A 144,179-nucleotide genomic window follows, 5' to 3' on the forward strand; every position below is an offset into this window, starting at 1 on the left:
GTAACATCTTAGAGTTTTTTTTTTCCTGTCTCTGTTTTGACTTGAATATATTTGATGTCTCCTAACAGTCACGGCCATCCGTGTTAACATCAAAAGGAATAACGCGGCTCAGAGAAGCTGACATCCAACACTGTTGATTTAGCATGATGTCACATTTGATACAGTATGTCTGTACTTCTTGACCAGCCAACACAAGGACTTGAAGGAGAGCAGAGTGTGTGAGTGTTGCTGAGCTGGTGGAAAGGAACAGTTCTTCTGGGTGGGCAAGAGTTCATCCTCTACTCTACTGTAACGCTGCTGCATTACTTATTAGTATTACATCATCTTGTTCTCACAGTGAAATGGTAGCCAAAGGAAATCATATTTTGTCACTCTCCACCCCCCACCAGGTGTCGTCCATTATTCCCTGGGTACTTATACCTGGGATTTCTGTTTGTCTGTTGCCAGTTCATCTTTGTTCAAGTTAACCAACGTTTTGTCTCAGCTCCGGCTGTTCCCCAGTCTCTCTTTTTCTTGTCCTCCTGGTTTTGACCCTTGACCTGACCTGACCTTGGGCCTGCCTGCCATCCTGTACCTTGGCCCCACTGCTCTGGATTACCGACCTCTGCCTGACCTGACCTTGGGCCTGCCTGCCGTCCTGTACCTTGGCCCCACTGCTCTGGATTATCGACCCCTGCTTGTCTTTACCTGTGGTTTGCCTTCCCCTGTTGTTGCAATAAACATTGTTACTTCAACACAGCACTTTGGTCTTACCTGAAAACTTAAATATTTAGAAGAAGCTTTACCACAAGATGGACTTTAGCAAATGCCTGTCTTCGTTAATCCCCTCGACAAAGTGGTGCAGACATGTTATTCCTTGTTCCTGATAGGCTGCCAGGAAGGTGTAGTTATTAGGATGGAGCCTGACTCCCAAGAGACAGAGAAAATGGATGGGTCCAAAATGGCACCCTGTTCCCTATATAATGTGCTACTACTATAATGTACTAACTTTTAGAACATTTATAATGTTTTTTTGTTTTTTTACATTTTAGTAATTTAGCAGATACTCTTATTCAGAGTCTTATCTAGAGCGACTTACAGGAGCAATTAGAGCTCAAGGGCACATCGACATGTTTTTCACCTAGTCGGCACGGAGATAGAGCACATAAGGTTTAATGGGCCCATAAGTACTGCACTGTATAGGGAATATGATGACATTTCAGACGTAGCCAATGTGTCAGTGTCACTTCTGGGTGGAATTATTGAGCTGCTGTGTAGTAAGTAGCTTACAGAGTTGATTTCCTCTGATCTGCTTAGCGTAGTGTTGCTGGGGTTGGTTTTTGGATCCTGCCTGGTTCAGCTGGGTCCTGGTGTGATATGTGGAGGGACTGTGGAGTAGGACTGTGGAGTAGGACTGTGGAGTAGGACTGTAGAGTAGGACTGTGGAGTAGACCTGTGGAGTAGGACTGTAGACTTTGGAGTAGGACTGTAGACTGTGGAGTAGGACTGTGAAGTAGAACTGTAGACTGTGGAGTAGGACTGTGGAGTAGGACTGTGGAGTAGGACTGTAGGACTGTGGAGTAGGACTGTAGACTGTGGAGTAGGACTGTAGACTGGGGAGTAGGACTGTGGAGTAGTACTGTAGAGTAGGACTGTGGACTAGGACTGCAGACTGTGGAGTAGGACTGTAGAGTAGACCAGAGTAGGACTGGGGAGTAGGACTGGGGAGTAGGACTGCAGAGTAGGACTGTGGAGTAGGACTGTAGACTGCGGAGTAGGACTGCAGAGTAGAACTGCAGAGTAGGACTGCAGAGTAGGACAGGAATGTGGAGTAGGACTGTGGAGTAGGACTGTAGAGTAGGACTGTGGAGTAGGACTGTATAGTAGGACTGCAGAGTAGAACTGCAGAGTAGGACTGCAGAGTAGGACTGTTGAACAGGAATGTGGAGTAGGACTGTGGAGTAGGACTGTGGAGTAGGACTGTGGAGTAGGACTGTGGAGTAGGACTGTAGAGTAGGACTGTGGAGTAGGACTGTAGAGTAGGACTGTGGAGTAGGACTGTGGACTGTAGGACTGTAGAGTAGGACTGTGGAGTAGGACTGTGGAGTAGGTCTGACTGTAGAGTAGGACTGTGTACTGTAGAGTAGGACTGTGGAGTAGGACTGTAGGATTAGGATGTAGGAGTAGGAGTAGGACTGTGATGTAAGACTGTATAGTAGGACTGTGATAGAGTAGGAATGTGAAGTAGGACTGTAGAGTAGGCTTTGAGTAGGACTAGGACTGTAGGACTTTGATGTAGGACTGTAGAGTAGGACTGTAGAGTAGGACTGTGTAGGACTGTGGAGTAGGACTGTGTAGAGTAGGACTGAACTGTAGAGTAGGACTGGACTGTGGAGTAGGACTGTAGAGTAGGACTGTAGAGTAGGACTGTGGAGTAGGACTGTGATGTAGGAATGTAGAGTAGAACTGTGATGTAGGAATGTAGAGTAGGAATGTAGAGTAGGACTGTGATGTAGGAATATAGAGTAGGGCTGTAGAGTAGGTCTGTGAAGTAGGACTGTAGAGTAGGACTGCAGAGTAGGACTGTAGAGTAGGACTGCGGAGTAGGACTGTAGAGTAGGGCTGTAATGTGGGACTGTGGAGTAGGACTGTGGAGTAGGACTGTAGAGTAGGGCTGTAGAGTAGGACTGTGGAGTAGGGCTGTGGAGTAGGACTGTGGAGTAGGGCTGTATAGTAGGACTGTGGAGTAGGACTGTGGAGTAGAACTGTGGATTAGGATGTAGAGTAGGACTGTAGAGTAGGACTGTGATGTAAGACTGTATAGTAGGACTGTGGAGTAGGACTGTGATGTAGGAATGTAAGAGTAGGGCTTTGGAGTAGAATTGTGGAGTAGGACTGTAGAGTAGGACTGTGGAGTAGCACTGTAGACTGTGGAGTATGACTTTAGAGTAGCTCTGTAGAGTAGGACTGTGATGTAGGACTGTTGAACAGGACTGTAGAGTAGGACTGCGATGTAGGACTGTTGAACAGGACTGTAGAGTAGGGCGGTAGAGTAGGACTGTAAAGTAGGACTGTGGAGTAGGACTGTAGAGTAGGACTGTAGAGTAGGACTGTGGAGTAGGACTGTAGGACTGTAGACTGTGGAGTATGACTTTAGAGTAGCTCTGTAGAGTAGGAGATGTAGCTGTTGAACAGGACTGTAGAGTAGAGTAGGACTGTGAACAGGACTGTAGGACTGTTAGAACTGTAAAGTAGGACTGTAGAGTAGGACTGTAGAGTAGGACTAGGACTGTTGAACAGGACTGTAGAGTAGGGCGAGTAGGACTGTGGAGTAGGACTGTAGGAAAGTAGGACTGTGGAGTAGGACTGTAGAGTAGGACTGTGATGTAGGACTGTTGAACAGGACTGTAGAGTAGGACTGCGATGTAGGACTGTTGAACAGGACTGTGGAGTAGGACTGGGCGGTAGAGTAGGACTGTAAAGTAGGACTGTGGAGTAGGACTGTAGAGTAGGACTGTGGAGTAGGACTGTAGGACTGTGATGTAGGACTGTGGAGTAGGACTGTAGAGTAGGACTGTAGGACTGTGAACAGGACTGTATGACTTTAGGAGTTGGACTGTGGAGTAGGACTGTGGAGTGGAGGGCTGTAGAGTAGGACTGTGGTAGGACTGTAGAGTAGGACTGTAGAGTAGGGACTGTGGACTGTAGGACTTTGAGTAGGACTGTGGAGTAGGACTGTGGAGTAGGACTGTAGAGTAGGACTGTGGAGTAGGACTGTAGGACTGTGGAGTAGGACTGTAGGGAGTAGGACTGCAGACTGTGGAGTAGGACTGTAGAGTAGGACTGTGGAGTAGGACTGTAGAGTAGGACTGTGGAGTAGGACTGCAGAGTAGGACTGCAGACTGTAGAGGACTGCAGAGTAGGACTGTAGGACTGCAGAGTAGGACTGTAGACTGTGGAGTAGGACTGTAGACTGACTGGAGTAGGACTGCAGTAGAACTGCAGAGTAGGACTGTAGAGTAGGACTGTAGAGTAGGACTGTGGAGTAGAACTGTAGAGTAGGACTGTTGAACAGGACTGTAGAGTAGGACTGCGATGTAGGACTGTTGAACAGGACTGTAGAGTAGGACTGTAGACTGTAGGACTGTAAAGTAGGACTGTGGAGTAGGACTGTAGAGTAGGACTGTGGAGTAGGACTGTGGAGTAGGACTGTAGACTGTGGAGTATGACTTTAGAGTTGGACTGTGGAGTAGAACTGTGGAGTAGGGCTGTAGAGTAGGACTGTGGAGTAGGGCTGTAGAGTAGGACTGTGGAGTAGGACTTTGATGTAGGACTGTGGAGTAGGACTGTGGAGTAGGACTGTAGAGTAGGACTGTGAAGTAGGACTGTAGAGTAGGACTGTGGAGTAGGACTGTAGAGTAGGACTGTAGAGTAGGACTGTAGAGTAGGACTGTGGAGTAGGACTGTAGACTGTAGAGTAGGACTGTAGAGTAGGACTGCGGAGTAGGACTGCAGAGTAGGACTGCAGAGTAGGACTGCAGAGTAGGACTGTGGAGTAGGACTGTAGACTGCGGAGTAGGACTGTAGAGTAGAACTGCAGAGTAGGACTGTAGAGTAGGACTGTAGAGTAGGACTGTGGAGTAGAACTGTAGAGTAGGACTGTTGAACAGGACTGTAGGACTGTTGAACAGGACTGTAGAGTAGGACTGCGATGTAGGACTGTTGAACAGGACTGTAGAGTAGGGCGGTAGAGTAGGACTGTAAAGTAGGACTGTGGAGTAGGACTGTAGAGTAGGACTGTAGACTGTGGAGTAGGACTAGACTGTGGACTGTGGAGTAGAGTTGACTGTAGAGTAGGACTGTGGAGTAGGACTGTAGAGTAGGACTGTGGAGTAGGACTGTGGAGTAGTAGGACTGTGAGTAGACTGTGGAGGCCTGTAGAGTAGGACTGTGGAGTAGGAATGTAGAGTAGGACTGTGATGTAGGACTGTAGAGTAGGACTGTAGGAATGTAGACAGGACTGTAGAGTAGGACTGTAGAGTAGGACTGTAGAGTAGGACTGTAGGACTGAGTAGGACTGTAGAGTAGGACTGTGAAGTAGAACTGTAGAGTAGAACTGTGATGTAGGAATATAGAGTAGGGCTGTAGAGTAGGACCGTGGAGTAGGACCGTGGAGTAGGACTGTGGAGTAGGACTGTGGAGTAGGAATATAGAGTAGGGCTATAGAGTAGGGATATAGAGTAGTGCTGTAGAGTAGAACTGTAGAGTAGGAATATAGAGTAGGGCTGTAGAGTAGGAATATAGAGTAGAACTGTGGAGTAGATCTGTGGAGTAGGAGTGTAGTGTTGGTTCCTTCCTTAGCTGTCTTTTAACTTTCATTTGACAGGCTTCTTTTCAAGACATGGTTCTCTGTGTGTGTGCTATTTTGTCTCCCCTCAAAGAGCAGACAGTAGTGTGTGTTTGGGTGTGCGTGTGTGTATGTATATATGCGCGTGTGTGTGTGTGTGTGTGTGTGTGTGTGTGTGTGTGAGCATGCACGTTTGTGCATCCATGCATGTGTATGTGTGTGTGTAATTATATGTGTGTTTTTCTGGGTGCATGGCTTAGATCATCCGTAACTCACCCTCCGGACTTAAAGATGCAATCCGCAGTAGGGGGAAACAGCGCCACTGGCCACCCCCTTCACCGTTCTTATTGTTGTTGTTGCTGAGGAGCGTCATGCATCAAGATAAACCATTTTGCAGTACAGATTGTGCTATTCTATCTCGCCTGCAATAGGGCTGTGTCCCGACTAAAAAAAAACATGTTGGTCACTGTATTTTTCCGTATATAGACACACCCTATGTGTTTTAATGAAATCAACTATATGCATTGAGCTTCTCTGATGCTTTAAGCGCACTGTTTGATGAAATAAGATGCAAATGACTCAAGAGGAAGCCAGACATCTAGATAACCAGAAGAAGAAGAAAAAAAACTGATTCTGCCTTCACACTCCTGAAGTTGCTGGTATTAAGCTTCACGAGGAGTCGATAAACTTTCTCATGTGGAATGTCAATTTATCTTACAATTTCTACCGATCTGCGTGCCAGTTATTGTTTTCATATGCACATTTTCGTGGAACAATTTCATTGATATATAATAACGTTTTTGTATCTCGAAATCCTTGTCAATGTTGTTGATTACAATTCTATCCAAATCTAAATGAAAATGATACAAACCCATCAATTGCCATTTACAACTATGTAATAATAGCCTACATAAAGCCAACAAATAGAAACATTGCAGCCTATAGGGAGAAAATATCCTGATAAAAATAAATAATCTATAAATCACTTTGGCTACACATGGCCAGTCTGCAACAAACTTGAAACATTGTATCAAATATTAACTTGGGTCAAGGCCAGAGGCCAGAAGCTCATGATAGCAAACTTGCAACATTGTATCAATTATTCTGGGCCAGTGAGCTCTGGATAGACAGACACAGCTGTGGACTATTTGATCAAGGGATAAGAAGTAATCGGGTAGGTCTATTTTATCACGTTTCAATGGAGCCTGACATTATTCCCTTTCACGATGACTGGAAAGATTTTTCAAATACATTGAGGAACTGTAAAAAGAGACTTTGTTTGCCTTGTTGTCTTGAGGTGAAGAAAACGTTACTTTTAGAAGCTCCACAGCTCATTGGCGGTGGTGCACTAAGCCAATCAGTAATACTATCAGATCCCCAAATGGGCACATTTATAGGCCTACATTTGCGCTCAGGCCAGGTAGCCTATAAGCCTACTTCTATGCGTAGCAGGTACTAGAAGCAGGTACTAGAAGCAGGTACTCGTCCATACTCAATACTGACAGGAGCGCTAAAAACAAAAGACAATGACTAAATTGACTAAACTCATTAAAATGGAATGAAATAAACCAAAACTAGTTTCTCACTACTGTAGCATAGGTTGTGCGCTCTACAAACAATGTGTCCACTCCTATAATACGAATGGTAGAACGTCACTGAGATGTGCACGAATAAGACAGAATTTTTTTTTTTTTTGCTGCTGGTCAACAACAACAAAAAAATCTCTGTCGACCAATAGCCTATCAACCAAACAATCGACCAATCGACTAATTGGGGCCAGTCTAAGCGTGCAATGATGTTCTCGAGGGAAAAAACGGGGTTTGTTGTTTTCAGTAACTTCTTTGCAATTGGAAGTGGAAGTTCCTCTATTGAGGATTCCAGCTTTAACGGTGAGATTGACCTAGTTGTCCTCTTGCCAGTGGGCTGTTTGCTCAGCTAGCCACGGTCAGAATGCAGACACAAAACATCACCTCATGCTCTGACAGTACTTCCTGTTTCACCTGCAGCTGTCTGTCAGCGAGACCATTAGGAAATTAAAGGCTTGCACCACGGATGGCGCCCTATTCCCTTTATAGTGCACTACTTTTGACCAGAGCCCATAAGAAAACCCATAGGGCTCTGGTCAAAAGTAGTGCACTATATAGGGAATAGGGTGCCATTTGGGACAGGAAAAAAACATGTTATTATGTCTATTTATTTTTCTTTGTCAGAGCTATCCTCTGGTTCTCAGTGTCGTAAAATACATCTTGTTGAAAGGACAGCCTGGATCTCTAGAGGATCTTACTCGAGGGTTGGTTTGGAGGCAGAACATTTACTCTGTCTGCCAGGTATTATTACACAAAGACAGAATTCTGTCAGATCCACCCTCACACCTTAGCAAAACAACATTGTTTTAACAGCGCAACAGACTATTCGATTTTCAGTAACGTTCCTTCAAATCTGTCTCAACCCACTCTGTCTCAACCCACTCTGTCTCAACCCACTCTGTCTCAACCCACTCTGTCTCAACCCACTCTGTCTCAACCCACTCTGTCTCAATCCACTCTGTCTCAACCCACTCTGTCTCAACCCACTCTCGTGAGAGTGTTCCAGTGACTTCAATTCCATCTCCACAGCTCTCCTTGAAATGCGTGTTTTTGAATTGGGTTTATAAAATTTTGACGAGGATCTCGTCGGACAGAATAGGCGCAGCCTGTCCTTAAGCCTGACTCATATCCTCTACACTCCAGCTCCAAGTCTTTATTTTACAGAGAGGTCGGATGGACGGACTGGTTGATGGATGGTTCCTGAGATAACCACTCACTGCTCTCTGTGACAGTCGCCTCGGGACTCTATTGGAGAATCTATGTCTGCGTCTCAAATGACACCCTATTCCCTAGTGCACTACTTTTGACCAAGATCCATAGGGCTCTGGTCAAAAGTAGTGCACTATGTAGGGAATAAGGTGCCATTTGGGTGCCTTTTGGGCCCTCTGGGCCTCAGAAGGCCCCGAGCGAGCTGGATTGCTGCTCAGTTCGCCTCCTGGTGATGAAGAGAACATTATCTCAATGTTGCCCTGACATTGTGATGACTTTTCCTGTTATGTTTGACAGTAGCCGATAGCATCGGCAAGTTTCTGTTTGACAAATGACAGGACAACAAACACTATGTATGACCCTGGCAGACAGACACACTGGCAGTCAGAGATATTTCAGATAAATCGCCCCACAGACTCCAGTCCAGAGGCACTTGTTTTATTGCAGTAAAATCCTGATATAATGGTGTACTGTTGATATGAGTGTTTTCTACATTCACTGCAGAAATTAAATGAATCGGCCCAAAAAAAGAGCTTTCAGACACACGGGATGTTCCCTTACCAAGAGGTTTCAGACACACATCCTGTTCCCTTACCAAGAGGTTTCAGACACACATCCCGTTCCCTTACCAAGAGCTTTCAGACACACATCCCGTTCCCTTACCAAGAGCTTTCAGACACACATCCCGTTCCAAGAGGTTTCAGACACACATCCTGTTCCTTTACCAAGAGCTTTCAGACACACATCCCGTTCCAAGAGGTTTCAGACACACATCCTGTTCCTTTACCAAGAGCTTTCAGACACACATCCTGTTCCCTTACCAAGAGGTTTCAGACACACATCCTGTTCCCTTACCAAGAGGTTTCAGACACACATCCCGTTCCCTTACCAAGAGGTTTCAGACACACATCCCGTTCCCTTACCAAGAGCTATCAGACACACATCCTGTTCCTTTACCAAGAGGTTTCAGACACACATCCCGTTCCCTTACCAAGAGCTTTCAGACACACATCCCGTTCCCTTACCAAGAGGTTTCAGACACACATCCCGTTCCAAGAGGTTTCAGACACACATCCTGTTCCTTTAACAAGAGCTTTCAGACACACATCCTGTTCCCTTACCAAGAGGTTTCAGACACACATCCTGTTCCCTTACCAAGAGGTTTCAGACACACATCCCGTTCCCTTACCAAGAGGTTTCAGACACACATCCTGTTCCCTTACCAAGAGCTATCAGACACACATCCTGTTCCTTTACCAAGAGGTTTCAGACACACATCCTGTGCCCTTACCAAGAGGTTTCAGACACACGGGATGTTCCCTTACCAAGAGGTTTCAGACACACATCCCGTTCCAAGAGGTTTCAGACACACATCCTGTTCCCTTACCAAGAGCTTTCAGACACACATCCCGTTCCCTTACCAAGAGCTATCAGACACACATCCTGTTCCTTTACCAAGAGGTTTCAGACACACATCCCGTGCCCTTACCAAGAGCTTTCAGACACACATCCTGTTCCTTTACCAAGAGGTTTCAGACACACTTCCCGTTCCTTTACCAAGAGGTTTCAGACACACATCCCGTTCCCTTACCAAGAGGTTTCAGACACACATCCTGTTCCCTTACCAAGAGCTTTCAGACACACATCCTGTTCCCTTACCAAGAGGTTTCAGACACACATCCCGTTCCCTTACCAAGAGGTTTCAGACACACATCCCGTTCCCTTACCAAGAGGTTTCAGACACACATCCTGTTCCCTTACCAAGAGGTTTCAGACACACATCCTGTTCCCTTACCAAGAGGTTTCAGACACACATCCTGTTCCCTTACCAAGAGGTTTCAGACACAGATCCCATTCCCTTACCAAGAAGAAGACCATTTTGATCTAACAAACTGCAAGATGTTGCTTACTCACTTTTTTCCCAATGATGCAACTAATAAGAACAACGAGGCAAGCAATATTGACGTAGTCATGTCCGAGGTTACGTTCCTACTAGCGCCCCCTGCACCACGTTTGACCAGCGGCATAGTATAGGTACTGTATCAGTAATATGGTACCATTTTGAGAAACACACACAGACAGGTTGTAGAGGGGTGTTCGGTGTTACCAGTGAGGAGGATCTAACGAGAGGGTTCTGAACAATAACAGAAGGTGTAGTCCCTGTGATGTCCCCCCCCCCCTGCGGGGAACACACTCTATTTTCGGCATTACAAAGTCATTATATTACTTTCATTGGGTCCCTGGCGTCACCCACCAAACTCAGCTCATCCCAGCCCCAGCAGCCTTGACATTCAATTACATGTGAAACAATACCATTTGACTGATTCCATTGTGTCTCCAGCGCCCGAGTCAGCGTAAAAAAAGGTTAAGAACTGTAAAGATAATATTGTAAATAAAACAAGCCTGATATCTTCCTAACCTCTCAAGAGGGATTCATTAATTCGCTCTGTGTGCCTGTGCTACCACAGCTTTTTTTTTTTGTCTGCCTTTGCAAATGTCCTTTCCGCTGACAAAAATAAAAAAGGAAAATTTTAGCATTCTCTTATCAGCGAGGGGAGCTAGTGATTACTGTAAATCCATTTGTCTCAGTGGTGTGGCCTTTTCAGGTGGCATATGGATGGTATTGTAGTGGTTTAGTGGCTTGGGGAGTTAGATAAATGACCCCTAGGGTGTTATACCACAGACTAGAGCTCTTGCTAGGACTAAACTGCTGCCAGTCTCTGTAATAGGTACAATGCATAATTGAAGTCACCCCTTTATAAGGAACAATGTTAAATTATGCATGAAAACATGAGATAATACAGAAGAAATATAAGGTCAACACTGGAAGCTTGGATATGTCCCAAATGGCACCCTATTCCCTATATAGTGCACTACTTTTGACCAGGGCCCACAGTAGTACACTATGTAGGGAATAGAGGGCGATTGGGGACAGACATTTCTCTCTCTGTGAGATCAGCTATAGTCTGTAATGTGCTTTGCCTGTAACTTATATAATCAGTTCTCTCTCTCTCTCTCTCTCTCTGTCTCTCTCTCTCTCTCTCTCTCTCTCTCATCCAGGAAGAGCATACTACAGTGAGAGGGAGTACCTGTTAATTGAAATGCATTCCAGGTGACTACCTCATGAAGCTGGTTGAGAGAATGCCAAGAGTGTTCAAAGCTGTCATCAAGGCAAAGGGTGGCTACTTTGAAGAAACTCAAATATAAAATATATTTAGATTTATTTAACCGTTTTTTGGTTACTACATGATTCCATGTGTTATTTCATAGTTTTGATGTCTTCACTATTATTGTACAATGTAGAAAAGAGTAAAAATAAAGAAAAACCCTTGAATGAGTAGGTGTGTCCAAACTTTTGACTGGTACTGTATATATATATATATATATATATATATAGGAATAGGGTACAATTTAACTCACAGAAAGAGAGCGCCACAGCCCAGAACCAGGTCCCTGGGGACACAGGGAGAGATTATGTTTGACAGAGACGAGAACGATGGAGTGAGACCTTTGTTTTTCTGTTGTTGTCACATAGCATTCTCTCTCTCTCTCTCTCTGATTTCCTTCCCAGGATTAAAAATATTATACCAAAAACAGACTCCCCATTATCTGCCTAATTTCAATAGGGTTGGTGCTTTGTTAACACGCGTGGGTGAACATTTATCCACTAACCACTTAGGAACACACTACCAGATACATGTTGCTCCTCTACAGAGGAAAGACTCATTAAACATTATAAACTTGTTTATGTTTTTAAACAAAGATCAACATTGAACAGATATTGTGCCTTCAGAATGTATTCACACTCCTGGACTTTTTCCACATTTTGTTGTGTTACAAAGGGGGATTACAATAGATTTAATTGTACTTTTGCAAACATTTTCTGTAATGTCAAAGTGAAAACAAAAATTCTAAAACATATATATTAATGGAAAATAGATAAATATTCAAACCGCCCATAATATTCATACCATAATTGTATGTGTGTGGGGGTACAGAGATAGGGTAGTCATTCAAAAAAATAGTTAAATACTATTATTGCACACAGAGTGAGTCAATTTATCTGACTTGCTATGCACATTTTTACACCTTAAGTTAACAAAAGGATTGAAAACTTATTGACTCGGGACATTTCAGCTTTTCATTTTTTTAAATTAATTTGTAAACGTTTCTAAAAACATAATTCCACTTTGACATTATGGGGTAGTGTGTGTAGATCAGTGACACACAATCTAAATGTAATCTATTTTAAATTCAGGCTGTAACACAACCAAATCCATGGGGTGTGAATACTTTCTGAAACATTCACTGTGTAAAGTCACAGTTCTTCTCACTGACAAAAATTCCATTTGAACCTCAATCAATAACTTAACCGTAAACAATGTCCTTCTCCAAAAATGAAGCACACTTTAATATCTAATATTGCAGAGCCTACTTGTTCCATGGTAATGCAGTCGCACCACAGTCCCCAATGACCAAATGTGCACAGCAACGCATGTTCCACTGTCCGAATCTTGGTCTAACAGTAGAATCCGATCGGAATTGCATGCTATGGATTCAAAGTCAAACAGAATCGAGAGGTCTAAGCCAGAGAGAACCACAGCCAGGGTATGATGTTTGGGGAGAGAGGGAGGTGCTCACTAAAAGCTTCACCTGGGCTTATCTCCACAGCCATTCGGATGGCTCAACTTTAAGGATCCGAGGGGTCCTGTAAGGAAATGCCTCTGTCGTGCTCTGCGTTTCTAAAGAAAGATTAAACCTTCGCCGTTGATGTGCAAAAAAATAAGTTGAATAAATAAGTGAGTAATAAAGACGTCATAACTCAGAGGTACTGAACCATCCTTGACATTAAGCTTCATATCTTCGCCTCTCCATTTGCTTTCTAATGCAGAGGGATTTCTAGGTTCCTGTTTCAGCATTTTATCTACAATAGTCCCTTTCTGCTTCCTATTTTATTTTTGCACCATGTACAGAAGCCAAGGAAAACACCAAACATGAAAGATGTTTGAGAAATGACACTGCCAGAAAATAAGAATTAAAAAACTTGGAGAAATAATTTAGAATTGCGTCATTAATGTCTTTATAGTGTTTTTTGATGCTATCCTCAGCATTCTAGTGAAGTGGAAAAGATCACACTCACCGAAGGCAAAGTTTATACCCAGGTAGGCTAGAACAGTACATTTGCGTCCCAGTGAGGTATACTCTGTCTTCATCCCAAATAGCACCCTATTCCCTATATAGTGTACTTCTATAGACTAGGACCCTTGTGATGCAACACAGATGTTAGGTTCAGTGTTAACTTCACCACAACAGCACATCAGGCGTTCAGGAAGAGAAAGGAATCATACATCAGCCTTACACCCTGGAATAAAAATAGATTTTGGGGTATTTGTTTCATTTGATTTACACAACATGCCTACCACTTTGAAGATTACAAGTATTTTCTATTGTGAAACAAACAAGAAATAACACACAAAAAAACTGAAAACGTGAGCGTGCAAAACTATTCACTTCCCCCAAAGTCAATACTTTTAGAACCAGCTTTTGCAGCAATTACAGTTGCAAGTCTCTTAGGGTATGTCTCTATAAACTTGGCACATCTAGCCACTGGGATTTTTGCCCATTCTTCAAGGCAAAACTGCTCCAGCTCCTTCAAGTTGGTTGGGTTCCGCTGGTGTACAGCGGAATCTCAAAGTCAGCAAAGTCATACCAGAGATTCTCAATTGGATTGAGGTCTGGGCTTTGACGAGGCCATTCCAAGACATTTAAATGTTTCCCTTTAAACCACTCAAGTGTTGCTTTAGCAGTATGCTTAGGGTCATTGTCCTGCTGGAAGGTGAACCTCTGTCCCAGTCTCAAATCTCTGGAAGACTGAAACAGTTTTCCTCAAGAATTTCCATGTATTTAGCGCCATCCATCATTCCTTCAATTCTGACCAGTTTCCCAGTCCCTGCCGATGAAAAACATCCCCACAGCTGTTCTTGGGGTGATGAGAGGTGTGGGTTTGCACCAGACATAGCATTTTCCTTGATGGCCAAAAAACTCAATTTTAGTCTCATTTGACCAGAGTACCTTCTTCCATATGTTTGGAGAGTCTCCCACATGCAAACATGTTTGCTTATGTTTTTCTGGCCACTCTTCCGTAAAGCCCAGCTCTGTGGAGTGTATGGCTTAAAGTGGTCCTATGGACAGATACTCCAAACTCCGCTGTGGAGCTTTGCAGCTCCTTCAGGGTTATCTTTGGTCTCTTTGTTGCCTCCCTGATTAATGCTCTCCTTGCCTGGTCCGTGAGTTTTGGTGTGCGGCCCTCTCTTGGCAGGTTTGTTGTGTTGCCATATTCTTTCCATTTTTTAATAATGGATTTAATGGTGCTCTGTGGGATGTTCAAAGTTTAGGATATTTTTTTATAACCCAACCCGATCTGTACTTCTCCACAACTTTGTCCCTGACCTGTTTAAAGAGCTCCTTGGTTTTCACAGTGCCACTTACTCGGTGGTGCCCCTTGCTTAGTGTTGTTGCAGACTCTGGGGCATTTCAGAACTGGTGTATATAAACTCAGTTCATGTGACACTTAGATTGCACACAGGTGGACTTGATTTAACTAATTATGTGACTTCTGACGGTAATTGGTTGCACCAGATGTTGATTCACTGATGTGGTCATCCTGTCTGGGTTGGCGCCCCCCCTTGGGTTGTGCCATGGCGGAGATCTTTGTGGGCTATACTCAGCCTTGTCTCAGGATGGTAAGTTGGTGGTTGAAGATATCCCTCTAGTGGTGTGGGGGCTGTGCTTTGGCAAAGTGGGTGGGGTTATATCCTTCCTGTTTGGCCCTGTCCGGGGGTGTCCTCGGATGGGGCCACAGTGTCTCCTGACCCCTCCTGTCTCAGCCTCCAGTATTTATGCTGCAGTAGTTTATGTGTCGGGGGCTAGGGTCAGTTTGTTATATCTGGAGTACTTCTCCTGTCCTATTCGGTGTCCTGTGTGAATCTAAGTGTGCGTTCTCTAATTCTCTCATTCTCTCTTTCTTTCTCTCTCTCGGAGGACCTGAACCCTAGGACCATGCCCCAGGACTACCTGACATGATGACTCCTTGCTGTCCCCAGTCCACCTGGCCGTGCTGCTGCTCCAGTTTTAACTGTTCTGCCTTATTATTATACGACCATGCTGGTCATTTATGAACATTTGAACATCTTGGCCATGTTCTGTTATAATCTCCACCCGGCACAGCCAGAAGAGGACTGGCCACCCCACATAGCCTGGTTCCTCTCTAGGTTTCTTCCTAGGTTTTGGCCTTTCTAGGGAGTTTTCCTAGCCACCGTGCTTCTACACCTGCATTGCTTGCTGTTTGGGGTTTTAGGCTGGGTTTCTGTACAGCACTTTGAGAATCAGCTGATGTACGAAGGGCCATATAAATAAATTTGATTTGATTTGATTTGATGTTATTTGGGGGCTTCATAACAAAGGGGGTGAATACTTATGCACTCACCACTTTTCAGTTTTTATTTTTTTTAAATTATTTTTATTTCACTTCACCAATTTGGACTATTTTGTGTATGTCCATTACATGAAATCCAAATAAAAATCCATTTAAATTACAGGTTGTAAGGCAACAAAATATGAAAAACGCCAAGGGGGGTGAATATTTTTGCAAGGCACTGTATCTATGTGTTGTGATTACGGTTAGAAGACTATCCTCAAAACTTTCTCGTCTTCTTCTCTTGTAATGGCACGAAAGTGTCTGCTTTCATCGCCTCAACAAGTTCAAGGAGCTCGCTCATTACGCTCCAGAAATTGGCCTCGGAAAAAGTAAGAGTGGATAGGAGGCCATTCACCGAAAATAGACCATGTGCTCTCACTCTGCGCTACACTCACTGTAGAAAGGTTTTCATGTTCTCCTTATATCTCTCTGATCTTAATACTGATGATTGTCGTCACTAGAATAGCTTCAACAAAAATGTTCTACTTATACAAGCTTTAGAAACGTGTGTTTGGGGAATTATTTTTATCAACAGTGTTTTCCTCCTGTCATTACGAGACATAAACCGGATTACAATTTCTTTCCCAGTGAAAACCACCTTCTCGTTGCTGTTCTCACTGTCAGACTGTTCTCGACTTCATCAGACAGTTATCCCCTCTTATCTCTGTTCCCTCTCCCTTCACATACCATCCCTTCTTATCCGTCTCTCCCTCTCTCTACCTTCTCTCTCCCTCCACATACCATCTCTTCTCTCTCTCCCTCCACATACCATCTCTTCTCTCTCTCTCTCCATATACCATCTCTTCTCTCTCTCTCTCCATATACCATCTCTTCTCTCTCTCTCTCTCCCTCCCTCCACATACCATGTCTTCTCTCTCTCCCTCCACATACCATGTCTTCTCTCTCTCTCCCTCCACATACCATCTCTTCTCTCTCTCTCCCTCCACATACCATGTCTTCTCTCTCTCTCCCTCCACATACCATGTCTTCTCTCTCTCTCCCTCCACATACCATCTCTTCTCTCTCTCTCCCTCCACATACCATCTCTTCTCTCTCTCTCCCTCCACATACCATCTCTTCTCTCTCTCTCCCTCCACATACCATCTCTTCTCTCTCTCTCCCTCCACATACCATCTCTTCTCTCTCTCTCCCTCCACATACCATCTCTTCTCTCTCTCTCCCTCCACATACCATCTCTTCTCTCTCTCTCCCTCCACATACCATCTCTTCTCTCTCTCTCCCTCCACATACCATCTCTTCTCTCTCTCTCCCTCCACATACCATCTCTTCTCTCTCTCTCCCTCCACATACCATCTCTTCTCTCTCTCTCCCTCCACATACCATCTCTTCTCTCTCTCTCCCTCCACATACCATCTCTTCTCTCTCTCTCCCTCCACATACCATCTCTTCTCTCTCTCTCCCTCCACATACCATCTCTTTTCTCTCTCTCTCTCCCTCCACATACCATCTCTTCTCTCTCTCTCCCTCCACATACCATCTCTTCTCTCTCTCTCCCTCCACATACCATCTCTTCTCTCTCTCTCTCCCTCCACATACCATCTCTTCTCTCTCTCTCCCTCCACATACCATCTCTTCTCTCTCTCTCCCTCCACATACCATCTCTTCTCTCTCTCTCCCTCCACATACCATCTCTTCTCTCTCTCTCCCTCCACATACCATCTCTTCTCTCTCTCTCCCTCCACATACCATCTCTTCTCTCTCTCTCCCTCCACATACCATCTCTTCTCTCTCTCTCCCTCCACATACCATCTCTTTTCTCTCTCTCTCTCCCTCCACATACCATCTCTTCTCTCTCTCTCCCTCCACATACCATCTCTTCTCTCTCTCTCCCTCCACATACCATCTCTTCTCTCTCTCTCTCCCTCCACATACCATCTCTTCTCTCTCTCTCCCTCCACATACCATCTCTTCTCTCTCTCTCCCTCCACATACCATCTCTTCTCTCTCTCTCCCTCCACATACCATCTCTTCTCTCTCTCTCCCTCCACATACCATCTCTTCTCTCTCTCTCCCTCCACATACCATCCCTTCTCTCTTTCTCCCTCCTTCTTATCCCTCTTTCCTCAGTCCTCCTCAGTTGTCAAACCAAACTGCAGAACTGAACCAACTCGGCTAGCTTGGTTGTGCCCTCATGCAGAGTAGGCAACCTATTCCTTATACAGGTCCCAGATCAAAGGCAGTGGAATACGTAGGGAATAGGGACGCACACTTAACAATGGCCTGCAATAGTGTGCCATTTGGGACTCAACCCTTAATAATGGCCTGCAATAGGGTGCCATTTGGCGCTCAAACCTTAATAATGGCCTGCAATAGGGTGCCATTTGGGACTCAATCCTTAATAATGGCCTGCAATAGGGGGCCATTTGGGACTCGACCCTTAATAATGGCCTGCAAAAGGGGGCCATTTGGCGCTCAAACCTTAATAATGGCCTGCAGGTCATCTACCAGTCATAAAAGTTGATATGCGGTAGCCGTGTCAGATCTGAATGGGACAGGTTTGAGTTAGAGTCTATAATAAAAGTTCATAGACATCTGTGGTGTAAAAAGGCCTGTGTGCTTCAAAGACGTCCTCTAGGGATTTTTGAACTTTTACTGTTGAAAAGCAATATCCTAAACAGTAAAGCACGCACACTAAAGGGTGAGAAAATACGCTTTGATTAAAAATGTAGTTTTTAGTAGACACAACTGCAAACTTCAAGGAGTAGGGCATTCAATGAGTTGGAAGTACCAGATCAATGTGGAGCTATATACAGGAAGTACAAGTACCAGATCAATGTGGAGCTATATACAGGAAGTACCAGTAGCAGATCAATGTGGAGCTATATACAGGGAGTACCAGTACCAGATCAATGTGGAGCTATATACAGGAAGTACAAGTACCAGATCAATGTGGAGCTATATACAGGAAGTACAAGTACCAGATCAATGTGGAGCTATATAATGGAAGTACCAGTACCAGATCAATGTGGAGCTATATACAGGAAGTACAAGTACCAGATCAATGTGGAGCTATATACAGGAAGTACAAGTACCAGATCAATGTGGAGCTATATACAGGAAGTACCAGTACCAGATCAATGTGGAGCTATATACAGGGAGTACCCGGACCAGATCAATGTGGAGCTATATACAGGAAGTACCAGTAGCAGATCAATGTGGAGCTATATACAGGTAGTACAAGTACCAGATCAATGTGGAGCTATATACAGGAAGTACAAGTACCAGATCAATGTGGAGCTATATACAGGAAGTACCAGTACCAGATCAATGTGGAGCTATATACAGGGAGTACCCGGACCAGATCAATGTGGAGCTATATACAGGAAGTACCAGTACCAGATCAATGTGGAGCTATATACAGGGAGTACCCAGACCAGATCAATGTGGAGCTATATACAGGGAGTACCAGTACCAGATCAATGTGGAGCTATATACAGGAGTACCCGGACCAGATCAATGTGGAGCTATATACAGGTAGAACCCATACCAGATCAATGTGGAGCTATATACAGGAAGTACCAGTAGCAGATCAATGTGGAGCTATATACAGGAGTACCGGACCAGATCAATGTGGAGCTATATACAGGGAGTACCAGTACCAGATCAATGTGGGGCTTTATACAGGGAGTACCCGGACCAGATCAATGTGGAGCTATATACAGGGAGTACCAGCACCAGATCAATGTGGAGCTATATACAGGGAGTACCAGTACCAGATCAATGTGGAGCTATATACAGGGAGTACCAGCACCAGATCAATGTGGAGCTATATACAGGGAGTACCAGTACCAGATCAATGTGGAGCTATATACAGGGAGTACCCGGACCAGATCAATGTGGAGCTATATACAGGTAGAACCCATACCAGATCAATGTGGAGCTATATACAGGAAGTACCAGTACCAGATCAATGTGGAGCTATATACAGGGAGTACCCGGACCAGATCAATGTGGAGCTATATACAGGTAGAACCCATACCAGATCAATGTGGAGCTATATACAGGAAGTACCCGGACCAGATCAATGTGGAGCTATATACAGGGAGTACCAGTACCAGATCAATGTGGAGCTATATACAGGGAGTACCCGGACCAGATCAATGTGGAGCTATATACAGGGAGTACCAGTACCAGATCAATGTGGAGCTTTATACAGGGAGTACCCGGACCAGATCAATGTGGAGCTATATACAGGTAGTACCAGTAGCAGATCAATGTGGAGCTATATACAGGTAGTACCTGGACCAGATCAATGTGGAGCCCACTTTTCCATGCAGAACTTCTTTAACTCAGTGACATTTGTAGGTTTTCAAGCATCAACTGTTTAAACTCCTACCCCACAACATCTCAATTGTGATCTGGACTTTGACATTCCAAAACTTCAAATGTGTTGCTTTTTAACCATTTTCATGTTGACTTGATTGTGGATTTTTCATCACTGTCTTGCTGCGTGACCCAGCTGTGCTTCAGCTCACAGACGGATGGCCTGACATTCTCCTGTAGAATTCTCTGATACAGAGCAGAATGATGAGGATAATTAAAAAAAACTTTTAGAACAAGGCTGTAACATCACAAAATGTGGAAAAAGTCAAGGGGTCTGAGTACCCTCTGTGTGTACTGTATATAGTGAGTGTGTATATGGTGTACATAGTCTAGTGCATGTGCCAATGATCAGTGCAAGATAGAGTCAGTGCAGATAGTTCTGTGGACCACGTTAAATCCTTAGTGATGTGGAGGCAAAGGAACTTGAAGCTCTTGGCCTGCTCCACAGGAAGCCCCGTTGTAATGGAACAATAGAGAACAGAAGAAGAAACCCCCCCCCACACCCGCTTGTGCTATGTCATGACTTACCTAGACCACCTACTGAGTTGGCCTTTTGTTAAGTAAATCAGATGTTAAATGAGGTGAAAAGGAGACTGGAGTGCCACTTTTACAGCTCCCGTGGACGGGAACCTGGACAGAGTCCCGGAGTTTTACAGTCTTTTATGAGCTCAAGGCACATTATATCTCCAGGACTCTCAAGACTGTTTCTCAAGACTACCCTAAATGCAAGACTGCTCCTCAAGACTACCCTAAATGCAAGACTGTTTCTCAAGACTACCCTAAATGCAAGACTGCTTCTCAAGACTACCCTAAATGCAAGACTGCTTCTCAAGACTACCCTAAATGCAAGACCGCTCCTCAAGACTACCCTAAATGCAAGACTGCTTCTCAAAACTACCCTAATGCAAGACTGTTTCTCAAGACTACCCTAAATGCAAGACTGTTTCTCAAGACTACCCTAAATGCAAGACTGTTTCTCAAGACTACCCTAAATACAAGACTGCTCCTCAAGACTACCCTAAATGCAAGACTGCTCCTCAAGACTACCCTAAATGCAAGACTGCTCCTCAAGACTACCCTAAATGCAAGACTGCTTCTCAAGACTACCCTAAATGCAAGACTGCTTCTCAAGACTACCCTAAATGCAAGACTGCTTCTCAAGACTACCCTAAATGCAAGACTGCTTCTCAAGACTACCCTAAATGCAAGACTGTTTCTCAAGACTACCCTAAATGCAAGACTGCTCCTCAAGACTACCCTAAATGCAAGACTGCTCCTCAAGACTATCCTAAATGCAAGACTGCTCCTCAAGACTATCCTAAATGCAAGACTGCTCCTCAAGACTACCCTAAATGCAAGACTGCTTCTCAAGACTACCCTAAATGCAAGACTGTTTCTCAAGACTACCCTAAATGCAAGACTGCTCCTCAAGACTACCCTAAATGCAAGACTGCTTCTCAAGACTACCCTAACTGCAAGACTGCTTCTCAAGACTACCCTAAATGCAAGACTGCTTCTCAAAACTACCCTAATGCAATACTGTTTCTCAAGACTACCCTTTAATGCAAGACTTCTCCTCAAGACTACCCTAAATGCAAGACTGCTTCTCAAGACTACCCTAAATGCAAGACTGCTTCTCAAAACTACCCTAATGCAAGACTGTTTCTCAAGACTACCCTAAATGCAAGACTGTTTCTCAAGACTACCCTAAATGCAAGACTGTTTCTCAAGACTACCCTAAATGCAAGACTGTTTCTCAAGACTACCCTAAATGCAAGACTTCTCCTCAAGACTACCCTAAACGCAAGACTGTTTCTCAAGACTAACCTAAATGCAAGACTGCTTCTCAAGACTACCCTAAATGCAAGACTTCTCCTCAAGACTACCCTAAATGCAAGACTTCTCCTCAAGACTACCCTAAACGCAAGACTGTTTCTCAAGACTACCCTAAATGCAAGACTGCTTCTCAAGACTACCCTAAATGCAAGACTGCTTCTCAAAACTACCCTAATGCAAGACTGTTTCTCAAGACTACCCTAAATGCAAGACTGTTTCTCAAGACTACCCTAAACGCAAGACTATTTCTCAAGACTACCCTAAATACAAGACTGCTTCTCAAGACTACCCTAAATGCAAGACTGCTTCTCAAGACTACCCTAAATGCAAGACTGCTTCTCAAGACTACCCTAAATGCAAGACTGTTTCTCAAGACTACCCTAAATGCAAGACTGTTTCTCAAGACTACCCTAAATGCAAGACTGCTTCTCAAGACTACCCTAAATGCAAGACTGCTTCTCAAGACTACCCTAAATGCAAGACTGCTTCTCAAGACTACCCTAAATGCAAGACTGCTTCTCAAGACTACCCTAAATGCAAGACTTCTCCTCAAGACTACCCTAAATGCAAGACTGCTTCTCAAGACTACCCTAAATGCAAGACTTCTCCTCAAGACTACCCTAAATGCAAGACTGTTTCTCAAGACTACCCTAAATGCAAGACTGCTTCTCAAGACTACCCTAAATGCAAGACTGTTTCTCAAGACTACCCTAAATGCAAGACTGCTTCTCAAGACTACCCTAAATGCAAGACTGTTTCTCAAGACTACCCTAAATGCAAGACTGTCTCGTGAGCTTTTTCCTTCTGGATCTTCATTTTGACTAAACTTTAGAGCTTTTAGCTTCAGCATTAAACATTCCATTTGGCGTCAGCCTTTCTCCTTGCTGCACAGTAGAGAGTCATGATGGGGGCAAAAACTGTCAGTGCTATTTAGCTCACGGCCTTAGTTGTTGTTGTTGCAGTGTTACTGCAGTTTTGGAATGGGGACCTGACTTCACCTATTGGCATGTTCAAACAGCTGTGTACTAAAAGCATTTCTGATGCTGTACGGTGCTTAGTAGCGGTGACTTTCTGACCTCCAGGCTGGGTGTGTGTTGTGGTGTGTGTTGTGGTGTGTGTGGTGTCCGTGGAGTTTGGGTGTGTGCGTGTGTGTGCATGCATGTGTGTGTTGTGTGTGTACGCATGTGTGTCTGTGTGTGTGTGGTGTGTGTGGTATGTGTGTGTGTGTGTATGCCTGCTCTTGGCTGTATTCATGTGACATATCATTCATTAAGAAACCAGGTCAGGTCCTGGGAGGGTCCTCGGTTCAACGACAACGGGGATCACAGACGGAGAAGGAAGTTAGTTAGCGAGGTCCGTCTGAATGCAAATGGACGCCTTGCAGAAATGAACCTGAGAGAGAGAGAGGATAATAAAGAGAGAGATGTTACAGTAGGAATCTCTCTATAAAGCTGACAACTATTTAATCCCAAGCAGTGAGAACGAGCGCATGTGGGAATTACTGATGATGGCATGGTGTTTTAATTTTTATTTATTTTCTTAACCTTTATTTAACTAGGCAAGTCAGTTAAGAACAAATTCTTATTTTCAATGACGGCCTAGGAACAGTGGGTTAACTGCCTTGTTCAGGGGCAGAACGACAGATTTGTACCTTGTCAGCTCGGGGGTTTGAACTTGCAACCTTCCGGTTACTAGTCCAACGCTCTAACCACTAGGCTACCCTGCCACGGTGCGGTGGCAACTTTGTGTGGGCCGAGGTTTTTTTTTCTGCGGGAGAAGAATTAATGATGGGAATAAATGTGTAAAGAGACACTGGTGACCAGTAGTCAGAGAAGGAAGGTCAGAACAGCATTGCAGTCAGGAGTCTGTGGTGGGATTAGAGGGATTATTAGGAGCCAGGCAGAGAAGGAAGGTCACGCATTGCAGTCCTGTGGTGGGATTAGAGGGATTATTAGGAGGGCGCACCCCATGAGAGGGCGCACCCCCCATTAGGATACAGCCAGTAGTCAGAGAAGGAAGGTCAGAACAGCATTGCAGTCAGGAGTCTGTGGTGGGCTTAGAGGGATTTAAAAAAATATTCAACTTCATATTCATCATCTTTAGCACCACCAATTAGTAGGAAGTGCCTACTCATAATTGGCTAAAATAACAGGATACACGCCGAAGATGTCACTGGAAACATTTCTCTTCCTCAATTTTTTTTTTACTACAAAACATAGAAAAGTGCAGTGGTGTAAAGTACTTACAGTGCCTTGCGAAAGTATTCGGCCCCCTTGAACTTTGCGACCTTTTGCCACATTTCAGGCTTCAAACATAAAGACATAAAACTGTATTTTTTTGTGAAGAATCAACAACAAGTGGGACACAATCATGAAGTGGAACAACATTTATTGGATATTTCAAACTTTTTTAACAAATCAAAAACGGAAAGATTGGGCGTGCAAAATTATTCAGCCCCCTTAAGTTAATACTTTGTAGCGCCACCTTTTGCTGCGATTACAGCTGTAAGTCGCTTGGGTTATGTCTCTATCAGTTTTGCACATCGAGAGACTGAAATATTTTCCCATTCCTCCTTGCAAAACAGCTCGAGCTCAGTGAGGTTGGATGGAGAGCATTTGTGAACAGCAGTTTTCAGTTCTTTCCACAGATTCTCGATTGGATTCAGGTCTGGACTTTGACTTGGCCATTCTAACACCTGGATATGTTTATTTTTGAACCATTCCATTGTAGATTTTGCTTTATGTTTTGGATCATTGTCTTGTTGGAAGACAAATCTCCGTCCCAGTCTCAGGTCTTTTGCAGACTCCATCGGGTTTTCTTCCAGAATGGTCCTGTATTTGGCTCCATCCATCTTCCCATCAATTTTAACCATCTTCCCTGTCCCTGCTGAAGAAAAGCAGGCCCAAACCATGATGCTGCCACCACCATGTTTGACAGTGGGGATGGTGTGTTCAGGGTGATGAGCTGTGTTGCTTTTACGCCAAACATAACATTTTGCATTGTTGCCAAAAAGTTCAATTTTGGTTTCATCTGACCAGAGCACCTTCTTCCACATGTTTGGTGTGTCTCCCAGGTAGCTTGTGGCAAACTTTAAACAACACTTTTTATGGATATCTTTAAGAAATGGCTTTCTTCTTGCCACTCTTCCATAAAGGCCAGATTTGTGCAATATACGACTGATTGTTGTCCTATGGACAGAGTCTCCCACCTCAGCTGTAGATCTCTGCAGTTCATCCAGAGTGATCATGGGCCTCTTGGCTGCATCTCTGATCAGTCTTCTCCTTGTATGAGCTGAAAGTTTAGAGGGACGGCCAGGTCTTGGTAGATTTGCAGTGGTCTGATACTCCTTCCATTTCAATATTATCGCTTGCACAGTGCTCCTTGGGATGTTTAAAGCTTGGGAAATCTTTTTGTATCCAAATCCGGCTTTAAACTTCTTCACAACAGTATCTCGGACCTGCCTGGTGTGTTCCTTGTTCTTCATGATGCTCTCTGCGCTTTTAACGGACCTCTGAGACTATCACAGTGCAGGTGCATTTATACGGAGACTTGATTACACACAGGTGGATTGTATTTATCATCATTAGTCATTTAGGTCAACATTGGATCATTCAGAGATCCTCACTGAACTTCTGGAGAGAGTTTGCTGCACTGAAAGTAAAGGGGCTGAATAATTTTGCACGCCCAATTTTTCAGTTTTTGATTTGTTAAAAAAGTTTGAAATATCCAATAAATGTCGTTCCACTTCATGATTGTGTCCCACTTGTTGTTGATTCTTCACAAAAAAATACAGTTTTATATCTTTATGTTTGAAGCCTGAAATGTGGCAAAAGGTCGCAAAGTTCAAGGGGGCCGAATACTTTCGCAAGGCACTGTAAGTAAAAATATTTTAAAGTACTACTTACGTCGTTTTTTTAGGTAGCTGTACTTTACTTTACTATTTATATTTTTGGAAACTTTTACTTTCACAACATAATATATATATATTTTTTAAGTACATTTTAATCCGTACACTTTAATCCGTACATTTTAATCCATACATTTTAATCCATACATTTTAATCCATACATTTTAATCCATACATTTTAATCCATACATTTTAATCCATACATTTTAATCCATACCTTATAATCCGTACATTTTAATCCATACATTTTAATCCGTACATTTTAATCCATACATTTTCCCTGACACCCAAGAGTAAATGTTACATTTTGACAGAAATGTTTTCAATTCCAACTGCTTCTGATCTAAACACAAATACTTATTTTGTAAATTGAGTGTTGGAGTGTGTCCCTGGCTGTCCGTCAATAAAAAAAAAATACTTGCTTAAGTCAAAATTATTGAAGCTTTAACTTTTGATACTTAAGTACATTTTAGCAATTCAATTTAACTTTGATACTTAAGTCCATTTAAAACCAAATACTTTTAGACTTTTACTCAAGTAGTATTTTACTAGGTGACTTTCACTTTTACTTGAGTCATTTTCTATTAAGGTATCTATACTTTTACTTAAGTATGACAATTTACAAACGAAGCATGTGTGTCTAGTGAGTCTACCAGATCAGAGGCAGTAGGGATGACCGGGGATGTTCTCTTGATAAGTGTGTGAATTAGACAAGTTTCCTGTCCTGCAAAGCATTTAAAATGTAACGAGTATGTTTGAGTGCCATGGCAAATGTATGGAGTGAAGGAAAAGTAAAACTTATCAAAAATATAAATAGTAAAGTACAGATATCCCCAAAGAAACAATTTAAGTAGTACTTTAAAGTATTTTTACATAAATACTTCACACCACTGCCTTTTCTCACATTGCTTTTAAAATCAGAACAGAGGCCTGGTGTCAACTACATCTGCAGAAATCGCTGATGAAGAGAGTGAAGAAGAAAATACAGAAATGTATTTCAAGGTTCTCGTGCTATCCTCATTCTATATTTCAAGGCTCTTGAAATAGGAGGGGTAGTGGTAGAGAGGAGAGACTGGTGTGTTGAGTATGGCTGGGAGGACAGACAGGGCTGGCGTGGGTTGGGGGAGCCTGGATGATGGGGTTTGATTATTCTGTTTGAATTACGGAGGCGCTCACTTCGCCTCACCTCTCTCTCTCTCACGACCTCACACACACACACACACACACACACACACACACACACACACACACACACACACACACACACACACACACACACACACACACACACACACACACACACACACACACACACACACACACACACACACACACACACACACACACATACACACATACACACATATATACAAACTCCATAAAACGACCCAATATACCCAGATGTGAACATAAACTCGTAGTCAATCCTCTGGAACATAAACATGAACAAGCACGGAAAGAAACACACCCATCCATAAAATCGAATGCCAAACACGCATGTTTCAAAAGGAAACCTCCCCACCCCCCTGTAATCTGGGAGTGTCTCAGTCTCAGTGGTGGTGGTGACATGTTCATCTGCTCAGCGATGGTATGCTTATCTAAACCGTCGCATTAGAGGCTCTACTCTAAATTAAATAAACTGTCCCTCAGGCTATGGAGAAGATGGACTCTCAGGCTATGTCACAAATGTCACCATATTCCCTATATAGTGCACTACTTTTGACAGGGATCTGGTCAAAAATAGTGACGGATATAGAGACTACGGTGCCACTTGGGACGCACCCTCACTGTACCATCCTTGATCCCTTATACAGCTACAGTAGCATCTAAAATAATTGTCTCCCTCACTCCCTCCAACATCCTACTGTACAGCCTAGTCTCATAGACTAGACGTAACATATTAAATGTCATTTCGGAACATTCAAATAAGTATGATATGTTACATTTGGTATGGTTACATAAGACAGAAGTTAATGCAAAAAATGGAAGTGGTCGGGGTGGGTGGATAGGCGAAAAACGTGAACGTCTAGCAACCCAAAGGTTGTGTGTTCGAATCTCATCACGGACAACTTTAGCATTTAGCAACTACCTACTACTTTTTAGCTACTTTGCCAGAACTTAGCATATTAGCTAACCCTTCCCATAACCCTTTAACCTATCTCCTAACCCTAACCTTAAGCCCTAACCCCTAGCCTAGCTAACGTTAGCCACCTGGCTAGCATAGCTAACTTTAGTGTTAGCCACCTAGCTAACATTAGCCACAACAATTTGGAATTCATAACACATCCTACATTTTGCAAATTCGTAATATATTGTACAAATTGACCATTTGTAATATATTATACAGCCTGCGTAATTCCAGTGTGAGACAAAGGCTTTGAGTCTTCTGCTGGTTGGGTGCATTCCATCCTGATTGGACATTGAGGAGTTTCAGAACATTGCTGAGCGCCAACACCCTCCTCTCTCGCCCCCTCACACACACTCTCATACATACACACAACCCATGGGCCCTCTCCAGTTGCTCTCTGTGGGGGTGTGTGATGCTCTGTGATAATGATGAAAAAAGACACTCGAGCTGTAGAGAGAGGAGAGAGGAGAGAGAGCGAGAGGATAGATAAGTGAGTGAAAGAGGAGAGAAAAGAGAGAGAGAAAGGATCAAAAGGAGAGAGGAGAGAGGATAGAAAAGAGAGAGAAGAGAGAGGATAGAAAAGAGAGAGGATAGAAAAGAGAGAGAGAAGAGAAAAGAGAGAGAGAGAGAGAGAGAGAGAGAGAGAGAAGAGAGAGAGAAAGAGGAGAGAAAAGAGAGAGGATAGAAAAGAGAGCGAGAGAGAGGGAGCGACATACAGAGAGAGAGAGAGAGGAACTGAGCTGCACTTCCTAACCTCCTGCCAAATGTATGACCATATTAGAGACACATATTTCATCTCAGATTACACAGATCCACAAAGAATATGGAAACAAACCCAATTTTGATAAACTCCCAAATCTATTGGGTGTTATACAATGGGTGGGTCTAATCCTGAATACTGATTGGTTAAAAACGCATTCCAGCCAGTGTCTATTCCACAAGTTATGGCTAAATTTATATTCAAATTTGATCTCCAACTTTCCCATAGTAGTGAACATGTAGGGGTCGGGAGTCGGGACGAGTGAGAGAGAGAGGCAGGCAGCGTTTCTCAGCCAGTCTAAATCATGAATCAGCTGGCATAATTTTTATGGATATATACAAAGAAATGTCAATTGAAAAAAGGTCAAACGAAACGAAGTGCAGCTAAATTGCAGTCTTTCCAGCTTCAGTTTGAAGTTATTGTGTTAGCTGTGTTGTTGGCTAGCTCCTCTGAACAACAGTGATTGTGTTAGCTGTGTTGTTGGCTAGCTCCTCTGAACAACAGTGATTGTGTTAGCTGTGTTGTTGACTAGCTCCTCTGAACAACAGTGATTGTGTTAGCTGTGTTGTTGACTAGCTCCTCTGAACAACAGTGATTATGTTAGCTGTGTTGTTGACTAGCTCCTCTGAACAACAGTGATTGTGTTAGCTGTGTTGTTGACTAGCTCCTCTGAACAACAGTGATTATGTTAGCTGTGTTGTTGACTAGCTCCTCTGAACAACAGTGATTGTGTTAGCTGTGTTGTTGACTAGCTCCTCTGAACAACAGTGATTATGTTAGCTGTGTTGTTGACTAGCTCCTCTGAACAACAGTGATTGTGTTAGCTGTGTTGTTGGCTAGCTCCTCTGAACAACAGTGATTGTGTTAGCTGTGTTGTTGACTAGCTCCTCTGAACAACAGTGATTGTGTTAGCTGTGTTGTTGGCTAGCTCCTCTGAACAACAGTGATTGTGTTAGCTGTGTTGTTGACTAGCTCCTCTGAACAACAGTGATTGTGTTAGCTGTGTTGTTGACTAGCTCCTCTGAACAACAGTGATTGTGTTAGCTGTGTTGTTGGCTAGCTCCTCTGAACAGCAGTGATTGTGTTAGCTGTGTTGTTGGCTAGCTCCTCTGAACAACAGTGATTGTGTTAGCTATGTTGTTGGCTAGCTCCTCTGTATCCTAACGAGACAGCACATTTTCTATGCCAGGCAAAATCGTGCCCCATTAGCTCATTGTTATGGATTTATCCAAATAAATGTCACTAGAAAACAGCTTAAACAAATGCAGCTGCTGTTGTTATTCTTGTCACACCCTGATCTGTTTCACCTGTCTTGTGCCTGTCTCCACCCCCCTCTAGGTGTCTTCCATTTCCCCCCTTATCCCTTGTGCATTTATACCTGCGATCTCTGTTTGTCTGTTGCCAGTTCGCCTTGTCTCGTCATGCCTACCAGCGTGTGTTTCCGTACACCTATTTCTCTAGTTCCTGTTTTCTTGTCCTCCTGGTTCCGACCATTTCTGCCTGCCCTGACCCCGATCCTGCCTGCCCTGACCCCGATCCTGCCTGCCCTGACCCCGATCCTGCCTGCCCTGACCCCGATCCTGCCTGCCCTGACCCCGATCCTGCCTGCCCTGACCCCGATCCTGCCTGCCCTGATCCTGATCCTGCCTGCCTTCCTGTAACTATCTGACTCTGACCTGGTTACGAATTTCTGCCTGCCCTGACCCCTGAGACTGCCTGCCGCCCTATACCTGTCGAACGTGGACCTGGTTACGAATTTCTGCCTGCCCTGACCCCTGAGACTGCCTGCCTCCCTATACCTGTCGAACGTGGACCTGGTTACAAACCTCTGCCTGTCCTCAACCTGCCCTTTCCCTGCCTCCTGTGGTTTAATAAACTACTTTGTGTATTGTACCTTCCGTCTCCTGTGTCTGTATATGGGTCATATCCTGAGTCGTGTTAATTCTGTCTGCACTGTCTGTAAGTATAGCCGTAGTTGGCTAGTTAGCTAGCAAGGGAGAAGAATGTTGCCAGCCAGTATGGCAATAGAACATTTAGAACCAACGTCCTTAGATACAGAACAAAAAGACTGAATGACTGGGTCATGTCTCTGCCAATCGAACCAACAGAACGAATGACCAGCCGGCTTGGGTAGCAACCCTATATTTGTGTCGGAACTATATATTGTGGAAGGATGAAATAGTATGAATAAATTAGTCAAAATTAAGTTTTTAATTAAAATATGTCAATCATTATTTGAATATGTTGGTAACACAATGTATAAAAGTGATAATGCCCCCTGCAGCTTCTCGGGCATTATCACTTACAATTCCCAGCATGCACCAAACACTCCCAGCATGCAGAAAGAGAGAGAGAGAGATAGTGAGATAGAGTGGGAAGGGAGTATACTGTAATAGATTTCTGCCAAGGAAATCCATCTGTGTAAAACAAATAAAAGAGGTAAAATACTATGATAGAGCTATAATCTCTCCCATCTCAAAGAACAGGAAAAATACCCCTGCGAGGGAACTTCTTACTATTGATCTTTGACACTAGGTTTTTCTTCAGAGGGTGAATCTCAAACCTCCTGTGTGCTTCAAGTGATGGGATTGACTGTTGACATAACCGAAGTTCTAGTAGGTTCTATTTGTTCTGTTTTTTTGTCATGCTGTTATCTAAGGAGTCAGGAGTCACACTCCTCTCCGTGAGCCAAGTAAACGGCTGACAAGGCTCCCCTGCAACCCTACGCGTGGGCACACATCATCAAAGAGCGCCAGCAGGCTGTCATACAAGTCAAATCATCAGTCAGAGCAGAGGGGAACAGCTGCATGGTGCATTATACTCATGGAGGATTATCACTGCTAAAAGGTCACAGAGACTTGAGAAAGACTGCAACAAGAACGCCTAAATACATTCAGAATGCCAAACAGGACAAAACAAGAATAAAACATATATATATATTTTTAACTAAATGGGAGTTGTGATGATATACGTTTACCAGTGGCTGTTTCATTAATGTCTTGGATAGGGTTAGGAAATCTTGGTTAATAAGGTTCATAACAGAACAACTACAAACACTGATGAACACAAATCAATACTGGTCATGGCTTTTTACCTTGGTGTAGTGCAGCATAGTAAAAGGGTGGACGAAGGACATGTGTATAACTAATGGTACTATGACCTCTTAAGTCCTAAAAGCTACCCTTTTACTGAGGCATAATGATTGGTTCTTCCATGAACAGAGTGATCGACTGCTAGGGGAGGAAGGAGAAATGTGTTGTGGACAATCATCCATACCTCAACCATCATTAGATAGAATCATTATTATACCATTATCACCATTATCACATCGAATCATTATTATACCATTAGCATCATTATCACATTGAATCATTATTATACCATTATCACCGTTATCACATTGAATCATTATTATACCGTTATCACCGTTATCACATTGAATCATTATTGGACCATTATCACCATTATCACATTGAATCATTATTATACCATTATCACCATTATCACATTGAATCATTATTATACCATTATCACATTGAATCATTATTATACCATTATCACCATTATCACATTGAATCATTATTATACCATTATCACATTGAATCATTATTATACCATTATCACCATTATCACATTGAATCATTATTATACCATTAGCACCATTATCACATTGAATCATTATTGGACCATTATCACCATTATCGCATTGAATCATTATTATACCATTATCACCATTATCACATTGAATCATTATTATACCATTATCACATTGAATCATTATTATACCATTATCACCATTATCACATTGAATCATTATTATACCATTATGACATTGAATCATTATTGTACCATTATCACATTGAATCATTATTATACCATTATCACCATTATCACATTGAATCATTATTATACCATTATCACCATTATCACATTGAATCATTATTATACCATTATTATCAGTAAACCATGCTCTATTTGTGAGCGTAAAGAATTACTCTGGAATCTACAACTCAATCATATTTAACCAATAAGTCCTTTACCTCAGTTGCTTCCCCACATGCTGTTGTATAATTGGAAAATCACATTAAACTCGCATAATAGAAAATAAATAGCAGCATATCACCTAGGCTACCTTAGAGACTGGGATAATGGCCCCACTGGGCTACCTTACAGACTGGGATAATGGCACCACTGGGCTACATTAGAGACTGGGATAATGGCCCCACTGGGCTACCTTACAGACTGGGATAATGGCACCACTGGGCTACATTAGAGACTGGGATAATGGCCCCACTGGGCTACATTCGAGACTGGGATAATGGCCCCACTGGGCTACCTTAGAGATTGGGATAATGGCCCCACTGGGCTACATTAGAGACAGGGATAATGGCCCCACTGGGCTACATTAGAGACTGGGATAATGGCCCCACTGGGCTACCTTACAGACTGGGATAATGGCCCCAATGGGCTACATTAGAGACTGGGATAATGGCCCCACTGGGCTACATTAGAGACTGGGATAATGGCCCCACTGGGCTACATTAGAGACTGGGATAATGGCCCCACTGGGCTACCTTAGAGATTGGGATAATGGCCCCACTGGGCTACATTAGAGACTGGGATAATGGCCCCACTGGGCTACATTCGAGACTGGGATAATGGCCCCACTGGGCTACATTTGAGACTGGGATAATGGCCCCACTGGGCTACATTCGAGACTGGGATAATGGCACCACTGGGCTACATTAGAGACTGGGATAATGGCCCCACTGGGCTACCTTAGAGACTGGGATAATGGCCCCACTGGGCTACATTAGAGACTGGGATAATGGCCCCACTGGGCTACTTTCGAGACTGGGATAATGGCACCACTGGGCTACATTCGAGACTGGGATAATGGCCCCACTGGGCTACATTCGAGACTGGGATAATGGCCCCACTGGGCTACATTAGAGACTGGGATAATGGCCCCACTGGGCTACTTTCGAGACTGGGATAATGGCACCACTGGGCTACATTCGAGACTGGGATAATGGCCCCACTGGGCTACATTCGAGACTGGGATAATGGCCCCACTGGGCTACCTTAGAGATTGGGATAATGGCCCCACTGGGCTACATTAGAGACTGGGATAATGGCCCCACTGGGCTACCTTAGAGATTGGGATAATGGCCCCACTGGGCTACATTAGGAGACTGGGATAATGGCCCCACTGGGCTACATTCGAGACTGGGATAATGGCCCCACTGGGCTACATTCGAGACTGGGATAATGGCCCCACTGGGCTACATTAGAGACTGGGATAATGGCCCCACTGGGCTACCTTAGAGACTGGGATAATGGCCCCACTGGGCTACATTAGAGACTGGGATAATGGCCCCACTGGGCTACATTCGAGACTGGGATAATGGCACCACTGGGCTACATTAGAGACTGGGATAATGGCCCCACTGGGCTACCTTAGAGACTGGGATAATGGCCCCACTGGGCTACATTAGAGACTGGGATAATGGCCCCACTGGGCTACATTCGAGATGGGATAATGGCACCACTGGGCTCCATTCGAGACTGGGATAATGGCCCCACTGGGCTACATTCGAGACTGGGATAATGGCCCCACTGGGCTACCTTAGAGACTGGGATAATGGCCCCACTGGGCTACCTTAGAGACTGGGATAATATCCCCACTGGGTTACATTAGAGACTGGGATAATGGCACCACTGGGCTACATTAGAGACTGGGATAATGGCCCCACTGGGCTACTTTAGCGACTGGGATAATGGCCCCAATGGGCTACATTCGAGACTGGGATAATGGCCCCACTGGGCTACCTTAGAGACTGAGATAATGGCCCTACTGGGCTACCTTAGAGACTGGGATAATGGCCCCACTGGGCTACATTAGAGACTGGGATAATGGCCCCACTGGGCTACCTTAGAGATTGGGATAATGGCCCCACTGGGCTACATTAGAGACTGGGATAATGGCCCCACTGGGCTACATTCGAGACTGGGATAATGGCCCCACTGGGCTACATTCGAGACTGGGATAATGGCCCCACTGGGCTACATTAGAGACTGGGATAATGGCCCCACTGGGCTACCTTAGAGACTGGGATAATGGCCCCACTGGGCTACATTAGAGACTGGGATAATGGCCCCACTGGGCTACATTCGAGACTGGGATAATGGCACCACTGGGCTACATTAGAGACTGGGATAATGGCCCCACTGGGCTACATTAGAGACTGGGATAATGGCCCCACTGGGCTACATTTGAGACTGGGATAATGGCCCCACTGGGCTACATTCGAGACTGGGATAATGGCCCCACTGGGCTACCTTAGAGACTGGGATAATGGCCCCACTGGGCTACCTTAGAGACTGGGATAATGGCCCCACTGGGCTACATTAGAGACTGGGATAATGGCCCCACTGGGCTACATTCGAGACTGGGATAATGGCACCACTGGGCTACATTAGAGACTGGGATAATGGCCCCACTGGGCTACTTTCGAGACTGGGATAATGGCACCACTGGGCTACATTAGAGACTGGGATAATGGCCCCACTGGGCTACTTTCGAGACTGGGATAATGGCCCCACTGGGCTACTTTCGAGACTGGGATAATGGCACCACTGGGCTACATTCGAGACTGGGATAATGGCCCCACTGGGCTACCTTCGAGACTGGGATAATGGCCCCACTGGGCTACCTTAGAGATTGGGATAATGGCCCCACTGGGCTACATTAGAGACTGGGATAATGGCCCCACTGGGCTACCTTAGAGATTGGGATAATGGCCCCACTGGGCTACATTCGAGACTGGGATAATGGCACCACTGGGCTACATTAGAGACTGGGATAATGGCCCCACTGGGCTACCTTAGAGACTGGGATAATGGCCCCACTGGGCTACATTAGAGACTGGGATAATGGCCCCACTGGGCTACATTCGAGATAGGATAATGGCACCACTGGGCTACATTCGAGACTGGGATAATGGCCCCACTGGGCTACATTCGAGACTGGGATAATGGCCCCACTGGGCTACCTTAGAGACTGGGATAATGGCCCCACTGGGCTACCTTAGAGACTGGGACAATGGCCCACTGGGCTACCTTAGAGACTGGGATAATATCCCCACTGGGATACCTTAGAGACTGGGATAATGGCCCCACTGGGCTACCTTAAGAGACAGGGATAATGCCCCACTGGGCTACTTTAGCGACTGGGATAATGGTCCCACTGGGCTACATTAGAGACTGGGATAAGTGCCCCACTGGGATCCCTTAGAGACTGGGATAATGGCACCACTGGGCTACCTTAGAGACTAGGATAATGGCACCACTGGGCTACCTTAGAGACTGGGATAATGGCCCCACTGGGCTACTTTAGCGACTGGGATAATGGCCCCAATGGGCTACATTAGAGACTGGGATAATGGTCCCACTGGGCTACCTTAGAGACTGGGATAATGGCCCCACTGGGCTACTTTAGCGACTGGGATAATGGCCCCAATGGGCTACATTAGAGACTGGGATAATGGTCCCACTGGGCTACATTAGAGACTGGGATAATGGCCCTACAGAACAGTTTGTAATTGAGCATGTTAATCTCCCACCATGTCTGAATAATGCTGTAATATCTTTTAGAAACTCCTCTGAGTCCCAAATGGCACCCTATTCCCTTTATAGTGCACTACTTTTGTGAGGCACACTGAGTCTCTGCAAAGTCTGCCTCTTGTTGTTGGAAGCAAATATTCTCCACAATCTCCATATTATCATTAATCCATCTCTACCTCGTAGGAAAGCCTGTAAAATCTTCTGGATTTCAATAGGATTCACTAGAAGAAGCTGCTGGAAAGGACTACAGTTCCTTCTAGACCGGGAACCCCCCGTCAAAAGGGTTTTCCTCCCTCTCCACTGACACACTCAAGCTTGATATGACGGGCAGATTTGCATAGTTTCAGAGAGGTGTGATGGCAAATGGCACCCTAGGTCAAAAGTAGTGCACTATATAGGGAATAGGGTGAGTAGTGCTTATATAGGGAATAGGGTGAGTAGTGCATTATATAGGGCCTTCAAACTCAACTCCGGATCTCCAAGACAGTTTCACTGCATTATTTCATTGTTCCCTGATTTAGACCTGGGACACCAGGTGGGTGATTCCCCTTTAATCAGGGACTGATTTAGACCTGGGACACTCAACCATGCACTCTGAAAGCTCCTTTTTAAATGAACCTCCCCTGGGACACACCACAGTGTCAAACTTTAACCCCAAAACTCTTCTCAGTTTTCACACATTCATTCTCATCCCTGACTGTTACTTTTCTCCACTCCTTTGGTAAATTAGTATCCCTTGAAACCATTGTGTTGTGTTCACACCTGGATCCCATTGAGTCCTGCATACAGGCCAACGAGGCTGTGCCTCTGGGAGTGACTGCAGTAAAACACAATTACAACCAGCTTTAAGCCGTTTACTCAGCTCCCTGCCTCCCTTACACACACACACACACACACACACACACAGACACACACACACACACACCACCACACTACTTGCGAGGATCTGTTGGGTTGAGTTGGGCGACATGTCCTCCCCACCCACCAGCATTTAATGTCTTAAAGTTAATAATGAGTTCTAACTAAGTTAATACTGAGTTCTAACTGTAAGTTAATAATGAGTTCTAACTAAGTTAATACTGAGTTCTAACTGTAAGTTAATACTGAGTTCTACCTAAGTTAATACTGAGTTAACTAAGTTAATACTGAGTTCTAACTGTAAGTTAATACTGAGTTCTAACTGTAAGTTAATACTGAATTCTACGTCAGTTAATACTGAGTTCTAACTAAGTTAATACTGAGTTCTAACTGTAAGTTAATACTGAGTTCTACCTAAGTTAATACTGAGTTCAAACTGTAAGTTAATACTGAGTTCTAACTGTAAGTTAATACTGAGTTCTAACTGTAAGTTAATACTAAGTTCTACCTAAGTTAATACTGAGTTAACTAAGTTAATACTGAGTTCTAACTGTAAGTTAATACTGAGTTCTACCTAAGTTAATACTGAGTTCTAACTGTAAGTTAAAAATGAGTTCTAACTGTAAGTTAATACTGAATTCTACGTCAGTTAATACTGAGTTCTAACTAAGTTAATACTGAGTTCTAACTGTAAGTTAATACTGAGTTCTACCTAAGTTAATACTGAGTTCAAACTGTAAGTTAATACTGAGTTCAAACTGTAACTTTATGCTGAGTTCAAACTGTAAGTTAATACTGAGTTCTACCTAAGTTAATACTGAGTTCTAACTGTAAGTTAATACTGAGTTCTACCTAAGTTAATACTGAGTTCTACCTAAGTTAATACTGAGTTCTAACTAAGTTAATACTGAGTTCTACCTAAGTTAATACTGAGTTCTAACTAAGTTAATACTGAGTTCTACCTGTAAGTTAATACTGAGTTCTACCTAAGTTAATACTGAGTTCTAACTAAGTTAATACTGAGTTCTACCTAAGTTAATACTGAGTTCTAACTGTAAGTTAATACTGAGTTCTACCTGTAAGTTAATACTGAGTTCTAACTGTAAGTTAATACTGAGTTCTAACTAAGTTAATACTGAGTTCTAACTGTAAGTTACTACTGAGTTCTAACTGTAAGTTAATACCTGTTTTGACTACCCATCCCGTGTCCGGGATCGTTGTCATCATCTGACACTAATTAGCATAACGCAACGGACATAAATATTACTAGAAAATATTCCTATTCATGAAATCACAAGTGGAATATATTGAAACACAGCTTAGCCTTTTGTTAATCACCCTGTCATCTCAGATTTTGAAAATATGCTTTACAGCCAAAGCAAGACAAGCATTTGTGTAAGTATCGATAGCCTAGCATAGCATTATGTCCAGCTAGCAGTAGGCAACTTGGTCACGTAAATCAGAAAAGCAATCAAATTAAATCGTTTACCTTTGATGAGCTTCGGATGTTTTCATTCATGAGACTCCCAGTTAGATAGCAAATGTTCCTTTTTTCCAAAAATATTATTTTTGTAGGCGAAATAGCTCCCGTTTGTTCTTCACGTTTGGCTGAGAAATCGACTGGAAATTGGAAATTGCAGTCACGAAAACACCGAAAAATATTCCAAATTAGCTCCATAATATCGACAGAAACATGGCAAACGTTGTTTATAATCAATCCTCAAGGTGTTTTTCCAAATATCTATTCGATAATATATCCACCGGGACAATTGGCTTTTCAGTAGAACCGAGAGGAAAAATGGCTACCTCTGTATTTTACGCAAGAATCCCTCTGAGAGCCATCAGGTGACCACTTACGCAATATAGTCGCTTACGCTCATTCTTCAACATAAATGCGTGAAACTACGTCAAAATGCTGTAGACACCTTGGGGAATACATACAAAAAGGGATCTGGTTGATAGCCCATTCACTGCTCAATAGGGACGCATCGGAACGCAGAGCTTTCAAAACATGAGTCACTTCCGGATTGGATTTTTCTCAGGCTTTCGCCTGCAATATCAGTTCTATTATACTCCCAGACAATATCTTTACAGTTTTGGAAACTTTAGAGTGTTTTCTATCCTAAGCTGTCAATTATATGCATATTCTAGCATCTTGTCCTGACAAAATAGCCCGTTTACATTGGGAACGTTATTTTTCCAAAAATGAAAATACTGGCCCCTAGTTACAAGATTAATACTGAGTTCTAACTGTAGGTTAATAAAGTGACAATGCCTGAGAAGCCGGTGTTTGGAGGATATATTGGCACGGGTGTTATTAGGCCCGAGACGAAGTCAAGCCAATCTATCCTCCAAAGACTGGCTTCGAGGGCATTATCACGGGTGTCATTAGGCCCGAGACGAAGTCAAGCCAATCTATCCTCCAAAGACTGGCTTCGAGGGCATTATCACGGGTGTCATTAGGCCCGAGACGAAGTCAAGCCAATCTATCCTCCAAAGACTGGCTTCGAGGGCATTATCACGGGTGTCATTAGGACCGAGACGAAGTCAAGCCAATCTATCCTCCAAAGACTGGCTTCGAGGGCATTATCACGGGTGTCATTAGGCCCGAGACGAAGTCAAGCCAATCTATCCTCCAAAGACTGGCTTCGAGGGCATTATCACTTGTATACAACGGTTTACCAACATATTCAAATAATGATTTACATATTTTCATTAAAAACGTAATTTTGATTAATTTATTCATACTATTTCATCCTTCCACAAGATCAAATCTAGGGTTTCTGCTCAAGCTGGAAAGTTGTTTGTTCTAGCGATTTGGTTGCCAGAGACGTGACCCAGTCATTAAGTCTTTTTGTTCTGTATCTATGGGCGCGGCCATACTGCCATACTGCCTGGCAACATTCTTAGCCCTAGCTAGCCAACTACGGCTCATTTAGAAAGTGCAGCCAGAATAACAACAAAGTAGCTGAATTTGCATTTTTTAAAGCTGTTTTCTAGTGACATTTATTTGGATATATCAATGAGCTAATGAGGGGCGATTTCGCCTGGCACAGAACATGTGCTCTCTCGTTAGGACACTGTTGTTCAGAGGAGCTAGCCAACAACACAGCTAACACAATCACTGTTGTTCAGAGGAGCTAGTCAACAACACAGCTAACATAATCACTGTTGTTCAGAGGAGCTAGCCAACAACACAGCTAACACAATCACTGTTGTTCAGAGGAGCTAGTCAACAACATAGCTAACACAATCACTGCTGTTCAGAGGAGCTAGTCAACAACACAGCTAACATAATCACTGTTGTTCAGAGGAGCTAGTCAACAACACAGCTAACACAATCACTGTTGTTCAGAGGAGCTAGTCAACAACACAGCTAACATAATCACTGTTGTTCAGAGGAGCTAGTCAACAACACAGCTAACATAATCACTGTTGTTCAGAGGAGCTAGTCAACAACACAGCTAACACAATCACTGTTGTTCAGAGGAGCTAGTCAACAACACAGCTAACACAATCACTGCTGTTCAGAGGAGCTAGTCAACAACACAGCTAACACAATCACTGTTGTTCAGAGGAGCTAGCCAACATCACAGCTAACACAATCACTGTTGTTCAGAGGAGCTAGCCAACAACACAGCTAACACAATCACTGATGTACAGAGGAGCTAGCCAACAACACAGCTAACATAATCACTGTTGTTCAGAGGAACTAGTCAACAACACAGCTAACATAATCACTGTTGTTCAGAGGAGCTAGTCAACAACACAGCTAACACAATCACTGTTGTTCAGAGGAGCTAGTCAACAACACAGCTAACACAATCACTGTTGTTCAGAGGAGCTAGTCAACAACACAGCTAACATAATCACTGTTGTTCAGAGGAGCTAGCCAACAACACAGCTAACACAATCACTGTTGTTCAGAGGAGCTAGTCAACAACACAGCTAACACAATCACTGCTGTTCAGAGGAGCTAGTCAACAACACAGCTAACATAATCACTTCAAACTGAAGCTGGAAAGACTGCAAACTAGCTGCACTTCATTTTGTTTGACCTGTTTTCTATTCATATTTCTTTGTGTATATCCATACAAATGATGCTGATTCATGATTTTGACTGGCTGAGAAAAGCTACCTGCCTGTCTGTCTCATCTCGACTGCTGACAATTTCATTACTATGCGACAGCTGGAGATCGAATTTGAATATAGAAACGATGTTGCAAACGTCGGAGAAACAGACAGCAAGGTTTATACAAATCTCCGCTGTTGAAAACTAAATGTTAGTCTTAAAAGAAAATGTGAGATAATGTCTAGATGCTTTTTATAGTGGAGATCAAGTTTATAAATTGCCTGGCTGGGCTGATGAGACTGTGGATGGTGCAGTCAGATGGAACAGAGTAAATAGGCATTTTAACGTCATAGATTTAGCTGGTGGTAACTTGTGGAATAGACACCGGCTGGAATGCGGTTTTAACCAATCAGCATTCAGGATTAGACCCACCCGTTGTATAACACTGAGTTCTAACTGTAGTACTTGAGTTACAACCTTAGAAAGTACTCAACAACACGATCGCATTATTCTAAAAGACCTTAGAAAGTACTCTTTCAGTAGTGTTTCTAAGTACTCCTACACACATTTCAGTGTTCTTTCTAAAATCACAAAACCCTGATCACCCACAGGGTTACATAAATTGCTGTAGTTTCCTCTCGCATGATAAATAGATAATACTAACGAGAGAAAGACTGAGGACTTTGGAGAGCATCGTCTGTGACTAATCAGCTGAAAAGGTGATAGACCGATGCCTCGGTTTGCTGTTGATCTTTAACCCCTGACATCATGCAGACAGCCAGAGAGACCTGGGTTACATCCGAATGGCACCCTAATCCCTACATAGTGCGCTACTTTTGATATAGGGATTAGGGAGCCATTTGGGACACAGCCTAGATAATCTCTGCTAGCCAGATGCTAATGCATCAGAGGCAGTACCTTGTGCCAATGGAAGACAATTTATATGCATCTTCACCGGACAAATCATATTATGGACGGTTTGCAATATTCTCACTGGCATTGAACCGAATGTAAATTCTTCCAACTGGACTGACAGACAGTTTAGCAGATAGAAATGTGGAATGTGGCCTAGCACAATGTGGGCCAGCACAATGTGGCCCAGCACAAAGTGGGCCAGCACAAAGTGGGCCAGCACAAAGTGGGCCAGCACAATGTGGGCCAGCACAATGTGGGCCAGCACAAAGTGGGCCAGCACAATGTGGGCCAGCACAAAGTGGGCCAGCACAATGTGGCCCAGCACAATGTGGGCCAGCACAATGGCTTGTTGGTGGTGTAATCACCGTGCCCCCCTAACCCCTCCCACATTATGTCATCCTCCACCTAGTTGTGATTTTGGCAGGAGAAGGCTCTGGGTCTTGCCTGCTGGCTTTATGAGCTGTTAGAGTCGCAGAAGCCATCTTGTAAACAGCCAATTAAATGAGAAGAGATCACGAGAGACTGCATACCTACCCGGAAGGAACCATCAAATCTAATAAGGGGAGAAAAAGTTGGCCTGGGAGAGAGGCTCTGCTGAGGATAATTACAGCTGGGGAATTTCTCCTCCCCCCTCAGGAGGACTGCTCCAACACGAGGCTGTGATGTGGGGACAGATCTGATCTACACAGACACACAGAGGAACTTGTGGTTTTGTAGATGTACTGTAGGTGAGTGTTATCTAATTCAAGGTCATAGGATGTCCTCTGTCGAAGTCTTTAGCATAGATTAGAATAATAGTAGTGGAGAAAGTAGATAGGAAAGTGCTTGTGATACGAGAGATTCCAAAATTCTGTTCAGACTTCCATTTTGTTCCATTTGAATGCCTTGTGTCGTGGTAAACCCATGCTGGTTGGCTCTGGTGACAACTAGGAGGCTCATTGGTTCACATCCCAGCAGAACGTCCTCAAGCTGGGAGGAACAATGAGACGCGAAGCCCCTGTCGAGTGAGGAATAGGGTCATCAGTTTGGCACACAAATAATGATCCCATATAAATACCCCATCGGAAGGTTGTAACCTTGCCAAGGTGAACCAATGAAACCACTGACAACACAAGGAAGTGTTTTCGTTGTTGTTGCTTTGCCTTATATTTGTAACACAGACATGGTATGTGAGTCTACGGGGTCAGACACAGACAATAATTGTTCTGTCAGACCTACTGATATTGCTTGGTAATACATTTAGAACACAAATTGTCACACTGACATGGCACACAAAACAGGCAACACTGACGAGAGAGAGAGAGAGAGAGAGAGACAGGGAGGGAGACAGAGCGAGAGACAGAGCGAGAGACAGAGAGAGAGACAGAGAGAGAGAGAGAGAGAGAGAGACAGAGAGACAGAGAGAGAGAGAGACAGAGAGACTGTGGCATTGAAAATACAATGGAGCCTTCTCTCCACATCAGCCTGTGTGTGTGTGTGTGTGTGTGTGTGGTGTGTGTGTGTGTCTTGTCCTAAGGGAACCAGACATGTCTTAATCACGTAGCCCCACAGACCCCAACTGCATGCTAAAACATTGATAATTTCATTCCACTAAATCAAACAGACTGAGACAGTGCTGTCCTCCATTCCCTCACCTCTATTGGACGAAGAAAGGGGTGACCCCTCCTCGTAAACATTAGGTCCGCGTCCCAAATGGAACCCTAGTCCTTATACAGAACACTACATAGGGAATAGGGTGTCATTTGGGACGAACACAAAATGCACTCTGAGAAAGAAGCAGTGAGAGAATCAACAGGCCGGTAGACAGGAGGGAGGGCTTTCTCCTCACCGCTGATTCCCACTGGTGAATTACCTGGGGATGCATCTCAAACAGCACCCTATTCCCTATGCCAGGACTCCCCAACCCTATTCCCTATGCCAGGACTCCCCAACCCTATTCCCTATGCCAGGACTCCCCAACCCTATTCCCTATGCCAGGACTCCCCAACCCTATTCCCTATGCCAGGACTCCCCAACCCTGTTCCTGGAGACATACCCTCTTGCAGTGAAATCCTACTGGAGGGTACTCCAGTAACAGGGTTAGAGTTAAAACCTACTGGAGGGTATCTCTCCAGGAACAGGGTTGGAGTTAAAACCTACTGGAGGGTATCTCTCCAGGAACAGGGTTGGAGTTAAAACCTACAGGACGGTATCTCTCCAGGAACAGGGTTGGAGTTAAAATCTACAGGACGGTATCTCTCCAGGAACAGGGTTGGAGTTAAAACCTACTGGAGGGTAACTCTCTAGGAACAGGGTTGGAGTTAAAACCTACAGGACAGTAACTCTCTAGGAACAGGGTTGGAGAGCCCTGCCCTATACAGACCACTACTTTTGACCAGAGCCCTATGAATGCAGGTCAAGAGTAGTGCACTATATAGGGAATAGGGTGTAATTTGGGACACACACTTGGTAATAACCAGGAGAAGGACAGCAAACGGACAACATAGTACGTGAAGGGATTTATTACCCATTCATAAGCCCTACACAACCCATTCATAAGCCCTACATAACCCATTCATAAGCCCTACATAACCCATTCATAAGCCCTACGTAATACTTAATCAATGCTTATGTACTGCTTATGAATGTGTAATGAAGTCTTTATGAAGGTAACCTTCAAATAAAGTGTTATCAACCAATCATTAACTATGTGTTTATCTGATCCACAGCCAATTAAAGCATTATTCTGCATAACTATGTAGATGTAGATTACACATGACATCTCTATCATCATGCACTTGTTTTGGTCTATGGAACAGGTGTTTTATTGTACTCGCTGTTATCAGAAGCACATCTGAGGCTCGCCGACAGATTTGAGTAGTTTGGTTTTTAAATAGATTACACAGTGAAGACAGTCCCTCGTTAGAATGCGTTTTCCACCTCCCACATTCGGATGTGCTTGTTGTGTCCTGGAAACAAGCAATGCCTTGGCAATGAAAGACAAATTGATTCCTTCAGTGTTGCCAAGTGTCAAGCATAACTGCCACCCAATAAAAAGACTGGGAAATGTCTCCAACTTATCTTTGACAGTATGGAGTATTGTTCCCCTCTTAAAACAAACTGCCAAACTGATCCCATTGGTCTGCAGTCCTCCAACACTTGTGTTTATATATCCACGTCATGGGAAATCCGAGAAACAAGGTTTCTAAAAGGTTTGTATCTTCAGATTTGGAAGCTGCTCGACACTGTGGAGAGGAATTCGGTGCCGTACATTAAAAGGGTTTCTCGGTTTCAGGAGTCAGTGAAAACAGTGGACAATTATAATCCACTGGAAAAAGCTCCTACTCCTGGTCGTCGATATATCAGCATCCATGAGGATCTTTCTTTATAAGCTGCTTTTAAAAAACAGACAGAGGACTCTGATATGGGGCCCTTACTGGGTCTCATTGGAAAGGCCCTGAGCCGAAACTCTTATCCCACTGAGAACACTGCTGCTCCAACTGGTCTAGCAGTCTGTCCACCGAGTCCTCCTTATTGTCCAGCTTCAGGTACCTGCGGGCACAGCCCAGGTCTAACCGGGGCCAGCTGCGATGCTTCTGTTCCTCTACGGGGGCGAGCTCCGGGGTCTCCACACATCCAACCATGTTCACACACACGTCCAAGCTGCGCTCCCTCCGCGTGGGCTTGTGCTGCACTATCTGTGGGTCTGCCCCAGGTCCCCCGGGTCGCATGGCCCCTTCCTGTAGACGTATTACAGTCTGGGGCCCATGGGGGCCTGGATTAGTCCTGTAGCTAAGACTGTAGGAGCGCCTGGGAAGCATGGCTGTGACCTCCGACCTCTCCCAGTCGTCCCCTCCCAGAGTGGACATGGAGCTGGCTGACACCAGACAGTTGTGGAGCTTAAAGAGGTGAGCGGGCTGGGGGTCTGGGCTGGAGCCCCCTACGCCTGGCTCACCACCGCCCCACAGCGTGTTGAAGTCCATCTTGCTGGAGTTGCAGGAGTTGGAGTGGGAGGAGTGGAGGGAAGGGGTGGAGGCTGACTCCTGGTGGTGTAGAGCCTCCGTCTGTACGGTGGCCTGCTGGTACGTATAGTCAGCCCTCTCCTCCTCTCTGCTGTCTCTGGTCGTCTGCAGCAGGGGCTCTGAGCTGGCCAGCTGCTGCAGACAGAGGATGTTAAGGTGGGTGGCAGGCAGACTGCTCACCCACTGGTAGTGTCTGGCCATGGAGTTGGCTGCTGACATGTCTGAGAGGTCGGCCGAGGGCACGGCCGCCGACACCGAACAGATGACGCTCTGCATCTGGGCCAGCAGCATCTGGGTCTCTCTGTCGCGGTTCTCGTACAGCACCGTATTGGCACAGATGAGGATGAACAGCCCCACGCCCATGATGACTGGTCCCAGGAGCTTCATCCGCTCACTGTGGATCAGACTGGCTGTGGTCAGGAGTCTCTTAGCCCCCAGGTTCCAACCGGATGACTGGGGCTCAGAGACACCCTTACCTCTACCTCCTGCTGCTCTGTCCACAGAACCAGAGCCTTGTTGTCCAAGCCCAAGGAGCTGTGATGATCGGTGGGACCGGTAGGGCCAGTACCCAGCCACTGCCAGAGCCGTGCCCACCACCACCACAATGACCCCCAGCACAAGGAAGGCTCCTGGCACAGAGCGGATCCGCAGCTTGCCTTGGATCAGGCCATCCTTCTTCTTCCGGCCCCGCAGGCTGAAACCAGACATCCGTTGGCGTGGGGAAGGAGAGCTTGGCGTTGGGCCCCCGGGGGCCCCGGCCTTCTGGGTCTTCATGGTGCGACTCGGTCCAGCGCCCTATCGGAACACTGTGGAAGAACAGCAGGTTAATAGAAGAGACTACTAATGTGGCTTCTGCTTCCTGTATAGTTTTATACTGTTGTTGATATTGTTCACCTCTCTCCCTCCCTCTCCCTCCCTCCCAACCACCCTCCCTCTCAGCCTCCCTCCCTCTCACCCACTCCCTCCCTCCCACCCACTCCCTCCCTCCCTCCCACTCACCCTCTCCCTCCCTCCCCTCACCCTCTCCCTCCCTCCCACTCACCCTCTCCCTCCCTCCCCCTCCCTCCCCCCTCCCTCCCTCCCTCCCACTCCCTCCCTCCCTCCCTCCCACCCACTCCCTCCCTCCCCCCTCCCACTCCCTCCCCTCCCTCCCTCTCCCTCCCTCCCTCCCTCCCTCCCACCCACCCACCCCCCCCTCCCTCCCTCCCTCCCCCCCCCTCCTCCCACCCACCCTCCCTCCCTCCCACCCACTCCCTCCCTCCCTCCCTCCCACCCACCCACCCACCCACCCTCCCTCCCTCCCTCCCTCCCTCCCTCCACCCACCCACCCACCCACCCACCCTCCCTCTCACCCACTCTCCCTCCCTCCCTCCCTCCCACCCACCCACCCACCCACCCACCCTCCCTCTCACCCACTCTCCCTCCCCCTCCCACCCACCCACCCACCCACCCTCCCTCTCACCCACTCTCCCTCCCTCCCTCCCACCCACCCACCCACCCACCCACCCTCCCTCTCACCCACCCACCCACCCTCCCTCTCACCCACTCTCCCACCCTCCCTCTCTCCCACCCCCACTCTCCCTCCCACCCACCCACCCACCCACCCTCCCTCTCACCCACTCTCCCTCCCTCCCTCTCCCACCCACCCACTCTCCCTCCCACCCACCCACCCACCCACCCTCCCTCTCACCCACTCCCTCCCTCCCTCTCCCACCCACCCACTCTCCCTCCCACCCACCCACCCACCCACCCTCCCTCTCACCCACTCTCCCTCCCTCCCTCCCTCCCACCCACCCACCCACCCACCCTCCCTCTCACCCACCCTCCCTCCCTCTCACCCCCACTCTCCCTCCCACCCACCCACCCACCCACCCTCCCTCTCACCCACCCTCCCTCCCTCTCCCACCCACTCTCCCTCCCCCACCCACCCACCCACCCTCCCCTCACCCACTCTCCCTCCCTCCCTCCCTCCCACCCACCCACCCACCCACCCTCCCTCTCTCTCACCCACCCTCCCTCCCTCTCACCCACTCTCCCTCCCTCCCACCCACCCACCCACCCACCCACCCTCCCTCTCCCACCCTCCCTCCCCACCCACCCACCCTCCCTCCACCCACCCTCCCTCTCACCCACTCTCCCTCCCTCTCCCACCCACCCTCCCTCCCACCCCCCCTCACCCACCCTCCCTCTCACCCACTCTCCCTCCCTCTCCCTCCCTCCCTCCCACCCACCCACCCACCCACCCTCCCTCTCACCCCTCTCCCTCCCTCTCACCCACTCTCCCTCCCTCCCACCCACCCTCCCCCACCCACCCTCCCTCTCACCCACCCTCCCTCTCACCCCTCCCTCTCACCCACTCTCCCTCCCTCCCACCCACCCTCCCTCTCACCCACCCTCCCTCTCACCCACTCTCCCTCCCTCTCACCCACTCCCTCCCTCCCACCCACCCTCCCTCTCACCCACCCTCCCTCTCACCCACTCTCCCCCACCCACTCTCCCTCTCACCCACCCACCCACCCACCCTCCCTCTCACCCCTCTCCCTCCTCCCTCCCTCCCTCCCTCCCTCCCACCCACCCACCCACCCACCCACCCACCCTCCCTCTCACCCACTCTCCCTCCCTCCCACCCACCCACCCTCCCACCCACCCCCACCCTCCCACCCACCCACCCACCCACCCACCCACCCTCCCACCCACCCCTCTCCCTCCCACCCACCCACCCACCCACCCTCCCTCTCACCCACTCTCCCCCTCTCCCTCCCACCCTCCCTCCCACCCACCCTCCCCCACCCACCCTCCCCACCCACCCTCCCTCTCACCCACTCTCCCTCCCACCCACCCTCCCACCCACCCACCCTCCCCCCACCCACCCTCCCTCTCACCCACTCTCCCTCCCTCCCACCCACCCTCCCTCCCACCCACCCACCCTCCCTCTCACCCACTCCCTCCCTCCTCCCCTCCCTCCCTCCCACCCACCCACCCACCCTCCCTCTCACCCACTCTCCCTCCCCCACCCCCCCCCCTCCCACCCACCCTCCCCTCACCCACCCTCCCTCACCCACTCTCCCTCCCCCACCCACTCCCCTCCCTCCCACCCACCCTCCCTCCCACCCACCCTCCCTCTCACCCACTCTCCTCCCCCACCCACCCTCCCTCCCACCCACCCTCCCCTCACCCACCCACCCACCCACTCTCCCTCTCACCCACTCTCCCTCTCACCCACCCACCCACCCACCCTCCCTCTCACCCACTCCCTCCCTCCCTCCCTCCCTCCCACCCACCCACCCACCCTCCCTCTCACCCACTCTCCCTCCCTCCCACCCACCCACCCACCCACCCACCCACCCACCCACCCTCCCTCTCACCCACCTCCCTCCCACCCACCCACCCTCCCACCCACCCACCCACCCACCCTCCCTCTCACCCACTCCCTCCCACCCACCCACCCACCCACCCCTCACCCACTCTCCCTCCCTCTCACCCACCCACCCACCCTCCCACCCACCCACCCACCCTCCCACCCACCCACCCTCCCTCTCACCCACTCTCCCTCCCACCCACTCTCCCTCCCTCTCACCCACCCACCCACCCACCCACCCTCCCACCCACCCACCCACCCACCCACCCACCCACCCTCCCTCTCACCCACTCTCCCTCCCACCCACTCTCCCTCCCACCCTCCCTCTCACCCACTCTCCCTCCCACCCACTCTCCCTCCCCTCACCCACCCACCCACCACCCACCCACCCACCCACCCACCCACCCACCCTCCCTCTCACCCACTCTCCCTCCCACCCACTCTCCCTCCCTCCCACCCACCCACCCTCCCACCCACCCACCCTCCCTCTCACCCACTCTCCCTCCCACCCACTCTCCCTCCCTCCCACCCACCCACCCACCCACCCACCCTCCCTCTCACCCACTCTCCTCCCACCCACCCACCCTCCCTCTCACCCACTCTCCCTCCCTCCCTCCCACCCACCCACCCACCCACCCACCCTCCCTCTCACCCACTCTCCCTCCCTCCCACCCACCCACCCACCCACCCACCCACCCTCCCTCTCACCCACTCTCCCTCCCACCCACCCACCCTCCCACCCACCCACCCACCCACCCTCCCTCTCACCCACTCTCCCTCCCACCCACCCACCCACCCACCCACCCTCTCACCCACTCTCCCTCCCTCTCACCCACCCACCCACCCTCCCACCCACCCACCCACCCTCCCACCCACCCTCCCTCTCACCCACTCTCCCTCCCACCCACTCTCCCTCCCTCTCACCCACCCACCCACCCACCCACCCTCCCACCCACCCACCCACCCACCCACCCTCCCACCCACCCACCCTCCCTCTCACCCACTCTCCCTCCCACCCACTCTCCCTCCCACCCTCCCTCTCACCCACTCTCCCTCCCACCCACTCTCCCTCCCTCTCACCCACCCACCCTCCCACCCACCCACCCACCCACCCTCCCACCCACCCACCCTCCCTCTCACCCACTCTCCCTCCCACCCACTCTCCCTCCCTCCCTCCCACCCACCCACCCACCCACCCTCCCTCTCACCCACTCTCCCTCCCACCCACCCACCCACCCTCTCACCCACTCTCCCTCCCTCCCTCCCACCCACCCACCCACCCTCCCTCTCACCCACCCTCCCTCTCACCCACCCTCCCTCTCACCCACTCTCCCTCCCTCTCCCTCCCATCCATTCTTTCTTTGTACTTTGTTTTGTTTCTGTTTTTAATGTAAGGTGTGTTGTGACCCCATGTTAAATGCACTTTAAATGAACTTAGACTTGACACTGCGGAAACTGCACTGTATCCTGTAAACAATGAACTCCTTATCCTCGTAGAGACGATGATCGTAGGTTCTGTTCTCACTTTCATACTGTGGAAACTTTGTTGCTCTATTGTTCTACTGTAAAAACAGCTTCTCAGGTTTTTTGATATTGTCACACAACCAAATGTTTCCCTGTTGAAATACTTTGTTCAAAATGTTTTATTTAAGAGGGAGATAATAAAAGGTATTTCGTTAATGTTTTTATTCCTTTGGAGATTAACAGATTTATTACCATGTTTTGCATCACAGCAACCTTATTTTTTCTTCATTGTAATCTTCCACAGAAAATCATTAAAGTTAGTTAACTATTTTTAACAAACCGTTCCAAACCTTTCATGTCGTTGGCGAGCTTGTAAATTGTAAAGGTACAAACAAAACCCGGGGAAAACACTCTCTCACGTGGCGTTCTACTTGAGTGCACACATGACCATGAACAAGGTGAAACAGCTTAAAACGCTTCAGCTGCAATTAAGCTGCTAAGCAACAATTATTTTAAAACCTAGTGTCTCTAGTACCAAGATGATCTGATAACACTCAAAACACATGAAAGTCAAGTACATTTTTAAAACGTTGATTCCTTGGGCCTCCCGAGTGGAGCAGTGGTCTAAGGTACTGCATCGCAGAGCTAGAGGAGTCACAACAGACCTTAGTGGAGCTGCAGTCTAAGGTACTGCATCGCAGAGCTAGAGGAGTCACCACAGACCTTAGTGGAGCTGCAGTCTAAGGTACTGCATCGCAGAGCTAGAGCAGTCACTACAGACCTGGGTTCGATCCCGGGCTGTATGACAACCAGATGTGATCGGGAGTCCCATAGGGCGGCGCACAACTGGACCAGCGTAGGGGAGGGTTTGGCCCAGCGTTGTCCAGGTTAGGGGAGGGTTTGGCCCAGCGTCGTCCGGGTTAGGGGAGGGTTTGGCCCAGCGTCATCCGGGTTAGGGGAGGGTTTGGCCCAGCGTCATCCGGGTTAGGGGAGGGTTTGGCCCAGCGTTGTCCGGGTTAGGGGAGGGTTTGGCCGGGGGGGCTTTACTTGGCTCTTCGTGCTCTAGCGACTCCTTGTGGCGAGCCGGTCGCCTGTAGGCTGACCTCAGTCCGTCAGGTGAACGGTGTTGCCTCAGACACATTAATGCGGCTGGCTTCCGGGTTAAGAGGGCGGGTGTTAAGAAGCATGATTTGGCGGGTCATGTTTCGGGGAACGCATGGCTCGACCTTCGCCTCCCGAGCCCGTTGGGGAGTTGCAGCGATGAGACCAGATCGAAATTGTGGAGAAAAAAGGGGGTAAAATACCAACAAAAATAAGAAAAACGTTAATTCCTTTGTCACATAATCAACATGTCCTGTTCATTTAACAAAAAATCTTAGTTTCTTCAGACCAGAGCCCTGTACAGTGAATAGAGAGCAATAGTAATGGCTCTTTTGTAGGCACCAACTCCTTTTTGTAGGCACCAACTCCTTATTGTAGGCACCAACTCCTTATTGTAGGCACCAACTCCTTATTGTAGGCACCAACTCCTTTTTGTAGGCACCAACTCCTTTTTGTAGGCACCAACTCCTTTTGTAGGCACCAACTCCTTATTGTAGGCACCAACTCCTTTTGTAGGCACCAACTCCTTTTGTAGGCACCAACTCCTTTTTGTCGGCACCAACTCCTTTTGTCGGCACCAACTCCTTTTGTCAACTCCTTTTGTAGGCACCAACTCCTTTTGTAGGCACCAACTCCTTTTTGTCGGCACCAACTCCTTTTTGTCGGCACCAACTAATTTTTGTCGGCACCAACTCCTTTTTGTAGGCACCAACTCCTTCATGGTTCATTGGACAAAGCCTATGGGAAATGAAAATAGAGTCTTTGTGGGGTTTTTGGGATAAACGCCGAAAATTAGATCTTATACGTTTTGTTTTATGAGATCATCTTCATCAGCTAACGTCACTTTTTGTGAATTTTGAGGCATTTTTGTCATTAAAAAAACAACAACACAAAAAGACTTCATTGTCCATAAAAGTCATGTTACGTGACTGATATGGTCTCATAGAACAAAACGTATAAGATTTCCTAAGCCCGTGTTAACCTCAGACCTTATTTTCTAAGTTTATCCCAAAAACCCCATTCTTTCCTCATTCCATTTCCCCATAGGAATGGCTAAACAAACCAGAGGTAACTCCTTTCCATTTTTTTTTTTTTAGGACAGCAAGCAAACGCGCTTTATAGGGTGTCGTTTGGACTCACTGTGGCCAGATAACACAGAGAAAAACAGCAACGATGGACTGAAATGGTGGAACTGGCACATGGTGAAGACATGTCTTTTCCACTGTTAGGTAAATATTCATACACAGAGACAGACGGGGGCCACGGGGCCACATCCTTTGGCTTGAGTTCATCAAAGCACTTTAGATATGGTTTAGAATGAATGATGAAACCCGGCACAACTTCATAGGCTCCGTACTGGTCTCCCAAAGGACTTCTTTAGTCATAAACTATATGTAAATGAAGTGGCAGAGTCTGGTAGCAGCAGTTGTGATGTGTGTGTAGCATGAATGTGTATGTGTGTGTGTGTGTAGCATGAATGTGTATGTGTAGCATGAATGTATGTGTGTGTGTGTGTGTGTGTGTGTGTGTGTGTGTGTGTGTGTAGCATTAATGTGTATGTGTGTGTGTGTAGCATGAATGTGTATGTGTATATGTGTGTGTAGCATGAATGTGTATGTGTAGCATGAATGTGTGTGTGTGTGTGTGTAGCATGAATGTGTATGTGTGTGTGTGTAGCATGAATGTGTATGTGTGTGTGTGTAGCATGAATGTGTGTGTGTGTGTGTAGCATGAATGTGTATGTGTGTGTGTGGCATGAATGTGTATGTGTGTGTGTGGCATGAATGTGTATGTGTGTGTGTGTGTGTAGCATGAATGTGTATGTGTGTGTGTAGCATGAATGTGTATGTGTGTGTGTGTGTGTAGCATGAATGTGTATGTGTGTGTGTAGCATGAATGTGTATGTGTGTGTGTGTGTGTAGCATGAATGTGTATGTGTGTGTGTAGCATGAATGTGTATGTGTGTGTGTGGCATGAATGTGTATGTGTGTGTGTGGCATGAATGTGTATGTGTGTGTGTGTGTGTAGCATGAATGTGTATGTGTGTGTGTAGCATGAATGTGTATGTGTGTGTGTGTTTAGCATGAATGTGTATGTGTGTGTGTGTTTAGCATGAATGTGTATGTGTGTGTGTTTAGCATGAAATGTGTATGAATGTGTGTGTGTGTGTAGCATGAATGTGTATGTGTGTGTGTGTGTGTAGCATGAATGTGTAATGTAGCATGAATGTGTGTGTGTGTGTTTAGCATGAATGTGTATGTGTGTGTGTGGCATGAATGTGTATGTGTGTGTGTAGCATGAATGTGTATGTGTGTGTGTAGCATGAATGTGTATGTGTGTGTGTGTTTAGCATGAATGTGTATGTGTGTGTGTGGCATGAATGTGTATGTGTGTGTGTGGCATGAATGTGTGTGCGTGTGTGTAGCATGAATGTGTGTGTGTGTGTGTAGCATGCATATGTATGTGTGTGTGTCTGTGTATTTCCAGTTCAAGTGTTCAGCAGTCTGAAGGCTTTGTAGATAGAAACTGTCTCTGAGCCTGTTGGTATGAGACATCATGCTCCGATACTGTCTGTCTGACGGTAATGGAGAGAACAGCTCGTGGCTGGGATGTGTGGGGTCCTGATGCTGCGTGCTTTCCTCAGGCATCGTTATGATTAGAAGTCCTGGGTGGGTGGGAGCACGGTCCCAGTGATGTCCTGGGTGGGTGGGAGCACGGTCCCAGTGATGTCCTGGGCCATCTTCACCACCCACTGGAGGGCCTTGCGGTCGTGGAATGAATAATTCCCGTACCAGGCCGTGATGCAACCTGTCAGGGGACTCTCAATGGCGCAGTGGTAGTATTTGGAGAGGACCGGGGTGACATGCTGAATTTCTTCAGCCGCCTTAGGAAGTAGAGACGGTGTTGCGCCCTGTTGACAAGAGTGGTGGTATTGTCGGTACATGACAAGTCTTCTGTGATGTGGACACCGAGGAACTTAAAACTTGTGACTCTTTCTACTGCAGTCCCATTGATACGGAGTCTCAGAGCGAGGGTACTGGAGTCTTCAGAGCGAGGGTAGTCCCTACTGTGGCATGTAATTTACAACACTACTTTGAATCCCATCCTCATTTAGTTTGGCTTATTTGACCTCAGTGGAGACGCAGGGCTGGTTTTGACAGCCACTACATCCTAAATGGCACCCTAATGCACTATAAATGGAATAGGGTGCAATTTGGGACACAACAAAACAGCAATTCAGTTCAGTCAGAGATGTGGATCAGAATTCAGTTTTCAATTATCAATTTAGGCCCTGTGCACACTCAGATTGTACAACACATTTAGGCCCTGTACACACTCAGGATGTGCAACACATTTGACACAATAATTGTGATGCAACAGAGAGTTTGGTATGAACCAAGATGTCTACAAAATCATTGTTTCCACAATGTTTGTGTAGAGCCTAATATGTTTTTTGTGTAGAAAAACAACCATTGTGTAAAATGAGTTGAACTTGTGTCCAGACCAGAGAGTTACAGGTTCAAATGCCATCTGAGTGATCTGGATAGTTAAAGATGCACTATGCAGAAATCGCTCCACCATTTCCTGGTTGTTAAAATTCTAATAGTTCACCTAATTTTAGTTTATGTGACAAAACAAGCAAGTATAGTTTAGAGAACCATTGTACCATCTAAAACTCTGTGAAATATATTTTCCATAAGCAAAAATATTGTATTTTCAGCTGTTTGAAGCTGGTGTACAAAACCCAAAGTAAAAGACGCAAAAACAAAACATTAGGACGGGAATTGTAGAAATAGAGCACATAGAATAGCTCTACCGCTTCTTAGACGTGCGTTCAATGAGAATGACAGATCTATAACTAACATTTCTATGCGAGTTTGGTCTGGTTGCCCAAAAGTGTACATATAGCAGCTATAAAATCATGTACGGCTGCTAATTCCACTCTCACTGAGAATAGTTCCCTGGCTACCTGGAGCAAAAACAGTCACTCTAGTTGCCTGGCTACCTGGAGCAAAAACATTCCCTCTAGTTGCCTGGCTACCTGGAGCAAAAACATTCCCTCTAGTTACCTGGCTACCTGGAGCAAGAACATTCACTCTAGTTGCCTGGCTACCTGGAGCAAAAACATTCCTCTAGTTGCCTGGCTACCTGGAGCAAAAACAGTCACTCTAGTTGCCTGGCTAACTGGAGCAAAAACAGTCACTCTAGTTGCCTGGCTACCTGGAGCAAAAACATTCCCTCTAGTTGCCTGGCTACCTGGAGCAAAAACATTCCCTCTAGTTGCCTGGCTACCTGGAGCAAAAACATTCCCTCTAGTTGCCTGGCTACCTGGAGCAAAAACATTCCCTCTAGTTGCCTGGCTACCTGGAGCAAAAACAGTCACTCTAGTTGCCTGGCTACCTGGAGCAAGAACATTCCTCTATTTGCCTGGCTACCTGGAGCAAAAGCAGTCACTCTAGTTGCCTGGCTACCTGGAGCAAAAACAGTCACTCTAGTTGCCTGGCTACCTGGAGCAAAAACAGTCACTCTAGTTGCCTGGCTACCTGGAGCAAAAACAGTCACTCTAGTTGCCTGGCTACCTGGAGCAAAAGCATTCCCTCTAGTTGCCTGGCTACCTGGAGCAAAAACAGTCACTCTAGTTGCCTGGCTACCTAGAGCAAAAACATTCCCTCTAGTTGCCTGGCTACCAGGAGCAAGAACATTCCCTCTAGTTGCCTGGCTACCAGGAGCAAAAACATTCCCTCTAGTTGCCTGGCTACCTGGAGCAAAAACATTCCCTCTAGTTGCCTGGCTACCTGGAGCAAAAACATTCCCTCTAGTTACCTGGCTACCTGGAGCAAGAACATTCCCTCTATTTGCATGGCTACCTGGAGCAAGAACATTCCCTCTAGTTACCTGGCTACCTGGAGCAAGAACATTCCCTCTAGATGCCTGGCTACCTGGAGCAAGAACATTCCCTCTAGTTGCCTGGCTACCTGGAGCAATAACATTCCCTCTAGTTGCCTGGCTACCAGGAGCAAGAACATTCCCACTAGTTGCATGGCTACCTGGAGCAAGAACATTCCCTCTAGTTGCCTGGCTACCTGGAGCAAGAACATTCCCTCTAGTTGCCTGGCTACCTGGAGCAAGAACATTCCCACTAGTTACCTGGCTACCTGGAGCAAAAACATTCCCTCTAGTTGCCTGGCTACCTGGAGCAAGAACATTCCCTCTAGTTGCCTGGCTACCTGGAGCAAAAACATTCCCTCTAGTTGCCTGGCTACCTGGAGCAAGAACATTCCCTCTAGTTGCCTGGCTACCTGGAGCAAGAACATTCCCACTAGTTACCTGGCTACCTGGAGCAAGAACATTCCCTCTAGTTGCCTGGCTACCTGGAGCAAGAACATTCCCTCTAGTTGCCTGGCTACCTGGAGCAAAAACATTCCCTCTAGTTGCCTGGCTACCTGGAGCAAAAACATTCCCTCTTGTTGCCTGGCTGCCTGGAGCAAAAACATTCCCTCTTGTTGCCTGGCTACCTGGAGCAAAAACATTCCCTCTTGTTGCCTGGCTGCCTGGAGCAAGAACATTCCCTCTGCTCATATGGCCACTGATCATAAATGAGTGAGGCAAACCAGACCTCACCTTTCATTTGCTAGCTGTTTTTTCCACTCTCACTTTTAATGAGTCAGGAACAAGCAGTACTACATGACAGTGGAATAAACGTAATATTTTGTTTAAATTATATAAGAGATGTATTAAGTTATATAATTATCAGGTAAAGTGACTTTGGTCCCAAGACAGCCTCTTATAGCAGGGAGAGAATAAGAACGTACCTTTGACGGTCCACTCTCAAAATGTAAGTCACGTGAGCGTTTCTGCGTTTTTACTGTTTCTCTTAATTCCCCTCTTGGTAATCGACCAAACACTCAGGGCAATATTCTTCTACTGAATCCTGTTCCTAGGCATGTATGACGCACGGTAAATAATTATTTTGATGATTGCCAATCTCATTGACTATGCAAAAGAGGTCCACATACTATTTAGGAGTAGGTCCATGCGTCGTGCTTGCAATATCTTTCCGTTATTATATTAATTTTTTATCTGCACTGATTACCTTACAAATATTGCGTGCAAAACGCTATTATGCGCACTCCAAATGAACTATGTAATACTCGACTACTTTATCAATTAACTGTATAATAAATTGAGTACAATATACCTTGAAGACCCATATTGGGATCATATTACAGATATCCAACCCCCCTTGCAAATAACGGTTTTATATCGGTCGCGTCATAGCAGGCTACGGGGAAGAAAACGATGGAGCGCTGCTACATTCCTTCAGTCCATTGCCCAGTCTCATTGTGCACTGGTCAGGGTTTGCGGGGAAAAATGTAATCTTGTTTTTATTTCCTCTAAATTACAGATCAAATCTCCCAAATATCATTCAGCTGAAATAGGCTAATAGGTGAGGGGAAACCAGACAGGGACAGCTTCACTGATTGTCTTGAACTTCAGTAGGTGCACGGTGTCAAAATATAATATTTTCCTTCTGACCTACCAGAAAAGTCTACATTTAACGTGAATGTCTGAAGTTGGCGCTCTCCTCCAAAGATTCCGCAACACTGTAACAATAATCTTTCCACAACCAGTTGAGTGATGATAGCCTACTTTTGAATGTTTATACCGGGGAAAGTTATAGCCTACTTGCCTTTGACGCAGAATTCTTCGGTTATATTCATTGTCCCCCGACACATATCGATACAGTATCGTTTGGTTTGTTCTGTCATGTAGCCTTAGGATCTTGTCCGTGAAGAAGCAATTTAATTTGCCTATAATTTAAACCAAAACGGAAGGATCAAGGATGAGTGTGGTTCTGCTGCTCGCCGTCTCCTATAAACTCTCTCTTATTCAATACGTTTTCTAGATATCCTTGTCGTTCGTTACTGGGGAGAAAAAAATGCATTTTCAAAAGCATTAGCCAAAAATGACGCTACATGTGGCCGCCCTCCTCACAAGACAGACCGAACATTCCCACCTCTACTTTTCTTTGACGCTTCCATTCCTTCTCCAGCCGTGATGCTATGCGCACTGCACTTCCGTGGAAATGGAGCAGTGGAGCAGGCTGCTCTTGAAGGATTATTCCATATGCGCACTGTTGACTGACAGACCGACGATCTTAATCGTAGCCAACCATTAGAAGTGGTCTCAAAAATATTTAAATATGGAAGGCTAAACTCATTTATAATTGGTGGTCAAGTTGTTGTGCCTGGTAATTCGATCAGATAAATATGCCAATTTTAGTATGGCCCTACAACTTTTTGTAATGAACTTTAATTGCTGCAATTGATGTGATAATTGAAACCAAAACATTGGAAGGGAATATATTTTATTCCCGTGGTTACTCATTGCTAATTACCATTGCTAGTGAGGGCATTTCTGTTAGTATGAATACAGGACTGTCAAATTACTTCTGCCATCTTGTGGCTAAGCAGGGGCACATACCCCAAACCTTTATGGTCCACCATAGAGCCCCACCGTGGAGATGTCATAATACCCATAAAACCTAGAGGTCAAACAGGGAAATGGTTCCAATCGTTTTCCCACCATTCCATAGAGGATTTGAGAAACACTTAAAATAAGGGCTGTGTTTCATGTAGGCATACCCTGGCGTGATGTATTGATAACCATGTAAATCTCTCTCAGAGAAGGTGACTTTAATATATTAGTCTTTATTTACTCAGATTCAAAAATGCTAATTAGCATCAAAAGTAGACCATGCAAAACTACAAATCCCTGCACATCAGTTCTGACAAATTTGCTAACAGGTATTTTGTCAATTTTAAACTTGCGCCAGACAGTTCACAGAATTGTCCACTTAAAGAAATTGAGCCTATTTATTCATTACTACATTTTAGATAGTTAATCCAGAGATTCTTACCTTTGACTTGAGTCGGCAGTGGCATCCAGATCTTGGCATTTATAATTTATTAATGATAGTCACATTAGCATTTCATTTTTTTTTGTGGGGGGATAAATACAGGCAAATATGTTGAAGTCACCTCGTCCTAGAGAGATTTACACGGTTATAAAAACCGCCACGCCAAGTTAAAACTACATGAAACACAGCCCTTATTATAAGTGTTTCTAAATTCCCCCATGGGAACAATGAATGGTGGAAAAACAATTGGAACCATTTCCCTTAATGACCGCTAGGTGTTTTGGTATTATGACTCCAACTGTGGTACTCTATAAACAGACATTCTTGTTGCCCCTATAGTGGTGTAGAGTTTCTCTGGTCCACGGTGTCATGTGCTGAGTGGAGGAACACGTACTCTGTCCTGGAGCAGAGGTTGCTTCCAACAGTACTAATCTCAGTATCCAGAATTGCACCAATTTGATCAGTATGACATGTTCATGCAACCCAACTTATTTTAGAAACCAAAAGTCAACTCCATTTGAGATCAGGATTTTTATTTTATTTTTAAAAAGTGGTAAAAAGGATTTTCCACAAAATGAGAAGATACAACCGAACAAAACAACCGAACAAAACAACCCCCATCCTTGCACAACATTGACAGCTCGGTATGCTTAATTAAGTATGTCATTAAGGTTAACACACTTACTACAGCACTTGTAACTTACAAAAAAATCTATCCAAGCAAATACCCTCCAACTTAGGTCGCACATTTTCATATTTTTTTTTTTTACAAACACCTCAATTAAGAGACAACACTACTGGGAAAAAGATGCAGAATGACCGACAAGCACTGTATATTTAAAAGAATTGGGGAAGACACCTTGAGCGTGAGTGCCTGGGTTTTTCACACAACCATTTATCAAAAATACTAAAAGAAAAGTTACCAAAAAAGAAAGTGGGGGGGCGGGGGGGGGTTGCTGGTGACGAGAAGAAACGGAGGGGGAAAACTATGGGAGCTGTTGGTATCCTAGCTCAGGACTGTGAACGAGAACGGGAGCGAGAACGAGATGCGGAGCGAGATTTGGAGCGAGACTCTGAGCGGGAGACTGAGGGGGAACGGGAGCGGGCTTTGGCCAGGGAGGGAGATGGAGATTTGGACTTTGACTTGGATTTAGGTTTGGATTCAGTGGGCGTATGGGAGCGAGAGCGGGGAGCCCCCTTCTCGGCTGCAGCTGCCTCGTTGTCGCTCTTGGCCGGCTCACGGCTCTTGGAGCCTGACTTCCTGGAGCGATCCTTGGCTGCTGATCTAGAGCGAGAGCGGGAACGAGACCTGGACTCATCCTTCCTGCTCTTCTTCCCTTCTTTCTTGCTGCTCTTTTTGCTCTTACTGCGGCTCTTACTGCGGCTCTTACTGCGGCTCTTACTGCGGCTCTTACTGCGGCTCTTACTGCGGCTCTTACTGCGGCTCTTACTGCGGCCCACATCCTTGGCCTTGTGTGCACCGTTGGTGCGCTCCTCCTCTCTGCGGCCCTTGGTCTTGTCCTTGTCCTTCTTGCTGTGGGAGCGACTACGTGAGCGGGAGGCAGCACCCCTGGGGAACAGGAAGGAGCAGACAGACAACCAGTCAACTAAAATGTAATTGAACTACAGCCATGTAAAAATGGCCAACACCCCTAGCAATAGCTGGTCATGACATCTGCTAGGACATCTGGGTAGCAAGAAAAAAAAGGGGGAGCAAAGTCCACATTGGAGTCAAGAGCTCTGGGTAAAGTGGACATTTACTACACAGTGATTTGAGATATGGGTGATGTCCCACAGAAAACGACTAAGTACAGTCGCAGTAGATAAGGGCAGAAGTAGAGAGTAATAAATGGCACCCTATTCCCTATATAATGCACTAATTTTAACCTAAGCCCCAGTCAAAAGTAGTGCACTGCATAGGGAATATGGTTCTACTTGGGACACATTAAAGAGGTCAGGGGTCACCCATGAGTTAAACGTTGCCTGCGCTCTGGGACTCACCTGGAGCGGGAGCGACTGCTGCTGTCACTGCGGCTGCGGCTCTTACGGGACCTGCGGCTCCTGGAGCGAGACCTGGAGACAGAGGGAGGTGAACAGAAGTTAAAGGTAAGCCATGTGCACGAAAGATGCTTGAGGGGTTAGGGTGAAGTGCAGTCAAATGGAAGTGTAAACCTTAAAATTGTGAACTGATGGGAAAAGCAGTGCATTGAGGGGGAGGGAGCACAACTGAAGAAACTAGTCCTTTGTTTTAATGCATGCATTTTGCTCAGTCGCTGATTAAAGATGGTCCATTGAATAACTACTCGTTATGATTTGCAGCTCGGTCTCATATACAGTGGAAATCCCATCCTCTTCTAGAAGACCTACTCCGTGTTGGACACGACCAATTAGGCTTTGTTTACACAGGCAGCCAATTCTGATATTTTGTCCAATTATGGGTAACAGATCCGATTGGTCAAACGACTAATTAGTGGCAAAAAAAAAAAAGTAATTGTGAATTCAGCCTTAGTCACTGATCACCTTGCACCAAAAACAACTATGAGACTTGTAAATGATAATACTGATTTAGCTACCTGGAGCGGCTGCGAGAGTAAGAGCGCTTGTAAACAATAATACTGATTTAGCTACCTGGAGCGGCTGCGAGAGTAAGAGCGCTTGCTGCGCTTGGCCCCGGGGCGGTCCTCAATCAGCCGGATCTTCCTGCCGTTCACCTCTGTGCCGTCCAGCTTCTCCAGGGCTCTCTTCATGTCAGAGTACAGCCTGAACTCTATCACTCCCTCGTTCCTGCGTCCTTTATTGGTGTCAGCATACGTCACCTCACCCGCCTGCCTCATGTAGTCCTGGTGAAGGAAGGGAAAGGGTTGGGATTTGGCCAGCAAATCACAAAGATATTAATGAATTAATAAATATAGGTCATTTTATATTTATATATTTATTTTACATACACGTTTCATGTTATATATGTATTTTGTGAACGGCTAGAAATTTCTGATTTATGCGGCGCCATCTAAAGTTAGTTCAAGCATGACAATTATGAGCATTTAATTCAATGACGAAGGTGCACAAAGATGGCGGATTTCAGCTATGACGTCATTGTTTAAGCACTACCCACAGAGCAAAAATAAATAAATACATCTCACGACATGGTAAAACGTCTACAATCTGCTGTCGTTTCGTGTTTTCCAAATTGCCGCCATCTTGGGTTCATGTATACCGTGACAATGAACATATAAAAACAAGCGCCACGGAGAGCAGTGCGATAGCGAGAACACAGTAAACTAGGCAAGTGTGGTAAGTGCATGGGGACCTCCATCTTTATACACCTCCGCTATTGTAAAACCATTGGGTCTTATGACTAAATGTACATGGAATAAGGCTATAGCATGTTTCTCTCCAAAACATGACCATATGATGCAGAAATCATAATGAAGAAGAGAGTTATTTAAAAAAAAAAAAAAAAAATTAAAAACTTTATTTAACCAGGCAAGTCAGTTAAGAACAAATTCTTATTTTCAACGACGGCCTAGGAACAGAGGGTTAACTGCCTGTTCAGGGGCAGAACGACAGATTTGTACCTTGTCAGCTCGGGGGTTTGAACTTGCAACCTTCCGGTTACTAGTCCAACGCTCTAATCACTAGGCTACCCTGCCGCCCCCAACATTCCTGAATAACCCGTTGCCACCATACCTTCAGGTCCTGCCAGCTGCAGCGACTAGACAGGTTCTCGACGATCAGCCGATAGTCTGTCCTTGCTGGGGGGCCATATCTGTCTCTGCCACCACGCCCATACCCGCCCCCGCCTTCAAAAGTAAGATAGAGGATAGAGCAACAGCAATTAGGGCAAGGGGGCACACCGAGAGGACAGCCTCAACACTAATCTCCAAGCTACATTATGTAAACAATGGCCACAAACAAATCTGGGAGAAATTTAAATAGATTACAGATGGGGGAAAGTAATGACAAAAACAAGTTAACCAAAAAGAAAACAAAAAAAAGGAAATCAAATCCTGTGTGTAGGCTACATTAATTAACCTAGAAACCTGCACATTTCCATCAGGAACACTGACATAACCTATTCCTCATCTAAACTACTAAATCATTAACTGATGAGTCACGCTTGGGTAGAACTGAATACAAAACTCTACATAAAAACTTTAAAAAATGAAAAGCTAAGATTAAAAAAAAAAAACTACATAAAACCTGACTGAAAACAGTACTTACAATGACACTAATGTTTACGTTAACTAGCACATCTAAATATATAGACATTTCACATTTGTTTCAGGCACCTATAAGAGCTCAACCCACATCTGTTCCTAACCCAATGGCATCCTCACCACCCGGCCTGGGACTAATTGGACAAGCGGTCTTCATTCACATTGGCTCCCTTTTTTGGTCTGCCCAGGGGCCCAGAATGGTCAAACCACACTCTTGGTTGGAAAGGGGACACCATGGCCAGGCCAGCAATAGGGGCAGGCAGTCAGCAAAGGACTCTTTTAATTAAAACATTGGAGGTTCTTTGTTAAACCTTTATTATTCAACATTCATTTTAATTAAAACAAAAATAAAAAAATAATCCTGAATAAAACAAGCAGATTACACGATTCTCAAATTACTCAAAACAAATGAGCTAGTTAATTTATTCTAGTCAAAAATCACAGAATTTATCAGCAAATGTTCTAAAATGGTAGTGAATCTCAAGCTAGATTCCCCCTGACAATTTGAATGAATACGACTGCATTTGTTTACCCTGTGATAGTTTCAAAATCAAGCACACTGCTTCCCAAGATAACGGCATGTCATTTGGTGGTTGTGGTTCATGTAATTTTAATTCCAATCATCAACTCAAATATGAAAAAATCTGTTCTCTACACACATTATTCAAACAATTACTGTTAAGTACCATAAAAGGGTTTAATTCAGTAGTACGAGCTCATCCGTGATGTGACACCGTCTGCAATACAATACTGGTGTTTTCTTTTAAAAAAAGAGGATGGGCCCTCCCGGGTGGCGCAGTGGTTAAGGGTGCTGTACTGCAGCGCCAGCTGCGCCACCAGAGACTCTGGGCTCGCGCCCAGGCTCTGTCGTAACCGGCCGCGACCGGGAGGTCCGTGGGGCGACGCACAATTGGAATAGCGTCACCCGGGTTAGGGAGGGTTTGGCCGGTAGGGAAATCCTTGTCTCATCGCGCACCAGCGACTCCTGTGGCGGGCAGTGCGCACCAACCAAGGTCGACAGGTGCATGGTGTTTCCTCCGACACAATGGTGCGGCTGGATTCCAGGTTGGTTGCGCGCTGTGTTAAGAAGCAGTGTGGCTTGGCTGAGTTGTGTATCGGAGGACGCATGACTTTCAACCTTCGTCTCTCCCAAGCCCGTACGGGAGTTGTAGCGATGAGACAAGATAGTAGCTACTAAAAACATTCGGATACCACAAAATTGGGGAGAAATAGGATACTTTATGAGTTTGTCAATGCCGCCCTTTTATCTAATTCCCCATCTCATGGATACCATTTTTCATGCCCGTGTCCAGCAAGCCAATGCTAACTAGTGTTAGCGCAATGCCTGGAAGTCTATGGTATCTGTGAGCGACGTGTACGCTAATTGAGACTAGGAATGACCTAATAGGCCGGATTTAGAACAGAACCCTTGGCAGCCACTCGTCCCAGAAACTAGGGGAAACTACAACAAATAAGTTAAATATGTCCTCTTAAAAAGTCACAGAAAAACAATTTGAGGTGCAACTAATCAAATCATAAAAAGGGATGGAATCAGTGCGGTGGGAGCATGGAGTGAACAGAGCCTGCTGTGACCATGGATATGGTACAATTTCTACAAGTTACCATCTCTACTATCCCCAAGAAAGCAACAAGCATTTGAACAGAGGGTACTCCGATTAAACATAAAACCACCTGGTAAATTAAGGTAAAAAAAAAAAAAAGACATATCGTCACAGGCAGCATTAACAAATAGTTGAAACACAAAGTAGTTGTTTTATTAACTAAGATATGTGGTCGTCTTACCCAACGACATTAAGTTGAATGCACTGACTAAGTCACTCTGGATAAGAGCGTCTGCGAAATTACCAAAATGTAACGAAACACAATTATATGAACTACAACCACCAAGGACAAACTTGAGATGTTATGCAGTGGTCTCCTATCCTACATGCACTGCCATGTTGGCCTCCTCAATCACATTTCAAATCATGTTAAAACACCACAGCATTGTAAACTTACTTCTTCCACCACCTCCTCCTCCTCCTCCCCCTCCTCCTCCTCCTCCGCCGCCGCCTCCTCCTCCTCCTCCTGAGCCGTAGCTGCCGTCCCGCCGCGGCCCCTTTGTGTGTTCCACAATAACCCTCTCCCCACACAGGTCTTTCCCATTCAGGTCATACACAGCATCATCTGCATCGCGGGGGTCATCAAATTCAACAAACCCATACCTTTACACAGAGGAGACAAAGCATGTTAGGCCAGAGACACGGTACAGATTTGGGATCCAATTATTTGACTAAATCTACTGCCAGACTCAAATGTATATGATACTTTTCATAAATCACAAAGTAACATTTGAATCGGTCCCACTCAGACACATTGATTGGATAAAAACAGAACATTTCCCCCAATTCCAACGTTCCGCCTGCAACTAGCGATGGGCGTTGAGAAGACTGGCAAGTTCCAAGTTGAGAATTAAGCAGGGGTGAAGTGTAAAAAAGAAAGAAAGTTAAAGTAGATTATATTTCTTCCCAGTACGGGAGCTTTTTGTGAAATATTATTAAAATCATAGAATCCCATATAGAATCCCTATTAATTGTAACTTTTAAAAATGCATTACCTTTTATTAAAGTGGCATAAACTAGAGCTGACCCATTTAGTCGACAGGCTGTTGGTTGACCGAGATTTCTTTAGTCGAGCAGACAAATTCTCTCTCTTCTCTTTTTCAAACTCTCATGGTGTACAAGACACCCGTCTGATTCACACTGAGTGGACTGATCCATTGTGGAGGCCGTGGGGGTGGCACAGTCCATCAGTCTAAGACATGTGCTCCTGAAATTGTATATGGTTATATTACATAAGAACAAAATGGTGCAACACTAATAAAAATAATTTATATCAAATGCACTTTCTCCCTCGATGAATAGTGGTCTCTGTCCACGGTTCTGAAACACTTCAGTGCGCCTGTTGAATTGGCACCTTTTCCTAGACCATATTCCTATGTGCATAATAGCAAAGTTAACCAAGATATTGGTGTTGAGAACAATACAGTGGAGGTAGCAGCAGAATGAGATGAGAAAACAGCCCTTGCCTTATTGTCTAAAGAAAAGTGAGAAGAGAGGAAACCAACTTAAGTGTATAAATCAATAGCCTAACTGTTAAAATGTGCCTGGCTTTATAAATCACTAAACCTATAGAAAAAAGAAAGATCCTGCTTATGTGTGTTTGTTTAAAAGCCTACTGATTCCGTGAGCACTAAGCCTCACGCAACGACACGGCAAGTAAACAATTTGAAAAATTTAATCTGTTTTTACATTTTTTTGCGTTTTGCTGTAGCAAATAAAAGCGTTAGACTTCTTTGTGTTGGAACAGCCTCTGCGGTATTATTGATTTAGTGTTCTTTAACGCGGTTCCAAATTGCCTGGAAAATTCTATAATAATGCTACATTTTCTTGATCTTCTTCTTGCCATTATTATGATCATACGTAACAAACTAAAACGATTTGGCATGGGTCCTGAGATCCTCAAAAAAAGGTTCTACAGCTGCAACGTCGAGAGCATGGTTGCATCACTGCCTGGTACGGCAACTGCTCGGCCTCTGACCGCAAGGCACTAGAGGGTAGTGCGTACGGCCCAGTACCTCACTGGGGCAAAGCTGCCTGCCATCCAGGACCTCTACACCAGGTGGTGTCAGAGGAAGGCTCCCCAAAAAATTGTCAAAGACCCCAGCCACCCCAGTCTAAGACTGTTCTCTCTACTACCGCATGGCAAGCGGTACCAGAGTGCCAATTCTAGGACAAAAAGGCTCCTCAACAATTTACCTTCAAGGCAGAAGACTCCTGAACAGGTAATCAAATGGCTGCCCGGACTATTTGCATTGTGCATTTTAGTTTGAAAATAAAGCGAGCCTTGAATAATTAGCTTATACAATAAATAAAAACGGTTCCATTTTAGAAATTGCATTCACGAATTAATGTTACTGTTAAGGTCTTTGCTGTAATAAACGCTTCATAAAAAATAAATAAAGTGTTACAGACTCTCTGGTACATTTATACTTTAGTATTGTTTATACAGCACCTGTTTGGCACAATGTGTACGCAGAGCTGGCTCCTTACCTTCTTTTCCCCTTTACCTCCTGAGCAACCAGTAAACATACCCGTTTCGAGTTTGTAACATCCTCTGCATCCATTTTGCTGTCACGTGTGTTACGGTGTTCAAAGTTTGTTTAAAACCAATTTCTTGACGTGATTATGATGCTATAGGTCAGGGCCTATTCAGACGGGATTAGTTTTACAATGGGAGGTTGGGTAATGTAATTATGTGCACAAAACATAGGTAATTTTAGTCCCGTCCGAAAACTGCCACGTCAGTAATTTTTATATGGCAGGAGTGTAATAATCCCAACCAGAATAACCTACTGTTTTTTGGGGGGCAAAATCCAATACTATCCCCGTGACAGTCAACATCCCTGTGTTTTAAGAGAAATGTCTGAGTATGACAGGTGTTGATCAAGGTTTTCGCAAGAAAACAATAGCGGATTTGATTTATTGACATAAGTGCTGCGAATAAGCACACACACACACACACACACACACACACACACACACACGTCTGAAGTCTAAATACAGTTAGGTTAGAGTCAGTAAAACTCGTTTTTCAACCACTCCACAAATTTCTTGGTAAACTATAGTTTTGGCAAGTCGGTTAGGACATCTACTTTGTGCATGACAAGTAATTTTCCCAACAATTGTTTACAGACAGATTATTTCACTGTATCACAGTTCCAGTGGGCCAAGAAGTTTAATAAAACTAAGTTGACTGTGCCTTTAAACATCTTGGAAAATTCCAGAAAATGATGTCATGGCTTTAGAAGCTTCTTATCGACTCAAATTATCTTAATTAGCCTATTGGAAGTGTAACTGTGGATGTATTTCAAGGCCTAACTTCAACACCAGTGCCTCTACTTGACATCATGGGAAAATCACAAGAAATCAGCCAAGTGGTAGACCTCCACAAGTCTGGTTCATCCTGGGGAGCAATTTCCAAATGCCTGAAGGTACCACGTTCATTTGTACAAAACAATAGTACACAAGTATAAACGCCAAGGGACCATGAAGCCGTCATACCGCTCAGGAAGGAGACGCGTTCCGTCTCCTAGAGATGAACGTACTTTGGTGTGAAAAAAGTGCACATCAATCCCAGAACAACAGCAAAGAACCTTGTGAAGATGCTGGAGGAAACAGGTACAAAAGTATCACAGTAAAACAAGTCCTATGTTGACGTAACCTGAAAGGCCGCTCAGCAAGGAAGAAGCCACTGCTCCAAAACCACCATAATAAAGCAAGACTACGGTTTGCAACTGCACCTGGGGACAAAGATCATACTTTTTGGAGAAATGTCCTCTGGTCTAATGAAACAAAAATAGAACTGTTTGGCCATAATGACCATCGTTATGTTTGGAGGAAAAAGGGGGAGGCTTGCAAGCCAAAGAACACCATCCCAACCGTGAAGCACGGGGATGGCAACATCATATTGTGGGGGTGCTTTGCTGCAGGAGGGACTGGTGCACTTCACAAAATAGATGCTATCATGAGGTAGGATAATTATGTGGATGTATTGAAGCAACATCTCAAGACATCTGTCAGGAAGTTAAAGCTTGGTCACAAATGGGTCTTCCAAATGGACAATGACCCCAAGCATATTTCCAAAGTTGTGGCCAAATGGCTTAAGGACAACAAAGTCAAGGTATTGGAGTGGCCATCACAAAGCCCTGACCTCAATCCTATAGAAAATGTGTGGGAAGAACTGAAAAAGCGTGTGCGAGCAAGGAGGCCTACAAACCTGACTCAGCTCTGTCAGGAGGAATGGGCCAAAATTCACCCAATTTATTGTGGGAAGCTTGTGGAAGGATACCCAAAACATTTGACCCCAGTTAAACAATTTAAAGGCAATACTACCAAATTGGGTGTATGTAAACTTCTGACCCACTTGGGAATGTGATGAAAGAAATAAAAGCTGAAATAAACCACTCTCTCTACTATTATTCTGACATTTCACATTCTTGTGGTGATCCTAACTGACATAAGACAGGGAATTTTTACTAGGATTAAATGTCAGGAATTGTGAAAAACTGAGTTGAAATGTATTTGGCTAAGGTGTATGTAAACTTCAACTATATGCATGTATGTATGCATATATATAAATAAATAAAAAAATAAAATGGCCTACACGTAGCCCATTTATTTCTATGCATCTATGCATTCTATGCATGGTTCAGAAACCAAGCTGGAGTTCAGTGTGGCCCCATCACTTGGACATGTCGAATCTGTATCCTCACTCCACCAGGCTTCTGTCATAAGTCAAATTTGTGTGTGAATATTTTATATATATATATATATATATAGTTCTGAAAAAAAAAATGAAAAAAACAAATCCCGTCTAAACTGTTCTCTGGAATAATGGACATTCTGGAGTAATTAATACACAAACGTTCAAAAGTTTGGGGTCACTTTTAGAAATTCCCTTGTTTTCCATGAAAACATACATGAAGAGTTGCAAAATGAATAGAAAATATAGTCAAAAACGTTGACAATGTTATATATATATTTTTTAAAGTGTTCAAACTTTGCTTTTGTCAAATAATCAATTTGCAGCAATTACAGGCTTGCAGACCTTTGGCATTCTAGTTGTCAATTTGTTGAGGTAAATCAAGAGATTTCACTCCATGCTTCCTGAAGCACCTCCCACAAGTTGGATTGGCTTGATGGGCTTTTCTTACGTACCATACGGTCAAGCTGCTCCCATAACAGCGCAATAGGGTTGAGATCCAGTGACTGTACTGGCCACTCCATTATAGACAGAACACCAGCTGACAGCTTCTTCCCTAAATAGTTCTTGCATAGTTTGGAGCTTTGCTTTGGGTCATTGTCCTGTTGTAGGAGGATATTGGCTCCAATGAAGTGCCGTCCACAGGGTATGGCATGGCGTTGCAAAATGGAGTGAGCCTTCCTTGTTCAAGATCCCTTTTTACAAATCTCCCACTTTACCACCAACAAAGCACCCCCCAGACCATCACAATGCCTCCACCATGTTTGACAGATGGCGTCAAGCACTCTTTCAGCATCTTTTCTGCCTCATACGAATATTCTTCTTTGTGATCCGAACACATCAAAATTAGATTTGTCTGTCCATAACACTTTTTTCCAATCTTCCTCTGTCCAGTGTCTGTTCTTTTAAGCCCATCTTAATATTTCTTTGGCCAGTCTGAGATATTTTTTTTTTCTTTGCAACTCTGCCTAGAAGGCCAGCATCCCGGAATCACCTCTTCACTGTTGACGTAGAGACTGGTGTTTTGCGGGTACTATTTAATGAAGCTGCCAGTTGAGGACTTGTGAGGTGTCTGTTTCTCAAACTAGACACTGATGAACTTGTCCTCTTGCTCAGTTGTGCACCAGGGCCTCCCAATCCTTTTTCTATTCTGGTTAGGGCCCGTTTGCACTGTTTGGTGAAGGGGGTAGTACACAGCGTTTTACGAGATCTTCAGTTTCTTAGCAATTTCTCGCATGGAATAGCCTTCATTTCTCAGAACAAGAATAGATTGACGAGTTTCAGAAGAAAGTTCTTTGTATCTGGTCATTTTGAACCTGTAATCGAACCCACAAATGCTGATGCTCCAGATACTCAACTAGTCTAAAGGCGGACAGTTTTATTGCTTCTTTAAATCAGAACGGTTTTCAGCTGTGCTAACATAATTGCAAAAGGGTTTTCTAATGATCAATTAGCCTTCTAAATTATAAACTTCGATTAGCTAACACAAAGTGCCATTGGAACACAGGAGTGATAGTTGCTGATAAATGTCGATATTCCATTAAAAACAGCCGTTTCCAGCTACAATAGTAATTTACAACATTAACCATGTCTACACTGCATTTCTGATCAATTTGATGTTATTTTAATGGGGGATTATTTTTTTTTATATATAAAAAAAAAGTGTTTTTCTTTCAAAAACAAGGAAATTTCAAAGTGACCCCAAACTTTTGAATAGTAGTGTAGATAACCAATGTAGTCTAGTAATACTAGTACCATGCGAATAGGTCTCAACTCTTGCTCGCTTCACGTGACACATGTTTGTAATGCAATGTCACGTGAAGAGAGCAAGGGTTAAAAGGAATAGGGAATGTTTTTCCTAAACAAAGGAGGGATTTCAGAAACATAACTTTTCAGTCAGATAAGGCTATAATTATGTTGCAGCTTCAGCAACATGGACAGCGAGATACACACTGATTTTCTGTGGTCGCTGCAGCAGGGAGTCCAATTGCAGCGAGCTTTATACCACTCCAGCCGACGCTTGCGTATGGTTATTTTAGGATTGTGTGCGGCTGGATACCCATTTCATGAAACTCCCGACGAACAGTTCTTGTGCTGACATTTCTTCCAGAGGCAGTTTGGAACTCGGTAGTGAGTGTTGCAACCGAGGACAGACGATTTTTACACCCTTCAGCGATCCCGTTCTGTGAGCTTGTGTGGCCTACCACTTTGCGGGTGAGCCATTGTTGCTCCTAGACATTTCCACTTGACAATAACAGCAGTTGACCGACCGGTGCAGCTCTAACAGGGCAGAAATTTGACGAACTGACTTGTCGGAAAGGCGGCATCCTATGACGGTGCCATGTTGAAAGTCACTGAGCTCTCCAGTAAGGCTATTCTACTGGCAATGTTATGTTATGGAGATTGCATGGCAGTGTGTTTTTTTTCCTCCACCCGTCATATCCCCACTATTTATTTTTGCCGGTATGGCTTACTTTCCCCTCTGTAGTAATCAGCATGAAACGGTTAGTTGAAAAATTGCTGCCATTGCTAAGGTGTACCGGCTGTATGGAAGCATGAACTTATCACCGTCACAATATATGGCTATGCTGCTGCTATAGTTGTGATACTTTGCGGTCCTGCCTATGTGTACTAGGGTTGAAGGGTGGGAACCCGGTTACTGAGATTTACCACCCAAAACCACTCCCTTTTCCCAGGATAAATAACGGTGAAATAATACAACTAGACTAGACAGTTAAGAACAAATTCTTATTTACAATGACGGCCTACCCTGGCCAAACCCGGACGACACTGGGCCAATTGTGCCCCGCCCTATGGGACTCCCAATCACAGCCAGATGTGATACATTTAATTTAACAGTTGAAAGTGAGGAAGGAAGCAACCATAGAGAAAGAGGTAGGCTAATAACTTTGGGGGAAATATTTTGAAAGGTATATAAGCGGCAGCCTACTAATTATACCAATAGGCCCTATTATATTTAACTAGGCATGTCAGTTAAATTCTTATTTACAATGTCGACCTACCCCGGCCAAACACAAACGATGCTGGGCCAATTGTGCGCATCCCTATGAGACTCCCAATCACGGCCGGATGTGATTCGTACCAGGGACTGCAGTGCCTTAGACCGCTGCGCCACTCGGGGGCCCGAGTCTGCAATCAATGCAGGGTGCTAACTAAATGCCATCTGCAAGCATGGTGCAGTTTCGAGGACAGTTAACGTTAGACTGACTAGCCATGTCGAAATAGTGAGCATTTTGTTTTTATAAACCCATGTAATATTAGTAACTGGCTTTGCAAATGGGTTCTCATCTGATCCACCAGACACCAAATATCACCATTATGTTGGCTGTACAGCAAACTTAAGTTACAGAAGATATAAAAGTGTACACGTTGCCAGCTATGGGGGTAAGTTAACTAGCGTAACGTCGTTAGCAGATAGCTAGCATGCCAAACGTATTTCAAGGTGCCTGCTAACGTTACCTAATTAAGATTTTGGCTATAAAACATGTAACAACCTTTTTATTATTATTTTAAATAGGAAGCGTCTAGTACTCAAAACAATTAGACGCTAACGTTAGCTAGGTGCTAACGACAGCTAACGTTAGCTAAAACTCGTTAACCGAAGTTGGTTAACAAACTTTGGTTGTCTAGCAAATATCTTATATGTTACAACCCATACAAATAAATAATACGTCAATCGGGTTGGCCAAACTCAAACAATGTACGAGAATTGTCAATAAACGGCGCTTCAACAGGCCTAGCAACTAGGCCACGAACTCAACGCGGTAAGCTAGCGGTTAGTTAGCGGTTAGCACAGAACAACGACACGGAGAGCGGCGTTCATTTTGTTACCCGTTTTTCAGGTCAACTTCAAGTATCTTCCCATAGCCTTTGAAGAACTTCTCCACGTCCTTTTCCCTTGCTCGATAGCTCAATCTTCCGATGTAAACTCTCGACATTTCCCCTGTGCTGATTTTGTGTCACAGTCACAGGAACAAAGACACAGTTGCGCGGTAGTGGGAAAAGGCACATATATTATACACGCTATTCTGAACACTAGGATCAAGCGCAGAAGTGGGCGTACCATCAATGGTAGGTCCAAGGATCCTTATACTGCTGTTCAAATGTAGCAAGTTTGCAATTACAATTGGTTATGTCTTGTGTGTGCCCTGTTAGTTAATTCACTTTCCAATGTTCAGTCCATATATATAACAACATTCCATTTTTATTTATTTTTAGGCCAGATTGATTGCCATTGGGTCTTTTGTATGTCAATGGTGTCAACATGAATCCCAGTTTAATTCCAGAATGACCTTAACATGTACATGCGATAACTGTGTGAATAAACAAGGTGAAGTTGACTTGTCTACCTAGTAGTGTCAATGATTTCTTTATAATTGAGTAGTATAGATGATTATACAGTGGCTTGCGCAAGTATTCACCCTCTTGGCAGTTTTCCTATGTTGTTGTCTTACAACCTGGAATTAAAATTGATTTTTTTTTTTTTGGGGGGGGGGGTTGTATCATTTCATTTACAAAACATGCCTACCACTTTGAAGATGCTAAATATTTTTTGTGAAACAAACAAGAAATAAGACCAAAAAAAATAAACTTGAGCGTGCAAAACTATTCACCCCCCCAACGTCAATACTTTGTAGAGCCACCTTTTGCAGCAATTACAGCTGTAAGTCTCTTAGGGTATGTCTCTATAAACTTGGCACATCTAGCCACTGGGATTTTTGCCCATTCTTCAAGGCAAAACTGCTCCAGCTCCTTCAAGTTGGTTGGGTTCCGCTGGTGAACAGCAATCTTTAAGTCACCCCACATATTCTCAATTGGATTGAGTTCTGGGCTTTGACTAGGCCTGTAGAAAAGGTCCATGGAGTTGGTGGAATAATCCTTTAATTCATTGCCATTTACTCAGCTGGGCCAGGGGCGCTTTAATTAGGTCAGGTGGAAATGTCAGACAGATCTCAACTCCATAAAAGGAGGAAATTGCCATCGCCTGATCTCGCTGCTTTCTCCTCCTTAACTCCGTCTGATCCAGAAGTTCTGTGCGTCCATGAATCCACGTAAATCCACCGACTCTGTTACCTTTCATCTGAACTATCTGTGGCGATCGGGGGAGTGGGCCAACAGTTATTGCTTATAGTTATTACCGCGGAGCGCGGCTTGGAGCGCACGCTTCAAACATATTGTGTAATGTGAATTGTCAATGATCACGGATCCTCATAGGCCAATTATGCAATCGATATGGTTAATATGTAATGAAATGAATTATATGTACACATGAAGACAATGAAAGGGTGAAATGAGAAACGTCATTGTTTGCTAACTGATCGACTTTGATACCAAACTAATGGGGATTATAGATTGAATATCCATTCACTGTTGTTTTTTTCCCATGATTTATGATAAATAGTTACGAGCCTAAATGACTCATGGATGATTACTATTGACTTCTTAATGAACTGGATTGTTGACTTCCCTAATTATGTTAATCATGAATGATTGTTATATGATCTTTGTGATTATGAATTTGATTAGATGCATGTTATTTGTTTTCTTTGTGATGCAGCACAGACTACTCAGTAAATCTACCACTTTATGGTTAAAGGAATTCCTGCCTCAGTCTCATCCATTCCTATTTTTTTCTTTAAGCAATGGCTTTTATCTGGCCTCTCTTCCATGAAGCCCAGCTCTGTGGAGTGTAAGGCTTAATGTGGTCCTATGGACAGATACTCCAATCTCTGCTGTGGAGCTTTGCAGCTCCTTCAGTGTTATCTTTGGTCTCTTTGTTGCCTCTCTGATTAATGCCCTCCTTGCCTGGTCCGTGAGTTTTGGTGGGCGGCCCTCTCTTGGCAGGTTTGTTGTGGTGCCATATTCTTTCCATTTTTTTTTTTTAAATAATGGATTTAATGGTGCTCTGTGGGATGTTCAAAGTTTCTGATATTTTTTTTATAACCCAACCCTGATCTGTACTTCTCCACAACTTTGTCCCTGATTGGTTTGGAGAGCTCCTTGGTTTTCGTGGTGCCACCTGCTTGGTGGTGTTTTTATTTTTTATTTCACTTGACCAATTTGGACTATTTTGTGTTTGTCCATTACATGAAATCCAAATAAAATCCATTTAAATTACAGATTGTAATGCAACAAAATAGTAAAAACGCCAAGGGGGATGAATACTTTTGCAAGGCACTGTATATGTTTGCTTAATGCATAGTTGTTCACACGTGTATTTTTTCATAGCACATGGGAATAATCTGATATGGGATGGTCAATGCAAAGATAGTTTTCTTTCATTTGTACCCCTATAAAGTCATCCATCTTCTCTGGCCACCAGATTAGACTACAATCACCATTGTTGTCTAATCGGGTTGCACAGGCACTCCAGATGATTCCTACATGTTGTTGTGGGAGGGGCTTCTATACATTTGGATGCTGATCGTTGTGTGGGACACACGACACTGGCGTCAATTCAAACTGGGCTGCGTTCAGTACGAAGAAACGTACTGCAACATTCAATTAAACGGAAACGGTGCTGTTCAGAACGAACATTTCAAAAACGGGGAATGGCTGAATTGTGGGTTGGGGAACACTGTCAGCATGGCCGCTGCCCTTAAAATACGTCACGCTTTGCTTCAAGCCACACCCACCAACCGGAGCAAACGTACCTCCAAGTCTGTTCAAGAACTTTGAACCTTTTGGGGAAACTTGTCGTTCAGTATAAACCGTTAAGCTACGTAGCAAACGTTCAATCCAACTGAACTCACCTCTTGAGATCAACTTTACAATGGAGATGTGATCGTTAGCTACAATGCCTGTCCTCGCTTCATTGTTGCATTCAAATGTAACTACAAGTTGTGTTCCATGTTTACTTGTCCTAACGGATGCATTGGACAACATGCGGGAGCTGTCATTATTCTTTAGACTTGTAAAATTCGACAGCTCATGATAGCGGATAGCTTTCGCTAAAGATGGTACAACAAATGCATGAAGCAAGACAAGCTAACGGAAAAACTTTAGAGAGCGGCGGGACAGGGGGTATTTAGCTATGGATAGCCCAATGTTTTCGAAGTACTCCTGGCTCGATTTTCTTTTCTCGGTAGTCGGTGTGTGTACCTTCTTGTTTGACGTGGGATCCGACATTTGGGTCGCTACGGAGTTCTACTCGCGTGGGGATTTCTTCTGGTTCGGGGTGTTGATCGGCCTTATGGTCCTGTCTTCGGTAGTGGTCCAGATGTTTAGCTGGTTCTGGTTCAAATACGACCGCGAACTGGAGGGCTTCGATGAGCAAACTGCCAAGAATGTCCTCTTTGGAGGCTGCGTCAAACTTTCATTCCTGCTACATGTACTTCAGCTCGGATTCTTTTGCAGGTACTGTAGATAGCTTTTTAGTTTGACACTTGATCGCATGCACGTCATTCTCATGTGGACCATCTTTGTTAACTACACCTTGTTTATCACAGTGTACTAGACACAGTCGTCTAAAAATACATAATCTACATTGATTGAGAAATACAGAGTAATTTATTTGTTCTATGGCTACAGTGTAGTGCATCCTTTTTTGGGCTTCATGAAACTATGCATTGTATAATATTTTTATTATTTGGTCATAATAATTTGGTCATTATTATAATAATAATAATAATATATATAATTTCCTCATAAGTTTTTTTTAATGTAGCCTATGAAATTGATTTCCTAAAACGTATCATTTCCTTAGTCTCGTTAATACTGAGAGGCTCGCTGAGCAGCTCATGTACAGCTAATAACATGTGACTTGTGTAGAAAACATCAAGTTACCCAACTCACAGGTGTGTCAGCGAGAAGAGCCAGTCATTTGGGATGGACATATAATGTAATAAGTGCACAGTAACACACATGATAGTTCATCGGGAATTCAAACTATTTGGGCGAAGTACAGGAATGATCCTACAGCTCACGATGCACATATTTGTATACTTTTCTCATTGTGGTGTGAATACTGAGGCTCACGGAGCAGCTCATGCACCACTAATAACATGTGACTTGTGTAGAAACCAATCAAGTTACCACTCCGGTGTGTCAGGTATGTAACCATACCCAGTAGGCTCTGTCTTGACAACCTCACTCCCCACCTACACAGATGTTAAGTTCCTAAGTGGAAGACATTGTTTTGAATGACAGAAATAGGCCTATGTCTGCGTCCTGTTCTCTGACAATGATAGGTGTCTTCTGGATTATTGCCGCTTAGTAACACACAAGATGGCAATTCAAACAATTTAAGTGGTATAAGGACCCTACAGCTCATGATGGTGCTCTGTTTCGTCAACTTACTCCCCACCTACACAGAAGATAAGTTAGCTAAGTGGAAGGCATTTTTTTAGAATGATGCCCATGTGTGTATGTTCTATTGTCCCTGACAGGTGTTTCTGTTGGTTATTGTTGCTCATACTAACAGACAGTGTTTGTTCACAGACACATCTCAGCCATATGGCAGGGCTTCCGTGTGTGGTGGCGACAGGAGCAGGGCTCGGGGTACGCCGTGTACCTGACCCACGACCTGAGCATGCTGCGCCTCATCGAGACCTTCTGTGAGAGCGCCCCGCAGCTCACCCTCATGACCCACATCATGCTGCACACCAACAAGGCCAGGACGGTACAGTGTGAGTCACCTCTACACACATCTCTACACACACCAACAAGGCCAGGACGGTACAGTGTGAGTCACCTCTACACACACCAACAAGGCCAGGACAGTACAGTGTGAGTCGCTGTCACCACTACACAGTACACATACACCTCTACACCTGGGGTTCGTTCCAATTGGCACCCTTCACTTTAATAAAACAATAAAAACCTTAAAGGGTTCTTCGGCTGTCCCCATAGGAGAAACCTTTGAAGATCCCTTTTTGGTTGGAGGTAGAACCCTTTTGGGTAACATGTAGAACCCTTTCTACAGATAGTTCTACATGGAACCCAAAACGATTCTCCTATGGGGACAACCAAAGAACCCTTTTTTTTCGAAGAGTGTATTCCATTATTGTGCACTACATTTGAGTAGGGACCATAGAGCTCTGTTGGAAAGTAGTGGACTAAATAGGGAAGAGTGCCATTTGGGAGACATCCCTGTTATTCTGGACACCAGACTGCAGTAGAAATCACCACTGATGCTGTAGGTCAGGGGTCCCCAGTTACATTCAGAGGATGGTTGAGGGTCAGAAAATAGTTGTAATTCATTTGTGCACAGCATATTGACGACAAGAAGCCTAAACAGATAGGGAAATACAATCGGATGGAATGTCATAATCACATACTATGCCTCTCTATGTATGTGTGGGAATACTTGGGAACATATTTCCTAAATTAAAATAATAGATTTAGATAATCCACCCCCACCACCCCCCCAAATTTAAAAAAAATAATAATAACATATTTTCTCAATGTTTTTTGCGGAGGGGATGGGGATTCGGCAAATAAAATCACCCGTGAGCCGAATTAGGCCCGCAGGTCACCTTTTGGCGAACACTGCTGTAGGCTATTGAGAATAGAGGTCGACCGGTTAATCGGAATGGCCGATTTAATTAGGGCTGATTTCAAGTTTTCATAACAATCGGAAATCGGTATTTTTGGACACCGATTTGGCAGATTTTAAAATTTTATATACACCTTTATTTAATAATTATTTAACTAGGCAAGTCAGTTAAGAACACATTCTTATTTTCAATGACGGCCTAGGAACAGTGGGTTAACTGCCTCGTTCAGGGGCAGAACGACAGATTTTCACCTTGTCAGCTCGGGGGATTCAATCTTGCAACCTTACAGTTAACTAGTCCAACGCTCTAACCACCTGATTACATTGCACTCCACGAGGAGCCTGCCTGTTACGCGAATGCAGTAAGCCAAGGTAAGTTGCTAGCTAGCATTAAACTTATCTTATAAAAAACAATCAATCATAATCACTAGTTAACTACACATGGTTGATGATATTACTAGTTTATCTAGCGTGTCCTGCGTTGCATATAATCGATGCGGTGCGTATTGTTGCTCCAATGTGTACCTAACCATAAACACCCATGCCTTTCTTAAAATCAATACACAGAAGTATATATTTTTAAACCTGCATATTTAGCTAAAAGAAATCCATGTTAGCAGGCAATATTAACCAGGTGAAATTGTGTCACTTCTCTTGCGTTCATTGCACGCAGAGTCAGTGTATATGCAACAGTTTGGGCCGCCTAATTTGCCAGAATTTTACGTAATTATGACATAACATTGAAGGTTGTGCAATGTAACACGAATATTTAGACTTATGGATGCCACCCGTTAGATAAAATACGGAACGGTTCCGTATTTCACTGAAAGAATAAACATCTTGTTTTCAAGATGATAGTTTCCGGATTCGACCATATTAATGACCTAAGGCTCGTATTTCTGTGTGTTATTATGTTATAACTAAGTCTATGATTTGATAGAGCAGTCATTCAAACAGCACTTTCGTGCGTTTTGCCAGCAGCTCTTCGCAAGCACAGCGCTGTTTATGACTTCAAGCCTATCAACTCCCGAGATTAGGCTGGTGTAACCGATGTGAAATGGCTAGCTAGTTAGCGGGGTACGCGCTAATAGCGTTTCAAATGTCACTCGCTCTGAGACTTGGAGTAGTTGTTCCCCTTGCTCTGCATGGGTAACGCTGCTTCGAGGGTGGCTGTTGTCATTGTGTTCCTGGTTCGAGCCCAGGTAGGAGCGAGGAGAGGGACGGAAGCTATACTGTTAGACTGGCAATAACTAAAGTGCCTATAAGAACATCCAATAGTCAAAGATTAATGAAATAGTCCTATAATTCCTATAACCTAAAACTTCTTACCTGGGAATATTGAAGACTCGTGTTAAAAGGAACCACCAGCTTTCATATGTTCTCATGTTCTGAGCAAGGAACTTAAACATTAGCTTTTTTTTACATGGCACATATTGTACTTTTACTTTCTTCTCCAACACTTTGTTTTTGCATTATTTAAACCAAATTGAACATGTTTCATTATTTATTTGAGGTTAAATTGATTTTATTGATGTATTGATTAAGTTAAAATAAGTGTTCATTCAGTATTATTGTAATTGTCTTTTTTTAAAAACAAATCGTCCAATTAATCGGTATAGGCCTTTTTTGGTCCTCCAATAATCGGTATCGGTGTTGAAAAATCATACTCGGTCGACCTCTAATTGAGAAAAATCTGAATCCAAGGGCAACACTTAGGTTTGGGATTCTTTACTATACTGTAGTCCTGCTGTATGTCCTTATACCAGGGGACATGTTCATTCACACTGTCACTGACACTCCGTACAGTGGTCCACATTATACATTTTTCAATTAGGAGGTATTTAGAGGAAGAAAAAGTGTATAAATTAATATAAGTTCCTCATACCTTCATTGTGTCCCTCAGTAAGTTTAGCAATAGTTTACACAATGACATAGCTACATATTGTGTTTACACAACTTCCTCTCTATATCCCCTTCCTCTCAGGTTTCAGTTTTTTTTTGACTGTATGCTAGTGTTGAGCGATTAACCGACATTTCTGTTATTTTGTTTTTTAAACAACTAATAGACCGACGTTGGTTCAGTTATTTGAATTGTATTTTCTTCTGGCAGCTCTTTGTGCCATTTCTGTAGAGATAAATCAGATGAAGCCTGAACTGTGCGATGTAGTAGGGAGTTGTCGTTTCCAACAGGCCAATATTCTACATAATTACCACTTTTTCTGTGCTAAACTAACTACAATGACCATTATCCATTGCGCGTCCGCTTAAACTTGTCTGGTCTGTGTGGAGCCGACACGGAGACTGAGAGAATAGAGAACCGCGATCGAGAGGGATAGAAAGCTGTTGCTTCGTGAGCCTGAAAGAATACGATCTAAGTGATTGACAGTTGGTATTCAGCAGTTTATAATAGTATGCCTTATTTACTTTGAAGAACTATAAAAATAGTGATTTTTGTCAGGCAACAGCTCTATAGAGATGAGATGACTTGGAATGAAATAATAGTCATCAAATTAAACAAATATTTTATTAAAGTAAAGTTTATTTAATTTGTTTTATTTAACCTTTATTTAACTAGGCAAGTCAGTTAAGAACAAATTCTTATTTACAATGACGGCCTAGGAACAGTGGGTTAACTGACTTGTTCAGGGGCAGAAGGACAGATTTTTACCTTGTCACCAAAAGGCCTCCTGCGGAGACAAAGTATTGTGATTAACTGTAATACTCCGGGTGTCGTGGGTGTGGAGTCAAACGCAGGAGACAGAGAGTGCAGTGCTGTGCTCTTTAATTGCACCAACGCACCACAGGGTGCTCACAATAATAACGGCCCCAAACACGGAGAATGAAAAATGTACAACTGAAAATACACGACCAGGAACAAACACGTTCCTCTACTACAGAGCCGAAGGTTACAATGATTAATCCACCACAACAAACAGGCGGGCCGGCTGTCTAAAGAAGCCCAACTAATCATCACAAACAGGTGCTACCAATAAACATACAAGGAGGGGGAGGAAAGACAATCAGTGGCAGCTAATAGGCTGGTGACGACGACCGCCGAGCGCCACCCGACCGGGAAGGGAAGCCACCCTCGGTTGGACTTGTGACATTAACTGATGGTTGATAAGCGATAAGTACTCACGGGCAGTGGGACTTATTTTATTTATTTCACCTTTATTTAACCAGGTAGGCTAGTTGAGAGCAGAGTTCTCATTTACAACTGCGACCTGGCCAAGATAAAGCATAGCAATTCGACACATACAACAACAGAGTTACAGTAGAACAAAATACTGTAGAACAAAAGAAAACAAAAAGTCTATATACAGTGAGTGCAAATGAGGTAAGATAAGGGAGTTAAGGCAATGAATAGGCCGAGGTGGTGAAGTAATTACAATATAGCATTTAAAACACTGGAATGGTAGATGTGCAGAAGATGAATGTGCAGGTAGAGATACTAGGGTGCAAAGGAGAAAGATAAATAAATACAGTATGGGGATGAGGTAGGTAGATAGATGGGCTGTTTACAGATGGGCTATGCACAGGTGCAGTGATATGTGAGCTGCTCTGACAGCTGGTGCTTAAAGCTAGTGAGGGAGATATGGGTCTCCAGCTTCAGAGATTTTTGCAGTTCGTTCCAGTCATTGGCAGCAGAGAACTGGAAGGAAAGACGACCAAAGGAGAAATTCGCTTTGGAGGTGACCAGTGAGATATACCTGCTGGAGCGCATGCTACGAGTGGGTGCTGCTATGGTGACCAGTGAGCTGAGATATGGCGGGGCTTTACCTAGCAGAGACTTGTAGATAACCTGTAGCCAGTGGGTTTGGCGACGAGTATAAAGCGAGGGCCAACCAACGAGAGTGTACAGGTCGCAATGGTGGGTAGTGTATGGGGCTTTGGTGACAAAACGGATGGCACTGTGATAGATTGCATCCAGTTTGTTGAGTAGAGTGGTAGAGCCAATTTTATAGATGGCATCACCGAAGTCGAGGATCGGTAGGATGGTCAGTTTTACGAGGGTATGTTTGGCAGCATGACTGAAGGATGCTTTGTTGCTATATAGGAAGCCAATTCTAGATTTCATTTTGGATTGGAGATGCTTAATGTGAGTCTGGAAGGAGAGTTTACAGTCTAACCAGACACCTAGGTATTTGTAGTTGTCCACGTATTCTAAGTCAGAGCCGTCCAGAGTAGTGATGCTGGATGGGCGAGCAGGTGCGGGCAGTGATCAGTTGAATCGCATGCATTTCGTTTTATTTGCGTTTAAGAGCAGTTGGAGGCCACCGAAGGAGAGTGGTATGGCATTGAAGCTCGTCTGGAGGTTAGTTTACACAGTGTCCAAAGAGGGGCCAGAAGTATACAGACTGGTGTCGTCTGCATAGAGGTGTATCAGAGAATCACCAATTGTTTTATTCTGTGTTAGTGTTCAACCCACATAATGCATAGTGCATTTAAATAAAAGAAATCTAGACCAAAATCGCATAGCCATGATTATTTTTGAATAATCAAATCAGTACCAAACCGAACTCAAAAAGCATCGCCCAGCACTATTATGTGCTCAACTGTCTTTGGCCTATAAACTTCCTCTTTGTCATTTCTCTGATAGTTTTACATCTCTTTTGTAGGTGTGAGTGTCGTGGCGTCAACTACTTCCATAGCCTGGATGGTGGTGGATTATCACCGCTCCCTGCGTTCCTTCCTCCCAGACAAGGCCAAGCAGGGCTGGGGCTCCGCCTTGGTCTACTTCCTGTGGAACCTGCTCCTCATCGCGCCGCGCGTGGCAGCAGTCGCCCTCTTCGCCACAATTCAGCCCTCCTACCTGGCTGCCCACTTCCTGCTTATCTGGCCAGTGCTGGTGTTCTGGGTGTGGCGGCAGGAGACAGACTTCATGGACAGCGCCGGCGGAGAATGGCTCTACCGGGCCACCGTAGGTCTCATCTGGTACTTCAGCTGGTTCAACGTGGCGGAGGGAGGGACCAGAAGGAGGAGCATCATCTATCACTCCTTCATGGCTACGGACGGAGGGATTCTGCTTGTCACATGGTGGTTCTACAGAGACCCGGTCCTGACACAGTCCTACGCCCCCATCCTGCTGGCCACTCTGCCCCTCACCTACCTGATGGGAGTCCTGTTTAAAACACTCTACTACTACTGTTTCCACCCCACGCTGTGGATGCCCTCTGTCAGGGAGGCAGGGTTAGAAGAGGAGCTGCCTGATGGTCAGGAGATGGTGTTCAGATCCATCGCCCCACAAACTGGTACTCCCCGGTTCCGTAACAAGAGGATGGCAAGCCATGCCACTCACTTCTACTCCGAGGAGGAAGCCAGGAAGCCCAGTAAGATAAACGGGCGCGAGGCCAACGCTGTTGTCTGACTGGATGTGCTTGAACGAGACTCTTATTTACATGCAATGATGGAGTGATGGAATGTCTGGTGTCTCTTTCTACACCATCCTGTTTTTCCATGCTGCATTTTTGTATAAATAAGGTGCTGCACAACTTATTGTAAATCATATTCTGTGAAACAGTGATAAGGTCACTGAAGTTTTGTCCCAAATGGCACCATATTCCCTATATAGTGCACTACTTGTGGCCAGGGCCAATAGGGATATGGTCAAAAGTAGTGCACGATGTAGAGACTAGGGTGCTATTTGGGATACAAGTCTGAGCAGGTTCCATTGATCAATATTGGAGTTGTCATGAAACAGCTATTGGGTTATTCAACGAAATGAGTCCTTTTTGGGTTCTGTAACTTAGTGGGAGAAAAACAGTGTTTCATTTCACCTAATTGTAACATTCTGTCACAAAGAGCACATGTTCAACTTAATAAAAAACATATTTTCCCATCTCAAGAGGTTAAATAACATTTTTAAAAAACGATATTAAGTGGCAAATAAAGTAACATGGTTGATGACTTTATATTAAATCAGCGATAGTTCCCCTTGTGACAGGGGGAATGGAAGCTTGTGTGCAACAGGGAGAGGCAATTGAATGCAAGCTTCACAAAACAATTGAAATTGTAAAACATATCTAGCTCGTCTATCCATGGGTAACAGGGTTGACGTCTTATCCTCGAACCGCTCAGTTTTCCACCACAAAACGCCAGAAAATGGCCAAAACAAGTAGATTCAGCTCACCTGCTCTTACACTATTAATGTTCAATGTAAAAAAAGAACATGTTTTCATCATATTAAAATGAGAGTTCAGATCAAATAACGGTATTGACCTTTAATGAGGGAAAGAAAAGTAAAAATCTTCCTAGATGTGACAAAATGCTTTTGTACTTTCGCATGTCTTCATTTATAATTAAAGCTCAGAGTTGATAGAATTTTCTATTCGGTCAATATTAAAGGGATACTTTGGGATTTTGGCAATGAGGCCCTTTATCTACTTCCCCACACTTAGATGTGGATACCATTTTTTTTTTTTTCATGTCTCCATGTCCAGTATGAAGGAAGTTAGATGTAGTGTCGCCAGCCAATGCTAACTAGCGTTTGTGCAATGAATGGAAGTCTATGGGTATCTTAAGTTAGCATTTGCACTAGAGCTAGTTAGCAACTTCCTTTAAACTGCACACAGAGACATCAAAATGGTATCCCACGAGTTCATCCGACTGTGGGGAAGGCGATAAAGGGCCTCATTGCCAAAATCTTGAAGTATCCCTTTAAAGGACACTTAATTTAATATAACAGGCTTGTAAAATTCAATATTGGTGCACAGTTTCTACTTAAAATCTCAAAATACCTAATTGCGCGTGAAACAATCCTGCTACCGTTCATGATGCCAAAGGTAATTAGGAGAATAAGTAATGGTACATTTGTATCCGTTATTATCATTGTGTGAAAAGTTTGTATTTTTATTTGGGAGATTGTTATCTACAGCGTTCTGAGAGTTATTTGACATTTTGTTGTTTGCTATTTTTGAATGTATGATGAACTATCATGTTCCTCGCTTTCCTGTTGTAACTTGTGTTATTTTTGAAGTCTTTGTATCTCTGCCGACAGTGCGTCCACTAATGTCTGTGACGGTCACTCGTCCACCAGCTTCATTCGTCTTTTTTTTCTATACACAGCATCAAATCTATGTAGGCCACACTGTATGTACACATGGATGGAACGTCAGTACAGTTTGATTAGAGTCCCAAATGACACCCTATTCCTGCACTACTTTTGACATTATGTTGTGGACAATGTTCTGGATGTTCTGGCTCCCGAGTGGCGCAGCGGTCTAAAGGCACTGCATCTCAGTGCTAGAGGCGTCACTACAGACCCTGGTTCGATTCCAGGCTGTATCACAACCGGCCGTGATTGGGAATCCCATAGGGCGGCAAACAATTGGCCCAGCGTCGTCCGGGTTTGGGTTTGGCCCAATGAAGGTCGTCATTGTAAATAAGAATTTGTTCTTAACTGACATGCCTAGTCAAATAAAAAATGTATAGCCATACCTGTGGCCTTGTGAAGTTATGTTCCTAGAATGTTAAGATTTCTGTGTGAAACATTGTTGGATACTGCAGAATGGAATCAAATATTCCATATTTTAACTGTCATCTCATTTGTTCTGCACATGATTGTTAATACACCGTGTGTTGTGGGAACCTATTCCCCTGAAGCTCAACAATTCAGCCTTTCTCTTATCTCATCATTTAAAGGGCATGTAATGCTGGGCTATTAAAATCATAAGACCATCACAAATTTATGTAGTTTCATGACTTATCTTTTGTGTTGTTTATGTCTGTGGTTTCAATGTTATTTTCTTAGAAGTTCCTCAAGTGCTCTTCTGGGGCTTCACCTATTGACATCATCAATACATGAGTATAATATAATCTCCTATGAGTAATGCTCACACATATGTCTTCAAACAGGATGTAAGTTGAAGTGTACTAGATAGTATTGCATTGTTGTACTTTAACTTTTTATACCTGAGGACTCATAGTGATGTCAGTAACCTTATCTACCTGAGGACCCATAGTGATGTCAGTAACGTTATCTACCTGAGGACCCGTAGTGACTTCAGTAACCTTATCTACCTGAGGACCCATAGTGATGTCAGTAACGTTATCTACCTGAGGACTCATAGTGATGTCAGTAACGTTATCTACCTGAGGACCCATAGTGATGTCAGTAACGTTATCTACCTGAGGACTCATAGTGATGTCAGTAACGTTATCTACCTGAGGACCCGTAGTGATGTCAGTAACGTTATCTACCTGAGGACCCGTAGTGATGTCAGTAACCTTATCTACCTGAGGACCCATAGTGATGTCAGTAACCTTATCTACCTGAGGACCCATAGTGATGTCAGTAACGTTATCTACCTGAGGACCCGTAGTGACTTCAGTAACCTTATCTACCTGAGGACCCATAGTGATGTCAGTAACGTTATCTACCTGAGGACTCATAGTGATGTCAGTAACGTTATCTACCTGAGGACCCATAGTGATGTCAGTAACGTTATCTACCTGAGGACTCATAGTGATGTCTGAGGTAACGTTATCTACCTGAGGACCCGTAGTGATGTCAGTAACGTTATCTACCTGAGGACCCGTAGTGATGTCAGTAACCTTATCTACCTGAGGACCCATAGTGATGTCAGTAACGTTATCTACCTGAGGACTCATAGTGATGTCAGTAACGTTATCTACCTGAGGACCCGTAGTGATGTCAGTAACGTTATCTACCTGAGGACCCATAGTGATGTCAGTAACCTTATCTACCTGAGGACCCATAGTGATGTCAGTAACGTTATCTACCTGAGGACCCGTAGTGACTTCAGTAACCTTATCTACCTGAGGACCCGTAGTGATGTCAGTAACGTTATCTACCTGAGGACTCATAGTGATGTCAGTAACGTTATCTACCTGAGGACCCGTAGTGATGTCAGTAACCTTATCTACCTGAGGACCCGTAGTGATGTCAGTAACGTTATCTACCTGAGGACTCATAGTGATGTCAGTAACCTTATCTACCTGAGGACCCGTAGTGATGTCAGTAACGTTATCTACCTGAGGACTCATAGTGATGTCAGTAACGTTATCTACCTGAGGACTCGTAGTGATGTCAGTAACGTTATCTACCTGAGGACCCGTAGTGATGTCAGTAACGTTATCTACCTGAGGACCCGTAGTGATGTCAGTAACCTTATCTACCTGAGGACCCATAGTGATGTCAGTAACTTTATCTACCTGAGGACCCGTAGTGACTTCAGTAACGTTATCTACCTGAGGACCCATAGTGATCAAATTGTATTTGTCACACACAGTGAAATGCTTACTTACAAGCCCTTAGCCAACAATGCAGCTTTAAGAAAAATACATATTTTTATCTGTTTAACACTTTTTTGGTTACTACATGATTCCATATGTGTTATTTCATAGTTTGGATGTCTTCACTATTATTCTACAAAAAGAAAGAAAGAAAACACTTGAATGAGTAGGTATTCTAAAACATTTGACCGGTAGTGTGTGTGTGTGTGTGTGTGTGTGTGTGTGTGTGTGTGTGTGTGTGTGTAACATATACACAGGGCCGTGAAAATGTATTTCCTTCCTTTATAATTGTCTCGAGTTTTGCATATTTGTGATTCGTACTGTTATCAGATCTTCAACCAAAACATTTTATTTGAAAAAGGGAACTTGAATTAACAAATAACACAACAATGACATACTTATTTCCTTTATTTCATAAACTACGTTATGCAACACCCACAATGCCCCTGTGTGAAAAGTAATTGCCCCCTTACAAATCAGTAACTGGTTGTGCCACCTTTAGCTGCTTCGACTCAGTGACATTTATGGGTTTTCAAGCATGAACTGCTCTTTTCAAGTCCTGCCACAACATCTCAATTGGGATTAGGTCTGGATTTTGACTAGGCCATTACAAAACTTCATATTTGTTCCTTTTTAGCCATTTTCATGTAGACTTGATTGTGTGTTTTGGATCGTTGTCTTGCTGCGTGACCCAGCTGCGCTTCAGCTTCCTCTCCCTGACTGATGACCTGACATTCTCCCGTAGAATTCTCTGATACAGAGCAGAAATTATGGTTCCTTCTATTGAGGCATGTTGTCCAGGTCCCGAGGCAGCAAAGCATCCCCAAACCATCACACTACCACCACCATGCTTGACCGTTGGTATAAGGTTCTTACTGTGGAATGCAGTGTTTGGTTTTAGCCAGGCATAATGGGTCCCATGTCACGCCAAAAATCATCTGTCCATAGAACATTCTTCCAAGAGTCTTGATGATCATCCAGGTGCTTTTTGGAAAACTTGAGTCAATTTTTTGGATGACATTTGTCCCATTAAAGCCCAATTTGACTCCAATGCTTCCCAAAGTTGTATCACGTTGGCTGGATGTCCTTTGGATGGTGGACCATTCTTGAGACACACGGGAAACTGTTGAGCGTGAAAAACCCAGCAGTGTTGCAGTTCGTGACACAAACCGGTGCGCCTGGCAACTACTACCCTACCCTGTTCAAAGGCACTTAAATCTGGTGTATTGTCTTATTCACCCTCTGAATGGCACACATACACAATCCATGTCCACATTGTCTCAAGGCTTTAAAAAATCTTCTTTAACCTCCCCTTCATCTACACTGATTTAAGTGGATTTAACAAGTGACATCAATAAGGGATCATGGCTTTCACCTGGATTCACCTGGTCAGTTGATGTCATGGAAAGAGCAGGTGTTCTTAATGTTTTGTATACTCAGTTTAAAATGGTGTATGTAGACATTGACAGTTTATGACTAGAAAAGGTGTGGACAGCAGTATAGAATCATATAGAATGAGCCATGACTAGAATACAGTATAATGTATACTATACATACAAAGTGTGTAAAACAGTATGTTAAAATTATTTTACTATCTCATCATGTTGCCTACAACTTGAAATACTCTGTTATATGGAAAATGTCTATTGTCCCTCCCCCAAAAGCATTTGGGAGGTGGGAGGAATGAAAACCTGCTGTACTTCTGCCGTTTGCTTACTTTCAGTTTCACAGTGCAAGGGTTCCTCCACAGTGAGGAGACGTCAAACGTAATGCATTCTTTCTCTCTCGCTCTCTTTCATTGGGTTGATAAGTGCTAGAGCCAACGCAAACGTGTGAATTTTCAGTTTTACACATCCACCATGGAGGAGGATGCGGGACAATCTATCCCATTCAAGTACCCCGCCTCTGACTTCTTGTTGACTGTCGGAGGTATGTTGTTTTTTTTCCTGGATGTGGTACTAGACGTGTGGGCGGTGGTGACTTTCTATCAACAAGAGGCCTACGTGTTTATGGGACTGCTGATGTTTCTACTACTAGGCTCCTCAGCCCTGGTCCAGGCTTTCAGCTGGCTGTGGTACCACTATGACAAGGACGGCACTGAGACCAGGACAGAGAGCCTTGTGAAGAGCCTTCACTCACTCAAGATCCTTCATGTGTTCCAGATGGGAGTCTACTTCAGGTTCAGTTAAACTTTTGTTGACTTAACTTGTTGAACTGGGAAAAGAAACAGCCACGGACTGTGTTGATATCCTAAGGAACTTGTATCACCAGTGGTAGAAAAGATACCCAATTGTCATACTTGAGTAAAAGTAAAGATTCCTTAATAGAAAATGACACAAGTAAAAGTGAAAGTCACCCAGTAAAATACTACTTGAGTAAAAGTATTTGGTTTTTATAGATACTTAAGTATCAAAAGTAAATGTAATTGATAAAATATACTTAAATATCAAAAGTAAAAGTATAAGGGCCATTCTGAATCTGTGTTTTTCTGTCCCCAGGACATTACGTGCATGAATATGAATGACAAGTGTCTGTATAATACATTATATTATCAAGCAAAGTGTCTTGCACTTTGTCCTAATTGCATTTTAAAGATACATCATGTAAAACCTTAATTAAAAACTACCTAGAACACTGAAAAAAATAGGATATTAGCCTGGCCCCACTCTCTAACACTACACTTCACCATGAAATATAAGGATTAGAATCCTTCAGAAATCTTTTTTTAATTTTTTTTTAAAGGTATTATTGTGTGACCTCTATTTCCAATTTAGACAAAAAAAAAAACATTTTATCATCGGAAATTCATAATGTTATTTAAAATACACATTTGAGTTGTTTCAGTCAGTCCTGTTACCCTGACCCCCCCCCCAAAAGATGTGGGACATTCCACAAGTCACATGATCAGGTAGTAGTTCCCCTTGCCCTGCAAGGGCCGCGGATTTTGTGGAGCGATGGGTAACGATGCTTCGAGGATGACTGTTGTTGATGTGTGCCTGGTTCGCGCCCGGGTATGGGCGAGAGGATATATATATATAATTAATATACGCCTACTGTATGATAGCTAGCTGGAACTTCTGAAGAATATATATATTTTTTCTTCTACAATTTCCATAAGATAACCAAACAAAACATTTACTTTTTATGATACGTGTTTGTGCAGTCATGTGCATTAGTAGTACAATGTCTAACTTATTTGCATTCGTTTCTACTTACACTTATATTTTGACTTCTCCATTAATGTTGTTTTTAAGTTTTCGCCTACTTTTCTTAGTGGACGTACAATCGTCGCTTATTGAATTATGGGGAGTTTCAGACCTCGGAGTGAACATAATTGTACACCCGCAAAGCAGAATAAAAACGAGGGCTGAGGGGCTTACGTTGCAAACTTCCCTTGTTTGGCTAATAATTTGGACCGCCCTCCAAGATGGCAACAGGGATTCCCCCAAGGGCATAAAGTGAGGGAAAGTGGATGAGGGCGTGTCTTTTTAAGTGTTTGGACCGCAAACCAAAAGTAAGTTATCACTCTTTTCTGTATGACTGAGAATGTCAATCTTATTTCTTGGATGTTATTCTTGTTTTGTTTTTTAAAGGTAGTTTTGATAAACCACTTGAAGGTGCTAAGTGTTCTCATGATGCTATTAGCGTTGATGCCATGTGGCTACATTTAATGTATTTGCAAATTATATGCTAAAAAACTCAGTCCTGTTACTCATATGAAGGGTAACAGGTGTAAATAAGAATAACAGGAGTGAGAAGTTTGAATGAAATAGCCATTTTTAAATGTGTATGTAACCGGTTCTGTACCGGTACCTTTCTGCGTTATGTTCTGGTAAGGTGTAGGTGGAAGATGAGGCTCTGGACACAATTCAGCCGGTTGTCTCTCTTTTAATGACTGCATGAAATGGATACAAATACAAGGCAAAAGTTACTGCTGCCGTCTGGACTCCATACAAGTATATGTGCCTCTCATAAAGCGCTGAGCAAACTCAGTAGTAAAAACATCAACAATAAAATCCATTGTACATGTTCATATTTTCAAAAGACTCATTTCGTTTTTATAAATGTTGTACACTAATAATTTGCTAATAACTGCTAAATATTTAAGAGTGTACTATTGTATTTTTTTTTTACCTTTTATTTTACTAGGGAAGTCAGTTAAGAACAAATTCTTATTTTCAATGACGGCCTAGGAACAGTGAGTAAACTGCCTGTTCAGGGGCAGAACGACAGATTTGTACCTTGTCAGCTCGGGGGTTTGAACTCGCAACCTTCCGGTTACTAGTACAACTCTAACCACTAGGCTACCCTGCCGCCCGGAGGCATAGTAATGAAGCACCAACGCCGTTTTTGACATGCCTGGGCAAGTAGCAAAATAAACGCCCGCTAACTAGGCACATTAAACATGAAATACAAAATCGTCACATCTCACAACATACCTGCATGGAATGGATACAAACACAAGGCAAACGTTAATGCTGCCGTCTGGACTCCATACAAGTATATTTGCCTGATAAAAGACAGTGCAGAAAATAATTTAGAAAACTCACGATGTCTCACTGTAAATGCAGAGGGTCTTTTACTCAGTTATAAGGAATTCTTATCACTTTACAAGGTCCTAAACATTTTGCAGTTGTTTCAGATGCCATTCCCTCAGGTGTTGATTTATTATTCAGGAACGTGTCAAGACCCCCAGAGCCTACCTTCCGTTGACCCTGTTGACTCATCAGTAGGAAAGATTTGTTTCTCTTTTGGTCCATCCAACAACAGAGCGATACGAACCTTGTTTCAGCAGGATGTTGTATCTATACCTTATGTCATGCCTTATTGGAATGGATTTATTGATAATATCTGTTGGAAAAAAGTTTGGATATTGCCACACACATACCTACTTGTTAACAAAATTAAGGAATTAAGAAAATGTAGAAAATAAATACAATAAAATAATTCACTCTTGAAAGTAATGTAATACATCTTTAAAATAACCTTAATAATAAATTAAAATAAATATGAGGGATTTTTGGTGAAATACATAAAGTATATTTTACACCTGTTACATGTATATACATCGATTAATTATAATACTATTCTCTTCATTTTAAGTTTTGCAGTTGGAATTACTGAAGGTGTTTTCAGTTTAAATTTTTGGATGACATGGGACCCACTATGCCTGGCTTGCATAGTAGCGACGGAAGGTGTGTGGCTACCACAGAATTCTGCAGCGATACAACATCCCATCTGGTTTGCACTTAGTGGGACTATCATTTGCTTTTCAACCGGATAATGACCCAAAACACAACTCCAGGCTGTGTAATGGCTATTTGACCAAGAAGGGCAGTGGTGGAATGCTGCATCAGATGACCTGGCCTCCACAGGCCTCCTCAACCCAGTTGAGATAGTTTGGGATGAGTTGGACCGCAGCCAACAAGTGTTCAGCATATGTGGGAACTCCTTCAAGACTGTTGGAAAAGCATTCCTCATGACGATGGTTGAGAGAATGCCAAGTGTGCAAAGATGTCATCAAGGCAAAGGGTGGCTACTCTGAAGAATCTAAGATATATTTTGATTTGTTTAAAAAAAATGTTGGTTACTACATGATTCCATATGTGTTACTTCACTACAATGTCTTCACTATTATTCACTACAATGTAGAAAATAGTAAAAAATAAAGAAAAACCCTTGAATGAGTAGATGCATCCAAACTTTTGACTGGTACTGTATGTGTACATTTATTTTGCCAAGCTGCACATGCAACACTAGCAGTGTGATCAGAAGTAAAATAACAACCCAATGTTTATATCCCAGGACAAATTAGCTAGCAACAGCAAGCTAGATAGCTAATTTGCCATAAATGTTTAATGCTTTTTGACCTGTCCCCAAATTAATATAGTTGGTTCAGAGTTCGTTTTGATATTTCATCCTGTGTGTTCTGATCATGTCAGGTGTGGGTGGACAAAATCAGCAAGCACGCGAGTGGTCTGGTCAGCATGTTAGGCACTGCATCGCAGTGCCAGAGGTGCCACTACAGATCCGGGTTGTGTCGCAGCCGGCCTCGACCGGGAGACCCATGAGGTCGGCGCATTATTGGCCCAGCGTCGTCCTGGTTAGGGGAGGGTTTGGGATGGCCTTGTCCCATCTCGCTGTGGCAGGCCTGGCGCAATGCACGCTGACACGTTCGCCAGTTGGACGGTGTTTCTTCCGACACATTGGTGCGGCTGGCTTCCGGGTTATGCGGTCAGTGTGTCAAGAAGCAATGCAGCTTGGCAGGGTCGTGTTTTTGAGGACGCATGGCTCTCTCGTTCTGCCCCTGAACAGGCAGTTAACCCACTGTTCCTAGGCTGTCATTGAAAATAAGAATTTGTTCTTAACTGACTTGCATGGTTAAATAAAGGTAAAAATAAAAATTGTCAGAGTAGTACATTCTCTGAATGTTTCTCATCTCAAGGCAGAAACACCATTGTAACCAAACTCCTTTTTATAAAATAATAATGTATGTGGCTGTCATTTTAGATATGCTGGTCTTGTGAGGATCTCGATATGTGGCTTCTGCTGTAGAAAGCGTTACATGGAGGGCAATGCCGTGTATCTGACCCATGACCTTAGCCTGCTGCGCCTCATCGAGACCTTCTCTGAGAGTGCGCCCCAGCTTGTCCTCATGATTACCGTCATCATCCGGAGGGGAGAGGTGGAGCCCATTACAAGTACGTAAAAGCAAACACAGAATTACTTAGAACACAAAGACCTAGAGGTACAGTTGAAGTTGGAAATTTACATACACTTATGTTGGAGTCATTAAAACTCGTTTTTCAACCACTCCACAAATTTCTTGTTAACAAACTATAGTTTTGGCAAGTCGGTTAGGACATCTACCTTGTGCATGACACAAGTAATTTGTCCAACCATTGTTTACAGACTGATTATTTCACTTATAATTCACTGTATCACAATTCTAGTGGGTCAGAAGTTTACATACACTAAGTTGACTGTGCCTTTAAACAGCTTGGAAAATTCCAGAAAATGATGTCATGGCTTTAGAAGATTCTGATAGGCTAATTGACATAATTTGAGTCAATTGGAGGTGTACCTGTGGATGTATTTCAAGGCCTACCTTCAAATTCAGTGCCTCTTTGCTTGACATCATGTAAAAATAAAAATAAATCAGCCAAGACCTCAGAAAAAACATTGTAGAACTCCACAAGTCTGGTTCATCCTTGGGAGCAATTTCCAAACGCCTGAAGGTACCACGTTCATCTGTACAAACAATAGTACGCAAGTATAAACACCATGGGACCACGCATTCGTCATACCGCTCAGGAAGGAGACGCATTCTGCCTCCTAGAGATGAATATAGTTTGGTGCGAAAAGTGCAAATCAATCCCAGAACAACAGCAAAGGACCTTGTGAAGATGCTGCAGGAAACCGGTACAAATGTATCTGTATCCACAGTAAAATGAGTCCTATATCGACAGAACCTGAAAGGCCGCTCAGCAAGGAAGAAGCCACTGCTCCAAAACCACCATAAAAAAGCCAGACTACGGTTTGCAACTGCACATGGGGACAAAGATCATACTTTTTGGAGAAATGTCCTCTGGTCTGATGAAACAAAAATAGAACTGTTTGGCCATAATGACCATCGTTATGTTTGGAGGAAAAAGGGGGAGGCTTGCAAGCCAAAGAACACCATCCCAACCGTGAAGCACGGGGGTGGCAGCATCATGTTGTGGGGGTGCTTTGCTGCAGGAGGGACTGGTGCATTTCACAAAATAGATGGCATCATGAGGAATTAAAATTTTGTGGATATATTGAAGCAACATCTCAAGACAACAGTCAGGACGTTAGAGCTTAGTCGCAAATGGGTCTTCCAAATGGAAAATGACCCCAAGCATACTTCCAAAGTTGTGGCAAAATGGCTTAGGGACAATAAAGTCAAGGTATTGGAGTGGCCATCACAAAGCCCTGACCTCAATCCCATAGAAAATGTGTGGGCAGAACTGAGAAAGCTTGTGCGTGCAAGGAGGCCTTACAAACCTTACTCAGTTACACCAGCTCTGTCAGGAGGAATGGGCCAAAATTCACCCAACTTATTGTGGGAAGCTTGTGGAAGGCTACCCAAAATGTTTGACCCAAGTTAAACAATTTAAAGACACTCAGTATTTGGTAGCATTGCATGTTAACTTCTGACCCACTGGGAATGTGATGAAAGAAATAAAAGCTGATATAAATAATTCTCTCTAACTATTATTCTGACATTTCACATTCTTAAAATAAAGTGGTGCTCTTAACTGACATGACAGGGAATTTTTACGAGGATTAAATGTCAGGAATTGTGAAACGGAGTTTAAATGTATTTGGCTACGGTGTATGTAAACTTCTGACTTCAACTGGATATCTGGATATAAGTTATAGCTTGTAACTATGCCCCAGAATTTAATGGTCTGGCCCTACTCATAATTTAAGAGGTGACTGACTCCAGACCTGATGATACAGTTTTGTACAATTCCTTTCATTGACAGTTAACTTGATTGTCTGTTATTTAACATCCCGAGTTCATTGACAGTTTTACCTGATATAATATCCTGAATTTTTTTTTTCTCTCCCTCAGTCTTGAAGGCACTTGGTTCAGTGTCTGCCATCGCCGTCAGCGTGACCATGTATCACCGCTCCCTGCGTTCCTTCCTCCCAGACAAGGCCAAGCAGGGCTGGGGCTCCTCAGTGGTCTACTTCATGTGGAACCTGCTCCTGATTGGTCCACGTGTGGCAGCAGTCGCCCTCTTTGCTTCGGTCTTCCCTTGCTTCATCGCTGCCCACTTCCTGTCTTCCTGGATGGTTCTATTTTTTGTCGCCTGGCAACTGAAGACAAACTTCATGGACAGCGGCGGTGGAGAATGGCTCTACCGGGCCACCGTAGGTCTCATCTGGTACTTTAGCTGGTTCAGCATAGTGGAGGGGCACACCAGGCAGCGGAGCACCATCTACCACACCTGGATAGGAGTGGATATTGGGATGCTTTGTGGTTTTTGGGTGTGGCAGATGATGAAGAACCCTCCATCTTTTGAACTGCCACTAGATCCCTATGTCATCTTTGTCATTATGATCTCACTCTACATAGCTGGACTCTGTCTCAAGGTGACATACTACAAGTTCTGTCACCCAAAGATTACAAAGCAGGGAGAAGTTGAGGGTCATCTCGAGCTGATGTCGGAGTCGGTGGGGGTCCCCCCAAACGGAGATGTGGTTGACTTCAGGTTTATGGGTCATACAGAGCGTCCAGAACCGTCCGTCAGGGTCAATAAAAGGATGAGGAATTTAGCTGGTAATTTTTACTCTTAATCCAGATTATCAGATGGCTCCTACACATTGAGAAGACTGTATGGGCTTGTTCAACATTGCAGCCGATAACCCAGCCAGGCAACTGCCAACTGACTGATCTACAAATAACTACTCATTATTTGTTGATCAGTCACAATTTAAACACACAATGAGTGAAAGGTCTGTCTGTTTTCGATCTATCCTTGTACTTGATTGATGAATTAAGGTCAGTAATTAGTAGGGAACTCCCCTCACCTGGTTGTCTAGGTCTTAAGGGAAAAACCAAAAACCCACACTCAGCTCTCCGTGGAATGAGTTTTACACCCCTGCCCTACTTAAACGAACCAGCTCTACAGCTTGAAACACTGAGAAATGTTGACGCATTCATTAAAATGACTGGAATGATTTGTTCTATGAAGACGAGGATGGCGATACGAGACAGTTCTGTTTGGCACTGTGCATTTCTAATATGAAGGTAAACATTACAGTAATGTTTATCGTGGTCATGAACTTCTTATTAATATGATTAATATGACTTCTTATTAATATGAGTACAGCTAATCAGGGTTACTTATTGACAGTGGTGGAACAAAATACTAAATTGACATACTTTTACTTGAGTCATTTTCTATTAAGGTGAGTCACCCAGTAAAATACTACTTCAGTAACTCTAGAAGTTTTTGGTTAGAAATATACCTAAGTGTCCAAAGTAAATGGAATTGCTAAAATTAAATGTCAAAAGTATAAATAATTTCAAATTCATTATTAAGCAAACCAAACAATGTTTTGTATTTATTTATTTATAGATAGCCAATGGCACACCAACATTGTTTAGTGAGTCCGCCAGATCAGGTAGTAGGGATGACCAGGGATGTTCTCTTGATAAGTGTGTGAATTGGACCATTTTCCTGTCAAAATGTAACGAGTACTTTTGGGTGTCAGGCAAAAAGATACCACAAAAAACAACTTAAGTAGTACTTTACACCACTGCTTCCTGAAATATTAGCAGGGCGTGGACTCTGTCAGGACTAGATGGTAAATACCTTGAGGGGATGTGAGAATGTAATTTTAACAGTGCAGTTGGGGTGGCCAGTTCTGAGTGAATGTGCCAATGTCCTCCGTCTTTTGTGTGCTGGACTGTCTGGTTTCATGTGTGTGATGTGAATGTGATCCTTTTTGTATAGTGATGCCAAAGGCAAAAATAAATAAATAAAAATGTCCATACAGGTGATGGCGAGGTTCTGAAGCACTTTGAGATGATGTACAGTATTTGTCTTATTGTTCATTTACAGCAGAGTGTATAACAATTGCAAAACACTGACAATGAAACCAGGCACCTTCAAGGTACTTTAATTTGTATTTACACTACCATCAGTGTTAATGTACACAGGACAACCTTATTGGGCCTTCAACAGTGTTTCCAGTCCCATTTTTAAAAAATGTGGGGTTTGAAAACACAAGTCGGTTATACACTACATTACCAAAAGTATGTGGACACCTGCTCGTTGAACATCTCATTCCGGACATCATGGTAATTTAAAATGGAGTTGGTTCCCCCCCCCCCCTTTGCTGCTAGAACAACCTCCACTCTTCTGGGAAGGCTTTCCACTAAATGTCAGAACATTGCTGCGGGGACTTGCTTCCATTCAGCCACAAGAGTATTAGTGAGGTTGGGCGATTAGGCCTGGCTCGCAGTCGACGTTCCAATTCATCCCAAAGGTGTTCGATGGGGTTGAGGTCAGAGCTCTGTGCAAGGCAGTCAAATTCTGCCACACCGATCTCGACAAACCATTTCTGTATGGGTCTCGCTTTGTGCACAGGGGCATTGTCATGCTGAAACAGAAAAGGGTCTTCCCCAAACTGTTGCCACAAAGTTCGAAGCACAGAATCATCTAGAATGTAATTGTATACTGTAGTATTAAGACTTCCCTTTACTGGAACTAAGGGGCCTAGCCCGAACCACGAAAAACAGCCCCATTATTCCTCCACCAAACCTTACAGTTGGCACTAATCATCCGGGCAGGTAGCGCTCTCCTGGCATCTGCCAAACTCAGATTCGTCTGTTGGACTGCCAGATGATGAAGCGTGATTCATCACTCCAGAGAACGCGTTTCCACTGCTCCAGAGGCCAATGGCAGCCGAGCTCTACAGCACTCCAGCAGACGCTTGGCATTGCGCATGGTGATCTTAGGCTTGTGTGCGGCCATGGAAAACTAACTCATGAAGCTCCCGACAAACAGTTATTGTACTGACATTGCTTCCAGAGGCAGTTTGGAACTCGGTAGTGAGTGTTAAACCGAGGACAGACGATTATTACGCGCTACACTCTTCAGCACATTGGTCCTGTTCTGTGAGCTCTTACAGTTGACCGGTGCAGCTCTAGCAGGGAAGAAATTTGACAAACAGACTTGTTGGAAAAGTTGGCATTCTATGACGGTGCCATGTTGAAAGTCACTGAGCTCTTCAGTAAGGCCATTTTACTGCCAATGTTTGTCTATGGAGATTGCATGGCCGTGTGCTCGCAACAGGTGTAGCTGAAATAGCCAAATCCGCTAATTTGAAGGGGAGTCGACACATACTTTTGTGTGTATATATATAGTGTGTTTCATCGTCTTGAGTAGAGCCAAATACATCCCTACAAGCATGAACAAGTTGAGCCAGATATATCCCTACAAAACTATGTACATTCATAGCTCATTACATTCGACAGTTGAAATAGTACAACAAAATGCACTTTAACAAAAGGTTTGTTAAGAGTATATAAAATGGTACATAGTTCCTGGTCTTTAATACAAATTGAAGGGATACATTAAAAAACAGTCCCCCTGACTAAGTAAAATGTAAAAAAAATCAAATCAAATTTAAAAAATTAAACATACAGAATCACACTTTGTTAGTAACATAGTACTTAAAAAATAACATTTAAAAAAACATCACTGATACAAATATTGTAAACACATTCCAGGACTACAAAAAAACAAACAATCATACCAACCAAAAGGTGTGAAGCAACACTAGAGACATGATCAGCATGACAATTAGCAATAACAGATCAAATGTTATTGGCTGGGGTTGATTGATTTCCATGATGTTAAATATTGAAGATGTGCATCAGAGGATCAAGCTTGTCTGATCTTATATATTTTTTTTTAAACTTGTGGAAACAGATTGTAATATGAATGTGCAGTCAGTCAATTAAAGACACCGGTCTGCCTTGTCAACTTCACAAAATTCCATGTCCAAGATACCCCTTCTATTCCAAAGAATCTAATTCATCATTTTACAATGCTTACTATTTCTCTCATGTCCCGTACTGGTACTGTTACAGACTACTTTATATGTTTCACCAGGGGAATGGTGGATCTGGACCCCAAGTGATTGAGATGTGATTGTCTAAGCAGTGAATCCAAGACACAGCGACTCAAAAAAAAAAAAAAATAAAAAATAAATAAACTAAAAGGTGAAGGCAGGTTTCAACATGGAAAAGGATGCTCTGACTTAGTGGACAAGGCTGTGACTCGTCTTGAGAGCAGAGCATTTCAGCCGTAACATGTATGTATCGGCAGGACAATCAAAACAAGAAATATAAACTGAACTGTAAGGGAGAGAAAATATTTTTTTTAAAATCACATAGCAACACGGAAATGGTTACTAATGGTTAAAGATTAAAAAAGGTTTCAGCAGATGAATAACGGTATAAAAAAAAAGTAGGTGTCGTAAAAATGAAACACTTCAACTCAAGTGTGTAACAACCATGTTTGATCATGTGTTTAACACATCTGAAGTATTTCCTGTAGAGATGACGCATGTATGTATATATATATATATATATATATATATATATATATATATAATAGAGAATGTTGAGAAAAGGCACAGTATGCATATATATACAGACGCACAAAGAAATACACAAGAAAAACATTCTTACTGGTCAAGCCGTTAAGTGCCAAAATGATCGGCATCATCGGGCTCAGTATTGTAATCTCACATGGACCAGGGATTCATAACATCAACCCTCTAACCACCTCTCGACCAGCTACATGCTGCCCCCCCCCTCCCAGAAATGTATTGAATAGTCATTCCTGGTGTTTTCCCCAATATTTATAATGACAAGGGTAGACTGACTGTCGACACGGCACACAGTGGCAGTAGGCCAATATTTTTTGGGCAGCCGGTCCCGTACAATCAATAGCACATTTAGAGGTCCCAATACACCCCCACTATGAAATAATGGAGTTTTGTGTGACCCTCACAATTCAAATGGAGGAAAATCAACTAGAGATCGATTCTACAAGAGACACAGAAACATTTCCATTTATCAATGACAACACGTGATCTTTGTGATGCAAATTATCTGTCATGTTGTGAGGAAATCTTGGCCAGACAAATCTCCCGTGACTTCTTGGTCTTAACATCATTTCCAGTATTGAACAATAACAGATAACAATTCCACTGTATCTAATATAACGTGTGTGATTGTGCCATCCCTTCCAGCCAACTGCTTTTAAAAATCCTCATTGTCAAGTTAAGTCCCTTTTGCAGGAATTCAAAGACATGTAGGGTTGTGCTCTGAGGAACAGCTACTTCAAGGGGAGGGTTGTGCTCTGAGGAACAGTTACTCCAAGGGGAGGGTTGTGCTCTGAGGAACAGCTACTCCAAGGGGAGGGTTGTGCTCTGAGGAACAGTTACTCCAAGGGGAGGGTTGTGCTCTGAGGAACAGCTACTCCAAGGGGAGGGTTGTGCTCTGAGGAACAGCTACTCCAAGGGGAGGGTTGTGCTCTGAGGAACAGCTACTTCAAGGGGAGGGTTGTGCTCTGAGGAACAGCTACTCCAAGGGGAGGGTTGTGCTCTGAGGAACAGTTACTCCAAGGGGAGGGTTGTGCTCTGAGGAACAGTTACTCCAAGGGGAGGGTTGTGCTCTGAGGAACAGTTACTCCAAGGGGAGGGTTGTGCTCTGAGGAACAGTTACTCCAAGGGGAGGGTTGTGCTCTGAGGAACAGTTACTCCAAGGGGAGGGTTTCTTCCACAGGTTATGTGGACATGTTCACACATTCACATCAGCGTCACACTGATGAAGATGCACATTGTTTTGAAGTCCCATCCTTGGTTTCTTAGATGTAAATGTATAGAAAAGGCCTGGTTCGGCTGTTTCTCACAGGAAACGCCTGGTTCGGCTGTTTCTCACAGGAAACGCCTGGTTCGGCTGTTTCTCACAGGAAACGCCTGGTTCGGCTGTTTCTCACAGGAAACGCCTGGTTCGGCTGTTTCTCACAGAAAACGCCTGGATTGGCTGTTCTTATGATTAACTACATAGTAACCTGGCGTCCTTGATACCATGCAGTGGAATACAGGTTTGTTAGGGTCTTCATTGAGTCATTCTGACCACACATCAGTTTATGTAAAAAAGACCACAGAAGTCGGTTAGGCTGTTGAAGCCCGTGACACAGTGGAGAGGTCAGGACAGCGGAGGTGTCTATGGAGAACACGTCGGTACTGTTCGTGAACTAGTGGAAAGGTTACATCCAGAAGGTCAATTGAAGGTAATTCTTAAGTAGTCATCGAATCATATGCTTTGAAAATACTAAAATTATTACCGACCCTCATCAATGATACCTCAAGTCATTTGGAATGCAAAACAACCTTTTAAAACTACGAATTATAAAAAACATTTGAAGTGTCATTGTACTTTCAAGAATAGCTGCCCTACAGAAAGAGAACTTGGAAAAATAGTAAAAGTGTAAGGTCTAAACAACCAGAAGGGTCCGTCCGTGATGCCAGACAGGGCTGCAGACCTTTTGCTTTAGTCGATCCACTAACAAAAGGCGACGTCCCAAATGGAACCCTTTTCCCCATGTAGTGCACCAATTTTTGATGAGAGCACTAGGCCCTATCAAATGTAGTGCACTACATAGGGAATAGGGTGCCATTTGGGATGCAAGCCAGAGAGAGAACAGAGGAAAACAGCCTGTGGGTTGTGGAGCCAGAGACTACAGACACTTCAGAGAGAGATATGGGAATGGTCTTCTTCATTTTTAGTCATGTCCTGCCTGTCGGCGTCGGTCGGTCGCTGCTGCTATGCCCCAGTGATCAGGCTCAGTCTTTGGAGGATAGCTGCCATATGGAGAGTGTTGCTTGGGAGGAGCTCTACATCAGAGAGTAGGTCTGTCTGTCCAGTCTGCTTCCCAGCCACTGCCACCCCAAAGTCCACCTCAGATCAGTCCACGGCCATCACACGGGGAAAAGAGCGACACACTACAGCCAGCAGGTGTGTAAAGGGTGTGTGAGTTTGAGGGCTGGTGTGGAGCTGAGGACACTCGGCTTATAATGTCACTCCACAAGCGAACAGAAGGGTTGGACACACACACACACACACACACACACACACACGTTTCCCTTTGTGTCTTAACCTCCATTCCTTCCGTTCTACAGGAAGTCTAGTTCCAGGGCTTGATGGAGGGATACCAGGTCCCCGTGGGTGGTGATACGCCAGAAAGGCATGTTGTGCTGCAAAGAGAGCAGGGAGACGGCATGAAGAACCACCAGTCAAATCAATACTCCAAGACTTATTTACTGCAGTGCTGAGTGTAATTAGTGAATAGCAGAAGTACATGGGCCCTGATTCCGAGCCTGAATTTAAGTGCATAAAATGGAACATAATTCCTTTAAAAAAATTTTTTATGCACATTCTGACCTTGAATTTAAGATTGAGACTAGCATGCTATTCACCCGCTATTCGTTCAGGGTCGGAGATCTAAGAAATGAAAAGGTGTGGCGGGAGTTGTGTCTACAGATATACTCTATTCTGACCTTGACTTCATTTCATTATAAAATTCCACCGGCTTCATGCGCGAGGAAACCATGAATCAGGTTGAGCGAACCTACCGGCTCCAAGTGGAAAAAGGCATCCTCTACTTTATGTTTTTGCGATACAAATAACAGCATTCTCCATGCGCGGTAATGTAGAATAGATAAGAGTTATTGATAAGACCTAGGTAAATGAGTAAATCCATTTGGAGAAGGGGATTGTAAATCCACAGAGCAATTGTTTTAGATGATTTGTCCTGATGATTCCCCGGAGATGAACGTGAAACCATTTACACGGAAGCAAACTGAAAATCATATCAACATGACGTGTATTGTGGATCCTTTTCCACTGTGAAATAGGCTATAAAATAGCTGTGCTGTTACTCAGAATTATAATTGTGTGCCCTCTTAATTTGCGTGGATTAAATTTGGACACCCAAGCTATAGGCTTCTGTAGGGATGAACCTGTTGAGTTGATGTAAAGAATTACAATGTTTTAATTATGTTTTTCTCAGTTTTATTTTACAATTTGTATCATGTTAAATATTAGCCACTATCGGGAGCCACCATCAGTAATACCCACATACATTTATAACTGCCACTTTAGTGTTAGTTTTAAGTTTGTAGCTTACATTTAGCATCATTCCATTCCGTTTACCTTCCCTTCCTCTGTGTAGTTGTTCCTGAGGGTCGCTAGCATGAGTGGATCATATTAGATCATGTTAGGCTACATGTCCCAAATTATTGCACATCGGAATCATTATGGAACTGAGACCACATGTAACAGTTTAAACCTGGAATCAGGGCCTTGGTGAACAGCAGAAGTATTTGGTGAACAGCGGAAGTATTTGGTGAACAGCAGAAGTATTTGGTGAACAGCAGAAGTATTTGGTGAATAACTGAAGTATTTGGTAAATAACAGAAGTATTTGGTGAATAACAGAAGTACTTCGTAAATAACAGCGGTATTTGGTGAACAGCAACAAAGAATAAAATATTCCCAGCTGTTTGTTCCATTTTAATAAGTTGCCAACATGCTTTGATCGTACCCCTGAGAATATGCAGTCCTAAAAGCGGTTCCCTAAGGCACGAAGCCTACCTGTTTTGCCGCGAATTCCTCATCACGGCCGTCTCCAATCACCACATAGGTCACATTCTTCCCAAAGCGAGAGACGATGCGCTCAAAGCAGCTCTCTTTCCCTACGGAAGGAAAGACCACAGGAAAAGCAACTGGAGTTAATATAGTTCATCCAATTTGGGATGAAATACAAATATTTCTAAGGTATACTTGGGAATTTTTGGCAACGGGGCCCTGTATCGACTTCTCCAGAGTCAGATTAACTTTTGGATACCATTTTAGAGGTAGTTTCGCAAGCCAATGCTAACTAGTGTTAGCGCAATGTCTAGAGGCCTATGGTATCTGCTAGCATAGCTAGTAGATAAAGGGCCACATTGTGATTTTGGCAAAGTATCCATTTAAACCCAACAGCTAAGTTAAACATCTGTTAAGGTCAGTGTGTGTGTGCTGTGTGTGTTGTGTGTGTGTGCGCGCGTGTGCTGTGTTTGCTCTGTGTGTGTGTGCTCTGTGTGTGTGTGCTCTGTGTGTGTGTGCTCTGTGTGTGTGTGCTCTGTGTGTGTGTGCTCTGTGTGTGTGTGCTCTGTGTGTGTGTGCTCCGTGTGTGTGCTCCGTTTGTGTGCTGTGTGTAGTTTGGTTTACCTATCTTGGTAGCGCTGTAGATGTTCTCTATGGGGAAGACATCCCCAAGACCATAGAGCAACACTTTGGCCAGAGCAGGCACCAGCTGGGTGGTCGTCACCAGGACATTCATACACTTACCCCTGTGGGGACACACACAGACACGTGAGAGAAGAGGAAGGACACACACACACACGGACACGCAAGAGAAGAGGAAGGACACACACACACGGACACGCAAGAGAAGAGGAAGGACACACACACACGGACACGCAAGAGAAGAGGAAGGACACACACACACGGACACGCAAGAGAAGAGGAAGGACACACACACACACACGGACACGCAAGAGAAGAGGAAGGACACACACACGGACACGCAAGAGAAGAGGAAGGACACACACACACGGACACGCAAGAGAAGAGGAAGGACACACACGGACACGCAAGAGAAGAGGAAGGACACACACACACACACACGGACACGCAAGAGAAGAGGAAGGACACACACACGGACACGCAAGAGAAGAGGAAGGACACACACACACGGACACGCAAGAGAAGAGGAAGGACACACACACACATGGACACGCAAGAGAAGAGGAAGGACACACACACACGGACACGCAAGAGAAGAGGAAGGACACACACACACGGACACGCAAGAGAAGAGGAAGGACACACACACACGGACACGCAAGAGAAGAGGAAGGACACACACACACAGACACGCAAGAGAAGAGGAAGGACACACACACACGGACAAGTGAGATCAAAGGAAGAACACAAAAAAAAAAACTATATACAGTCTGACCTAAATAAAAAAACATCAAGTTAAAAAAAACTATATACAGTCTGACCTAAATAAAAAAACATCAAGTTAAAAAAAACTATATACAGTCTGACCTAAATAAAAAAACATCAAGTTAAAAAAAAAACTATATACAGTCTGACCTAAATAAAAAAACATCAAGTTAAAAAAAACTATATACAGTCTGACCTAAATAAAAAAACATCAAGTTAAAAAAAACTGGAAGATGAGAATAAACTCTCTAAATGTCAAACTCACTGTGCTGACCTGGACTGGATAAGCAGCAAGGATTTGAGTGCTGTGCTGAGCCAGGCGTCCGTCACATTCTCCATCTCAGACTGGAGCCGGAGGAGCAGCTCCCTCTTCATGGGACTCAGCAGGCCTGGAGGAGAGAGGTTAGAGGCGTTTCTACCACAGCATGCCTGGAGGAGAGAGGTTAGAGGCGTTTCTCCCACAACAGGCCTGGAGGAGAGAGGTTAGAGGCGTTTCTACCACAACAGGCCTGGAGGAGAGAGGTTAGAGGCGTTTCTACCACAACAGGCCTGGAGGAGAGAGGTTAGAGGCGTTTCTACCACAACAGGCCTGGAGGAGAGAGGTTAGAGGCGTTTCTACCACAACAGGCCTGGAGGAGAGAGGTTAGAGGCGTTTCTACCACAACAGGCCTGGAGGAGAGAGATTAGAGGCGTTTCTACCACAACAGGCCCGGAGGAGAGAGGTTAGAGGCGTTTCTACCACAACAGGCCTGGAGGAGAGAGGTTAGAGGCGTTTCTACCACAACAGGCCTGGAGGAGAGAGGTTAGAGGCGTTTCTACCACAACAGGCCTGGAGGAGAGAGGTTAGAGGCGTTTCTACCACAACAGGCCTGGAGGAGAGAGGTTAGAGGCGTTTCTACCACAACAGGCCTGGAGGAGAGAGGTTAGAGGCGTTTCTACCACAACAGGCCTGGAGGAGAGAGGTTAGAGGCGTTTCTACCACAACAGGCCTGGAGGAGAGAGATTAGAGGCGTTTCTACCACAACAGGCCCGGAGGAGAGAGGTTAGAGGCGTTTCTACCACAACAGGCCTGGAGGAGAGAGGTTAGAGGCGTTTCTACCACAACAGGCCTGGAGGAGAGAGGTTAGAGGCGTTTCTACCACAACAGGCCTGGAGGAGAGAGGTTAGAGGCGTTTCTACCACAGCAGGCCTGGAGGAGAGAGGTTAGAGGCGTTTCTACCACAGCATGCCTGGAGGAGAGAGGTTAGATGCGTTTCTACCACAGCAGGCCTGGAGGAGAGAGGTTAGAGGCGTTTCTACCACAACAGGCCTGGAGGAGAGAGGTGAGCACGACACAACGCGGAGTGCCTGGATACAGCCCTTAGCTATAGTACACTATATTTACAAAAGTATGTGGACACCCCTTCAAATGAGTGGAATCTTCTATTTCAGCCACACCTGTTGCTGACAGGTGTATAAAATCGAGCACACGGCCATGCAATCTCCATAGACAAGCATTGGCAGGAAAATGGCCTTACTGAAGAGCTCAGTGATTTTCAACATGGCACCGTCATAGGATGCCACCTTTCCAACAAGTCAGTTTGTCAAATGTCTTCCCTGCTAGAGCTGCCCCGGTCAACTGTAAGTGCTGTTATTGTGAAGTGGAAACATCTAGGAGCAACATGAGCTCAGTCCCAAAGTGGTAGGCCACACAAGTTCACAGAACGGGGTCGCGGAGCGCTGAAGGGCGTAAAAATCATCTGTCCTCGGTTGCAACACTCACTACATAGTTCCAAACTGCATCTGGAAGCAACGTCAGCACAAGAACTGTTCGTCTGGAGCTTCATGAAATGGGTTTCCAGCCGCAAACACTCCTAAAATAACCATACGCAATGCCAAGTGGTGGTATAAAAGCTTGCTGCCATTGGACTCTGGAACAGTGGAAACACGTTCTCTGGAGTGATGAATCACGCTTCACCATCTGGCAGTTCGACGGACAAATCTGGGTTCAGAACACCTGCTCGAATGCATAGTGCCAGCTATAAAGTTTGGTGGAGGAGGAATAATGGTCTGGGCCTGTTTTTAATGGTTTGGGCTAGGCCCCTTCGTTCCAGTGAGGGGGAATCCTACTGCTACAATATTCTTGAACAATTCTGTGCTTCCAACTTTGTGGGAAGGCCCTTTCCTATTTCAGCATGACAATGCCGCCATGCACACAGCATGGTCCATATAGAAATGGATTGTTGAGATCGTTGTGGAAGAACTTGACTGGCCTGCACAGAGCCCTGACCTCAACCCCATCGAACACCTTTGGGATGAATTGGAACGCCGACTGCGAGCCAGGCCTAATCGCCCAACATCAGTGCCCAACCTCACTAATGCTCTTGTGGTTGAATGGAAGCAAGTCCTTGTAGAAATGTTCCAACATCTAGTGGAAAACCTTCCAGAAGAGTGGAGGTTGTTATAACAGCAATGCTCCAACATCTAGTAAAAAGCCTTCCCAGAAGAGTGGAGGCTGTTATAGCAGCAATGTTCCAACATCTAGTAGAAAGCCTTCCCAGAAGAGTGGAGGCTGCTATAGCAGCAATGTTCCAACATCTAGTGGAAAGCCTTCCCAGAAGAGTGGAGGCTGTTATAGCAGCAAAGGGGGTGACCAACTCCATATTAATGCCCATGATTTTAGAATGAGATGTTCGATGAGCAGGTGTCCATATACTTTTGGCCATATACCACAAACCCCAGAGGTGCCTTATTACTTTTATAAACCGGTTACCAACATAATTAGAACAGTAAAAATACATCTTTCATCATACCCTTTCAGCCAATCAGAATTCAGGGCCCGAAACACTCCGTTTATAATTGGTTTTACCACACCTGGATGGGAAACCAGACGCTTCTGGAAGTGGTGTTGACGGGCGACAAATATATAAATCCCAATGCCCCAGGGCAATGATTGGGGACATTGTCCTGTGTAGGTTGCCGTCTTTCGGATTGGACGTTAAACAGTTGTCCTGACTCTCTGTGGTCACTAAAGATCCCATGATACTTATTGTAAGAGTAGGGGTGTTAACCCCTGGTGTCCTGGCTAAATTCCCAATCTGGCCTTTAAAACCATCATGGCCAGCTAATCATCCCCAGCTTCCAATAGCCTCTTTCATCCCCCCTCCTCTCCCCTGTAACTATTCCCCAGGTCGTTGCTGTAAATGAGTATTCAGTCAATTTACTGGGTTAAATTAAAAAAAATCAGGATTTGATAAGATTACTAGATAAATGTCTGGATAGATTCTAGATTCCAGTAAGCAACTAATACAAGTATGTTATTCCTTCAATTAACATGAATACTCTTCCAGGAAATATGATGACAGACAAAAGCACACAGAGGCACGTGTTTTTTTATTTCATTTGAACACATCATTTGCTAACTAACATCTCAAATAGTCACAAAGTAGATACATTTTAAATAGTTGCTACAATATTTAACTTGTGAGGACTGTGTACATCATGCCATAAGGGTTTTCCCAGCAAGTCCCAGTCAGGTGATTACTTAGAAGTTGAACACAAATACAGAGTTGACACGGATCTCACCTCCCACGTTCCCTTTGTATCCGTTGTAGATCTCCTTCAGGCGACGATAACGGAAGGCCAGTTTCCTCATCCACTCCACCCCGCCCTGGACTCCTGTGGCGGCGCCTACACCACTGGGGTTGTGGAAGCCATCCGCTAGGAAGTTGTAGGCGCTGATAGGAGGAATGAGAGAGAGAGAGATGTGGCTAGTTAGGAGAGATAAATGTTTTGTATGTTGCTAGTTAGGAGAGATAGATGTTTTGTATGTGGCTAGTTAGGAGAGATAAATGTTTTGTATGTTGCTAGTTAGGAAAGTAGGGACTGTGTTGGTGGACATAAAAGCATTATTACATTGGACTATCATCATCATCATACAGAGAGGTTTGTATGTGACCTCCGAACAAAGGAGGGTATCTGAATGTCTTGGTTGTTGACAGTAGCGTCACAGACACACCTCAGATCCTGTCCGTTGTCATCAGAGGCTACATCTTCAACATGAACCTGATCACACTCCTAAGAAGAGAAAAGGAAAAGTGGGGGGGTGTCAACCGTTTAGTCAAATCTGTCGTTCTGCCCCTGAACAGGCAGTTAACCCTCTGTTCCTAGGCCGTCATTGAAAATAAGAATTTGTTCTTAACTGACTTGCCTGGTTAAATAAAGGTTTAAAAAAAAAAAATCTGTGACACAGTCACTAGCTCACACCAACGACAGCTAATTAACTGCAACAGCGTTAGAACTTAATTCAACACATAAAGTTGCTAGCTGCCACATGCCTAGCCTCTTCTGACTGTTAAGCTCTTCGAGACAGACAGTGAGTCGTCAGGGACAGAGAAGACTATCACTGCAGGTAGCTACCTCCAGGTCATTGAAGAAGAGGTGTGTGTCTGCCAGGTCAAAGATCAGCTCCTCCATCTGAAGGCCCAGGTTCAGCACAGTGTCGGAGTCCTACACAACCCCAACATTTATATGAATAGAAATCGGATCACCCATCAATAGATTAATGTATCTCTATTATACAGATGTCAGTACAGAGGCTGGGTCCTGCACAACCCCCAGAGACAGAGGTTAGCAAGAATGGAAAGACATCTGATCATATTTAAACTACAAATCAATCTTAATAAAATACAAAGCCTTTCGGGAATTATTCAGACCTATTGACTTGTTCCACATTTTGTTACGTTTACAGACTTATTCTAAAAAATGTCCCTTATCAATGACAAAGCGGAAACAGGTTTTTAGATTTGGGAGAAGGGTAACAAAAAAAAAACGTTTCTGCAGCATTGAAGGTCCCCAAGAACACAATGGCCTACATTATTCTTAAATTGAAGAAGTTTGGAACCAGCAAGACTCTTCCTAGAGCTGGCAGCCGGTCCAAACTGAGCAAATCGGGGGAGAAGGTCCTTGGTCAGGGAGGTGACCAAGAACCTGATGGCCACTCTGACCGAGCCCCAGAGTTCCTCTGTGGAGATGGGAGAACCTTCCAGAAGGATAACCATCTCTGCAGCACTCCACCAATCAGGACTTTATGGTAGAGTGGCCAGACGGAAGCCACTCCTCAGTAAAAGGCACATCACAGCCCACATGGAGTTTGCCAAAAGGAAACAAAAGGGCTCTCAGACCATGAGAATCAAGATTTTCTGGTCTGATGAAACCAAGATTCAACTCTATGGCCTGAATGCCAAGCATCACGTTGGGAGGAAACCAGGCACCATCCCTAAGGTGAAGCATGGTGGTGGCAGCATCATGCTGTGGGGATGTTTTTCAGTGGCAGGGACTAGGACACTAGTCAGGATTGAGGGTAAGATGAACAGCGCAAAGTACAGAGTGATCCTTGATGAAACCCTGCTCCAGAGAGCTCAGGACCTCAGACTGGAGTGAAGGTTCACCTTCCAACAGGACAACGACTCTAAGCACACAGCCAAGACAACGCAGGAGTGTCTTCGGGACAAGTCTCTGGATGTCCTTGAGTGGTCCAGCCAGACCCTGGACTTGAGCCCGGATCGAACATCTCTGGAGAGACCTAAAAATAGCTGTGCAGCAACGCTCCCCATCCAACCTGACAGAGTTTGAGAGGATCTGCAGAGAAGAATGGGAGAAACTCCCCTGATACAGGTGTGCCAAGCGTGTGGCGTCATGCCCAAGATGGTGCTTCAATAAAGTACTGAGTAAAGGAGTAAAAATACTTACGTAAATCTGATATTTCAGTTTTTGTGTGTCGATTGATGAGGGGGAAAAAACAACAACTATTGAATCCATTTTACATTAAGGCTGTAACGTAACAAGATGTGGCCCAGATGATTTGGATATACCTTGCCAAACTTCTGAGAGAAGGACCCAGTGAGCAGAGAGTGGAAAATGATGATCGTTTCATCCAGATCCCACAGAAAGATTCGCTGAAAGAGAGGGGAAGAGGACAAATGGGGTCAGTAACTAAGGCATTAATCAGAAAACGATTTTCATGATTCCAGGATCTTATAAAATAACATGAATATATTAAACAAGAACACATTTTAGTAGAGCGGAGACCTAAAGAGAATCACCGGAGTAGCTGATTAATGTGTTAGTCTGGAGCTGTATGAAGGAATGGCGTATATCTGTGTTCATGTGGGCCTTATCGTTACCTCCAGGTCAGCGTCAGTAGGCTGGTTGCTGTCTGATTTCTTGGCCTTCCCCTTGGCCTTCCCAGCAGGGTTCCTCCTCCCCGCCTCGTCCTGGTCCAGGGCCCCCGTGGGGAGGGCCACACCTGTAGGCAGGGCTACGCCGGTCGGGAGGTTCTCACGTGGGCATGCATCTGAGGTAGAGGGCACAGGCATGTTGAAGACTGACAGTTGAAACACTGCACACATAAAGACGTTAAACTCTCCATGTTTCTGAAAGTTGAACACAGCCTATATATGGCCCTAACAAGCCCATAATCAAAGCAATGTAGAGAATCTAAAACAATTTTAACTTCCTACTTGATCCCACAGTGCTATCCATCCAGGTATATGTACACATGCAATGAATATGGAACTGGCATTCATACAGTAAGACAGAGTGAATCCTATAACGGGAGGTATCAGAAGTACCTGGATGGTCCTAAGGTAAGACGATACTAGTACCACAGGTAACGAGTAGCTATGGTAAATGGTACCACGGGTAGCTAGTAGCTATGGTAACTGGTACCACAGGTATCAAGTAGCTATGGTAATTGATACCAACGGTAACCAGTAGCTATGGTAACGGGTACCACCGGCAACTAGTAGCTATGGTAACTGGTACCACAGGTAGCTAGTAGCTATGGTAACTGGTACCACAGGTAGCTAGTAGCTATGGTTACTGGTACCAACGGCAACTAGTAGCTATGGTAACTGGTACCAACGGCAACTAGTAGCTATGGTAACTGGTACCAACGGCAACTAGCAGCTATGGTAACTGGTACCAACGGCAACTAGCAGCTATGGTAACTGGTACCAACGGTAACTAGTAACTAAGCAGCTATGGTAACTGGTACCAACGGCAACTAGCAGCTATGGTAACTGGTACCAACGGTAACTAGCAGCTATGGTAACTGGTACCAACGGTAACTAGCAGCTATGGTAACTGGTACCAACGGTAACTAGTAGCTATGGTAACTGGTACCAACGGTAACTAGTAGCTATGGTAACTGGTACAACGGTAACTAGTAGCTATTGTTATGAGGAACGGCTGAAGTACCTGTAGTGCTGGGCAGTCCAGCCAAGGCACTGCCCTCTGTCTTTATAGCTGGATACCCGGCCACGCCCATATTGGATCCATTCTCTTCGCCATTGGGCAGCCCGGCAGGGAGGTAGCTAAGGGGCGGGGCGTAGTACTGAGGGAACTGGGTCTGGCCCAGAGAGTTGACGTTATAGCTGCTGAACTCCTGCAGCAGGACAAACACACAGAGACGAGACATGAAGATCCGTGTGAAACAACAAGGGTGCATCCCAAATGAGATCACTTTACCACAATTCCCTCTACACTGAGTGGACAAAACATTAAGAACACCTGCTCTTTCCATGACAGACTGACCAGGTGAAAGCTATGATCCCTTATTTATGTCACAGGAGATGTAGGATGATTTTTAAGCCTTGAGACATGGATTGTGTATGTGTGCCATTCAGAGGGTGAATGGGCAAGACAAGATTTAAGTGCCTTTGAACGGGGTATGATAGTAGGTGCCATGCGAACCAGTTTGTGTCAAGAACTGCAACGCTGCTGAGTTTATCACGATCAACAGTTTCCTGTGTGTATCAAGAATGGTCCACCATCCAAAGGACATCAAGCCAACTTGACACAACTGTGGGAAGCATTGGAGTCAAAATGGGCCAGCTTTCAACACCTTGTAGAGTCCATGCCCTGACAAATTGATGCTGTTCTGAGGGCAAAAGAGGGTGGTGGGGGCTACTACAGGGCTCTGGTCAAAAGTAGTGCACTATGTAGGGAATAGGGTGCCATTTGTGACGCAAGCCCGCTCCACTAGACTAGGCCCGCTGCACCACTAGACTAGGCCCGCTGCACCACTAGACTAGGCCCGCTGCACCACTAGACTAGGCCCGCTGCACCACTAGACTAGGCCCGCTGCACCACTAGACTAGGCCCGCTGCACCACTAGACTAAGGCCCGCTGCACCACTAGACTAGGCCCGCTGCACCACTAGACTAGGCCCGCTGCACCACTAGACTAGCCCCGCTGCACCACTAGACTAGCCCGCTGCACCACTAGACTAGCCCCGCTGCACCACTAGACTAGCCCCGCTGCACCACTAGACTAGCCCTACTGCACCACTAGACTAGGCCCCGCTGCACCACTAGACAAGCCCCACTGCACCACTAGACTAGACAGCGCCGCTCCCCCAGACAGCGCCGCTCCCCTAGACAGCGCCGCTCCCCTAGACAGCGCCGCTCCCCTAGACAGCGCCGCTCCCCTAGACAGCGCCGCTTCCCGAAGCAACACCGCTCCCCTAGGCAACGCCCCTCCCCTAAGCAACGCCCCTCCCCTAAGCAACGCCGCTCCCTTAGACACGCCCCCTACGTGACAGTATAGTGACTTCACCACGCACCGCACGGGAAGGCTCTGTACAGAGATTTTGGTGCATGCCTTAGACTCCAGTGACATTTCCCTGTTCCAAGCCAGCCGGCCAGTCCTTACCTGGTGAGCCTCTGTAGGTGTAGCCGTGGTAGCTGAGGGGATGTTAGTGTACACACTGGATGTAGTGAAACTGGAGCCTGGAGGAGAAAAAACAGACACGTCAAAACACTGGAGAACAAAAACAACAACAACAAAAACAAAAAACAGACTGGAATCAACACTTCAACTCATTCTGACTATTCAAGATCCTTCCCTCAAGGGTTCGCAGTAGCAACAGTAGTGAAAAGTGCAAGAACACATCTGTTTAAATTCTAGCCCGCAGATAGTTGTGTCCAGTAAACTGCCTGGTTCACACTATGGGACCGATCATGAATGTGCTGGCACCGATAAGTCTTTTCCAGCACTGAGTGAGAAAGATAGCTTGCCTTGGCTGGGGTATGAGCAGTGCACATGGCCTGGGTCTGGCTGGGTTGAGGTATATGCTGACCTGAAGCTGAGGAACCCAGGCTGGCCAACAGAGGGTGCTGCATCAGGCAGCCCAGTCTCTGACTTAATACCTGGCCACATAGCACCTGAGGGAGGGGAGGGAGCGAAAGAAGGTAGAACGGGAAAGAAGAAGAGAGATGTAGAGAAGGAAACAAGTTAGAAATAAATACTTTTCAGTCAAGAAAGTTGAAACGTATTTGTTGCAAGACGTAGCTGTCTAGCTTCAAGTGTAATAAACAAACCAAAGTGTCGTGTTGGGTTATTATGCAGGGATGTTAGGAAGCATTGGGTGGGGGGTGGGGGGGGAGAGCTCCCCTAGGTACAGACCTAGGATCAGCTCCCCCTAGGTACAGACCTAGGATCAGCTCCCCCTAGGTACAGATCTAGGATCAGCTCCCCCTAGGTACAGATCTAGGATCAGCTCCCCCTAGGTACAGATCTAGGATCAGCTCCCCCTAGGTACAGATCTAGCATCAGCTTCCCTAGGTACAGATCTAGCATCAGATCTAGCATCAGACCTTCCCCTAGGTACAGATCTAGGATCAGCTCCCCCTAGGTACAGATCTAGGATCAGCTCCCCCTAGGTACAGATCTAGGATCAGCTCCCCCTAGGTACAGATCTAGGATCAGCTCCCCCTAGGTACAGATCTAGGATCAGCTTCCCCTAGGTACAGATCTAGGATCAGCTTCTCCAATCTTAACCTTAACGATTAGTGGGGAAAATGCAACGAGAGTCGAGCATCTTTGATTGGGGGGGGGCACAATTTGAACTGTGAGCAACACATTTTAGCAGCCTCCCCCCTTGACAGCAGGGAGAAAATTAATATACATTTTAGGGTTCATCTCCTGCAATTCTAAACATTTTGCCATGGGGCGGAGAGAAGATTTTGCGATTTTATAACGAATTTTCTGCAATTCTACACATTTTACTATAAAGGTGGAAAGAAATGTTTACAGTTTTTAAATACGATATCTGAGTGAGAGCGACTAACTCGCTAGACTAACTTAGCAGTCAAAAATGTTTTAGCTGACATGGGCTAATTGAGTGTGTCAGTGACGAACATAAGATGCACAACCATGTTTCCATATTGCACCATGTCTATTCTACTATTCTAACCCCCGACTGAGCTCCTAAATCTGCAGGCCTATATAAAAAAAGGGGGGCCCCCCCATTGCCCATTCCTGCTTTACACTATATTAGAAGACTTAGAGCAGCGTGGAGGGACTGACCAAATGGTGGGAGGCCGTAGGTCTGTCCTGCTTGGGGGAAGGCAGTGTAGACTGTGGCCTGGGTCTGTCCTGCCTGAGGGAAGGCAGTGTAGACTGTAGCCTGGGTCTGTCCTGCCTGAGGGAAGGCAGTGTAGACTGTAGCCTGGGTCTGTCCTGCCTGAGGGAAGGCAGTATAGACAGAAGCCTGGGTCTGTCCTGCCTGAGGGAAGGCAGCGTAGACTGTGGCCTGGGCCAGAGGAGGAAAGGCACCCTGGCTGGTGGTGTAGGATGTGACTGCTGGTCTGTGGGATAGACGGGGAGAGATGCACAGACATACTGAAGTAAGGTTGCAAAATTCTGGAACCTTCCCCAAATATTTTATTTATTTCTCCTGCTTATTCCTTCCTAAATCTTCCAACAGGGATTTTTTGGGGGGAGGAAAAACTTGGACATTTAGGGAAAGTTATCAGAATTTTGCAATAAAGTTCTACCCAATAGCATGCAACGGAGAACTAGGCCCGCATTTATCAAGAGTCTCAAATTAGGGGCCCTGATTTAAGATCAGTTTTGCCTTGTTGATCACATGGAATCATAACATTACGCAGGTTGGACCTGATTCTAGATCAGCAAACCTCACTCTGAAACACTTGATACATATGCTACCCTACCAAGCAAAAAGGCAGTAACTGCTAATTTGGTCCCCCCCAAAAAAAGAGTTAAATGTCATTATTTTGCTACATTAAATACATGCTTAACCATGTGGACAAGTATCCTGCTTCTATTGTGTTCTGGAGAAAATGGGGGTCATGTTAGCAGTAACTGTATAAAGTTACTGTGAAAACCAAGGTAAATAAAAGCCCTTTTTTCTCAGTTCCACGCTATGAGCAGTTACTGCTTTTTTGCTTGGTAGGGCAACATGGGTCCTGAACAGACTTTCCACAGATACAGTCCTACATTAGCATTTATACAGTAGAACTAGAATCATCATAACACCGATTACATCTGGCTGCACCATGCATTTCCCTGCGGGAACAATAAAGTTTTATTTGAACAGGCATGCAAGTCCCAACATACAAGGTGTTTCCCAATCCTGGTCCCGGGGACCTAAAGGGGGGCACATTTTGGTTTTTGTCTTAGCACTATCACACTTGATTCAACAAAACAACTCGTCATCACACCTTAGATTTTCAGGCTTGTTAGTGATATTACAAAACTTGTGCACCCATTTGGCTCCGCAGGACCAGGAAACACTGAATAACCAATCACAGCAGAGGATATTCACCTGCTTCCTTGGTAGATGTGGGAGTTATATTCAGAGGCTGTTGTTGTGGTGAGCGCTCTGCTGGCCACCGCTGGGAAAAAAAAGAACAACGGTAGCTATGCTTAATTGAATGTTTTTTTTTTACAAAACATGCTCTCATTATGACAAATGAAAAGGGAGTGTAGACCCAAGGAGTGTGTTGCTCGTATCGATGTGTGTGTGTGTGTGTAGGGTGTGGTGTTCGTACGTGTGTAGGGTGTGTTGCTTGTACCGGTGTGTGTGTGTAGTGTGTGTTGCTCGTACTGGTGTGTGTAGTGTGTGTTGCTCGTAACGGTGTGTGTGTGTGTGTGTGTGTGTGTGTGTGTAGGGTGTGTTGTGTGTGTGTGTGTGTGTGTAGGGTGTGTTGCTCGTCCCGGTGTGTGTGTGTTGCTCGTACCGGTGTGTGTGTGTGTGTGTGTGTGTGTGTAGGGTGTGTTGCTCGTCCCGTGTGTGTGTGTGTGTGTGTGTGTGTGTGGTGTGTGTGTGTGTGTGTGTGTGTGTGTGTGTGTAGGGTGTGTAGCTCGTGTGTGTGTGTGTGTGTGTGTGTGTGTGTGTGTGTGTGGGTGTGTTGCTCGTACCGGTGTGTGTGTGTGTGTGTGTGTGTGTGTGTGTGTGTGTGTGTGTGTAGGGTGTGTAGCTCGTACCGTGTGTGTGTGTGTGTGTGTGTGTGTGTGTGTGTGTGTGTGTGTGTGTGTGTGTAGGGTGTGTAGCTCGTACCGGTGTGTGTGTGAGTGAGTTATGAACTCGTCCCAAGCCCAAGGCCTCACTCCTCTGTCTGAACCAGACTGAACCAACAGTCAACCATCTGTACCAATGAACCACCACTGATGTTGTACGATTCCATCTGATCTTCACACCCCAATAGATAGACATCTTCTCTTAGAAGCCACTCACCTCCATCAAGCTGGGCATTAGACAACGTAGAGTATGAATTGTCCTGATCTCCTGAGCCGAAGAGAGTAGGAGGGATCTGGTCATCACGTAGTCCCCTAAAAAAAAAACACGCATCGACATCCATGTACCAAATATCACAGCCTATTTCCTACCCACAGCACAGTCAGCACCAGAATATATGAGCGTCCTTTTCAACTGCTCCGCTAAAAAAAAAACTGCCCTGCAGTCAACAGGGAAAAAAAATACAAATAAATAAATAAAAACTGTAAGAAGCTCACCATTTTAAATAGGCTACGTGTCATATTAAACAGCATATAAACACTCTAAATAGGTCAGGAGACAAACAGACAGGGAGACTAAGAAGGAACTACAGGCTGTAATTTCATGGCTATAGCCTACAAAGTAATACATTGTGAAGCATTTGTGAGTGCAACACAATAGGCTGGTAGGGACATAAAGCTCTCAGCACTTAAAACATTTAATTTTAGTCTATATAAGTTTGGACACCTACGCTTTTCAGAGTTTTTCTTTATTTTTGACTTTGTTCTACATTGTAGAATAATAGTGAAGACATCAAAACAATGAAATAACACATATGGAATCATGTAGTAACCAAAAAAGTGTTAAACAAATAAAAATATATTTTATATTTGAGATTCTTCAAAGTAGCCACACTTTGCCTTGATGACAGCTTTGCACACTCCTGGCATTCTCTCAACCAGCTTCAAGAGGTAGTCACCTGGAATGCATATCAATTAACAGGTGTGCCTTGTTAAAAGTTCATTTGTGGAATTTCTTTCCTTCTTAATGCATTTGAGCCAATCATTTGTGTTGTGAAAAGTTAGGGCTGGTACAGAGAAGATAGCCCTATTTGGTAAAAGACCAAGTCCATATTTATGGCAAGAACAGATAAAATAAGCAAAGACAAACAACAGTCCATCATTACTTTAAGACATGAAGAAAAAGTCAATGCAGAAAAATTTGGGTACTCTGAAAGTTTCTTTAAGTGCAGTCGCAAAAACCATCAAGCGCTATGATGAAACTGGCTCTCATGAGGACCGCCACAGGAAAGGAAAACCCAGAGTTACCTCTGCTGCAGAGGATAAATTCATTAGAGTTACCAGCCTTAGAAATTGCAGCCCAAATAAAAGTAACAGACACATCTCAACATCAACTGAGACTGCATGAATCAGGCCTTCGTGGTTGCATTGCTGCAAAGAAACCAAAAAATATGTCCTTTGATTGGATGAGTCCAAATTAGAGATTTTTGGTTCCAACCGCCGTGTCTTTGAGAAATGCAGAGTAGGTGAACGGATGATCGCTGCATGTGTGGTCCCCACCGTGAAGCATGGAGGAAGATGTGTGATGGTGCTTTGCTGGTGACACTGTCAGTGATTTATTTACAATTCAAAGCACACTTTTAACCAGCATGGATACCACAGCATTCTGCAGCGATACGCCATCCCATCTTAGTGGGACTATAAATTGTTTTTCAACAGGACAATGACCCAACACACCTCCAGGCTGTGTAATGGCTATTTGACCAAGGAAAGGGATGGAGTGCTGCATCAGATGACCTGGCCTCCACAATCACCTGACCTTAACCCAACTGAGATGGTTTGGGATGAGTTGGATCGCAGAGTTAAGGAAAAGTATATTTTGATTTGTTTAACACTTTTTTGGTTACTACATGATTCCATATGTGTTATTTCATAGTTTTGATGTCTTCACAATTATTCTACAATGTATAAAATAGTAAAAATAAAGAAAAACCCATGAATGAGTAGGTGTCCAAACTTTTGACTGGTACTGTAGGCTGAATTAAATACAAATTACATGGAAAAAAACCATCTTATTTGGCTCAGTCTACAGTGCCTTTGAATTAAATTTCTAGAAACACAAGTTTGTCCAGTCTGTGGCTTCAGGCTCATGCGATTGTGCCTGGAGTCAAGACAGCAGTGGAGAATGTCCTCCGTGCTTGCAGTCACTGGGGATGCTCAACACACTTTTGGCCACTCTTGCCAGGCTGGGCAGAAATGCAGAGATTTTCACGCAAAATAATCCTATTATAACAGAAAGCACTTTAAAAGTTGGAATATGCCAGGCCTATTGGGCCAAAATTAATTATGGCCTATTGTATATAGATAGTAAAACAAAAATTCTGAGATCTGATTTTTTGTTTATAAATACTTTGCTACAAGGACATAATTATCTACAAACTTCATTCCTTTCTTTTAGCATGTGCACGTAGTAAGTACACCATCATGCTTTGGGGATATGTGTCTTTTCAGATTCCACAATGATTCTTTAGTTTAGGACATTACATCACCACACTCCCTCTCTTGGTCCTCATCTTTGTAAGTCACCTTGTTTTAGCACCTGTGTGTTTTATCAGCTTCTTTCTGAAAATATTTAGCGAACTGCAAGACAGTAGCTAAAGCAAGGGGCTATAGCAGCACACATGTAGACTACAGATGCATGCTGGGCCGGGCATGCCCTGAGCTCGTGAGGTGAGCGCTACTGGAGCAGGCGAGAAGGCTGATGCGCTCCAGCCTTTGGATATCTCACTCCGCACCCCAGTCAAATTGGTCTCGCTGCGCTCCAGCACCGCTCACATACTCTGGTCAGCATTACCTGTGGTAATGAGAGTCCAATCAAAACGGACCATCGAACTATTCAACAATCCGCACTTATCGGTCTAACCCTCAACGGGAGAATCTTTGAAAGACCACTAACAGCCACAATACGAAAAAAAAAAAACAATCACTCAAGAATATTTTAGTGTGTGAGTGACAAAGCTGACTGACCCTGTCAAACATCTCCTCCTTTGGTCATGCATCTTATTCATTCTGAGTGACTTTCCATTTTTTTTAAACATTGAATGTTAGAAAATAAACAATTAAAAACTGACCTTGGCTCTTGGTTCAGTCCAACGTCCAGCTCATGTCTGGCCTTCTTGGTCTGTAAAAATCAAAACACATAGGTTTACATCAATGACGTCAGCTCTTCTTTTAGTCTCCAAACACTTACAAGTATCATTCCACCAATTAACATTCAACTTAATAAAAAATGTTTTCCCATCTCAAGAGGTTAAATACATTTTTATTGTTGAAATACTATAGTAACTGCCTATTAAGTGCTAAATAAACACAGAAGACCGTAACAGGGTTGACGATTTCATCTTAAATCATCCATTAAGCCCCTTGTGATAGGGGGAAATAGAAGCTTGTTGTGTCCATCAGGGAGGGGCAATTGAATGCACGCTTTACAACAAAAAAATGTTAATAGTAAAAACATTTCTAGCCGGTCTATGGGTAACTGAGTTGACATGTTATGCTCGACCAGCTCAATTTTCCACCACAAACACCAGAAATAAAAGAGAGTAAAACCAGCTCTTTATCTGATCTTTATCTTACTATTAGCTGTATTGTGTTTCTGTTCAAAGACCATATTAGATGTTTCATGTTTCTTTAGAGTATTTTCAAGTGACATTTTCACCATATATATTTTTTTTACGTGACAATGAATCAATCACTAACCACATTAAATAAACAATACATTTCAGAAATTACTGTCAAAGCAAAAAATTAACTAGGGTTTTACAATGATTTGTGAAAACATGGAGAAATGGTGCGTTTAGGTGGGTCAAAATCATAAATAAATAAAATCAGATTTATTATATTTGTGATATTAAAAGGACATTTAATTTAATGAGGCTTTTAAGATTTAACATTTGTGCACAATTTCTACTTAAAAATATCAAATGGACGCAAAAGGCACTCATTTCGTGGAATGACCCACAAACGAGGACAGTCAGTTGGTGTCAACAAGTGGAGGCTCCTCAGAGGATGAAGGGGAGGACCATCCTCCTCAGTGAATTTCATAAAAATAAAAAAGTCAAACAAAAGTAGTTATCCTTTTCAGATAAAACTATACAAAATATATTCACATCACCAAATAATTAATAAGGTCTAATTAAAAAGGTCTACGGTAGCCACAACAGCACCATTGTGTAGCCGGAGGACAGCTAGCTTCCGACTTCAATACATAACCTAGGAGTCTCATGGTTCTCAGCCCCTTCCATAGACTTCCATAGTAATTATGACAACTTCCAGAAGACATCCTCCAACCTATCAGAGCTCTTGCAGCATGAACTGACATGTTGTCCACCCAAATCAAAGGATCAGAAAATGAATCTAGTACTGAAAGCATAAGCTACAGCTAGCTAGCACTGCAGTGCATAAAATGTGAGTAGTTGTCTGAAAGAGAAAGACAATAGTATTTATTTATTTACAAATGAAGGAGAAGCAGGAGAGAGCAAGCTAGCTGTATTTTGTTGTATTCGTTTCACTTTGCTAGCAAATGAAGCTAGCTAGTTTAGCCTACTCAAACACCCGGCTCAAATAGAGTTAGTTAGCTGGCTATGGCTATCCAACACTGAAACTCTTACAAGTCAAGGTAAGCTTTTGGTTTTTATTAATTTATTGCCACCTTGGGCCGCCGGTGTAACTGCTAAACTGCTTGCTGACTGTACACTGTACTGCATGATTGTAGCGGGTTTAATAACGCGTTAGTTCTAGTAGCTATGTTGACTATGACGTTAGTTGATATGGTGATAACGATGTAAGCTGTGTGTAGCGGTTAGTGGTTATGATATAAAGGAATGCCTTGGAAAGTTGTTTTTCGCCTGGTCACAGACAGCTGATGTGTTGTGCACTGAAGTCCAAAAGCGAAGGGAAAAGGTGAGAGGAGGAGAGTGTGTAGCTGCGAGAAGGAATTATACAACGAGCAAAATGAATGTGGCTGCTATGAAAGTTGTATCACAGGCTGTATCATAACCGGCCGTGATTGGGAGTACCCTAGGGCGGCGCACAATTGGCCCAGAGTCGTCCGGGTTTGGCAGGTGTAGGCCGTCATTGTAAATAAGAATTTGTTCTTAACTGACTTGCCAAGTTAAATAAAGGTTACATTTAAAAAAATAAAAAAAATAAAGTGAACTGTGATTGCGTGTGATCAGGGATGTAGTCATTCCGCCTATTCTGTTGAAAAACAATTCTTAAACTGAAGCAAATTAAACGGGGATACACATACCTGAATATGTCCGGTAGAAACTCTCATTTTGCAACTGTTGGACTAATGATTACACCCTAGATCAGCTATATGCAGGCAAGAGTGTGCAAGGTGGTAATGAATGTGTCACTGTTTATCACCTTGATTACGCTATAATTTCTGTCAATCTGTTTGCACCTGCAAACTCTCATTCATACGCTAGGTTGTAGCATCCTCATGATGGGTATAGGGATAATTAGAGTATCATGCAGTAATCTAAACCTATCGCTGTTACATTGAACTGGGTGAATGGAATATAAATAACAGTCATCCAATACGCTGTAATAGATAAGATCATGCTCATCAAAAAAATAACAAAAAAATTGCATCCTCCCTCATCTTAAAACGTCACCAACCGCCACTGGTGTAAACATTAGTGTATGTTAAGGTGTGAGGTGATAGTAAGGTAAATGTCAGGGTGAAGTGTGAACTCACCGGCAAGTCAGGCAGGTCCTGCGAGTCGTCCATATGCGCTGAGCCACTTCCTCCTGACATGTCTCTACTCTCTACTTCTTGGGGAGGCTGTCTGGACACTGCTTCACACAAACGCATACAGACAGACAGATAAAAAAACAGTATGTACAGAGTGAGTGGACAGGACCAGTGCTTTAAGTAGCCTCCCTTTTGACCAGCCGTGATCCATCCCTTGACACATCTCCGGTTCAACCCCCGCCCTCCTTACTATCGTAGGATTTGATCAACAGAGGCGCGATATCTCCCCACCGGGGGGGGGCACAGTTTGTCTAATCACCCGCACGGGAGGGCAGGTGAGACAGGTGAGACACGTGCAGCACTGACGTTGCACCGTGACCCCCCACCACTCCAATGTTTACAGTTAAGTGGATTAAGGTGAGTGTGCCTCCTTACATGTGACCTAGCCTACATTGAGGGAAATGTATTGTCTGTGGATTATATCAGAGGCATTAGGTGTTCAGGTGCAAGCTGTCGTATCAATAGGTAGTCTGCTGGATAAGATCTAACCTCATTTTCAGCCACCAACCCGTATGTTTACAGTGCATTCAGGAAAGTATTCAGACACCTTGACTTTTTCCCCCCACACATTTTATTAAACTACAGTCTTATTCTAATATGTATTAAATAATTGTTTCCCCTCAATCTACATACAATACCCCATTATGACAAAGCGAAAACAGGTTAAAAGATGTTAGCAAATGTAATAAAAATCAGAAATACCTTATTTTACATAAGTATTCAGAACCTATGAGACTCGAAATTGAGCTCAGGTGCATCCTGTTTCCATTGATCATCCTTGAGATGTTTCTACAACTTGATTGGGAGTCCACCTGTGGTAAATTCAATTGATTGGATATGATTTGGAAAGGCACACACCTGTCTATATAAGGTCCCACAGTTGATAAGGCATATCAGAGCAAAAAAAAACAAGCCATGAGGTCAAAGGAATTGTCCATAGAGCTCAGAGACAGGATAGTGCCGAGGCACAGATCTGGGGAAGGGTACCAAAACATTTCAGCAGTGTTGAAGGTCCCCATCATTCTTAAATGGGAAGAGCTTGGAACCATCAAGACTCTTTAATTTACAAATATATATATATATTTCACCTTCATTTAACCAGGTAGGCCAGTTGAGAATAAGTTCTCATTTACAACTGCGACCTGGCCAAGATAAAGCAAAGCAGTGCGACAAAAACAACAGAGTTACACATGGAATAAACAAATGTACAGTCAATAACACAATAGAAAAATCTATGTACAGTGTGTGTAAATGAGGTAAGATTATGGCCTATTTATTTCCTTACCTCCCTAGAGGCAAAATAATTACAATTTAGCATTAACGCTGGAGTGCTAGATGTGCAGATGATGATGTGCATCTAGCGATACTGGGGTGCAAAATAAAAAAATATAATGATAATAACAATATGGGGATGAGGTAGTTGGGTGTGCTATTTACAGATGGGCTGTGTACAGGTACAGTGATCGGTAAGCTGCTCTGACAGCTTATGCTTCAAGTTAGCGAGGGAGATAAAAGTCTCCAGCTTCAGTGATTTTTGCAATTCGTTCCAGTCATTGGCAGCAGGTAACTGGAAGGAAAGGCGGTCAAGGGAGGTGTTGGCTTTGGGAATGACCAGTGAGATATACCTGCTGGATGGAGCATGTGCTACGGGTGGGTGATGCTATGGTGACCAGTGAGCTGAAATAAGGCGAGGCTTTACCTAGCAAAAACGTATAGATGACTTGGAGCCAGCGGGTTTGGCGACGAATATGTAGCGAGGGCCAGCCAACGAGAGCATACAGTGGTGGGTAGAATATGGGGCTTTGGTGACAAAACGGATGGCACTGTAATAGGCTGAGTAGAGTATTGGAGGCTAGGTCAAGGATCTGTAGGATAGTCAGTTTTATGAGGGTATGTTTGGCAGCATGAGTGAAGGAGTGTTGGAAAATAGGAAGCCGATTCTAGATTTTATTTTGGATTGGAGATGCTTAATGTGAGGTGCTCTTCCTAGATCTGGCCTCACGGCCAAACTGAGCATAATAAAATATATTTTGATTTGATTTGTTTACTACATGATTCCATGTGTTAATTCATAGTTTTGATGTCTTCACTATTTTCTCTCTCTCTCTAAAGAAATGAGTAGGTGTTCTAAAACTTTTGACTGGTACTATATACAGTGGGGCAAAAAAGTATTTAGTCAGCCACCAATTGTGCAAGTTCTCCAACTTAAAAAGATGAGAGAGGCCTGTAATTTTCATCATAGGTACACTTCAACTATGACAGACAAAATGAGGGGACAAAAAAAATCCAGAAAATCACATTGTAGGATTTTTAATGAATTTATTTGCAAATTATGGTGGAAAATAAGTATTTGGTCAATAACGAAAGTTTATCTCAATACTTTGTTATATACCTTTTGTTGGCAATGACAGAGGTCAAACGTTTTCTGTAAGTCTTCACAAGGTTCACACACACTGTTGCTGGTATTTTGGCCCATTCCTCCTCTGTAAGAAGTTACAAGTCTGTGAGAGCCAGAAATCTTACTTGTTTGTAGGTGACCAAATACTTATTTTCCACCATAATTTGCAAATAAATTCATTAAAAATCCTACAATGTGATTTTCTGGATTTTTTCCCCTAATTTTGTCTGTCATAGTTGAAGTGTACCTATGATGAAAATTACAGGCCTCTCTCATCTTTTAATTGATTTTGGGAGCACTTTTTGCACTTGTTAAATTGTTTGGCTGACTAAATATGATTCAATTTTGCCCCATCGATTATATTGGGTATTGATTTTATCATCAAATGGTAGTTAACTTTTATGTTAAGATTGATTTTTTATAAGATAAGTTTAATGCTAGCTAGCACCTTATCTTGGCTCCTTGCTGCACTCGCATAACAGGTAGTCAGCCTGCCACGCAGTCTCCTCGTGGAGTGCATGTAATCGGCCAGGTGTTCAAAAATGCAGATCATCGATTGTTATAAAAACTTGAAATCGGTGTACTTCGCAAAATAGATGGCATCATGAGGTAGGATAATTATGTGGATATATTGAAGCAACATCTCAAGACATCAATCAGGAAGTTGAAGCTTGGTCGCAAATGGGTCTTCCAAATGGACAATGACCCCAAGCATACTTCCAAAGTTGTGGCAAAAGGGCTTAAGGACAACAAAGTCAAGGTATTGGAGTGGCCATCACAAAGCCCTGACCTCAATCCCATAGAACATTTGTGGGCAGAACTGAAAGAGTGTGTACGAGCAAGGAGGCCTACAAACCTGACTCAGTTACACCAGCTCTGTCAGGAGGAATGGGACAAAATTCACCCAACTTATTGTGGGAAGCTTGTGGAAGGCTAGTCGAAACATTTGACCCAAGTTAAACAATTTAAAGGCTAAGCTACCAAATACTAATTGAGTGTATGTAAACTTCTGACCCACTGGGAATGTGATGAAAGGAATAAAAGCTGAAATAAATAATTATCTCTACTATTATTCTGACATTTCACATTCTTACCTTAAAGTGGTGATCCTAACTGACCTAAGACAGGGAATCTTAACCAGGATTAAATGTCAGAAATTGTGAAAAACTTTGTTCAAATGTATTTGGCTGAGGTGTATGTAAACTTCAAATGTATTTGGCTAAGTGACTTATATATATATAAGGAAACACACTATTAGATACTATGCCTTCTGCAAACGTTTTAAAAACATTCCAAATGACAACAAAAGTGTTGTGATGTAACATCCATAATGCCTCCTATGTCTCCAACATGCCAATATTTAGAAGCCCCCCCCAAAAAGGGGGTACTATATACAGATTAAAAGATGAATTCTCTGAAAAGGGTCCATTCTCTGAGACATTCAAAGTTGTGATTTGTGCCTGCACATTCCCGTCATCTGCAGTGCAGTGTAACACTGATATATATATATTTTTTTTTTACATAGGAATTTAAAATAAGATGGTTTAAAGGTTTGCAAATGGACCTGACCTGGGTATTTTCTATTGAATTTAGGCCTATTGTGAATCTGGCCTCTAGGCTAATACGCCGTTAAGATCTGGCTCGTGAGACTATTGTGAATCTGGCCTCTAGCCTAATACGCCGTTAAGATCTGGCTCGTGAGACTATTGTGAATCTGGCCTCTAGCCTAATACGCCGTTAAGATCTGGCTCGTGAGACTATTGTGAATCCAATACCATCTCCGTCTTGAAAACCATACGTAAACTCCACCTAATCCCGGCACCTGCTGTTATGAAGGTAACCTGGAACTTGCTGTGCTCAGTGATTCACTGATATTATGCTATGATGTAGCCAGTTCTCTGAACCTTCACTAGAGAAATTCCTAACGTAAAAAAAAAACATAAAAATAGCCTGTCACTTTGTGGACAACAGGGGGAGAAGATACTATTTCATACCATTGAATTGTTTTACTATTTTCTACATTGTAAAATAATATTGAAGACAACAAAACTATGAAATAACACATGTGGAATCATGCAGTAAACAAAGAAGTGTTAAACAAATCAAAAATATGTTTTATATATTTGAGATTCTTCAAATAGCCACCCTTTGCCTTGATGACAGCTTTGCACACTCTTGGCATTCTCTCAACCAGCTTCACCTGGAATATTTTTCCCAACAGTCTTGAAGGAGTTCCCACACATGCTGAGCACTTGTTCACTCTGCGGTCTAACTCATCCCAAACCATCTCAATTTGGTTGAAATCAGGGGATTGTGGAGACCAGGTCTTCTGATGGGGCACTCCATCACTCTCCTTCTTGGTAAAATAGCCCTTACACAGGCTGGAGGTGTGTTGGGTCATTGTCCTGTTGAAAAACAAATGATAGTCCCACTAAGCGCAAACCAGATGGGATGGTGTATCGCTGCAGAATGCTGTGGTGGCCATGCTGGTTAAGTGTGCCTTGAATTCTAAACAAATCACAGACAATGTCACCAGCAAAGCACCCCCACACCATAACACCTCCTCCTCCATGCTTTACGGTGGCAAATACACATACAGCGATAATCTGTTCACCCACACAGCGTCGCACAGACACGGCGGTTGGAAACAAAAATCTCCAATTTGGACTCCAGACCAAAGGACAAATTTTCCTTTGCTCGTTTCTTGGCGTAAGCAAGTCACTTCTTCTTATCGGTGTCCTTTAGTAGTGGTTTCTTTGCAGGAATTAGACCATGAAGGCCTGATTAAAGCAGATTAAAGCAGTCTCCTCTGAACAGATGTGTCTGTTACTTGAACTCTGAAGCATTTATTTGGGCTGCAATTTCCGAGGCTGGTAACTCCAATGAACTGATCCTCTGCAGCAGAGGAAACTCTGGGTCTTCCATTCCTGTGGCGGTCCTCATGAGAGCCAGTTTCATCATAGTGCGTGATGGTTTTTGCAACTGTACTAGAAGAAACTTTTAACGTTCTTAATTTTCCGTATTGACTGACCTTCATGTCTTATAAAAGTAATGATGGACTGTCATTTCTCTTTGCTTATTTTAGCTGTTCTTGCTCTAATATGGACTTGGTCTTTTACCAAATAGGGCTATCTTCTGTATACCGTCCCTACCTTGTCACAACACAACTGATTGGCTCAAACGCATTAATGAAAGAAAGAAATTCCACAAATCAACTTAACAAGGCACACCTGTTAATTGAAATGCATTCCAGGTGACTACCTCATGAAGCTGGTTGAGAGAATGCCAAGTGTGTGCAAAGCTGTCATCAAGGCAGAGGGTGGCTACTTTGAAGAATCTCATATAAAATATTTTTATTTAACCCTTTTGGGGTTACTACATGATTCCATATGTGTTATTTCATAGTTTTGATGTCTTCACTATTCTACAATGTAGAAAATAGTAAAAATAAAGAAACCCTGGAATGAGTAGGTGTGTCCAAACTTTTGACTGGTACACACACACACACATATACACATGTATATAAGGATAGGCGAATGAGTGATAATGTATGTTTCATTAAGGTTGGCTTCTTAGCATTCATAGCAATGGTTATCAACTGTACCGCAGAGATGGAACATAAGTCACAGAAATAGATGTGGGGGTACGAGATTTAACTTCAGAATAGTTACAGGGTGTGTTAAGTGGTAGTGTCCTGTCCTCTCAGGTAGGGTTGCCCATTTGTGGGTACTAACCCTAAACACATTGGCCTATCCTTCTATTCACGGGGATCCTCTCAGAATCCTTCACTCTTGATCCACCCTATGCCTCAGCATCCTGTACATATTCTGCACTACTCTGACCCTGGCCACCTCAACCTGCCTCTCTCGCACCGGACACCTCCGATTCCCAACTAAATGGCAACCCTACAGTTGACTACTTTTTCCACCGTAACTACACATTGCTTTGTCCCATGTCCTCCTGCATACTTGGAATCTCTCTTCCTACACAGTGCTGCGACATGCCCATAAAAGTGACACAGAACACAGCAAATCCAAGTTCCATTCTATAATAATTAGCCGGGGGGCTTTGACATAGATCATTTAGCACGCATGGCCAAAACAGAAGTGTGTGTGTGTGTGCTAAGTTAGCTAACGTTACACACATTAGCAACAACACTGATTGAAAAATGTAAAATCATCCGGTTCCACATAGCTAAAAAAGTTCTTTTCATGAAATAAAAGGTGCTAGCGATTTCACGCTAGCTTCCCGAAAGTGAGGTCCAGTTAGCAAATAAGAGACAAATGACTATTTAGCTACGTTAGGTGGCTTCTCGTTTAGCTAAATGAAAACAAAGAGGCATTGAAACGTTATAAATATAATTGGAGATATTTAAATCTGCATTTAATTGCAATAACCCAGGTAAGTTTCCGGGGCTATAGCTAGAAGTTGGTTAGAAAGTGTTATCTAGTTCGCGTATTGTTTTTAGCTACGTTAGCTGGCTAGCTAGCCAACTGAGTGTTGTTACTTCACTTCCAAAGTTTCAAAAAGATTCACCAACATAGATGTAGACTATATAGCTAGGTATATGATTAGAGTTAGTCAAATGTACCTTACCATTGGGGTATTGTGTTTTGTTGTTGTTGTTGAATGGCTTCGTATTGATTCCACACCGCTTTGTCTGTTGTTAGGGACCACTATTTGGCAGGAAGTGTTTACTGTTTATGGCACGCCGTACGCACGCGTGTGGTTCACCCTGAGGATTCAATCTGGACCGGGGCCCGGGTTCCCAAAATGAACTTGCCTGGCCTTATTGAGATGCTTTTGGGAGAACCGGGCTCAGAGCTATACATTTTTGAGTTTTGTCAATTTTTATACACTTCTCTGGTCTAGACTACACTCTAAAATGTAACAGAAATTTGGGGGTCGTGTAAAGGAAAGCTTGGGAACCCCTTTGAAGTAGAGGCTCTGTTGTGATCTCTATTTGATGCGGTTGTCCTGGTTTTACCACTGAACTTGTTTCTACATTAAAACATGTTTATGAAATTATATGGAATATAATAATTGAATGTAGACTATTTTTCCAAAAGAGCAGCACCAATAATCAAAATGTACCGGAACATTTAAAAAAAAATTGTTCCTAAGAATGGTACTTAGTCAGGTCAAATGGACTACTATTTTAGCCTACTACTTACCAAGGCTCATCATTTCACACATTTTCTAAATATATACCTTCTTGTAACTCCTTGATTCAATATCAAACTGGCCTCCAGAAAAACACTTGGTTAATACATTCCATTTGAATTGTCAATACATTTTATTTACCATTGTGAAAAGAGATTACAATTCATTATTTAATTGATCAATTCTAGGAATTTGTCCTCTGGTCTTTAAACATACGGTACACTATGTGTCATGACATATACATAGAGAAAGCCTGTGATTTTTATTACACTATTCATGGCCATCAGTAAATGAATGGCTGTAGCACTATCTACGAAGAGTCATTTCAGTCTAAGCTCTCAACATTGCAGCAGCACAACTTTTCAGGTTGTTATCTTGACCAGGGTTCCCCACCACCCAACCAGGTTTTTGCCCTAGCGCTACACAGCGGATTCTAATCATCAAAGCTTGATGAATTGGTTATTTTAAATCAGCTGTGTAGTTCTAGAGCAAAAACCAAAACGTGCACCTGGGGGGGGGGCAGGACTGAGTTTGGAAAACACTGATCTAGACCAGGACTTCCTATCCTAACACGACTGAGACAGACAGGCACACTTTACAGAATGACAGACATTCAACAGTTCCTTTCTATCAGTCTAGCTGGAGTTCTGTACACGATGCAAATGGTTATACATAACAATCTAATGGATTCTCTAGTGTTTTGCCAGCAAAACAGCAATCACTTTCACTCACAAGAATAACAATGATTGATATGTGCTCTTACAGCAGAAGACCTAATATTGTTTACCCCATCTTCTGTATTTATGACACAAATATATTACGTCTACAAACAGCTTGTCAACACAGTCTTAGGAGCGTAAATGTGTAAAAGTGCAGGCATGAGAAGAACAAAGGTTAGAAAATAATACATTTTTCCCCACTTAGGGAGTACATTTCTTTTTAGATGTATAAATAACTTTTACATATTTAGAGCTTGGTAATATATTTATATTTGCTTTCTGTTAAGGAGTCGAGTGGGGAAAAAAGCGTTTTTAAAAGACTACTTTGTGATTACTCTGACTGAAATATAGTCGTAAAATGAACAGTACCTGGAAATGGAAAACCAATGGACTTTTGGGTCAGATACAGATAATATAACATGAAATAATATTGCAGATTTCTTGTAAAATACAATATTTTGTGTCTGCTTTCTATACATTGTAATTTTTTGGCTTCCGACATTGTCTGCATGTGGAGAAAAAGTGGTGACCAGCAGAATTAAGGTCAGATGGTACACTGATACCTTATTTGATCCAAAACAAACTTATTTCACGTTGATCATTTCTGGTGTTTTCCTACTTGTTTAGCTAATATATTTTGATGGTGAACAGATGTTATTATTGTGATTTTGAGGGTGAACAGATCAATAGTATGATTTTGAGGGTGAACAGATCAATAGTATGATTTTGAGGGTGAACAGATCAATAGTATGATTTTGAGGGTGAACAGATCAATAGTATGATTTTGAGGGTGAACAGATCAATAGTATGATTTTGAGGGTGAACAGATCAATAGTATGATTTTGAGGGTGAACAGATCAATAGTATGATTTTGAGGGTGAACAGATCAATAGTATGATTTTGAGGGTGAACAGATATGCAGCTGAACATGAGACAGAGTGGATGCTTAAACAATGCAATCACCCTTAATGCCTCAAGTGCAATCCAGCATTCACACAACAAACGACAACAAATGCCTTGTGACATGTAAGTCTTCAGTATATATACAGAATGATCAGGAAGGCAGGGCCCTCTCCAGTCTGTGTTTGATGCAGCCTAGCCGTGTCGGTAGCAGTACTGCCACTTCACTCTTCTTTCCGACAGTGGTCGTGGTCCACAGCGATTAGAGAGAAACGTCCTTTCTCCCTGTAGTACGAAACAACGTCCCACCTTGGCACACTTTGCATCAGGTAAGTAGGGTCATTGGTATTGAAGATTGGAGTCCCATGTGATGCACACCTCTCATGCAACAATCCCAGGAGATCTGGAGTTCTAGACCCCCCCCTCCCTTCCCCCCCTTTTCCTCTCAGGCATGTTCAGGGGTCTTATTAACAGACCATGAACACCTCCCACACCACTCATACAGTACATGGTGCCTGTCTCTTGCCTGTGTCTCTATTTGTTCCCAACCCCCTCTCATCATCAATAGAGGTGATGAAGATAGAGGAGTCCCTCACATGAAGCCGTCAGCGGGTCCATAGGAGAAGCCTGGGAAGGCTCCAGCTGCCTCCTTGATGCTGCTGGTCACCAGCAGGCCGTCCGTGTTGCACAGCGACGAGGTCACAGGGAGGTGGGTGAACTCTGGGTCAAAGTGCCTGAGGTCCGTGGGCCCGCTCTGCGAAAGCCAACCAATCAGAGGAGTGTATTAGAGACGGGCTCCAAAACACAAATCATCAAATTCACATTACACACATTATAAAGGTAAGTGTCAATGTCTCCTTTCTCCTGAAGTGTGCACTTGTTCACTACTTCCCACAAACTAAAAGCATTGGATTGGTGGAGGCGTGGACTAAAGGGAGTTTCCCCATCTACAGTATACAGTCTTCTGATAAATGTACGTACCACAGAGGGAATGTAGGGTGGTGTGATCTTCCTGGCCATCAGGTCATCCCAGTTGATGGGTGAGAAGAAGGTGTGGCACTTCAGCTCCATCTACAGGTGAATAGGAACACTACATCAACCCACTGGTACAGTACAGTAGCACTAGTACAGAACAACCTTACTGACACCTTGTTAGTGTTGTTTTATGTCTTGTATAGTACATTGATTCTCTATTAGGCTGCTGAGGGGAAGCAGGCTCCTAATAATGTCTGGAACGGAGCAAATGGAATGTCATCAAACACCTGGAAACCATGGAAACCATGTGTTTGATGTATTTGATACCATTCCACCTATTTCGCTCCAGTCATTACAGCCATTACCACGAGCCGGTCCTCCCCAATTAAGATGGCACCAACCTCCTGTGAGATTATATATATATATATATATATATATATATACTTACAAAATCATCTTTCACTCCTAGCCTCTTGGTGCGGTCCTTCTGCAGGAGCCCCTCCAACAGTTCCCTGCCTGAGTTGGACACGTTGGGCTTCAGTATCAGAGGCTTGTTCAGGATATTGTTGTACATCTCAGCTGTGTTACGACTGTAGAAGGGTGGCTATGGAGGGAGACCAAGAGCAAAGATGTGTACATGCTAACTTAGTCAAACTCCTAACACACCAGGCACCATGATTGTCAATGTACTTGTGATTTATAAATTACATTCTCTATATTGAACTGACATAGTGAAAAAGTATGTATCCCAAATGGCACCCTATTCCCTTTATAGTGCCCTACTTTTGACCAGGGTCCATATGGCTCTAGTCAAAAGAAGTGCACTACATAGGGAATAGGGTGTCATTTGGGATGTATCCATATTGAATAACAAATTTAGATGCATTGTGAAAACTGAAAGATGATGAAAAAAGTCTGTAAAAAAAGCATATGGTTGACTTACCAGTCCGTAGAGCATCTCGTACAGCACCGATCCCAGGCACCACCAGTCCACTGTGCGGTCGTACGCCTGCTTCTGCAGCACCTCGGGGGCCAGGTACTCTGGCGTTCCACAGAAGGTTGTGGTGGTCCCAGTGGGTGCAAGGCCCTCTTTGCAGAGGCCAAAGTCTGTCAGGACGATGTGTCCCGTTGAGGCTAGCAGGATATTCTCAGGCTTCAGATCTCTGTGAGGGGGAAGAGAAGGGGAGAGGGTTATGAAACAGGGCACCAATATAAATACAATATTTACATTTTTCTTGTCACATTAATTTCCTAGTATCCTTTAGCATTCAGTCGTTTTATCACTAGCTAGGTTTCCATCCAATTGTACGGACAGATTTTCATGTGAATATTCTAAAATCCGCATAAAGACAACATGCGCATTCTCCCACCAGCGGTGTTCCCACCAAACAGACTTGATGCAGATAAACATTGGTGCGTGATGACTTGGCGCACACATCATGTACTTTTTCAATTAAGTTTTCATGTATGGAATAGAAATCTAAAGTTCAATGTATCGTTAAATAGCAAATGTGTCTACTGTTGGCACGTATGCTCTAGCCAACAGCTGGCAGAGATACAGTTCGGGTAGACGAGTCTACATGATTATTATGGATAAGAGCATTGCTTCATTTTAGCCAGATCCTACCGGAACAGAATCCGGCACCTCTCCGTTTTGGACTGTTTCGTTGCGGTACCTCTCGTTGGATGAAAAATTGTAACTTTTTTGCAATGTAAAAGTTATAATAAACACAATCAATGTTCATTCGAGTTCTTCGTTAATTCTCCACACGCTTCATGATGTATTTTCTTATATAGCTGCGCAACGTTCTGGACGAGCTACAACACACCTGATAAATTGAAATACATTTAAGTGCCAAAATTACTGCTGTCTGTTCAGAAAGAAATTAAATAATTCAGAATATCCCACAACACCACAAGAAAGCCAAACATGTTACCACAGAGGTTAAATAGCTTGTTTAAAAAAATAGCCTAGCTGTGGAGTGTAGTCGAATAACAAGGCATATCCTACAGTCGGGAAAACGCGGCAGATCTGTCAGCTGTAGGATACCAAAATACTTCAACATCCAAATATTGTGTTACATATTAAAAAGAGAGAGAGGCTTTGGCACGAGCGCATAACGCCATCACCAGCGAGCTGCATGATCATCATTGGGTGTGTCAGTAAAACTGGAAAGCATTTTTAGAACTATAATTTCCTCATACTGTAGCATAAAATAAGTCTGCACACTCCTAGGCTATTGATGGATTCAATACAAGGTAGTTTTCATTGATCTCAGTTTGTCAGTGTCAAAGTATCCACTCAATTCGACCAAGTGTGCTCTATTATGGGGCTTTCAAGACAACAGGGAACTCGAAAAAATACCATGTTGAATCATGACGTCAGTGATCTTCAGGTCGGAGCTGTAGAAAGAGGCCAGTTCCCCACTAGGAATTCAGAGTTGGATGACCGTTCAAAACCAATTTCCCAAGTCAGAGCATTCTTTCCCCCTTCAGATTACCCAGTTGTCTGGAACGCTCGGAAGTAGGCTATTTCCCAGCTCCGAGTTCCCAGTTTTGAATGCGGCATTAAAAAAGATCACTCCTAAATCTCCAGTCATATAAAATGACGTAGAATTTCATTAAATTAGTTTATAAAAAGACCAAAATGTCCCATGTGTGCAACTTTTGTAAGTGCCACTACGCAAATGTGATGATATGAATTAAATGCCATATTATAAAGGTGATTTGTTTTTCTTCTCATGTGTTCCGGTACTTCAGTTTCCCAGGTCACCCTTCTCTCCCGGCTCTTCCCGATTTGACAAATTAAGCACGGGATAAAACTGGAAATATTGGTCAAACAGCAGTAAAGCATCGATCATCATGTCACCAGAATAATCCCCTCGATATGCATTGGAAAGGAGAATCAAGATCACCGTGTACTTCTCACCACGTGAAGTTCATCTCAATGTATTTCATCTGTAGCCTACTAAACAGCATGGTTTCCCGGACGTAGTAGACTAGGACCAACAAACCATATCGATATGATGCATGTTATATCAATATTTGCGCATTAAGGCGTTTACACATCCATTTCTCACATAATTAATTTTACAGATACAAAAAGATCGCACCACGTCGAAATTATCTTTCGGCATTTGTTAAACTGTACCGAAACTTCTTGTTTCCATCACAGCTGCTGTCCTGATAAAAAAAAATGTTTTTATTTATTTCATTTTTTATACAGAAGGACTTTACTCACATACAAACTGTGGATGGGAAACGTGGTTAGTGATGTAATGGTAAAAAAAAAAAAAAGTGGGTAAACGATGATCGCCGTTTGTGGTGAGTAAAGTAACGCTTTCTATACCTTCGATGCATTTTTGCACAAAAGGTTTAGGTGGGTAAATGGTGTTTACGTGCGTTTACATTCCACTACACCACGGGTCCTTATTCACTAGACCTAGAGCATGGTTTCCCAAACTCGGTCCTGGGAACCCCCTTGGGTGCACGTTTTAGGGCAAAAACCAGACTACACACTATGAGTGTTATTTTTCCGGGCATGTGCTATTACATATGGCCACCACCAGGGGGTGGTGTAGGATAGCAGTTTAGTTTGTACCTGTAAACAATATGCAGGGAGTGGAGGTATCCCAGAGCACTGGCGATCTCTGCAGCGTAGAACCTGGCTCTGGGTTCTAGGAACACCCTCTCTCTCTGTAGATGGTAGAACAACTCTCCTCCATTCACATAGTCGAGGACAAAGTAGAGTTTGTCAGTAGTCTGGAAGGAAAAGTGCAGCCCCACCAGGAAAGGATGTTTGATATTCTTCATCAGGACACTTCGCTCCGCCATGATATGCTTTTGCTGAATGAGGGAGGAAGAGGAAGAGAGCATACCATTCACGATGACAGTAGTCCAAAAGAAACGTCGGGGCAGCTGAGTGGTTGTATGTATTTGTGGCTATTTGCAGTTTGCTTGGAGTATTGATTGTGTGTTTTAATAGCAAAGACCAGTAAAGACTCACCTCTTTCTTCTTCAAGATGATTTTCTTCTGTAGAACCTTGACAGCGTAATACTCGTTGCTGTCCCGGTGGCGAGCCAGCAGCACCTTCCCAAAGCTCCCTTTGCCAATGATTTTCAGGTAGTCAAAATCACTTGGTTTGATCGCCAACTCTTCCGCTAGAGAGCTTCTGGGGAACGCCAGGCACATCTGGAAAAAAAGGAGCGGAGAGGAGAAAGGTAAGAACAACCATTTTGGCTCTGGATTAAATGATCTATTCACACCCATGTGAATCTTACATTATATGTCCTAAATGGCACCCTATTCCCTATATAGTGCACTACTTTTGACCTGAACCCTATGAGCTGTGGTCAAAAAGCAGTGCACTATGGGGGGCATATGGTGCCATTTGGCTTGACCTCTTTCTGTCTGCCCCAAGGGGCCAAGCCAAGTTTTGTGCTCACCGGATTCAGAAGTTCATCATCGTCCAGCTCTTCATTCTGGTTCTCATCGATCTTGAGGAAGTCAACTTCAGAGCTGAGGAAGGAACAGAGAGAATGTTAACTTTAAGACGTTAAAATGGAATCCTCCGCCACTGATGATTCTCTGATGTAATTTTGACTGATACATTAATTTGCCACTTTGTGATTTTAGGGATGACATGGTATTTTCTAGAGTGTATAAATTATAATATTAATACTTGGCTTGGCATTGAAAGACAGCATTGCAATTACTATGATTGGGACCCACTTTAGAAGTTGGGACATTGCGATGCCTGTGACTGTTGGTATTTCAGGTGAACAAGGCTGAGTTTTACAGTGATTACATTTAGCAAATAGATAGAGAAGGTTCCATCTGTCATTTAAGTTAATCTGACCAATGAGGACAAACAGGCTAAGCCTTTCAATAAGGGTCTCTACTAACTACTCATAGACAATAAGGGTCTCTTCTAACTCCTCATAGACAATAAGGGTCTCTACTAACTCCTCGGAGACAATAAGGGTCTCTACTAACTCCTCGGAGACAATAAGGGTCTCTACTAACTCCTCATAGACAATAAGGGTATCTACTAACTCCTGATAGACAATAGGGGTCTCTACTAACTCCTGATAGACAATAAGGGTCTCTACTAACTCATGATAGACAATAAGGGTCTCTACTAACTCCTGATAGACAATAAGGGTCTCTACTAACTCCTGATAGACAATAAGGGTATCTTCTAACTCCTGATAGACAATAAGGGTCTCTACTAACTCCTGATAGACAATAAGGGTCTCTACTAACACCTGATAGACAATAAGGGTCTCTACTATCTCCTCATAGACAATAAGGGTCTCTACTAACTCCTGATAGACAATAAGGGTCTCTACTAACTCCTGATAGACAATAAGGGTCTCTACTAACTCCTGATAGACAAAGTTCTCTTCTAACTACTCATATACAATAGGGGTATCTTTTCTAACTGAGAGATAAGGAAGTTGTTGTTGACCCACTAAATACAGCAAGCCAATTTGAGTAATTTAGCTGATGCTCTTATCCAGAGCGATTACAGAAGCAATTAGGGTTAAGTGCCTTGCTCAAAGGTACATCAGCAGATTGTTTACCAAGTCGGCTCTGGGATTCGAACCAGTGACCGTTTGGTTACTGGCCCAATGCTCTTTACAGCTAGGCTACCTGCAGCACCATCTGAATAGTCGTTTTAAGCAGGCCTGACATGACAATAATATGACGAAAAAACATGAGTAAATATCTATCAAATAGTCCTGGATATCTTTTTGACAAGTTTGCAAACATTAAGCCTCTCTGTGTGTCAGTTCATCTGCTTCCCATGTATCAGACTTGTCTATAGCATGAACAGCCCCGATTCAGACTGCTGTAAGCATCTAGCATCTGGAGAGGGTAACCCATTGAAATAGATGGTAACAGACTTCATGTTATATTATCTATTCACACAGCTGTCTGCTACCTGAGGGGATTTCACAGACACTCTGACACAGTCCTAATGCTTTGTCTAAATGCAAATATGCCACACACGCGAATGTAACTTTCATATAGGCCAGAACACATTTTTCTAATACAAAAAATATAGATTTACTGCTCGCAGTTTAAGAAAATTGCACCCGGCTGTATTTTGAGAAACACAGGAAATGTGGACTAGAATGGTCCAATGGAATTCCGAGCGCAAGGTGAGAGAATGTGTTGTAGCCGAGGAAACGGGTGTAAACAGCCGGGTGCCACTTTGCTGAACTGCACACAGTAAGTGTACCTTTTCTATTTGAAAGAATATTTTTTGCTTTATATAAAAGTTAATTTACAAATGTTTCCAAAACCGTATCGCAATTGAGGCTTATTTGTGTTTCCACAGAGCGGCGGGATTAAACAGAACATCGGGATTGTAGTTCATGAGGGAGCCGGCTGTTATCAGTACCATCGGCTGAGAATCCTAGGAGGAGCCGGCTGTTATCAGTACCATTGGCTGAGAATCCTAGGAGGGGTCGGCTGTAAAGCTGGGTATACCCCCACTTGGGTTCTTGAGAGCTACTGAAGAGGGTAGACAAGGTGCTTGGGAATTTTCCACTGAGCCAGACCCCCACCTGGCCGCTTGCCAGGCTGTTGAGAACAAACCATATTATGTGGTGAGTGCTTAATTGTATTAGCCAGCATCCCCGTCTAGGGGACACTGGGGATTTGCAGAAAAGGTGCTTAGGCAGCGGAGAGGCCATGGCAGGAACACACTTGACATGAAATAACTATTCTTACGCTGGCTTTGCCTCTGCTTGTCCCCAGATTACTGCTTTGATTTAGAATGCACGGACAGAACACTCAATGATAGTTATGTCACGTGAGGCTTATTGGATTGGAAATGGACAGTACAGTGACTAACCTGTGGGTAAACCTATACAATTATAAATAAACACATTGGCCTAATGTAATGGTGTGGGAAGTGGATGAACTGACACACACAGAGGCCTAATGTAATGCAGATATTGACTATTTGATAAATATTTCTACTTTCCCAAAAAGTGATTAGTTCTATTATTGTCATGTTGCGATGGAAGTTGGCCTATATAATATCCAAACATCTCCTTTTTGGACACACAAGTGTTTCACATAATACTTACTGATGACAGATATGTGGGTTTGACACCAGCTTCGAGATTAAGTCATTCAGACCCATTTTCCTCTCCTTGATAAAAGCTGCAATACAAAAAGAGGCATTTACGTCAGCTGGGTGCCTGGAGAATACATCGTCACTGATCCGATTGAACATTGCATTTCAATATACACTACATGACCAAAGGTATGTGGACACCTGCTTGTCGAACATCTCATACTGAAATCATGAGCATTAATATGGAGTTGGTCCCTCCTTTGCTGCTATAACAGCCTCCACTCTTCTGAGAAGGCTTTCTACTAGATGTTGGAACATTGCTGCGGGGACTTGCTTCCATTCAGCCATGAGCATTAGTGAGGTCGGGCACTGATGTTGGGCGATTATGCTTGGCTCGCAGTCGGTGTTCCAATTCATCCCAAAGGTGGGGTTGAGGTCAGGGCTTTGTGCAGGCCAGTCAAGTTCCTCCACACCAATCTCAACAAACCATTACTTTATGGACCTCACTTTGTACACAGGGGCAATGTCATGCTGAAACAGGAATGGTCCTTCCCCCAAACTGTTGCCACAAAGTTGGAAGTACAGAATCGTCTATAATGTCATTACATGATGTAGCGTTAAGATTTCCCGTCACTGGAACTAAGGGGCCTGAACCATGAAAAACAGCCCCAGACCATTATCCCTCCTCCACCTAACTTTACAGTTGGCACTTTGCATCGGGGCAGGTAGTGTTCTCCTGGTATCCACCAAACCCAGATTCGTCTGTCGGACTGCCAGATGGTGAAGTGTGATTCATCACTCCAGAGAACGCATTTCCACTGCTCCAGAGTCCAATGGCGGCGAGCTTTACACCACTCCAGCTGATGCTTGGCATTGCACATGGTGATCTTAGGCATGTGTGTGGCTGCTCGACCAAGGAAACCCATTTCATTAAGCTCCCAACAAACAGTTATTGTGCTGACGTTGCTTCCAGAGACAGTTTGGAACTC

The 144,179-nt window shown here is 44.0% G+C and overlaps 6 protein-coding genes across 13 annotated transcripts in view; 2 read left to right on the forward strand and 4 right to left on the reverse strand.

Moving 5' to 3' along the window:
• Nucleotides 1-44,420: 44,420 nt before the first annotated feature.
• Nucleotides 44,421-59,109, reverse strand: tmem200b (transmembrane protein 200B). Of its 2 annotated transcripts, none has more exons than XM_024440835.2 (2): nucleotides 58,987-59,109; nucleotides 44,421-46,851 (listed from the first exon to the last, which is right to left on the reverse strand). In XM_024440835.2, the coding sequence occupies exon 2, from the start codon at nucleotides 46,817-46,819 to the stop codon at nucleotides 45,467-45,469; it is 1,353 nt and encodes a 450-aa protein (XP_024296603.1). In that variant the 5' UTR covers nucleotides 46,820-46,851; nucleotides 58,987-59,109; the 3' UTR covers nucleotides 44,421-45,466. The 2 variants fall into 2 exon arrangements, with proteins under 2 accessions (XP_024296603.1, XP_024296602.1); XM_024440834.2 differs by having other exon boundaries at nucleotides 58,660-59,076.
• Nucleotides 59,110-60,405: 1,296 nt separating this feature from the next.
• On the reverse strand, nucleotides 60,406-74,504 carry LOC112264317 (serine/arginine-rich splicing factor 4). Its single transcript, XM_024440837.2, has 6 exons — nucleotides 74,283-74,504; nucleotides 66,126-66,331; nucleotides 63,577-63,689; nucleotides 62,518-62,729; nucleotides 61,891-61,962; nucleotides 60,406-61,459 (listed from the first exon to the last, which is right to left on the reverse strand). The coding sequence occupies exons 1-6, from the start codon at nucleotides 74,387-74,389 to the stop codon at nucleotides 60,901-60,903; spliced, it is 1,269 nt and encodes a 422-aa protein (XP_024296605.2). The 5' UTR covers nucleotides 74,390-74,504; the 3' UTR covers nucleotides 60,406-60,900.
• Nucleotides 74,505-77,099: 2,595 nt separating this feature from the next.
• On the forward strand, nucleotides 77,100-87,635 carry xkr8.3 (XK, Kell blood group complex subunit-related family, member 8, tandem duplicate 3). 2 transcript variants are annotated; one of them, XM_042295139.1, is made up of 3 exons: nucleotides 77,100-77,807; nucleotides 78,891-79,178; nucleotides 84,567-85,223. In XM_042295139.1, the coding sequence occupies exons 1-3, from the start codon at nucleotides 77,485-77,487 to the stop codon at nucleotides 85,075-85,077; spliced, it is 1,122 nt and encodes a 373-aa protein (XP_042151073.1). In that variant the 5' UTR covers nucleotides 77,100-77,484; the 3' UTR covers nucleotides 85,078-85,223. The 2 variants fall into 2 exon arrangements, with proteins under 2 accessions (XP_042151073.1, XP_024296604.1); XM_024440836.2 differs by having other exon boundaries at nucleotides 77,106-77,807; nucleotides 78,891-79,078; nucleotides 84,567-87,635.
• Nucleotides 87,636-90,929: 3,294 nt separating this feature from the next.
• On the forward strand, nucleotides 90,930-99,766 carry LOC112264318 (XK-related protein 8). 2 transcript variants are annotated; one of them, XM_024440840.2, is made up of 4 exons: nucleotides 90,930-91,131; nucleotides 91,240-91,381; nucleotides 95,713-95,903; nucleotides 97,805-99,766. In XM_024440840.2, the coding sequence occupies exons 1-4, from the start codon at nucleotides 91,062-91,064 to the stop codon at nucleotides 98,530-98,532; spliced, it is 1,131 nt and encodes a 376-aa protein (XP_024296608.1). In that variant the 5' UTR covers nucleotides 90,930-91,061; the 3' UTR covers nucleotides 98,533-99,766. The 2 variants fall into 2 exon arrangements, with proteins under 2 accessions (XP_024296608.1, XP_024296607.1); XM_024440839.2 differs by having other exon boundaries at nucleotides 90,930-91,381.
• Nucleotides 99,767-101,272: 1,506 nt separating this feature from the next.
• Nucleotides 101,273-133,086, reverse strand: LOC112264319 (eyes absent homolog 3-like). 5 transcript variants are annotated; one of them, XM_042295144.1, is made up of 18 exons: nucleotides 132,936-133,086; nucleotides 125,885-125,982; nucleotides 123,252-123,301; nucleotides 120,341-120,435; nucleotides 119,429-119,498; nucleotides 118,168-118,448; nucleotides 116,877-117,023; nucleotides 116,512-116,588; nucleotides 115,057-115,243; nucleotides 113,982-114,151; nucleotides 113,670-113,753; nucleotides 112,216-112,305; nucleotides 111,815-111,873; nucleotides 111,382-111,533; nucleotides 108,092-108,206; nucleotides 107,035-107,156; nucleotides 106,417-106,517; nucleotides 101,273-105,018 (listed from the first exon to the last, which is right to left on the reverse strand). In XM_042295144.1, the coding sequence occupies exons 2-18, from the start codon at nucleotides 125,942-125,944 to the stop codon at nucleotides 104,938-104,940; spliced, it is 1,941 nt and encodes a 646-aa protein (XP_042151078.1). In that variant the 5' UTR covers nucleotides 125,945-125,982; nucleotides 132,936-133,086; the 3' UTR covers nucleotides 101,273-104,937. The 5 variants fall into 5 exon arrangements, with proteins under 5 accessions (XP_042151078.1, XP_042151075.1, XP_042151074.1 ...); XM_042295141.1 differs by having other exon boundaries at nucleotides 108,083-108,206; nucleotides 125,885-125,985; XM_042295140.1 differs by having other exon boundaries at nucleotides 108,083-108,206; nucleotides 132,936-133,085.
• A 1,829-nt stretch (nucleotides 133,087-134,915) lies between these two features.
• The window catches only part of LOC112264320 (serine/threonine-protein kinase Sgk1), a 10,619-nt gene continuing 1,355 nt past the window's right edge, over nucleotides 134,916-144,179 (reverse strand). Inside the window, exons 2-9 of the mRNA XM_024440841.2 lie at nucleotides 143,201-143,276; nucleotides 140,543-140,615; nucleotides 140,103-140,288; nucleotides 139,698-139,942; nucleotides 137,040-137,259; nucleotides 136,545-136,700; nucleotides 136,103-136,192; nucleotides 134,916-135,875 (exon numbers count right to left, since the gene is read on the reverse strand). Coding sequence (XP_024296609.1) covers nucleotides 135,714-135,875; nucleotides 136,103-136,192; nucleotides 136,545-136,700; nucleotides 137,040-137,259; nucleotides 139,698-139,942; nucleotides 140,103-140,288; nucleotides 140,543-140,615; nucleotides 143,201-143,276 — 1,208 coding nt within the window. The 3' untranslated portion in view covers nucleotides 134,916-135,713. The remainder of the gene's footprint in view (nucleotides 135,876-136,102; nucleotides 136,193-136,544; nucleotides 136,701-137,039; nucleotides 137,260-139,697; nucleotides 139,943-140,102; nucleotides 140,289-140,542; nucleotides 140,616-143,200; nucleotides 143,277-144,179) is intronic.

Source organism: Oncorhynchus tshawytscha, linkage group LG13 (assembly GCF_018296145.1).
Source record: "Oncorhynchus tshawytscha isolate Ot180627B linkage group LG13, Otsh_v2.0, whole genome shotgun sequence".
Lineage (NCBI taxonomy): Eukaryota > Metazoa > Chordata > Actinopteri > Salmoniformes > Salmonidae > Oncorhynchus > Oncorhynchus tshawytscha.

Bases quoted from the DNA above. Each gene is read 5' to 3' on its own strand.
- LOC112264318 (XM_024440839.2), top strand. From the start codon at position 91,062: ATGGAGGAGGATGCGGGACAATCTATCCCATTCAAGTACCCCGCCTCT. The intron at 91,382-95,712 runs GTTCAGTTAAAC...CTGTCATTTTAG, and splicing joins CAGATGGGAGTCTACTTCAG to ATATGCTGGTCTTGTGAGGA. The intron at 95,904-97,804 runs GTACGTAAAAGC...TCTCTCCCTCAG, and splicing joins AGAGGTGGAGCCCATTACAA to TCTTGAAGGCACTTGGTTCA.
- xkr8.3 (XM_024440836.2), top strand. From the start codon at position 77,485: ATGGATAGCCCAATGTTTTCGAAGTACTCCTGGCTCGATTTTCTTTTC. The intron at 77,808-78,890 runs GTACTGTAGATA...GTTTGTTCACAG, and splicing joins CAGCTCGGATTCTTTTGCAG to ACACATCTCAGCCATATGGC. The intron at 79,079-84,566 runs GTGAGTCACCTC...TCTCTTTTGTAG, and splicing joins CAAGGCCAGGACGGTACAGT to GTGTGAGTGTCGTGGCGTCA.
- LOC112264317 (XM_024440837.2), bottom strand. From the start codon at position 74,389: ATGTCGAGAGTTTACATCGGAAGATTGAGCTATCGAGCAAGGGAAAAG. The intron at 66,332-74,282 runs GTAACAAAATGA...CTCTGTGTAAAG, and splicing joins GAAGTTGACCTGAAAAACGG to GTATGGGTTTGTTGAATTTG. The intron at 61,460-61,890 runs GTGAGTCCCAGA...CCTGTTCCCCAG, and splicing joins AGCAGTCGCTCCCGCTCCAG to GGGTGCTGCCTCCCGCTCAC.
- LOC112264319 (XM_042295141.1), bottom strand. From the start codon at position 125,944: ATGTCAGGAGGAAGTGGCTCAGCGCATATGGACGACTCGCAGGACCTG. The intron at 123,302-125,884 runs GTGAGTTCACAC...TGATTTTTACAG, and splicing joins AGGACCTGCCTGACTTGCCG to ACCAAGAAGGCCAGACATGA. The intron at 105,019-106,416 runs GTAGGCTTCGTG...CTCTCTTTGCAG, and splicing joins AGGAATTCGCGGCAAAACAG to CACAACATGCCTTTCTGGCG.
- tmem200b (XM_024440835.2), bottom strand. From the start codon at position 46,819: ATGAAGACCCAGAAGGCCGGGGCCCCCGGGGGCCCAACGCCAAGCTCT.